The sequence below is a fragment of the Electrophorus electricus genome, chromosome 13, assembly GCF_041902795.1.
Source record: "Electrophorus electricus isolate QZ-2024a chromosome 13, ASM4190279v1, whole genome shotgun sequence".
Taxonomy (NCBI): Eukaryota; Metazoa; Chordata; class Actinopteri; order Gymnotiformes; family Gymnotidae; genus Electrophorus; species Electrophorus electricus.
The window spans coordinates 12,334,093-12,437,240 of NC_137509.1; the positions used below are offsets into that span (position 1 = coordinate 12,334,093).

Consider the following 103,148-nt stretch of genomic DNA (forward strand, 5'->3'; position numbering starts at 1 on the left):
AAGCCAAGACATAATTCCTCATAAAATGTAGGCTACTGCTAAACTGTATATAGCCTCAAAATATTTAACAGCACACGAGCAGTTAAAAAATACCATTGACCCACCTGCTGTAACACTTTTAATAAATTACCAAAATGCTGCTAATAAAACAGAATCTTGTGCTAAGTTTCAGTCAGACAGTTAATATTTTACATCCCTTAGGTCTATGTGTCAGCCCAGAGTTCACTTTACAGGTGTGACTGATTAGAACAGGCATGGGCTCAAAGCCTGCCATGGTAAAAGGGTTTAAGGAAGGTGCGAGTGTGCTGTTGTGACCGGTATTCCCTCAGCCCTGTTCCCTGTGCTCTTCAAAAATCCTTTCTTATGACAGGTAGTTGCTGGACGTCTCCCAAAGCCCCTCAGGCTTATTGGTACTGCATGTCTGCAAAACTAATGGAGGACGACCAAAGGTAACAAGGCGTTTTGGAACAATGCTGAACACTGAAATCATGGCAGCAAAGCTTGGGGGGGCAAAGGGGCGGGTGAAGGGTGGGGGTGAGAAGGTGGGGGCCGCGGGGGACCGGGGGTGGGGGGGGGGGGGGTAAGACTAAAGTGAACCACTGAAGTGCTACAATTGTGGAGGGCTAAGAGATCTCTGTTATTCCCAAGAAGAATTTCTTTCTTTACATCACCTCATGACAGATGACAGATCAAATGTGGTATTGTTTATAAGAATAACTGTACTTAAACTCTATATGAAGAATGAGTCAACTTTTTTGATTCATACTTTACTACTATTTTATTAGTACTCTGGTCCAAGGTAGAACGTATCATTATGCATGCTTGCATACATTTGCACTTCTTCTGAACACTTGAGGCATCCATGAAATTTGGGTCTCCACCACCAATAATGGAACAATCAGTACAATACAGGACACTATGAATTACAATGTGCCGGTTAAAAGCAAACATCTCGCAATGCTGTGGGCATTGCGAGATGTTTGCTTTTAACCAGCACGTTGTAATGTGCTGTCTTTGTGGCTGAAACATCGGGCAGTGCTGTGGTTGAGCCACAATTAGCCTTAAAAACGATTTCAGCACCACAACGCCTACACATCTTCTTCTCAAACACTACACAAGACTCCTCACAAATGTGTGAAGTTGCCTCTAACAAATTAAAACCTTATCACCTCAGGCTCCCTCTCATACACTCACACATGAACACCCACACACACGGACACGCACACACACAGACACGCACGCACACAGACACGCACGCACACACACACACACACACACACTCTCACAGAGGTCAATCTGAGAGAATATCTATTAGGCACTTCATCAATCTTCCTGGATTCTGGCATTTTTCACCGGCTGAACAAATTGTCAGTTATCAAAACTCAATTTCAGAAATGACATGTTAAAAAATTCGAGCAGCCAGGTTTGCCAGGCACCTCGTCTCCCATCCTGCCTGGATGGAACTGCTGTCAAAGGACAAATGAAGTTCAGTTCTCCCTGTGGCCGGCGCTAAAGCAGCTTAGTGAGTGCAGTTTAAAAAGTCCATCCATCGGGCTTAATCATCCCTTCGCAAGTTGTTCCGTGCTGATAAGAGTATTGGTAAACTGATTTGGGCATGATTCTACGATAGGGGCAGGAGGCAACGCGCAGGACCTGTCAGGACACATCAGGACCTGCGAGAAGAGAGAGTTGGGGTCATGTCAATGCCTAAGGATAAATGAGGATGTAAAATACCGGGGCTATGAAATCCCAAGCTTAAACCGTCACCATGAGATGAATTACTTATTAATGAATGTGTGTGAATAAGTATAGCATACTCAGCCGAGTAATAAAGAAGCAACCTTATTTGAATTATCCTAAAAACTATTAGTTGCTGTAGGCCACTGTGTCTACAATGAAAAATAAAGTATATTAACTAAGAAAATCTTACATTATCAGGGATGACCAGCTAGCAGGTTATTCCAGGTTATACCCTCAGTATATCAGCTAATACCCAGATCATCCATGCATGTGTTTTGGCTGTACTGTCTCTAAGAGAGAGACATATCTGTTGTTCTTGCCATTCACCTAAATGCTCTGCCCTATTCATGCAGATTTCAATGCGACAGCGTCCTTCATGAATAGGGAAACGGTAGTTTATTTGTGGTAATACAGTTATGTTAACAAAGAAAGCCTGTTAATGCAATGAGCAACAGACAGATCACTGTGAGTACAATGAGCGTATCATGGAAGCCTTGTGATGGAGTCATGAGATCTGCAAGCCTAAACCTGGCGCTTTCTCTCTGAAAGGCCGCGCTGCTAAAAGGAGGGCCGAGAAAAATGGCCAAACTTCGTCTGTGCAGGATGAAGAGCCACAATTATCATAAACACCAGGGCTGATGCTCGCCGCCCCAGTAAATCCCTGCGACCAGCTCATCAACTTCCCTAGGCCCGGCCAGATTACTCGAGGGGCGCTCTGTAATTTGCAGTAAAGAATAAAGATGACACCAAAACAAAAACAAATCTGAGATGATACAAATTAGGAGTGTGCTCAGTTAGTCTGTCAACGCTGTAAATTTCCAGCATGTAGTGGAAAAAAATACAAACAACAACAACAACAGAAAAAAAAAAGTGCTGTTCTAGGCACGGGCATGCATAGGAATTAATGAGCTGTCCATCTGCGTCACTTTATTCCCCTGCACCGCCGACACCTCCGAAACGACGCTGAATCAATCTGCTGTTATGGTAATGATGCTCCAGTGCTGGAAATTATTACGCTAAATGGATGGCTTTGGTTCGAAGTGCAGGAAGGCTCATGTTAGTTGTGCTCCCTTCCCTCTCTGTCCCTGCACTTCCTCCGCCTGGTGTTGGGCACGGCTGCGTAGGAAGGGTTTCAAATGGTCTTGTCTCTCCTCCGCTTCACACCACATCTGTCTCCGACCGGATCGCTCTGAAATACTGTCGACTCTCTTAAATGTGCTTTAAAGACTCCATTCATAATGCAGGCCCCATTAAGCCATATTTCCATGTTGAGTTTGTTGGCTCTGCAGAACCTGCAGAAGTAAGTCGCCCGAGTTCCTTTTCGCCTGGAGGTTCCGCGAGGGCCTCGAATCGGATCGGCGGGGGACCGGCAGGGGACCTCAAAGTGAGCCGGCCATCAAAGATGAGCACTCACTGAAATGCCGTCGTCTCAGATGCGTTTTGCATGATTTACGTGATGGAGGGAAAATGACACAGGGAATCCTCACCGGGCGACGTGTCGGGCCTCGGTAGCGCCTGTGCCGTCAACCAGCTCCTGACAGCACCTGCGCAGTGGAACGGAACAGCTCTCGCGAGGCCTCCGTCTCGCTGGTGTCACGTGCAGCCTGGTGTCATCACTGAGCTGCAGGAAGGAAGGCAGTCTTGGACCCATGTGACGCTACATGCTAAGCTCCTGCTGGAATGCTGGGGAAAAAAATGTAAAAATAAACCACACACAGGACGGCAAAGCACCAGGTGTAACCTTGACACAAAGAACATGTTGGAACTCTCTTCAGATGAGCTGCTTATAGAGAAAAGGCAAAACTGCTGTGAGAAACCAACTCTGTATTTATATCTGGTTCTAAACATAAACACATACACGGATCAAAAATTTGATCCGTGTTGACGGTTGATGTCATTTGTGTTTTCCAACTCAGTAAGGGCGAGACGCATGGCTGGAGACAGAAGACCCGAATAATCCATCATGTTGGCGGGCACGAGGCGGAGCAGCAGAAACGCAGGCGGCCCCCACGGCACACCCCGGCATGCTGATGTCAGGGGTGATCTGGCCGACACTTCCCCTTTTCCCACGGGCCCTCACTTGTTGAAAAGGGGTCTTACAAGCAACAGAACACAAAAATAGCCCCCCACACCCCCCAAAATATCCAGGGGCTCCCACTGCCTCTGCGTATCAATTACGGGTGCTTTTTGCAGCTTGTACATCAATATGGGTCAGCTTTAGCAGGGTGCGAGGGGTCGGGTGGGGTGGGGGTGTCAACGCGGATCAATAGCTTATTAATACAGGACAATGGGACAGGAATGCTGGCAAAGGCCGGGGTGAAGGGGACGACGTCCCTGTAGACGCGCGGGTGGTCTCGGGAGACAAGCGGAGGTGGCGGCCTTGGGTGCCTGGTCTCTCGCGACAGAGGTCACCGAGCCACGCCGTTAACCTTCGGCTCAGACACAAGCAGGCTGTTAGTCTTCGGAGCTGGCACGGCACCCGAGACCAAGCGTTGTAGACTGGGGGCGAGTGATTCATTCCTCAGCAGAGTCTCAGTTAAGACTTGATGGATTTAATGGCAGGCACTGCTGCGTGGCTTTGTGAGCAGGGAAGGGTCCTTAAAACCTTATAATCCACTCCCCAATCTATTTATTCATAATAATTGTCGAAATGAATTGCTTAATACCTAGTTGCCTATTTGTCTAATGCAAGTTTTAAAATGTCAGACAGGCACTGAACAAAAATCCTTTTTATATTTAAGCTTTTTACCTTCAACGGTTTGGCATTTATTTATGACCCATCATATTCCTGGTGCCTGTAGAATCTTTGCACAAACCCACATAACAACAGTGATCAATCAGACGGAATGGGCTGTGTCGTAGCCATCCGTTTTTTTTGTGTATGCGCGTGACAGCGTGGCCACTGTTCCGAGGTGTGGTGGTGTCAGCGGTGTGCGTGTTAATTTTGTTAAGAGGTAAGGATAAATCAATTCTTCATCCCGCATTCCACCATACGTGTCGGCCGCCCCTCCTACAAGTGTGCATTGCATGAGGCAGGTCATATCTCATCATCCCGGCATGAGGGAGGGGGTGGCGGACCCACACGGGCACAAGCGCGGGAGGAGGGATACGCGTCGTTCCTGGGAGGAGGTGTTTTCCATTCGGCAGCCCTGCAGGGAGCCTGTTTACGGCTCTTACTGGAGCGGTGCGGATGCCCTCGCCGCCGCACGCGCGCGCGCGCACACACGCGGCGCACTCCTCAATGAATAAATCACTCCCCTGCTGGGCCTGGGGTAGAGGGATCATGCAAGCTGGATGAGGGGAGAGACCCACGCCTCCGGTCTGTCCTCGTCCACTTATTACGGGTGGGTTGGGGGCGTGTAGCCGCTCTGGGGTCTGGTGGCCAGGGGCTTGTTTACTTCTCTAACGCCCTCAGTGGCAAGCGCCATGCTCCTGCACCAAGGAGATCGGCAGCACCCTCCCCTCGCGTGCTCCACAAGCGCGATCAGCTCTACACACATGCGACCGTGGCGACCCACGCTTCATTAGGCGACCCAAGCCTCCGCATAATGCTGCTCTGTTTAGATCTAGACGAGTCCACATTTAGATGTCCACTTCATTTAGGCGGTCATCTAAAGCTTGACGAAACAAACGTGCACCCACTGATCAGGCTGTACCTACACTGCCAGGAGCAGCGAGCTGATGAGTTTTTCCCGCATGCTGGGTGAGCGATTGCCTCGTCCTACAAAGCCATCACTGCTGAATTATCATCATAATCATTATAATTATTTTCCCTATTTCGCCACTCACCAAATACGCAACCCCTCGTCTCGCTGCGAACGCGAGATAGCGTGCACATTTCACTGGCGCTGGCGTGAGTGATTTGGGCAACTCAATTGATTTAGGAGGCTGGGGACCTAGCTGCCAGTTCGTTATCAAAGTTCATGCATCGTATTTACCCCAGTACGATTACCTTAACAAGGGACATATATCACATAATTAATCCGGCCGATTACCATCAAAAATCCATAAAGCTGTAGCATGTTCCTTGGCCTTGCCACCATTAATTATGCTTCCCTGATAAAAAGTGAAGAGAGGGAGAAAGAAAGAGTTATGTACACAATTATGTTACCATTTACTCTATGCATAGTTGAAATCAGGGTCAGGGCAGTGCGCTGTTTCAGTGCTCGCACTGAACGCTTTATATTGAGGACCTGTTACTAAATATGGATGCTATTAATGACAAAGCCCAGAGATCGTACATGAACGCAAAACATATTCTGCGAAACAGTACGTTTTGCTCCTCTGCAACAGCTCAAGGAGTTCATTTTCAATACATTTTGAGAGTGGCTATGAATGATTTTAAGTGATCATACACTAAATGAAACTCAGGAAACTAATACCAAACCAGACCGTTTTTATAGCTGTCATTGATGCGTAGTAACTGACCTCGTGTTGCTATCTCTTTCTCGCTCTGCTGCATGAGGGAGCTGTGGTGCTGTCCAGGTGAGTTAGCTTATCATAGGGCCACCTGCTCCTCACACCACAGGCACAAGCCTCTCTTCCGTTCTCTTTCCGCCTAAATCGCCCCCAGAATCTCCTGAATTTATCCTGCCTCCTCTGTCGTCCAAGTGGCTTCCTTTTGGAACGTGGCCTCAGCCCCCGCTATCCCTGGTATGCGGGAGGGCAGAGCGAGACAGAGACACAGGAGTGACCCTAAATGATCGTCAGCCTTTACTCACTGTTCTCCTGCCAGGGCCCCTTGACAAACATCTATCAGCGGAGACAGGCTGTTTGTACCTGGGCTTCGCGCGGGGGTGACCCGGGCGTCTTATCGGCCCATCTGCTCCACCTCTCCCCTGCTCCCCGGGCCGCCGTCCCCGCGCCGGCCGGCCCCCACACCACTCCGCTCCACATGGACGGAGTCTCCAGACGAGCTCATCTCCCCCACATCAATCACAACTGTTTTTAGACGGTCTAGATGCTTTCGAGGGGTCCAGGTCCAGTGTTTTTTTCTTCTCTCTCTCATTCTGCTGACACACGGCTGTCTTCAGCTCCGTTTTTTTAGGGACGTCCTTTCGTCGTTCTCCTCGCTTTCTTCAGGTGGGCTTGTGGGAAGATATCTATATGGATGCCGCTTCCCAGCAGTTCCAATACATCTGATACAATTTATCACCACCGATCAATATACAGGAAACTATGGTCAGTAATAAAGAATGTACAAAAAATTATATTCCTGATAATATGAATATACATAACGTTTCCAATATCACTTCCATCAATATTCCATATATTTATTTATTTCTTTATGATGGGCTTTTATGTAGCCTGTTCCTTTGTCCTCTTGTTTATCCAATATTATTCCCATTCATAATTCCATTCATTTCCATTTATAACATGTTATCATACATCATCATATGTTCCTCCTAATAATAAATTGGGCATATGGCAACTTACAGGGCCGTGTCACAGTACATACACACGAGCATACGTATATATAAGCCGCCGTCAAACACAGCCTCACTAGACTACACTCTATTGAGAAATGGCATGTCTGGAAGTGGAGAGGAGCAGCAGACACCAAGCACCAGGCGGAATATGAATATCCACTCGCCTCCTCCGCCTTTCAGGGTAGTCCCAGCCCTTCTTTGAATGCTCTTATACATTTATGTATTGAACGGTTTATAGCGGGAATCTGGGCCACTCCGGAAGGAGACGGACCCGCTGTCACGTTCTCCATCTGGGAGCAGCAATGTGGGTTGAAGTCTTTCTTTGGCTTTCTGGGATTTGTTCTCATTACATCGGGTTGTGCGTTTGTTCATAGGAGCGTCAGTTACACGAGGTCTGCAGAATGCAGACAGGTTCAAAACCAGCTTACTGATCTTCATGTTTTACATGGTCTGCTTGACCGTTTTTGGGTTTTTTTTGCTTTTTGTTTTTGTTGTTCTGAGTTTTGTTAGACTTTTTTGGGGCATGTCCGTGTCTGGGAGTTGTACTCTTTAAGGACAAGTGACTAAACCGTTTGATGTTTACAATTAGCCAAATAGCTCACATTTCCTTGCTTGAAAACAAACTCGAAAATAAACCCAAAAACTGCTCCAGCTCTAGTCTTGGCACCAGACACCCAAATATGTTTTAGTCTCCAGTCAAAAATGGCTGACATCCCTAAAGGGAGCTGATTCCATGGTGGTGGGTCCATGCATCTAGGTGCTCATCTCCAAGCTGACTTCTACACAACATGCTGACCAGTTTAGGTTAAGTTAAGGTTACCCTAGTTGACCCCAAGATCATGCCTAGCTACACCGTAGGAAAATACACATCTAATTAGTATTGGTGGGAGCGCTTCGAACATGTCTGTGCAACACGTACCCCACCATGTTTAAGTTTAATGATTATTTCCATGTTACTTGAATAAATAAACCAATATTTAAATCTGAAAGGAAAAAAAAACAGAAACAAAAACAAAAAGAATGGTAGGTTGTGACAGCACAAACACCATAGAGGAAGATATGAGAACGAGTGCTCTCATCACTCAGAAAGGGCGACAAGCCAGCCAGAAAAGCACAGCGTTCCCGCTCTGCACCAGAGCTCAGAGAGAAGGCAGCACGGGTGACATTTTGACAACAGACGTTCTGCTCTGTGGCAGACAGTCATATCAGAATGCTCTGTTTGGAAAAGACATTTGACTCCATTTTCAGTGTGTAAATACATGAGATTGATTCTGAATACATATATAAATATTGATTCGGAAAAAATCGAAGTAGCCTGTCACTTCGCTTTGCATATACAAACTACTATACGTAGGGGCCAGTAACAACGCCCCCCCCCCCACGCAACATGAGACTGTATTGATGTGACATTTTGATACAACACATAAAGGCTAACTATATGTTAGATCTGAAAGGCTGCGCGACTTCCCAGATGAAGCCTGACTGAGAAAACGACCAGTTACGTGAGCATTAACAAACAGTTTAGCGCCGCCAGAGTGATGAACCACAGCACGAAGAGTGCTGTCGTGGTCCGTGTGGTGGAACACGCCGCCTCGACAGCCCCTAACCGGCTCAAAAGCCCCGCGCTGCGCATCTCATGCAAATACCGTCTGTCTAGAAGGGGGGAGGGGGGGGAACCATCCTGCGTGGATCCCGCCATATTAAGGTCAGTCCTGTTACCGTGTGATATAGCACAGGTGAGGGCTATTAGCATGGAAAAGGTCACTTTGAAAAGTGGAAATCAAATATGTGATTCTCGAGGCCATTAAATGGGCTGAGCGATTAGTATTCATGCGGAGGGGATTAACAGAAAATATGAGCACCACAGAGAGGCTGCGGCAGCATTAAACTCAATCAGTTCTGATTTTCCAACCTGGGGACACTGTTTCTCCACCTCCCGGTTCAGGGCTCTCATTAATATTAATGGCTCGTAGACAGGCTTGAAAAGCAAACGCCGTTAAAAACAAACCCGCTGACCGCGCCGCTCTTGCGAGCGCGCAAAGTTTTCTTCGCGCTAATGTCACCTGTGATTCCATCTTGAAGCTTCAAGGGCCGTATGTTTGGAGGTGATGAAAAGAATTTTGAAGAATTTTTTTTTTTTAAAAACAAAGGCTTTAAGTGCAAGTGTAATGACTACTACTGAGTGTGGCCTGTATCTTTTATTAGCACAGTACACGTCTCTTTCATGCTGACCCAAAATCAGTCGACGTCTGTCTCATAGTTATCAAAGTGGGGCCTTGGGCAGCGTGAGCTGGTCCCGGATCAGCACAGGCGGCCTGTGCGTGCCCGGAGTGCATGTGTGGTAAATGAGAACGAGTGGCGAGCGAGGTCCCCCGGGGACACTCTGGAGCAGGAGCTGATCTGCAACACGTCTCTGGGCCAGAGCTGCACAGACTGGCACCACACCCACCCACCCAACAGCTTTAACCCAGCATTCCACCTTCCGCACCATCTGCCTGCCCACAAACCAGCAGGAGCTCCATGCACAGCGCACGCACACCTGTGCCTGCCACTTCAGATAGAGCTGTCAGACATGCACACACACACCCGCACCCCCACACCCACACCCACACAGATGCGTGCAACGATGAAACGCAGCTTTGCACATCTATATGTACTTTTATTAATTGTTTCGCTAGAAACACAACATGGCACGTGCTCGGCGTCAGGTTATTGTGGCTGGGGAAGAACAACTTTTGGTGAAAGGCTAGCTATGCTAATTTTGTTTGCTCTCGTCAGCCACTGAAGTAAAGAGGTCACCCCTGGGTTGGAAAATGTATAACCATAGGCCACATATTATGCATTGTACACAGTCTGTTACAGTTGGCATTTAGTGGAGCAAGCGCAAGCTCACAGCTTGCCTTCTTTTAGCAGACAGCCCCTCACACACACACACACACACACACACACTTGCCCACACATGTGTGTGTGCTTGCTTGTACAGTTCTATGATGTAAAGAGGACAGGAGCAGGGCCTGTGGGCATCTTCTTGCTGTTATATTTCCTCGAGCGGGGGGAGGGGAGGATGAATTTCAGTCCACAGAGAGAGAAGTGCAATTAAGGGAGGGCCAGGGGAGCAGATCGTCCAGGCGTCTCTCGTTTTTCAAGCCTCTGTTGTACCCAGTTTATCTCCTTTGCTCTTTCTCTCTACCTCTCACTCTCTCTGTCTGTCCTGCCTCCACCTGTCTCACTTACGTACAAGCATTCTCTCTCTCTCTAGGCTGAAGGTTGACCATTTGATGACGACACATCATTCTCAACACCTAGGACCATCTGCTTGCCCCGAAATACAGTAATATTGTGACCCAGTTTCCTGAAACTCCTGAAGGCTCTAGTCATAGAAACTTTCGAAAAGGATCTTAGTTCACAAATTTAATTTTGGCATGTCGTAGAGTTAAGCTGATCTCTGCATTACAAAGAGGATCAGGAGGATCACGCTGAAAATGACAAAACTATGTCAGATAAATGGAACCGCTTAGGTTTTTGTTACAAAGCAAATAATGTTTTGTCATGTTTACAGTATATATCTGCTGTTCATAACGTATGCCATAATCTACTAACATATTCCAAATTGCGGATTTCATCACCATATATTTTCAGTAATAGCGGGCAACTGTTCAGTTATAGTAAACAGTTTAATAACAGACAAACAAATATGATTCTTGTCTCTTAAGAGGCTCCAAATTTATAGCAAGCGCCCAAGGCCAAAGAAAGAAAGAAAAACGCAGCTAAAACCATTAAAAAGTAATAACAAGAGAATCCTTCAACCTCACAAGCTGCCCAAGTCAGCTTTAGTGTCAGCTGGGATTTTCTATATTCTGCCTTTCTCTAACCTTGGTCAGGGAAAAAAAAGACCCACAATTAGTCAGCATTAGTCATAAATGAATAATTGATACCCATTTAAAATTTAGATGAAGCTGCAGTAGGTTCTCAAACTGTGTCCCCCCGAGTATGAGCGTGAGAGCAAGCATGTTTCAGTACCAACAACAGGTCTCTTGCTAGAGAGAAGAGCCAGATTTCACCCGTGTGTAGCCTTGCCAGTTCATTGCGTTGGGGTCCAAACACAGACGTTGCATGGCTCGATTCTGGGGCTGCCGAACTTCCTAAACGTCAGTTCTGTGGAGAAACTCTTCAGTGTGGTACGGTGTTACGTTCATATTACAAATGACAAGTCATACACAGAAAAATCTAAATTGTCAAATGTCATCGTGTATCCCTTAGTAACGGAGACCAGCACAACACAACAATCTTAACATAACACTACTGGAAGAGTATTTTATAGTCGCCATATACATCTGTGCCCGGCCTGCAGTAGCCCATTCCCTCTTGTGTAATATTTCTTTAATTACTTACTGGATGTCCGCACCCTAAAAAGGAAAGACAGCTCTGACAGCTCTAACACCACGCTTAAAGAAACAGAACGCAAAGTGCTCAAGTGGAGATGAGTCTGCCCCTCAAATACACTGGCTCAAGGAGCACTGATAGAGAAGACGAGCAATTATACTGACGTCTACTTGTCAAATCTGCAAAGGAGCTACCAAGCAAAAGCATTTCACCATCCTGACAGGAGGCTTTAAGAAGTGTGGCAAGAACCTTCGGGGACGGACCGCTGAATTGTTTCGGAAACTTTTGCAACTGTAAAATATACGCAGGGAAGAAAGGGGACCATTTGAGGCCCGACGTTCCTGTCCTTTCGGCACGGCGCAACGTACACGCGTGAGCCCGCGCAAACATTTCCACTTTTCGACTTTTCACCATTTGTTAATGGCTTCCATGATAAAGCCAAAAGGAACTGCTGGACCACTTGTCAGATAAAGGGCGCGATTGTCATCCGACTTCTTGCCCTGATGCAGACGAACCATCTTCGCCACCCTGCCCCTCCCTCAGACTCCGCCTTTCGCTCCATCGGAGCCGTCGCTGCCAGACGGCGGCGTGCTCCTCCGCTCGTCCCTGCGCTGCGTAGCTGCGGCCTGCGGACAAGCCGCGCTTTAGGGAAATGACTAATATTCATTTGGTCAAACTCGAGCCTGAAGCTTGACCTTTTTCTTGCGATAACGAGGCCTGAATGTGTCGGCTCCCGCTCCCGCGCACCAGCTGTGGGGTAGCGTCACATGATCCCTTTGCTTCTGCGGTGTCGGGTCAGGGTCTGGTTTTCTTGCGGGCACGGTTTCAAAGCCCACGCCTTTAAACGCAAACCGTCTCCCGCCGCTTTTAGGCATGCGTGCTACGGGTTCCCTTGCAAAAGCATATGAAAGGAATGCTTATGAAAAACGGAGGAGACAAAAGTAAAAAAGAAAAAAAAAGAAAGAAAAGAACAAAGGCTCTTTTTTTTCTTCCCTGTATCGTTTCGTCTGGGTCGTCGTTTCTTCTGCCAAGAATCCCTGATTATAGGGCGTCACCTGAGATAAAACCGCACGTTGGCATCCTTCTCTGCTCTTGGCTGCACAATGAGTCTGGAGGCCTCGGCGCAGGCCAGCCCTACAGTATCCGACGTCAATCAATACTCTCATTCACCCCGAGGCTTGATATCATTAATAACCTCTGACATGTCGGGGGTGATAATGAGTCAGTGAATCTGGGCTCTTATAGTGCAGCCAGGACGTTCGGGCCATGTTGGACACCTCTTGATCAATACCCTGCGCTAAATAGACTCTGGCTTCTATGCTTGCTCTGCTGTTAGCCTTTCTCTGCACAGCGTGGAAAGCTCTTTTAAATGCACATTGCGACATTCACGCCGGCAGACTGCAGCAGACGAGCAACGGGACAACTCGGGGCTTCACCCGCGTGTTGCAAATAATTAGCGACGTAGTCGCGGGGACGTAGACCGTTTGTCCGCGAGAGGCGTTCCCGGACCAGGACGTGCGGGTGGAGCATCTCGCCCCTCTCAAGTTCAAATTGGAGTGGTCAGCCGTCATTACGCTGGTGTTCCACCGCTCTTTTTCCGCTCTGCCTATCAAAGGCCCGCGTAGTGTGCTGCGAATAAATGTGAGGCGCCCGTAAGGCCTTTGGCCCTCTCTGCTGATCGAACGGTTGAATTTAGATGATTGATTTGGGCAGGTGATGTGCTGCTTCTCGGCCATGAGGATGGATCTCGGCCTGGGATGAGAGATTTCTCCACTACCCTTCCTGACAAGCCTGAAATATGGCCTGTACTGGTTAACCAAAAGGAACACAGACATTTTCTACATTAGAAGAGTGCCCATTATTTCTGCTTCAGCCATGAAAATCAATTCTGAAATGACTGTGCTCAAGGCCAGAGGAAGGGGAAGAGGAAAACAGCTGATGCGTTTTGGGCTGGTCAAAATGGATAAAAAGAAAACTTGTTTTTTGTTTTCTTTTAAATTTTGTTCCCCCCCTTTCATTTCATTTCCCCAGTACCACTGAGAGCAACCTTTGGGAATAGGGATTGTTTTCGTGCATTTCGCAGCCCTGCAGTCGGGGCTTTGGTTTGTCATCGATGTCTCTGTTCTGTTTTTCTCCAGTGATGGCCGGTTCCTCGCTGCTCCATGGCTTATGGGGAAGGTCTGCAGAAGGTTTGCAGACTGACACCTTCTTCTTTGCATTCGAAGGTTGTGAGGATGACCATGGGCTTCGAATATTAATTGCTGGATTATGTTAAAGCTCTGTAGTCACCTCTTGAGAGTGGCAACAGCCAATAATACATGCCACATATATCTATTCTGCTGAAAAAGACGTTTTCATGAGAGAGAGAGAGAGAGAGAGAGAGAGAGAGAAAGAGAGAGTGTGTGTGTGTGTGTATTTCTGTGAAAGAGAGAGATTTCACCCTACAGTGACCAATCCCTGAGCCACCATTTTCAAAGCAGTATTTATACAATATCCTAGCGCTCAGATGTCAAATGCAGAGAAGAGCCTGACCCTGGATAGAAATGAACTCCACCATTACTTCAAGCAAGTTCATTGTAGGTGCGAAATAAAATATGCTCATTGAACACAGGTCAGTCACACACACACACACACACACACACACACACACACACAAAACAGGAGAACCAAACAGAAAGGAGTGGCCTGCTCTCTATATGCCTCAGTGGGAAACCTTCAGGTTTGATTTTCAATACTTTATGTGCTTAAAACATGTATTGATTGTACACATCTCCACTTATTTACTACACAGATTGGTTTGATTAAAAACACAAAGTTATCAAAGTTAAGCTATGAACAAAAACCTAAACTGTCTCATATAATGTCTTGTATAATGTCTTAATATACGGGAGATCTTCACAATAAGAATAGATAAGTATTGACTATAGTTTTAAAATGATACCTTGTAATACACTGGTTTGTACTTTTTTTCTTGTTACATACTAAGAAATTCAACTACCATGAAGGAAACCGGCTTTTAATAACAAATGCGGGCATACTAGTACTGACAAGATACTAAACAAACAGGTCTGTCCTCGTATGACGTAAGCTCTGGAGTAATGCTTGTGACCAAAACGTTTGTGTTGGTGGGGTGGATGTGCCACTGTGTCCTCATGTGATGTATATGAAATGTGCATGTGTGCGAGTGTGTGCTGGTGTGCGAGTGTGCGAGAGGAAATTAAAATGCCAACTCCACATCTGTTTGAGTGCTTCAGCACCATAGCTCACTCCAGATATGTTCATCTGTTAAAGTGGCACAGAGTGACATCTTCAAGGAGCCACTGCATCCTGTGGAGAAGCATGAATATAAACGAGGTGCTGTCTGGGGTAAGGGAAAAGAGAGAGAAAGAGAGAGAGAGAGAGAGAGAGAGAGAGAGAGAGAGAGAGAGAAAGAAAGAGAGAGAGGCAGAGAGAGCGAGAGAGAGACCCATGTTCTCTGGGACTCCACCTCCCAAAAATGCCTCCGCTCAGATCGATTGGCGCACTTCCTTAAATTACCCACAATCACAAGAGAGGGGCAATTTGCATATTTAAGGAGGTAAAATTTGCATAGCTCACAAAAGGGAGGGACGGCCATCTTTCTGGCTTTTTTGATCCGCCGATGCAGGAGAGGTAAAGAAGCCTGGACATCTTCACTACCAGTGCTCTGTGATCTCTGTGTGTGTGTGTGTGTGTGTGTGTGTGTGTGTGTGTGTGTGTGTGCGTGCATGTACATGAGAGTGAAAGACTAGGAAGGAGGGAGGGTGGGAAGGAGAAAGAAAAGAGCAAGGAGGAGCTCTGGCCTATCAAGATTTACCTGCTTCTTGACCATGGCTACTCTGAAAGGATTAAAAATGAATGAGCCTGACTCAATATTGCTCATCACTCTCCGAACATAAAGAGTGCTTGGCATATAGGCGCTATACAGGCCATATCTGCCTCCGGAGTCTTGCACTTTTACCCAGGCCCTTCCGGGATTTTTAGTATTTTCAAGCCTATAATCTTTTCTTGTGCCTTTGTAGTGAATTCACAGTGCAGGAAAGGTCTTGCAGCTCTTAATCTGTTTCTGCCTTGTTAGTATTCAGCACCCCTAACAAAGTAAAACTGATCATAATGCTTAATAAAATATGAAAGTGCTCGCACGCTGAGAAGTACAGCGGCATTCCGCAGCCTGTGCGGCTGTTTAAAGAGCTTTCTCCCTCCTCCTGAAAACATAAATCTCATCCAAGCACTTTGACAGTTTTAAGTCACAAAGTTTTGCAATGTAGGGAGGGTGGCAGGAGAGGGAACCAAGGGGTCAGGTCAGGAGAGAGCCGAGGCTGGCTTTACCTGCTTTTCGAGGGTCGGGTCAGGAGAGGGTCAAGGCGGGATTCACCCGCTTATCGATGTGGTGAGAGTCGCATTTCCGTGGCACTCGGTCCTAGCTTGACACGCTCGCCTGCACAGCTGGTGTTCAAGCTCGGCTCCTTCGTGCACAAAAAACTAAAAAACAGAAACAAAAATAAGAAGCTTGCCGTGTTGGCAGGTGACCTATAAGAAAACTCCAGTACAATGGCAGATGAAAGGCAGATGGGAACGTGTCAAGCTACTCCAAGATGCTAAAGAAGGCACACACAATACAATAGGCATCAGAAGTCTGAGTCCACCAAGTTCTTATTTCATTTTTCCCCTCAAAAATCTAACATAACATTTGTATTATTTTGTTAATACCTATTATTCAAGAATCGTTTATTAATCTATCAATTTTTGTTTTAGTTGTTCCTCAATAATCCTCATGCAAAACTAAAACGTATTCTAAAATCCTGTTTGCATATTTCCTTTGCACTTTATTTATTTATTTGTTTTAATTTATGAGATGCCATTTATTTCAATCAAATGGTAACACACATATCCTCCTAACACTGGGTTAATTGTTATAGTTTTATCTAACATTTACTCACTTAATATGGTCCCCTGATATTGTTGCTACTGCTAGTGTTTTAACTTTGAAGAAGGTCTTCTCTGGAATAATATTTTCCAGGTGTTTATAACAATGTCAAAGGAACATAGAGAAGCAGTTTGAGGCTAAATTGCTCTCTTGAGAGCTGAAAATTGTCCCAGTGCCAAATTCCCCAGTCCTTGGTAGTGACCTCAAAACTTCCTGCATGGTCGTCTTTAAATCAAAAAAAAACAAAACTAACAACAACATGGAAGTACACAGCAAACCTAAAACAAAGCTTCCAGGACCTTCTGACCCAAGTGTCATGTTGAAACCACAAGCACAATGTGTCACCATGTGAGCTACTCACCTGTAAAGTGATGCGAGTTTACAAACACACGTGGTCCTACACGCGCGATGCTTAGACTGCTGTGCCCCTTCCCGAGCATGGAGAGACAACTTAATCATGTCTGAGCAGTCTTCGCCATCACGGCCAAGCACTTTAATCAAATTATGACCTTGTAAAGCAGGCACTTGTCATTTGGGACCTGAGGGTCCTCACTAATGACTAATTAGCCCCATCACCTGTTCCTCTAAGCTTCCATTACACTCATAACTGTGCTTAACATAATGAAATAAACAACCAAACTCAGCAGCACTGAAACTTCGGAGAACACATCAATCAATGAGTCCATCGTCTGTAATAGGGGGACCAGGTGATGCCTTTCTGTTCCCAGGCAAACTGGCTGCCGTCGAGCTGGAGGACGTTAAGGATACACATTAATTACTAATGAGCCTGTGATTACTTCATCATGGAGGGCAAAGGGCAGAAGCTCCACTCACCGTCACAGTCCTTACATCCCGGTTTAGCTTTCCAGCAATTAGCAATTAAGAACAGGCCAAACATTGTAGGTCAAACATTTCAGCGCAGCGGAAGATCCTTCCTGATTATGCAGCGGCGGTGTATCACCAACACAGAACCCAGATCAGTCACATCATAGTAAAACGCATTTAAATTCAGATTAACGCTCACCTTTGGAGAGTCTCTATTCGGTGCTCTTCAGCATTAGGATGGAGAAGTTCTAAAAAGTATTAGTTCTCGGTCCCTGAAGACTTTTAGACAGGTGAATGCTCAGTGATTCTCTTTGGGATGAAGGCGGGGCTTGTGCCACTGCGAAGCATACAGATGTGGTGGCTGGCGCTGAGCGCCTGAACAGTTGGGGTGATTCATTAAAGCCTTTATTTTACAGACACTCGCCCCTTCTCAGGGGTCCCTGAGCATCTGCCCATAACATCAGATAGAGAGGATGAGAGCAAGATAGGAAGAGCTAATGGGAGAGGATGAAAGAGAGAACAAACAAACAACAGACAGGAAGAGATAGTTAAGGAGATACTGTCTATACAGAGGGTGAGGAAGGAGGGGGGGAAAGGCGAAAAGGGGAGGGAGGGAGGGAGGGAGAGGGAGAGAGAGAGAGACTGAGAAAGAGAAAGAGAGAGAGGGAGAAAGAGAGAGGGACACTAAGAGAGAAGGAGAGAGAGAGAGGCTTCAGAAGCCTGCAAAGATAAAGAGATAGCTGAGAGTGGGGACACAAGTCCCTCAGCTGACATCACAGCCACATCTGGACCAGGAACAAAATGGCACCTTTTGGAAGGACACATGTGGTCAGACCAAATGCTTCCTCCACTTCTACTGGGCTTTGGGTCTCAGCGCAGCAGCGCTCAAGTGAGTTCCGTTTAATTGAAGCGCAGCGCAAATGAAACCAATCTGCGGTCCACCGTTGCTTCCATTCACACTCCGATGGTAGCCGAACTGCTCTCAGCTATGAAACGCCAGTTGTGATTTAACCAACCAGAACCTCCTTGATCACATCGGCTGGTTAAGGCCTCTTTGACGCCATAAAGTTTTCGCTGGCACACCATCGTGTGGTATGGGCTCCATATGTTCCGTGCATATTCAGAACCAAACTGGGGGAAGGATATTAGCGGTGCAGCTCTGATTTAGAAGAACGCCCTGATGTAAATGTCACTTTGTAGGTCATACATCAGCATATTGTGACACAAATGGAAGGATTTATTGGTGTCGTAATGGGAGGAAAAAAGGCATTAGGATCCGGGTCCTGAAAAAACTAGATATGCATGCCATGCACACGAGATGCTCTACACATCTGCCCTTACCCGCCTTTCCTACTCAAAGCTGGGGATGACTGTCTGGACGGCCTTCCCAGTAAGAATCCTGGTTACTCTGGCTAATGGAATCAAGGTGCGGGCAAGACGCTGCGCCCGACGCTTGCCTCCGCGGCTCCCTGTTGCTGCGGCGCTTCCCCGCTTCTTTATCTAGCGTGATGAATGAGGACCGCGGCGTCCCAAATGAAGATATCCAGCCCCCACTGGCACAGTAATGAAGCACTTCAAAATAATGTGGCCGGCCCCAATGGACACTGCACTAAATTTGATCTCATTCAATTTTGTTAAGCTATCTGCCAAGCATGCAAGGACAATGTCTTGAATAAATCACAGTCTTAAAGGGCACCTGAGGGTTGTCCCTGGAGGAAAAGAAATAAATAAGTCCAGATAAATAAATAAAAAAAAGGGTTGGAGAGTCAGCGTGACACATTGGAATATTCTATGTGTGGTTTGAAGCAGCTCTGCCCTGAACAATCCAAGATATTTGATAATTCCATGATTAACAACACTTTCAGAGAATATCATCCAAAGTCAGCGGGCTACATTTAATACAATATCAAATTGCTAAACGTGGACAATGCATGGAAGAACGCTGAGGAATGAAATGCCGTTACTCGACATCCTGTTCCCGAGGATCTCGACATCCCGTTCACACAGGTCTCCATTGTGATAATCCAACTTATGCTAATTTCATGAAGGATGTGGTCAAGTGTTTAATGGAGATTAACGGCGCCGGGCGCCAACAGCAGGCAACGCATGCAGAAGAAGTATGCATATCATAATAGAGCCAGAACGGCTTGTGGGCTTTATTACTTTGGAAAGCCGGAGAGATTAACTTATACAATTAACCTTTATTTATCACGGACATGGCACCTGCAGCCAGGTCAAAGAGCCCATTTACGATCATTACCTCCGCGCACACTTCAGGAGACCCAAGAGAAGCGCCGGATGTGTTAGCACGATGAGAACAAATGAACTTGCTGGCGACAACCGAGAAATGGAGCGGAGGATGTGGCACCTCACGAATAAAAAACAACAACAAACAAACAAAACCAACAACAAACAAAGCAAAAAAAAAACAAAAACAAAACACCAGGAGGTTAAGAAAAAACATGTGGCAAAGATGACAACAAAATGATTACACATTTTGGAGCAAATCGTGGATCCTGCAGTCCTAATCATTCTGTCGATAGCCCATCCAGTGGGCAGGTGCGCCGCTACAGATGCTTTTATGAAGATCCATTAAAAATAATTTAGCTCATCGCTGGGCCCAGGAAGGCTGCTGGGCTAAGACTGGCGCTTTCCAGCACTGTGCCCACGCCGCCAGCCCCACCACCCTGCAGCGCCAAGTGCCGTCACCGTGGGAACACGGGAGCCAGCCTGGTGCTCCAGCACAGCCAGACGAGGTAAAGGACTTCTCGCGTCGGCATGGAAACCGCAAGGCCAACTGAAACTGTCGCAGCAGTTGGTTCACACCAAGGTATTCAAAAATGTGCTAGTCACATGACCGGACACATGTTTTCAAAGGCTCCTTATCTGGCCCATCGCATACTGATTTCTTAAAAATGACTACTATTACTAGAGCATTCAGAGAGAGAAATATTGAAATATTTAAACAAATACACCATCATTTTATTTAAAACCATTATACCTCGGTTGTTGATACAATGTGCCTTTGCTTGTGAAATAAGTAACCGTCAGCTCATTCTAATAAGATTGTCCTTTGTGCATTCCCGTAGATGAGCGTGCCCAGCCCCACACTGTTGGGGCAGTTTTTGGAGTGCTGATCTATCCCAGCATCCTCGGCGAGGACAGTTCCATGGAATAATAAGCAGCACTGTCAGATGGCGGCTTGCAGAAACGACTGCTTGTCAATATGCCACCAACACAGTGGGTCACACACTGAGGAGCAGTTATTGGCTAAAATCACAGCTTAAGGGAAGGGCAGGCTTCTCCCCCGCACGTGACTGAGAGAGAAAATCGCGTGTGAACAGATGCTACCACGACAAAGTAGACAAGGGTGCATGAGGAAAATGCTGGAAGCGCCACAGACATTTATATGATAAGAGGCGATCAGGCAGAGTTTAACAACGAAGGGCGCAGGGCTACGGGACTGGAGATGCCGTGGGAAGTGCTGCCTCCCGCGTGCCCTCCGATGGGCATTGGATCTCGGAAACAGGCAAATATTTTCAGAGTAAACACTCGTGTGGGGCTCTCCCAGTGCTCCATCTTATTTAGCCTCGAGAAAGTCCAGAGCCCTAGAGCCTGAGACTGCTAAGGAATTGGCCCCTGCAGTCTCTCAGCCAGGATAGTTATGCGATAGACGTCTTGGAGGCGCCCGTTTCCTGCCGTGGCTCGTGTGCTGCCTCACTTTGAGCCAGTGAGCTATTTCAATCCGATTTTGATCACCATGTTTGATGTTGTGAAGGGGAGAACATTAGTATCAGTTACGGAGGCAGATAGTCTGCTGGGTGGCAGCTGTGGATTGTGTACGAATTAGCTGTAATTCTATCACAAACGTGACCTTACTCATCTTTGCTTGCTTTACCTCTGCGCTATAATCTAGTCTTTAATCCACGTGGGTGTTTCCTTTATATTTAGCGTAGTGTCAATGAGCTAATCCTCGCATTGCCAACCAGGAGCTCAGACCAATTATGATCCTGATGTCACACCGTTATGTCATATTTTATTCCATCCTGTGACCTAACCTTTTCTGTGCATTCCTATCCCTGGTGTTTATCTACCCAGGGGTAACACCGTGTCACGGGTCATATATTCCAACACGACAGCACTTCTGCTAACATCTTTGGTAAGCCTTTCAAAGGATAGCTGACACCTGTGAGTACACGCTCCCACCAAATCCAGATTTATCCAGATTACCCTACAGCAACAGATGCCGCCGCGTGCGTGCGCACTAAACCAGCCACGCTGTATTCCCATAATTAATCTCCTATTACTCTCCATTGGCCTCCATCATGCCGGTTATCACGTTAAAATCTCATCCTTCGAGGAGGGGGTGGAGGCGGGTACGTGTATAAGCCCCTAGACTGAAATACAAGAATCGACTGCTGCTAATAGCATGGGATGACTTTAAGGCTATTTTGGTGGGTTCCTTTGTGAGAAATAGGTGATGCGGGTATTTGTGTAACCCCCTTTTTGTGAGTAGTGAAGCGGGCCAGGCTGAGGGGCACATCTTGATAGACATGACGGTTTTGTGGCCTTTATGTTCTTGATAATCATGCTGAAACCCCTGGATGCTGACAGGATGGGGAAAAGAATCTTTATAACTGCAACACTGAAAGGAAAAAAAAAACTATCCTCATCAATTGCAAACGAACAGTGTTGCTAGTTTTTAAGCTTTTGCTCGTCATCGAGGTAGCGCTTCTTGAACAAACACAGATCCTTCTCCTTTAAAGTCAATCTTTTGACCATTTGTGACAAGAGAGAAAACTCTGATGAACTGTTATGTATTCACATGCGTAAAAAATTGACTGCATTCTCCACAGAGGTATGAATGCGTTTTTCAGAACATAGTCCACTACTATTTATGATTTACCTGACTCCAGTTAATGAAAAATGGCACAGTCGAAGCGATTACATTGTTAATTTGCTGTACCTTTTTATTTTCCTTTGTTAATGTTTAAGATATTCCTGGTTAGGTGTAACAGTTTTACCTGTAACTCTTTTTTCTTTATCCATCTATCTTTTAATATCCATAATATCTATAATCTCATAGTTGGATATTATGATGCATTATAATGAGCTGTTTCTTGTACATCAGATAAAGAATCCCATTATTTTGGAATTTCATCTAACAAAGACTTTACCACATGCATATCCATTGCACACACATACATGTGCTAACACCCCCCCCCCCACCACCACACACACACACACACACACACACACACACACACACACACACACACACAAACAGTGAAAGTTTGCATTTCTAAATACAACATTGCAAGCCATCAGCAAACAACTGCCACTCAGTCCTTCATCACCCTGAGAAAAGCCGAGAGCCCTTGAATTAAGTCAATCATTTAGTCGTAACAAATTAATTAAAAGAATAATTAAATCATTAACACATTAAATATAGCAATTAGAAATCATGTCTTACATGAGTGAGTCTGAGTGGATTTGATGAGGGAGAGCCGTGAAGGTGGTGCGGTGTACCAACCCAACACAGAGGTTAGGGGTTTTTCCTAAAGATACAAAACAAGGACTGGTGCAGTGTCTCACTCTCACTCGACAGCTTCCTCCCTTAAAGCCAGGCACTGACACCGAGGTCAAAATTTCTATGAAAAAAATTAACAGTTATTTTTGGATACATGATGGTTCCAGGGATGTCTGGATTACAGGCAAAATCACTGTGGACTCATTGGAGACTGTGACCAATACAGGAGGCACTGACCACGTCAAAAAGACTCACATCATTGTGGCTTTTCAGTCATCCTATTCGCTGTAGGCATCTTATTCGCTTATTCGGCCGACTTGTATGTTAAATACATGACACTTGCTCAGGACGGGAACACTCTCCGTACCGCTATATGGCTGCACGATTCTGGCCCAGAGGAAAACGAAAGCTCTGTTCTCTGTCTCTGCTTCCTCTCTAATGCATTTTGTTGTGTTTGCTGGAGTTTGTTGTTTACGTGACAACCCCCCCCCTCCCCCCACGCAATAGCACTGCAGTTTCAGTATTAGAAAATGGTGCAACCAAATGATATTCTTGATGTGAGAGGAATGAACTGTGGTTTAGGACAGATTACGAATACACCGCCCGAGGGAGCAGTCTGAATCATAGGAAACGGACTTGGATGTGATTGGATTAGCAATGGAATAAAACAGAAAGTGGTCTCTCTTGGTGCAGTGAATTGGTCTACCCTAGCTTAAACAAGAGTGAGATTTAAATGCCAGATGTCCATAAAAATTCTCTTTCGCGTGGGATCAATAAAAGTACACTGTACGAGCTGCATCTTAATAAGCATTCCATAGATGGGGCATCAAAGGGTTTTCTGGTATGCCTGACTATTCGAAGCCATTCTCTGAGTACCCTTTACAAATGTCTCTAAACAACAACAGCGACTAGTGTGTACTAAAGCACTGCTAAAAAGGGGCTCCGAAGCAGTCGACGATATTAAAGAGGCGGCCTAATCCGAGAGCCGTCCCACGAACAAGGCCGAACATCTCATCAGCCTCAGAGGCGCAACTTTCTCTAACGACACCTGACACACCTCGGGTCACCTTCTGACCCTCGCTGTCCTTGCGCAGAGCCTGGATGATGAATCTGGGTTTGATTCATGACGGACAATGCACACTGCCCTCTGGACTATGTTAATTAAATCAATCCTAAATCGTCTTTGATAACATTTTCAGCAGGAGTCTGGAGAGAAGATTTGTTTTGGGGGACATATCCTCTGGCATATTATGTAACCATGAAGGCATAAAAAAAAGATTCAAAGAAATTCTACTGCACATCTTCGTCTGGGGGGGAAGACACAGGCAGCGAATGCAAAAGAGGTCACAGAATAAAAATGGTAGACGTTAAAAAGGTGCAAAATAATCGCTTTGGCACCCAAAGTCCACCCCGCACCAACCACACCCACACCACACAAACGAGCCGTGTGTGCGCATTTCAGTGGGTGAGGTGGGCAGGTCCAGTGGCTCGTCACCTCTCCATGCAAGTGGACTGCCAATGAGCTGGCTCGTTTGAGGGTCTCCTAAATAATGGAGGGTGCCAAGAGGCACTCGCGCAGTGACTATGAAATGGGCCTCGTGAGAGAGGCCCACATGTGCTTGAGAGAGAGAGAGAAAGAGAGAGAGAGAGAGAGAGAGAGAGAGAGAGAGAGAGAGAGCGTGTGTGTGTGAGCTGAATGACCGTCCTCGAGGCAGGAGCGCATGGCTCACTGCTTCTGACCACACGCACACGGGTAGGACTGACCGGTTAATTGTCCGTTCATCATTTTGGGGGATGGGCAGAGGGCAAAAGGCCTTCTGCTGGCCTTTGTCTGCACTGCTCCATTTCTCCTCTCTGCCTGCCTTCAGCCTCAGTTCTGCACTCTGGGGCTTCTTCTCAAGGCGTACGGTCCCTCTCCTTGACGAAAGCGTCTTATGTGCATGGTCCGTGCACGCAGGATTATAGTCGTGTTTAGCCACACTGAAACGCAACAAGACAAAGGATCACTCTAGTAAAAATGTACATTTATTGGTGTGTGTGCGTGTGTATGTGTGCGTGTGTATGTGTGTTTGTGCTACAGCTACACATGACCTTTGGCTGCAGCACACCCAAGCTGATCCATGCAGCGGGCGCTCAGCAAATCCCCACTCCCCTTAATGGTCAACTCTCCATCTGCTAATCCCCAGAGCGTTCCTGCTGCACTCCCCTCTCCGTTCCAGATTGGTACCCTTTGAAGCTGAACTGCTGCGTTAAGCACTTGTGGAAACCTGAGGCAGTGGAAGGAGGTCCAAGCGGCAAGTATCTCACGGTGACCCCTTCAAAACTGGCTCTGCGTCGGGATTTCTGCAGACCTTCAAAAAGATCTCAGCTCTGTCGAATAGTGGCAGGGGTCCGACAAAATGAGGCAGAGTTCCTCTCACTTCTAGTGTGCGGCTTAAACTGTGACAAGGTGCTTAGTAATCTGGCAGCAGCTTGCTATCTGCTGTACTCCTGTTTTGCCTGTATCACAGAGCAGCGTTAACGAGATATAGATCAAGCACCATAAACAAAATTGCGCCTTGGACGGGGATCTCGACATCTGCTACATTTTGAAAGTTTGTTATCGAATGCTGACAGATCAGCATTCCTGAATTTAAATCGGTTTAAATACACGAGAGTTGTGTATGGAGATGTTCCTAGGGTGCCAAAATACAGAGCTCGCGCTGCAGCAGGCACGCAACAACTTCAGGACAACCACGCCGCCTTCGACACTTCATGTCCTGGTGTCTCATCGAAAAAGAATCTGCATTAATGAGCAGAAATGAAACATCACGACAAGGAGACTTGGGGGGGGGGGGGGGGAATCCAGTAATGAGCCTGGAGGTAAAATCTACTGACACAAACAGGAACACATATTCCAGTCTGAAAAGAGGGCGCACATTGCTATTAACTTAAAATAAACAATAAATGAATAAAGATTAAACCACAGTTATGCAGCTGTTACACATGTCTTTTAGAGTCCAAACCCACAGCACATCTGTGCAGACACAACCAAAGGCTATTTTTTGAATGCACTGCACAAAGGTATGAGTTAGTGATCTCTCTCATTGATCTAAAGTGTCTACATATTTTTATAGAATTGATTTTATGGTGGATTGTATTCTGGGAAGAACTCAAACAAGTGTGTGTCTATGTGTGTGCGTGTAGGTGTGTGCATGTATGTGCTTGCTTGCACGAGTGCAAAAAAAAAGTGCTCGGATGTTCTAGAATTCATGAGTGCAGGAAATGAATTACCTCTTCCTTTACAATCACATGTGGAGTTACAGGATTTTGGGCTACATTTTATATTATATAATGGTCTCCAATACCTGTGTAATTACACGCCACTATAACGTAACTGCTGAAAATATATATACATTGTTATTGGTAAGTACCAGTGATAGCTTGTGGACATAAGGAGAGTTTTTAGGTGTACTATACTTTTGTTGTGGCATACTGTAGGTTGTATCCAAAATGGCTTCCTATGTACTGCAGTGTTGACTAGCAAGTGTACTTGTAACGGTGAACGGTGAGGAGGCGGACGTGTGGAGAAGAGCGAGATTTATTCAGGGCAAATCCAGAATCAGAGTTGGTATAACAGTCCAGAGTCAAATACCAATACAGAGAGTATGGGGATACATGATTAGCAATCAAAACAGACGAAGGCAAACGGGAAGCAGGCTACAACAAAAGACGCTAGGAAAACTTGGGGCTAAGAAACACGAAGGCACAGAATACAAACTTAACAAACACAATGATTCAAATACACACGCACGCACGGAGTCAATAAACCACCACTGAACGCAGTGGCTGAAAGTCAGGCCACTGAACGCAAGTCTTTCTCCAAACCACCGGTGCAGGTACAGCTGATAGCCCTTTTGTTGATATGCATCTGCTCAGACATTAATGCTCTTGGCAGGCAATGTGCTGAAAATTAATTTTTTTCTGAAGTCTGTCTTTGTGCGGTGGCCATAATGACAGAGTGACTTTGAAGATCAATTTGTTTGCTATATTAGCAGTGATACAACAAGATAAGCTTTTAATCAAAACTAAATCCTCTCTTCACAGGCTGATAGGATCTTATTTTTCCATATAAAACCAATGACAATTGCAGCAAAATTATACAAGAGAGTTTAAATCACTCTTGCAGTAATTTTGAATGTTCAGTTGCTTGACAGACAAGCTAAACATTACAAAATAATGCTGTCCCACGTGTGATTAAATGTTCCACAGAAATCCAAATACAATGTGGTGCATTTAAGTAGAAGGCTAATTCAAAGGATAAAAGACATGATTTTTATATGATTTGTATATGGTACTTGTGGCACTACGTATGGAAATATATGGAGATCTGTGTTTCATTTGTAGGCGCATCTACTAAAACACACAAACAACTGAGAGCAAAGTCATACCGTTAAGAAGAAAAAGGTGATAAAACGCACTTTGAGAACCTTGTCCTGAAGGAAAATTATGAAGCATGAGCCCAGTCGGTTGCAAGGCTCTCTGAAAACACATCTCCGATCATCTTAAAAGGGCAACTTTACCAGCATGGAAGAGCATCAGATCAATGGTCACGCTCGACTGACTAAATGCGAGATGTGGTCTGCCTGCTTCGACCATTCAAAGCTGATTGGTTCGCACTGAAAAGCGTGTGAGTAGAAACCTCAAAAGAGACGAGAAGCTCTTTTAGGGTCACCTGATCTAAAAGACCCATCACTCTGAAGCGCCGGGCCAAGTCGGACGTCTGCAACCTCTGAACTGCCAGAGCCAGTCATATAGCTGCGACTCAGAGGCAAAACCCGTCGATGTTTGCTGTCGATGTGTTCAGATGGAAGCCAGAGACACGTTCCAGCATCAAACGCTATCGAAAAACTTCATCTGTTTATTCATTTAAGAAGAAATCAGGCATAAAAACAGGCCTTGGAAAATAAAGTTCTCCTTTTGACAGATGTCGCTACTCCAAATTGTGAATGAGCTTTTGTATAATACTCAATGCTAATATTTACGGAAAGATGGTGAGATAACAGTGTACAAAAATGACCTCGACACGGAGCTGTTGTCCAGGAGAACCCATAACTAATGAACTTGGTTCTTTCATCGGGACCTAGGCATTAAATGGCACTAAATGTGCCACTGTAAATGGCTCCTGCACACATACCTGATGCATTTAGAGCAGATCGCCCTTGCCCGCTATGACATGATTAAGATATCAGCTTAGCCGAGATAGACCTGGGGATAGCACTGGCACCGTCCAGAGCCCCTCATTAGAATGCCAGTCATACCCCATTCCCTCTGCTAAAGGAATGCTCCCCCTATTTATCAGGCGAATGATCACAAAGAGGAATGAGGAAGAACAACTTAGCCTCGGATACGCTGGCAAACGGTAATACCACACAGATATTCCCAGGTTCTAAAACCCCTCCGGAACCCCTGCGTTCAGCCAATCGGCAGTTGTAAAACGGCGGGCTGTAATGCTCAAGCACCTTGGGGGCTTATTAGGAAACATAAAAGCCACATAACACCTTCATTCCCCTTCTCCACGAACGGGTGCGGATTTCTCTTTCTCCTTTCTTCATCCCTGCCGATGACATACAGGGAAGTGAGGTTGATGTGCTATTCAGATACTATGCTTCATTTGCAAAAGAGGCATTATCTGGGTACAAATTCCAGTCAGATACTGCCATAACGTATTACTAAGCCATATCGACATGTGACTGATGAGATCCATTTACAGTATGGCACTGTTTTGTTTGTTTGATGTGATGGGTAAATGTAATAAGGCATTTTTTTAAACCATAATCAAGAATCATATCCACACATAAGGGCTACCGCTCTCTGAACTCACAGAAAGTAATTTTACTGACTATGCTAAGGCAGCATAAAAACCTCACATTCTTGACATTTCCTAGCCTCTGAATAAGGAAGTATCTCTGCATTCATTTGAGTTGGAGAATTATTCATTTTCTACTGTGTGCAAAGTTCAATACCTGAATTTCAGTGAAGCCCTGGCTGCAGTGAAGACAATTACAGGGCTCTGTGCTCCTTTACTGAATCTGCTTGCAGAGTCTATTATCTGAAGCCCAAAACAAATCTGGCAACGACATCATACCTCGTCTTATCTGCCCTGTAAGAGTATAGCACTGCAGTTAAATCACATCTGCAGGTGCAACCCCCCCCCCCCCCAGCATAAATGAAAATCCCCAGCTTTGCATCTTTAAGAAACCCAGTTCTGTGTGTGTATCTGTGTGTGTGCTTGTGTGTGCATGTGCGTGTATGCGTTCGGTTGTGCAAGAAACGTACAGAAAAGGCACATGGGGAGAAATGCGAGAGCACGGGAGCGACATTTGGGAGCGTCCTGTGGAAATGAATGAAACCCATTACGGCAAATGGTTGGACAGAAATCTTGAATTAAAATGCACAGGCCACGGTAAAAGCTCAAGACTTGTCATTTTGAAATTAGTGTGCTGAACATGCTATACCAAATCCCTCCCAAAGCAACCGAGAGGTGATGAGACTGAGCTGAAAAAGATGCCCCCAAGGCGAAGGCATGACAGCTGAGCTATCCATCATAAAGCAGACGCTTCTTTTACACGTGCCATCAGCCTGACAGGCACTGCCACTACCATAAAACTCTGCTAATACACCTGACAACGAGCAGAAATGCAACAGACACGGGCTCATTTAAGGCGCTGGGTTATTTCTAATGAATGCTATCATCTATCTTACTGTATCAAATTGACCTAAAGAAGGGTGATACGTATTCAGAGCAATGGCTTATCAGTAATGCTGTAATTTGGCCAAAGCTTTTTAAATTAATCAACTGACTGAAAGTCATCTGTACTGTGCTCATTACACTGATGACTCATTTGTCATGCGTGGCAGAGTAGTGGAAGGATTGCTGTTAGCAATCCAGACTATGAAGGATTTGTGATCGTTTAAAAAAAAAAAAAGATAGTACTCCACGTATCCACGCTTCATGGACTCTACCTTCCAACTTCCCAAGTAGGTCACGGCAAATCAGCGATGCCGAAAATACGCACAAAAGGCGTGACCCAGCTCCCCACACGTATGAAGGGCTTCAAACAATGGAGGCGCTCAAAAAGACGCAGTTACTTTTACAAATGTACCCATCAGCAGTGCCGCTTCTGTCTGCCATATTTACAAGGCACATAAACGTGGGAACGTGATTTGCTGGCAATGCTTGACGGTATTTTTGGAAAATGTTAGCTGGAAGCAGACAGAAATCGTGAGGTTTATGTGCTGAGTCCTCTTTCAGCGCTCCCACGGCGCGACGGTGACAGTGGCCGAACGGATTTGCTGGGGGCTTCAGCAGCACTCGGGCTAGCAGCAGTGTGTGTGTGTTTGTGTGTGTGTGTGTGTTTGTGTGTGAATCCCTGTATTGCTGCCCTGGCCTCGCCTCTATCTGAGGAGTGTACATTGCTGTATGACGTCCAGAGACTTGGCTTCATGCACAGTTAATGTCTCTGCTGTCTGGATGATTAACGTGCACCGTTTCATGCTCCCGAACGGCCACCATGACACACACACACACAAAAAAGTCCCCCCCTTTCGCCTTTTATGCCACACTTTTGGGCCGCAGTAAAAATAGCTCCCCGATAACCTAAGTACTTGCTTTTGTGCTGCTGCGGTGACAGCATAGTGATGCATTTATTTTATTCTTCAGTTATGTCACATTATGATAGATATTTACTGAAAAAAAGAAGTGTATTGATTTAAGTGCCAGGCCAAACATCAAGATCCTTTTTTTTTGACTTTACAATATGTATCTTGTTAACACTTTAAGACAGAAGTCCTCATTATGTGCGATGGCTTGCAACTGCACCACTGACTAAACTGCCTCAAAAACAGTTTAAGGGCAACACTCATCTTAGTTCTAGCAGTTCCCCAGGCTATTGATTACACACTGAATAGGAATGATTAATTCAGTAATAAAACATTTCAAATCATCTGCTGAACAATAATAAGCACAAAACAGCTGTATCAAAAATAAATAAATAAATAAATAAAACATTCCTAACCACTATTTTCTCTGTTCCATGGTGTTATTTTCCCTTCTGCAGCTGACCCAGCATGGCAGCAGCTGGTTCCTTAGCCATAGCAGTGACAACACTTTCCCCTAAAGCTAGGCCAGGGACTGCCTGTGTGATAAACCTGTTTTGAGGGCTATTAATTTCGATGATAAAGTGTGGAAACCACAAGGCCTAGCAGTGGGCCTGTGACGGGGGGGGAGTGTTGCGGTTGAACGGGAGACGGCTCTGCTCTGTCCTTCACACCATCTGATCTGCTTGGGAATGGCATGCACGTCCAATGCTAATTTGAAAGACACCAGTGAAACTCTTGGCTTGCTTTCAGGGGTCTAGTTTTGGGCTGGCCCAGCGACCTTCTCTGCAAGAGCATGGAAAAAGTTCTTCGATCCGATATGTCAGAAGCCCGTGACAGAGGAGGGCAAGAACACTGGAATGCTTGCAGAGGAAGACTATGACAATGTACATTGAAGCAGGTGACACTGAATTTATTTCTGTGTTTACACATGCTTTGGTGTATACCAAAAAATTCACACGCCTGACAAAACCTGAAGCAAAGGTTTGTGTGTGGGGAGATAAACAGCTCATGATTTTTATTTAGCAACCAAATTAGTTCTAAGAAATAATAATTAACAAGTAATTATGACTTGGCTGTATGTTTATTTTAATAGGAATTTGGACACATTAGTACATTTTTGTACTAATTCTTATGCTAAGCATAAAAAAAAATGACATGCATATAAAAAGACACCTTTAAAAGGACAGGGCTGGGTTGCATTATAAGATATCAGTGTTTACATTGCTGATACATAAAAATAAAAAAAAACTATGAAAATGAAACAAAAAATCCTTGATTTAGTTTCACATAAGAAGTAAACACTATCAGGCCCAGAGACACGAAGCACACAAACCAGTCTGCAGCAAGCTGATATTTCACTGTGCAGAAAAGACTTCAAAAAGTCTTCAAAAACTAACCAGTTTGTAGAGGTTCTAAACTAGTCACAAAAGCATATAATGGCGTAAGAGACAAATCCTTTAATTCACCTTGTTATCGTGTAAAAGAAGAGACTACAGGATGCAAATATTAAAATGAGATAATTTCATACTGAAAAGGTCAGCGCAAGCTATTTAAAAAGTTCACTGCAAAACAAAATCAATTTTTTCACTTTGTAAGGACACAACCATACGATCAAGGCAAGGATGTACACAGTTAATCTTACAACACTGTAAATGAGCGTGCTATTTTTAACGTTTTGTTTATTGCATTAAAGAGAAAACATTAGCTCATTAGGGTAAAAACATTCAGTGAACGGCTGTCTAAATGTGCAAATTAAGCCATTTGACTTGTCAGTGTATGTCATTACAGGCCAAGTGAATGTCCAATATCATTTACTAATGAGTATTGATGGCAGTTGATAATTACCAACTTACTGATGATATGGCAAATACTTTCACATCATTACATTTGCATGTTTTATTCAATGTGAGTGCAACAAGCTACATAATTATTTCATTAAAATGCAACATTTCCCAAGCTCATAAACCAATGAGCAGTAATGTCAGTTCAAGTTAATATTTACCCACATCCCCATAGCACCCAGCCTCCCTCCCTCCATTCCTCTCTGGAGTCAACCCCTCATCCACTACACTTCTTTCTCTCTTATATTAAACTCTCCACCCCATTCTCTTTCTCAGGTAATGCATTGAAAAAAAAAAAAGTACATCCACTCCTTTCCATCTTAACCGACTCTGTCAGCTGGCTGTCCCCGCGGTCACCCCAGTCGTCACGGACGCGTGCCTTTCTGCTGATGGGCCCCCGTGGTGCACGCGCAGCATTCTGAAAAGGGCCCCGTGCTGGCCCTGGGGGCGCGCTCCTCCGCGCTCCTCTCCCCTACAGCCTCACGACTGCAGCGCCTGCCGTCTGCGCTCGCGCTAAGCTGACGGTTCATTTCCTCCTCGCTGTCTTTTTTTTTTTATTATGCTCTCCAAATGTCTTTTTTTTTTAAAGCCATTCTAATTAATAAACGCATCTTTGGTGCGCTTGAAGTAATTAGCGTTGTGGTTTGGCGGCGGACCAGATGGTGAATTAGAACGGCAGCGAGTTGCTCGATCAGCTGTTGTTTGCCTGGTGTTATTAGTTATCAAGCGAAGTATACGTTGTGGTCCCAAAAGTTGCTACTTTGGGGAAAGGATAATATTTTGCCTTCTGTTGCTCATTAGACTCCTTAAAGCTTAAAATGGCAGAACACAAGGGGGGGTGGGGGGTGGAATGCTTTTGTTTCAGCTTGATCATGAAGTTGTTCTGGAAATGGCAAATACTTTTGGACAGTTAAGAGCCAACCGGTTTGCTTTTATACCCAGCTAATTAGGGATGTTATTTTAAGTGAATCTGCAATCGGCTGATGGGGAGAAGGGGGTTAACGCCAACACAACGAAGTCCTCATCTTGTACACAGATGCATAAATAAATAAAAGATTACTTACCATCATTCAGAGGACCTGCAAACAGACCACTGCTTCCATACAGTAGATCTGTCCTGTGCATTGACTCCATCCCACACCAAGCTGCTTCCTAGGCCGATACAAATATTAAGAGGTGGGATGTTGTAGCGACTTTAAATCAGCGACAAACACCAACGTATTGCATTGCATATGAAATCTATGTATACCGCAGGCCTAATGCTTTTTGTCGCCATGCAATAATCTTAATTATCATATGCGTTAAGCAGCAAGCCAACCTGCTCAAGAATCAGGCTTTGCACCTGGTGAGACGTTGACCCCGGTTGTCATCCAGTAGATGAACCAAAACGGAGTAGGTCGCTGATACGAGGAATACCGGAACATTGGTGTCAGTTACATGTGGGGCTAGCTGGCATGCTGTGCTCCATTTTTAAGATGAACAAATTTTTAAATGTAGTTGGGATATGTTGGTTATTTGACAATGCATAAGGTGATTACAGGGATGTTATCCAAAACAACAGGAGGAAACAAGAGAGACAACAGCTGCAACTGGAGGCCTCCCATCAATGGGACACAAAAATGCTGAATCTTATTTCTCCCCATTTACTTCACCCGGATGCAGTGTATTCAGGCGAAATGGAGAATAAAATACCTAGATATGTTAAAAAAATCTAATAAAATATTTAATATTAGGTCCTATTTCTTGTTTGGCATTTAATCAATTAAGATAGCAAAATGTATTAAATGATGGAAATCTAGGAAATCTGAAGAAAAATGCAGTAAAAGAAACAAGCTCAAATTAATGAGATAATATATAAAACCTAATAAAAAATGTATTTAAGAAATGGCCAAGCTTTCCTTTGCAGTGATCACTTGCTCTGGCAACAAAAGGCTTCTGGCTGCTTGGGCAGTAGAAATGTCCTAACCGGGCTGACATAACATTATAATGGCTGGAACTAGGTAAGAAAGCTCTTAGTTAAATATACTTTAAAAACACAAAGGCGAAGTTGCAAAATCTATTTTTAAAAACTCTGAAAATCCAACTGGAAACTGCTGTGCCTGTCAGAGAGTGAGTAATGAGTAACAGTGCATATGTGTTTTTACAGTGCATTGGAACTGTACAGTGTGCCAAAGATCCAGTGCACTGGAACGATTTTACAATGTAACAAAAAAATGGGTAATTTACTAGCTGTTGAACCAGGGGCAGGGTTGGGACATACCCCAGTATTGGACTGGACAAATACGACTAGCTCAAAAACCATAACTATGCCATGTCCTGCTGAGAAGGACCAGCCATTCAAATTTTCATTAAGCAGTAATTCTGTGGTCAAAAACGAATGATGAAAAGGTAAGAAGGAGTTTGATGAATTGCACGCATCAAGCAGTGAGCTACAGTCCATAACTGTATATTTATTAAATGGACCTATAAGATTGGTGTACCTTGTGTAGTGGCCTAGAAGTTGCAAGCTAGGTAATTCTAACAAACTGGTACAATATGTTTCCAACGAACCGATTGTGCAGTGGAGCTCTCTAAAATAAGAAAAGGGAGTAGGAGCCTGAGTTGGAACTCTGTGACTATGACGCCTCAGACCAACACACTGGTAGGCTGGAAGACTGCCAGCTCAGCTCACGAGGGTCGCTCATCATTATTTGCAGTACCAGGATGTTTTGTGTCATTGATATAGGCTAATTCTCGTGCCCAGATCCGCATCTGTTTCCTCTGATCGCCGCAGCTTGTGTGCGCGAAACATGTGATGTGATGTGATAAGCTCCATGTATCCATCACATTTTTTGTACCCAGTATATCCCCCCACCACATCCCTACTGTTAGCTCATTTAGGAAGTCGAAGGGCCAGTACCTGATTAGTGAAGATGAGCACTGCTTGGGGACTAAAAGAGGATCAGATGCTGGGACTCTTTATCATGATGTAGGATTGCAGGGAAGTGGAGTTCCAGTTCCATTGTGTGAGAAAGGGCAATACAAGGAGACCTCCTGCCAGTGTATGGCTGCCCGGCCAAAATGAAAGAAACAGCTCTTTTCTCTGGGGCTAAACTGCTGCATTAATGAAAAAAAAAAAAAATACAATCGGATCCCTCAGCTTTAAAATTTAATGCCTTACTCCTGCCATATTTCTCGAAGCAGAGAAAAGGTTATTCACCCTCACTATGAGATTCGCTTACAGGTTGAATAATAATGGCGTGGTATTACATTTCAGCTGGACAGATATGGTATCAGATGTAGCACGTTACAGCTGAAGACATATCGGCTGCTTTAAAGCTCTGGGATTTTGCTTTTGTTTTAATTCATATGCAAAACCTGTCCGAACCGGTTCTGTGTGTTAGCAAAGAGCCGCTGTAGGATCATCGCCGTTCATTTCCCTGGTTTGTGCGGAGCTGGCAAAAACACAAACATCAGCCCAAAAATAACTAAGACTGCAAGTGAGCCATCCATAACAATGGATATTTTTTCCACCGCCTAATGAAAAATATAGAACGTTCAATGAAATCCGTCTAGGTTCAATATGAAATAAACCTACACTTACATGTGTTTCATCCATTGAGGTTCTTTAAGGAAGAAAATCCCACTGTGGAGCTACTACTAGCCAATTATTGACAAAGGAGTCCAAGTCAAGTACTCAAATACAGTTCCTGAGTGTGGATTAATAGCACATCCCCCCCCCCCCCCATCAAATATAAATGTAGTTCAACCAGGAGAAATAAAGGAGAGGACCAAATTAGGGGTATCCAGTGCGTTTCTTTGAAACACATTTCCCTTTATTGGCATTGTGAGGCTGATGAGAATTGCACATAAAAAATAAAGTTCACAAGGAAGAGAGTACAACAGGTAGAACCACAAAGGCATTGGTAGGACTCAGCAGAAGGCAACATGGATAGGACCAAAAGAAAAAAAAAGATTAAAAAAATACAACCAACACCCCTACCCCCCCCCACCCCCCCAAACCCCAATATAATGAGTATAGCCACTCATATCCACTCTCATTCATACTCAGCAACAACACGCATGTCTTGAACTTCCAAAGGAAACATGATCAGTCACAAACAAACATCTACAGCAGTGTCAAATCCCTCAGGAGATCACATTGGTAAAAACTGTCACACACTCAAAACCCCCTGCTGGGGATTGCAATATATTGCTACTCTAGCAATTTACAAAGCATTTTTAATAGATATATATCACAATGATTAAAAGCCACATATCAAATGGGACGTGACACTATTACCCAAGCTCTGTGCAGAAAAAAGAACACTACAGACAAAACAAGGAAGGGTTTTTCCTCACCCTTCATATATTGCCTCTTTTTGCCTCTTTTTGGAGAGGTCTCATCTACACAGTCTTACTTCATGAAAGTTGTTCTGCAATTAATACAAAAGATCTTGCACTCTTTTGAAAAGAGACTTTTTTTCTTATTATCCTCACTATAAATCAGTCATTAATTATACTACAAACCACAAGGTTGCCTTCAATGGCAGGACAATGTCTGGTCGACGTTTCAGCTTTGCAAGTTTTTCTGACGTTATAGAGGGTTCCTAAACAGGCTGGCATCAAAACACAGCCTTTTTATTCAGCATAACATTTAAAGAGAAATTGTGATCTGCCCCTACAAGTGGACAGGTATTCTGGCGAACAGAATCCACCCAAAATTCTGCAATTTCTGCAAAATCTCTTTTATTTCTTGATGACCTTTTTCTTTCTGCAATGTTTTTAATTTGTATTTTAAAGCACTCTGAGCTGCATTATTTATGTATGAAAGGTACTAACCTATATAAAGTTTCTTCTTTTTATTATTGTTAATCATTGTTATAATATTACCCGTAGGTCAGTGGTAATGTGGTATTTTTCTCACTTTTGCTCTTCTTTCCTCCAAAAGATACGCATGTCTAAATAGACAGTACAAACACGATAAAAGGACTTCCTCAGCTACAGTGTGCTGACATATACTAAATCACTGGAATGAAGCGCCCATGTTTAGACAGAGGCTGGGTACCAGGTCAGGTCAAACCATACAACAACATGAGCTAAAATACAACTTTGAAAAATAATTTATTGCTTTTTATTTTTACCTTTTTTTTTATACATATTTTTGTCTTTCATTATTACTCTTTATTTTTGATAGTTATTGTGAATAATGTGAAGATTAGTATTTTATATATATATATATTTATATATATATATATATATATGTTTTGTTTTTTTTTACATCAAATACAAGATTTTTAAAAAATTCAGGAAAGGAAACTGTAAACTTTAGTTTGGCATTCACATAACCAAGCGTGTGAGGAGCAACGAGACAGATTCATTGTGGTACAATAAAATACCTGCAAAACGAGTTTATTGCTTTATGTGTTTTAGAAAAGAAACACGGGGGCTGAAGATCTGATATGACTGCAGACCATAGGCAAAAAATCCATTTTGGAAAGAAACCACTCCAGAGAAACATAGTTCATTGTCTACTAGTGCTTGTAGTGGTCACATGAACATTTTTGTTTATATGAACGTTTTTGTTTCTTAAAGGCATAGAAAATGATATTTCCATTAAGCATTTACTTGTACATCTTTCTCAGTGAATGTTAAATAATAAATCAAATAACAATATAAATTTGTAAGGCTCATCATATTTGATGACAACCTTAAATATTTTGATCAGAATACTGAAATAAATATCTATTTTCCTCATGAGAAATGAGCAGGAGTTTCTCTGTGTTTGAGGGAGCACAATCATCTCTCAGTGAAAGTGAATTACCAAAATGATCATTACACAAAGAAATGAATTCAAGCTTGATTCCGTCAAAAGAAAAAAAAATGATAGGGCTTTCATTTTATACAGTTATGGACATAAAAGTATTAAAATGTATCATACGTAGGCTGGGTAAGAAGAAAGCTCAAAGACGCATGACTAATGACATTTAAAAACAAAAGTCTTTGAAAAAAAAAAATCTGTTCGCATGCTCCCCCCCAAGAGCCATCAACCTCCATACACATTTTTACAATCATATCACATTACCTAACCACATTGCCATGTTGGTTACACATCATTGTAATGACTACAGATCAACATTCTCAATTAAGAAAGTTTCATCTTAAAAAGGCTGCATTTTACAGTGCATAGCTGTAACAAATAAAGAACTTTGCCTTGATATGTACACAAAATAAAAATATTCAATTTAATATCTGTAAATATCTGACTACATTATTTTCCCCAAATGTAGACAATATTATCTTGATATTTATCCCACACTCTTAACAATATTGTAACACCACATCCAAATACCAAGTTAAATAAAAAAGGCTAAAAAGAAACAAATCAAATAAAAACTGACTGAACAGGCTGCACCGTATCATCCCTCAAAGTGCTGAGACTGGAACAGCGCGAGGAGAAAATTCTTGTGGAGATCACAGTCTCCCAGAAGCACAGAACACGCACATCTGTGCATTCCTCTAAAGTTTCATTGGCTATCCCCACAAGTAATGTCTCACCTCAGCTTTGCAGCAGCTAGGTTCATGTAAACTTTTGCTTTTAGATATACATATATATATCTTTATATATATATATCTTTATATATATATATATATATATATATATATATATATATATATATATATATATATATATATATCTGTGTGTGTTTGTGTGTGTGTGTGTGTGTGTGTGTGTGTGTGTGTGTGTGTGCGTGTGCGTGCGTGTGTGTGCGCATGTGAGTGTGTGTGTATATTCATATATTTCTCTGCGTCTTTATACAGACTTTGCTCTTACATGTAAAACTTCATGTTCAGAGGACTGAAACAGCAGTGAGGTATCACGGATCCTCTCCTGGTCGCCAGCAGATGTGGTAGAGCTCGTTACCTTCTCAGGCTGCATTGGGCCTCACGCAACAAGCTGTCGAAATCCATAGAGTCATACTTGCTCTTAGTGGAAGCTGGATCAAAGTCGTCACAATGAGAGTCTGAAAGAAGTAGGAGATATCGACAGAACTTGTCAGCACTGGACAGGAAAGTTGGCCTCACAGCCACTTCCATGCACTTTAAACTCGGGTGATGCTTTGCCTCTGTTATTTCACCACTGTGGAATAACCTGCTATGACTTCTTTCCTTTGTTTATATAGCAGTAGTAGCTAGTAAATGTCTTGAACACTACAAGGAACTCGCTAACGTTGTGAAATCTCAGAATCGTGGCAGGAACTGAGGCATCGCACAACTTCTGTATTTTGCCCGAGAGACCCAAGTGCGCTTCTACCCATGGTGTAATCTTACAAGCATCATACAAGCAGGTTATCTAAAATGCCCTTTTAAGTAATTAAACGATGCCTGAACACTAATAAAAAACAACAACAACAACCCAGCCCTATCAAAGCCAGTGTCAAAAACGAGAATGCGGTCAGCGGAAGGCATGCATTATGATTGGTAGCTGAGATAATAAATACGGCCGTCTTATCTCTGGTGGCAGGCCGCTTCACAAATGGGGCCCCCACACACGGACCGCGGCGCGGTTGAGCTGTGTGAGAAATGGGAACGACCGTGGCGAGCAGGAGATGCCAGTCGTGATCTAATACTGTGGCTAAGGGGAGGATTGTGTCACGTCGTGCACCTTGAAGGATGAAAGATGCCCCTGCGCTCTACTTAGAACTAATGGACAGTGTCTCAGAAACAACAAGGAGAGAGCAAAAAGACACGCCCGGGCTCGAGAGCAGGGCACCGCTTGGGTGCAGCATCATTCAAGCTGCCTCCACCCCCAGTCTCGGTCTGAAAGCGTCTCTGCTGTTCAGCCCAAACTCGGCACGAAAGCCTCTGCTTTTTTTTAAAAAAGAGCAGCAAAATGAAGGTCTCCCTATCCATTTCCTGCAAGGTGGAGGTGGTCTCTTAAACACAATGCCTCCGTATGGCCCTTAAGGTAACAACTGCCAGGCTGCTCAGCTTTGGAGGACATATTATATCTGCCATCTGAATACCTTTGGCCTTACCCTCAACCTTTGAAATGCACTGTAATGTGCTCATTATTTGAAGGAAAGTGCTCTTGTTCCCTTCCATTGACCTGCACAGGCATCAGGGACGCAGACACAAATCCTCCAAGCATCCCCTACAAGTATGCATCTCTGAGCTCACATTTTGTAGGAAATAAACATATAGTAGAAAATTGACTAACTATTAAAGTCACCACCAGAGTCCTCCATTCTCTGGACTATAACGGGAACAAATTATCTTCCGTTTACCTTTAATGAACAGCATCTCCCAGAGCTCGTATATGTTTACTCTTTCCTTAGGGTTCTCCCACTTTGCTTTTTCTTTTTTTCCTCCCAAATAAGACACTTTCTCCTTTCATCAAGGAGATCATTGCTGGCTGTTTCTTTATACTCTTCCATTATAGACATTGTGATCAGAAGAGGGCCTACAACTGGTCCCTGAGGATCTATTAATCCATGAGAAAAGGTAGCCTACACAAGTCTTATTCACTGCATTCTCTGATTGCTTTCTGAGTGTGGTATGTGCAATGTAAAGCCCACGATGATATGGAGACCATGTATGAGATGGCCCAAAAGCCAGAAATAGTAGACCCTGTGCAAGAAAAACTTTTAAAACTTGGGCCTTGATAAAAATGCTCCATCAGGCTATAAAAGCATTAGATGACAGCGATCTAGGGAGAGGGGCTTTGGGCTGGGCTGGGCTGGGCACGACAGGTAAGGGGGAAATACATTCTGAATGAAAACAGAGGAAAGGGGAAAGCTATAAAACAGAGGACTGAAAATCAAAAGAAAAACAGAGAGAGAGTGTCAGAAGGTGACGGAGAATAGGAGAGATATGGAGAGATGGGGATAGAGCTGATTAAATCAGACCCTCCAAGTGGAAGCTCTCCAAGCTCACCCACACTTCCCTCTTCTCTCATTTTCTCTCTTTCCCATTCTCTCTCTCGCTCCATCTATATGCCTCTTTCACTGCCTTCCTCCTCACCTCCTGCCCCCGTTTCTCTACGTGCAGCGGCCGTGTCACGGCGATCCAGCCTCTGTGGAACTCCACCACCCCCCACTCCCCAGCAGCTGGTAGCAGACAGAGCCCCGCACAGGAAGCGCTGGCTGATGAGACATGCCCTTGTGTTCCTCTCCTCTCCCTCCATTTTTACATCTCTCCTTTCACCACCCAGGGAGGCAAGAGCATGAAAAATGCATGCACGCGTGTACAGTATCAAACCGGCCCCCCGGGGCATTTCAAAGTCTTTTCCTTGCCGAATCACCGCTATGCTGATTAACTGTCAAAAGCGGCATAGTGTTGGTAATGAGGCACCTTGCACATTCCTCAAGATGCCACTATAGCTAAAAGACGTATAGGGGTATGGCTCTATTCTTGGGTCAAAATCGGAGTGGCTGCCTGAACTCCACGTGCCCTCTTCAATGCCTAAGCGAAAGATACCTGCCTGGAGGGGATATGGCAGAAGCGTCCCCCGAGTTTGAGGCATCACTCAAACCTTTTGCTTCGCAGCTATTTATTTCCGCTTTGAAAGGCAGCCTTTTGTCAGCGATGGCTCCGGGCTGGCGTGCGTGGCGGGGCCGGGCGGGCGCGCTTACCCAAGTCTGTGTAATCCGATTTGCAGAACTGCTTTTGTTTTCCGAAGCAAAGCTCGAACTGAGGCTCGTTCGACCTGCGCAGGGTGTGGCCGTTCTCAAGGGCAGCGAAGGCGTCACAGGTGTAGCGGTAGGTGATGAAGCCAAAATTTTCCCTGCAGCAGGAACAGAAAATGAAGCGTCAGCCCGTCGGCTGGGGACTCCGATGTGGCTTTTGCATATAAATGCAAAACTGGAATCAATAAAAGTGTGACATCTTGCTGTTCCTTTTTGGGGTCATAACAGCATATTCCTGTTTATTTTCAAGTGAGGCCTATGCTTTGTCTGGCCTTACTATAAACTAGCTTTCTAGCTAGCTTTTGTATGATTAGCTATGACAGTTCAGAGGAATCCATGTATGCCCTATTATTTGCCTGAAAATGGCAACAAATGATACGTTTTTCAGACTAAGATGGGAATTGAGCCTCTTTGCCACTGTACACAAGGTGCATGCACCCGCACATGTGCTAAAGACCTTACCCGTCAGGTCTCAAGTTGACAGCGCACTCCTCGATCTCGCCAAAGACTTCAAAGCGGCTCTTGAGCTCGGAGCGCGTGCTGTCGGCCCGAAGACGTCCCACGTACAACACCCGCCGCTCCTCCTGGTCATTAATGGCAAGGCGGGGGGGGATTAGAAAAGCATGACTCCTCTGCCTCTATCTCCTCTCGCTGTGCTCTCAGACTCTCACTCCATCACTGTAATTAACACACCACTGTGGGAAAGCCAAGAACGGTACACAGGGAGAGATTGGAGGGCTCATCTTTTCTTTGTGTGTGTGTGTGTGTGTGTTGTGTGTGTGTGTGTGTACACACCACAGCTAAACCCCTCCTCTTATCTGATGTAAGATTCAATCTGGGCAGCCCTGAACAGCCCTAGAACTCATCTAGAATGTTCCAGTTTATGACAACTAAAGATTTGACCACAGAAGTATGAACATCAGATAAAAGGGAACGAGAAAAAAAAAAGAGAGTGGGTTTTTTCCCCCCTCTCCAGCGTTAACACGGATCTTTTATGGATCTTTTATGGAATAACGACCGCTGCTCATTCGAACACAGAGCCGCAGAGATGCTGCACCTCACTCGTCTGAGCACGGAATATGCAGATGGCCTGGGCCCTAGTGCCGTCTACGCCGCACAAAAAAGAAATTAAAAAGCCAAACTGCCTTGATGCTGAAGCTGGGAGGATAGCTGGACAGTCTTGCACTGGCCACATCCCTCCAACTGACCTGGCCAACTGTGGTCAAATCCTAGCAAGTCTGCCACAGATGGAGGAGAAACCGATTCTCCCACTGTGCTATGGAGGAATGAGAATGAGAGGGTCACAGTGTGGAGTGGCAGAGCTTAAAGACCTCGCCAGGCTAAACATATACATTTAGAGACATTTATTTCTGTTTGTTAATCACAAGACACAGTACAAGCCTCAGGCTATTTTTGTATTACTGACATTATTTATTTATGCGCTCAAACACTTGCCTGTCATTGTGCTCACTGAAAAATCTACAAATACTTATAATTTAGAGTCATATCCAGAGGCCTGCCGTAACTTACACATGTAAATCAATTGCCTGGCACCAAACTAATGGTACACCCTGACGCATGACGCAGCATTGCCAGTCACGACGCTGCTCCTTCCTCCGACAAGGCAAGACATTACAAATTAAGCGGAGCATGCAACTTCATTTTCTTTTTATTCCCCGTTTGCTCGTCATCTCCTCCTCCTCCCTGCCGTCACGTTCATGCGAGAGACAAAACAGTTTGCTGAATTGGTGGTTTAGTTTGCTGACGGCGAGGTTTCAAACATGTCACCTGGAGGCTGGCGCCCCGTGTGACGCTCTCACGTCCTCCAGCCCCCCAAACTGCTTCTGACGGCTCGGCCCATGTTACCCATAATCCTCTGCCTTCAGAAAAAACGGAAGTAGGGGTGGGTCGGTAGCGCCATGGGGGGGCGGGGGAGATAATGGCAAGGCCAAATCACATTTACTTTTATCGGTAAAGGGCTGAGCCAAGCTGTCTCGTTTCACAATTTGGTCGAGCACAAATGGAAGGAAAACCTGATATTTTCTCAAATGGAACTATTTAAAAGAGATACCCGCTCTAAATCCATGTCATGTTTCCGCAGCTTTGATATGAGTTGTCTTATTTTAACATAATTATCCCCACTCCCCCTGCCGCGCCACGCCACCCCGCTGTCTGGTCGAGAATATTTACCCCATGATGTGATTAATAGGATCCAGCACCACTCCAAGATGCCAAGGAGGTGTAAAAAACACATAAGCGGGCGATAAAGAGGGAACACTGAAAGGTAGCCTGAACGGCAATAGCGTGAGGGGAAAGGCTCTGCAGGCGCAGGAGGACGGATCCGCATCAGGTCTGCAGGGCGGCAAAAAGGAGCGACGTAGGAAATGAACAAATTAAGTTTGGAAACCGAACGATGGGGGACACATGCCTACTCACTATCGCTTGTTGCCGTTGTCGCTCCCTCTGTTCGGACTTTTCGCCCTCCTGTTTGTCATGGTTCCACTGGTACTCCTCCCTCTTCAGCTGTTCGTGCTGGTACTCTTCATAGCTGTCGTACCTATGCGCGGGGGAGGGGTCATGTCACAAAGCTATCGTGCACCTTCATGCATTGGTTTCATATAGGTGAAATGGCGAGATCATAGTCCCCTCCCCGTTAATTTATTTTTTCCCTGAGTGAAGAAGACAAATAAACACATTATTAAGATGTCTCCTGGCTCCCCTAAGTGGGACTCTAGAGGGGGCATGTCAGGAACTGGGCAGCTGCATCTGTTAGCACACCTTCTTGTGCTTTAACTGTCTGCTGAGGCTGAGCTTCCTACCCAGAAATGGAGCTTTTCTCCTGATCTGCAATTGGCTGAAACTCGTTTGCAAAACAGGCTTTAAAGGCGCAAGAAAGGCTGCTAACACTGTAGTGATGCAAAGGAGCTTTGTTAGATGTTTACCTGGGCCTCCGACCAAGAACAGAGCGTGACTGGGTTTGAGGGCTTCTGTGACTCCTGGATTTGAGAGTGCTGTTGTCAACAGTGTGACGAGACCTGTGTAGCGAATATCAAGTAAACATGTAAAAACTACATATTACAGATATCCTAGTTTCCACAGAATATCCTATCTATTTTACACTCCTTTAGGACTATAGACAAATGGGTTATACTGGGTCTTAACATAAACTGACACATATTCACACTGTGTAGTGCATGGGTTTAAAAATTCTATACTGCAGGTTTGCTCTCAAAATTTTACCATTAAAACACTCGAGCGCATCGAACACATCAAAGTTTAAAAAGATAATCTTTAAATATAAATGACAATGTTTTCTACTGCAGAGGGGAACATTTTTGGTCTAAAATTCCTGTTTGGAATTTCAATACACATGCTTTGAACTTATCCATCTCTACATGGAGCGAGCCATGAAATGACATCTTTTTTTGTGAAAACCAAACATAAACCAGCAATTATCCAATCTGAGTATGCTTGCGAACTTGCGAGGCAAATCTCATTCATCAGGCAGCAGGCAGAGATGGCGCAGCACTACAGGAATGCCTCGGAAATGCCGTTTTTTGGAGAATCCCCTTTTCGGCGCGCACCCTCCTATCCTGTGCCGCAAAATCAAAGGCAGCGCTGCGAGTATTCTCTCCCCGGCTTCCCTGTGATGATGTAATGGCTTTTAAAAGGCTCCGCTGCATTTATCTCCCAGGGGCCTCCTAGCAGCTAATGCTGATGAGCAAAAATAACAGCTGCCACTAAAAACAACAAAGCTCCATCAAACAGTGTTGGGACACCATCTATGGTCCGACAGAACACAGAAAAGATGGGGAGGCGGTGTTCAGAGGTAGGAGATCTTCACACACTCTAATACGTTTGTGTGATCAAGACAACACAAAAAAGTCCCTATTGAGAAGAATGAATGAATCGCACAGAAATGAGGGGACACAGTAAGACTGTTAAATCTACGCGCTATAAAGCTACGTGCTTTTCAAGTTGGCTTATTTAACATTAAAAATTTCTAATGCCAAATGTAATGGTGGTGGGTGCAACTCATGTAGCATAACAGCTGGATCGCATAAGCCATGTCAAGACTTCGTGATCAAGAATGCTCAAAGTGCATTTCCCCTCCTGACGCCAAGGCCCTCTGTGCAGCGTGTAACAAGTCATTCTCCTCTCAGGATGTGCACGGTCAGCTGTCTGGCCTTAAGTGGTCATGCTGAGAGACTCTTGTTCTGGGTGTATCCCATGATAGCCCACAGAGGAGATTTTCTTCCCTATGTGGCCTGTACTGAATTGTGCGCGTTCGTGTCCGGGCTACAGAGACCGCGTAGGTGTAAGCAAGACCCCCTCCGCTGGTACTTACCAAGAGGGGGAGCGGCTGTCAGGGGACTGCGAGCGTGAGTATGGGGACCTGGACAGGGACCTGCATCTGTGGCGGGAGGAAGACCTGGAGCGCGAGCCCGACTGTGGCCAGCGGAAGTGCCGTGGAGACAGCAGAGTGGAGGGCGGCGAGATGGAGCTCCGGGACGGCGAGCTGCTGGAGGGGGAGCAGGAGGCCGAGCTCTCGAGGAGCAGCTCCAGAGGAGTCCCTTCCCATGAGCAGAGAAAGCGCTCACCGCCTGCCTCCAGCCCGTCGAAGTCGGCCAGGCCCGGGTGCATGTAGCCCCCGAAAGGGGAGTAGTGCTCATCGCCCGAGTCGCATTCGTCCACTGGCTGGAAGCCTCTCGGCTCGGCCTCGCTGAAGAATGCCTGCTGCGGATTACCGAAGTGCCTGTTGAGCTCGTCCCGTATCTCCTGGTCACACAGAGGCTTCCTGCCGGCAGAGCCGCTGAGCTCCGCGGATGCTTCAGCGCCTGACACGGGGCTGCAGTCCTGCCCCCTAGCCCCCTTGTCCGGACGAGCCTCCTGGACCATGGGCAGAGCGCTGCTGTGCGGCTGCCCGGCCAGAGAGGAAGATGAGGGGCGATCGGAAGACGAAGAGGATGCGGGAGCAGAGGAGGGCAGCGCGGCTGAGTCCTTACGTTCCGCGTGCCGGCCCCCCGCCGGCCCGGCGACGGCGGGGACGGTGGAGCCGCCGTCTCGTTTTGTGCTCGAGGACTGGCAATAGTCATGATCGCCAAAGACGCGGGGCGTGGGCCGCTTGCTCCGCCGCTCCTCCGAGCCCTCCAGAGGCAGGGCGATGGACACCTTGCTCAGCTGGGCATAGAGCTCAGTCTGCTTGGGCCCTTTCCTGTCAGGGCCACTGTCTGGCTGAGTGCAAGGGCCTCCAGTGCTCAGCTTGGCCCTCTTGCATGTCAAGGCTGAAGAGGAGCATGAAGACAGCTTGGTTTTGAGTGATACTTTGAAAGGGTTCTCTTGACTGGCTTTGTGAGGAGGCGTGGTTGGTGGTGTCAGACCTGTGTAGAAGAGTACAGATGCCAGGTATAAATTCACAGTACAGGTTTATGTTACAATACAGCGCAGCCCAGAGCCTATCCGCTTGGCTGGCATGTTGAAAATAGCTTTGATTAAAATATTCCTAATCCTGATCTGCATTTTATTGGAATATTGACAGATTAATGAAACCTCAGATGGAACACTGAAAGGGCTTGAGTCACTCCTCCTAATTTCCTACTGACCTTGGATAACCCCATTCTTTATAAATAAAAAAAAGTGGCCTGTTAGGCAACCATATTACATTAGCAACCCCCCCCCACCCCCGCCCCACACACACACACACACACAGGACACACATAGAGCTCTAGGGTTTCTTTGTAATAGAGACTGATCATTTTGGTCCAATCAACCTCACCAAGGCCTGAGAAAGTCCTTACATCTAAATCCTTGGCTAGTATGTTGATAGCTTACTTTGGTACAGACAACAGCTACATGTCTTTGAGGCTGGAACGAGAGCTCAGTGGCTGTTGGAGAATGTATTATTATTCTCCTCGGCTCTGCCACTGCGTTCCCCTCATGAACCACAGCACTCCTGACAGATTTATGTGGCACCAGATGGCAGTTATATGAGAAATCCTGAGATGTGTCGTTTTACGACATTGTTAATGCACTTGCACAAACAACTGAATGTAGTTCTCCCTCTGTCTCTGCTTCTCTCTTCTCTGTGTGTTTCCTCTCTAGGAATCATCTGAATTTTTGACTTCCTATGTCTGAGTTCCTAAAGCATATAGTTCTGAATTCCTTCTGAAGGGTGTCTGTTGTGCCTCTTGCGTTGTTGTGGCACTTCTTTCTCAGTTTGTTATAGATATGATTATTAAGTAGTTGAGCGAGACTTGAGGCAAAATTTTTATCTCAAATTTTAACAAAAGGAAATGTCTCAGTCTTTCTCCTTAAAACCACCCTCTAGCATTGTTTATGTCCGTCTGTCCATTAGAAGGATGCGGCGCCATTACCAGCATGGCTGGTGCTGTATTTTGAAAACACGGGGCTCATATTATAAGTACCATTATGGCAACACAAGAGCCGTGAAAAGTAGAGAGGAAAGCTGCTGTCAGGGCAGATTCTACCAGCGAAACAGCATCTGGGCAAAACAATGCACACAGGGTTGTAAACTAAGAGCCATTAGTGCCTCCGGAATAAATCAGAATTAGATAAATGCATGCCACTCAGTCAGTGATGGATGTGACGTAGACACAAACACTAATCAAACAGCTGGGGGGGGGGGGGGGGGGGGTTCATCTGTTTCCATCCAGGTGGGAATTGCACAGGGACCTCTGAGCGAATTACTACCAAAAGCTTACGGAGCTGATCCCCGAGGTAATCTCTAAAAGCCATGAGAGTGACACGTAGACTGACCTGGCTGTTATAGATACCATAATTAAAGACACCAGTAGCCCACAGTAAATCTATTAGAGAGGAGGGGATTAGCGAGCAGTGTTAAAGCTCCTGTCCACTGTCTATTCTGCAGGTGTCTTGCTTCTGTCGTTTTCTCCACGCCAGCCTTGACTAACTTAAATATTCTCTCTAGCACATCATAACCATTGCACTCTTTCTACCTCTCCAGTTTTCTCAGCGTCAGAGGAAACTGTCATGGCCACAGAAGCCTTGGAAAGGAAATGTTACAATTTGTATTGCTGAGATGAAAATTTACTCCTGAATAAACTATCTCTGCCGCCCTTACAGCTGCACTGACTCGTTACCAATTAATCAGCCGTGACAGGAAATATACTCCGCAGATCAACATTATCTAAGCCTGGAGAGCTTAAGGTAGGCCAAAGGACGCAGAACCAGTGTAGGACAACTAATCCTTGGAAAAGACTTCATCAAAGTGTTTGCCTTAATGGCTGCTTTACGCTAATATCTAATCCCAAATCTGTGTTGTGTAACGGGGAGAGTTTGTGGAGAATAAAAGCATCTTTGCATAAACGGAGCTGGATTTTGCCTCAGGCTAGGAGATATAGTCATGTGCAATAAACAGAGAGGAAAATTAATGGCCCTTGATGACTTATGAGCGCAACTTTAGTGGCTTGAGGGGAGACCCAGTGTAACCTTTAACTCTTACATAAACACAAGGTTAAGTGGCATGTCCAACGAGGTCAAAATGTAAAGGGTCGCGAGAACCACAGATTCCACAAAAATCCTCCATGTGCTTTCGTTAAGCCACTACAAGACAGCACCAAACAAAGTGTTACCTTGAATCTCATGGCTAGGTCAAATCTGTGCATTGAGAGCCATTATGTGGTGGTAAATGAATATCAAATGGCCTATTCATTCTGACACGTTGGGGGAGGAAAAGAGCAGCCATTTTGTTTTTATTGACCTGGAATGATTAATCTCTGCATGGGGGCTACTGAAATAATTACCTGCATGATTTACGCTGAGAGAGAGAAAGAGGAGGGGGGGTGTGGGGGGCAGAACTGCTGAAGCTTTGTGTTTTACCCTTAACCGACATTCACTTCATTTGACTTTAATTACCTTTTGCCTACAGCTTTTACCAACGTGCTTTATTAATAAATGTATGACACATGTAACGGACAGTACTGACACCAATAAGAATAATAAAATCCTTTCACATTGACCCTATTTGGCAAATGCTGTGCTACCTATAAATATTGGACGGGACAATGGAAACATGCCAATGACTCTAATCAAATTGCCAAACAGCAACGTTACAGATAACATCAGCAAACCAAATTGCATGGCAAAACTAATTAAAAACAGGACTAATGCTGCAAACAACGCATCAATTTGCTTCCGATGTATGGAGACTCCCAATCCGAAAACATTAGACTATAACCAAGTGAAAGTGAAAGAAAGACCTGCCAGAGAGTAGAAAAGGTGCACTGTAGATTTTCAGTTTGTACGAGTTAAGAATTGAAATTGTGCCTGTCTGTTGTGTGTGTTTTCAGCAAGCTTCACTGATTTGCTTACCTGGGGTTCCAGAGATCTCCACACTCAATGTGCGTTCAATGGTCTTGTTCTCAAATGGAGATCCCTTGTGGTCACTGCAACACATAAAAAGTAAATGTTGTAATAACAGCGAAGGGGCACTTTTAAAACGGTTGTGTGGTTCCAGAGCTTACAAATGGAAATGAAATCTAAGAAAAATGCCTCATTGCTGGTTTAGATCACTTTTTTTTTGGTTTGGTGTTCTAGTTCAGATTGTGTCTGATCTACAAGAATGGTGGAAAAACTCTCTCACTTACTTTGGAGACTCTGGGGTCAAAGGAAGTGGCAAGGTGGTTGGTTTGGCTGCAGAACACAAAGGAGCATGGGTAATTAATTAACTAAATTACAATGTGCCCAAAAGATATCAGGTCCACATCTACAAATCAATTTCAGATTTCGATTAAGAACAATGATGTGGCACTCTCAACCCAATACAACGTGACTAGAGTATTATCAGCCATTTAAAAAGCAACTTGACCCCATTGCTTCTTCACGTTTTAAAATCTTTTTGTTTTGTGTGTCTGACTGTTCACTTTCTGAGGCAAGATGGTATGATGGCATGTGTTCAGATATCCAACCCACATGAACGTTTCCCCACAACACAGAAGACAGAAAATGAGAAGAGAATGAGTTGAGAAAGAAAATAAACAGCACACGCATTACAAATGGCAATGGTGGGAACCCAACAGAAGAGCAAAATATTTGGCATGCATTTTAAAACCAAAGCAGGAGAAGAAAGAAGAGTCGAGGAAGCATGTGCAGTTGCCTGAGGCAGCGACTGTCTCCGACTGCAGCTAGGGAATGTCTTTCCATTAAAATATGGCAAGGTGGCCATGTTTTCCTGAGCTCACATGTAAAACGCTAGAAACTGGTCGACTCCAATTGCATCTGAGCGCCAATGAGTAGCTAGCTCACCTGCTGCTCATTAGTGTCAAGCCAAGGATCTCTGCCCATTCAGAACGTTGCCCTTTGGAAGACATGGTGCAGCTGGCTGCATTTTGGTTTTCTAGTGTCTAGCTTAAGTTAGCATCTGGGTTAGTCTGTAGTCAAACTGGGAAGCAGTTAGAGAAGGAGAGGCAGGAGAGAGAGGGCAGGGATGCAGCAATGATTACCTAACGGTGGTGGAACCTGGTCATCGGGGTGCTTGCAGACTGCCTGTCTGTGTGGGTTCTGCCCTTGTGTGGCGGAGGGGATGTGCTCTGGAACTAAAGAGTCTGGGAAGAGTGGACTTGGTGGACCCCATGGGAATGACATGGGGTTGCCCACGACATCATCACAAACATCTGCCCTAGTTTGGCCCACTGGATCTGTTGACCCTCTTATCTCCTGCTCTAATTTCATTAGCCAGCTTTCTAAGTCCAAGTCACCCAGCATAGAGAGCTCAAGATCTGATGGGTCAGCCTGACTAGGCTCCTTGCCTTCTGGAATGGCTTTTCCATTCTTGTATCTCTGACTAGCTTTCACTGTGTGCCTCCCTACATCTGTAGGAGGTATTTTGGGCCGGTCCCGCTTGTCTGCCTGGGGGACACTGGACTTGTGCAGACGGGCCCGGTAACGGCCCTGCCTGTTGCTGGAGGTCAGCAGCTGGCTGAGCATTGGGTGCTCTTGCTCTCGCCTCTTCTTCCTATTGGTAACTGTGATGTGCCTGTCGGCAGAGCTGGGCCCAGCCCAGCCGCCCGCCTCAAGACAACGGCCACAGCTGCCTGAGCGACCCGTTTCTCTAGGCAGGAGAGAGTAAGAGTGCATGTACCTAATGAAGCGGGCGGCAGCCAGGCCGCCCGCGTCGGCGCCCGGCTGTAGGCCCGGTGGCCTCCCCTCTTCGCCGGAGCAGGCGGGGCCACAGCCGCTTCCGCAGGACGGAACAGCGGGGGCGGATCGCTCCCCGTGTGGACACGGCTGCCACTGCCCTGCCCCCTCACCAGCCACACTACACGCCCCAGCCGCCTGGCTCTCACCTCTCTGGGCCTGCGCTGCCAGCTGCTGTTGCTGCGACGACAGGGGGGCTGAAGAGGACTTCTTCTTCGAGGCGGAAGAGGACGAGCAGGAGGAGAGGGAGGAGAAGGAGGAGGTGGACGAGGAGGACGGTGAGGAAGAGGACGAGCAGGAGGAGGCACCGGGCCCGCCCCTGTCTTTGCCATAGCCTGGCCACGTGCTTTTGGATTCGCCGGCTCTGGTTGGGAAGGCATCGTCGCTTGCGGTGAGGTACTTGAGCAGCTCGGTGCAGGGGCGCCTCACCAGGCGGCCCGGCTGGGGACAAACCCCTCTTTGTCTGCTGCTCCAGGGATTTTCCGTCTGGATAATCGTAGCCAGGAGGGAGACACAAAAGGCATGGTGAAGGGACGAAGAGGGAGAAAAAGGGGAGAAGAGGAGGAGAGGGGGAAAAAGTTAGCTCAGTGTTGTCTCTGCACAGCGTAATGAAAGCGGGATTCGCCCGGCATCTTAATTACGAGGTCTCGGGATAGCTCCGGTGAGATCTACATGCCAGGGGCAGGGGGAAGGCGGTGTAGTGTCCTCTGGGAGCCTGCCATGTGCAGCGCTCCAGAAACAGAGGAGTCAAAGTCATTAAAGAAAATGAACTACTCAAAGAAAGCCACATGAATGTGCGCAGTAAAGTTGCACATGATGTGTGTAGGTGACTGAGGGTAGATGACACCCAATAACTGATAACTTAACTTTTATAGATAATGTAGCAGATAAGTACAGGTAAATAGGAAGCTTTTTTTCTCCTATCACAGAGGATAATATAATTTGAGGTGCTAAATTTAGAGGACAAAACAGGAAAACATTGGAAAATAGGAAAATTGTCATCTCTCTGTAAAATTTTCAATATACTCAGTTACAGACAAGTCAAAAATTAAACATCTTGCTCTCATTCGTGATATCTTCAAAATATAGTGTCTGTGAGAAACTGCAAAAAGGTTTCGCAGAGGAAATAAATAAAAAGAGGAAAGAACTAGGAGAGAGAGGTATAGGAACACAGGCTTTTGATGAAGCACGTGGCACGTAGCTACCTTGGCAACAGCAGGTGTGGGTCTGATCCTGTGGTTGCCGGCTGCATGGTTCTGTGCCTTACCACCTGGGTATTGATTATAGCTGAGCTGGGAGTTAGGGGGAGCCAAGAGGAGTTTCTTCAGCTGCAAACACAGCAAAGAAATAATTAGAAGATGAGTATTAACAAAACCAGAATAAAATGAACTACTAAAAGGCAGACTTCAAAAGTTAAATTTCAAACGATTACTGGATATACTTGCTTGTGTCACTTGGATCAGTTCTAAGCAATGTGCCATTCTAAATAATTTAGCTTTTCTACTACTACATCTAATACTAATCCTATGGAAAAACTAATGCTTCCTCATAGGATTGTGAAAGTGTTTGCCTTATCAGTGATAACCTTAACACTAACCCTAAACCAATGGAACAAAGATTCCGCAAATACCTTTAATTGTTTGTGCTAAAAGATCAAACCAAATCAAGTAATTGTTGTCATAACACATTCGCCCACACAGATACTTTAAAAGATTTTGTGTTGAGCAAAATATAGAGACTGTGGGGTGTCATGAGTAGCTGCTGGAAACAGGTCTGACATGGTGGACAACAGTAGGGAGTACCCACGGCACACACATTGAACTATGACCAATTAATAATAAACAAACAAGGATATGTGGCACAAAGGGGACTGGACCCACGCTCAGATCTGGTGATCCCTTGACCGGAATGCCAGCTGTGACCCTCCAAGCAGCCTAAAAGTCTGCAGGTCCTAACGTGCGTTAAGCCAGTGACCCATATGCCCAGCTGCTGTGTTCGAGCAGGGGATACTGAAACGTATCATCCTCTTCCTAAGTACATTACGATGCCAGTAACATCCAGAAAACACTGATCCATTTTGCTCTGCCGTTCATGCCACTTGCCAGTGCTACGGGTCTGCCGCGGCTGGGCCCGTTTTTGGTCACGGGTCCGCAGCGTTGCCTTATCTGGTGCCTTTGAGGGCAAGGGAGTGCAAGAGGGGAACGCGGCACCCGCAGATGCTGAGTGAGAGCAGGCCTGGACGTGGTCACGGCAGGGTTGGAGATGGAGGAGGAGGGGTGCCGACACGGAGTGGGTAGAGGGAGGTGGGTAGAAGGAGGTGGGCCTTACCAGGGAGGGCTCCTCCAGCTCTGGGGTGCGCGGCGAGCCGTCAGGGGTGGAGGGACAGCTCTGATCACTGGCGTTGGTCACGTCCCCATCTGCCAGGGCCTCGAACGAAGGCAATCCGTCCTCGTCCACCGGGATACTGTCCAGGGTTTCTGTGAGCACTGCCAGCAAGTTGGCCTCATTTTCCTCATCTATCTTCTTAGGAGGTGGAAAAGGAAAGGGGCAGGAGAAAGAACAGTGGGCAAAAATAGGACAGTTTAGTTTGGAGAAGTCGATTTCTGTCCGTCTTTATGCGAGCACGGTGGGGAGAGGTGCGACTCTGCCGTTGTTAATAGACTACGGAGGGCTTCCCCGCCTTTTTTTTTTTCGCTGCAGTGCTGTACAGGAAAGTGTGCACAGACATTTCTTTCAACTACAAATTGCCTTAGCCACACGAGTTAGTGCTGTCAGTCATACATTAAGCATGCGGCTTACTGGACCAAAATAATATCTCCCCTAAGAAACCCATTAACTGGACTGACACACAGCAACCACCCAGGGAAAGGGAGGGAAAGTTGCTCCAGCGCCTAACTCTGTCTCCGCAGAGGACAAACAAAACATGGCAACCGATCTGCAAAATGTTGCAAGCAATCCATACGCAGGACAAATATCAACTGCTAATGCTATGCGAGTAAACGTGATCAATTTTTAAGAAATGCTAGAAAATGAACAGCGTGGATGGCGGTAAGCGCAGAATCATCAAACTGGTTTAAAAACAAAAGCTGGCGGCAGGCCGTTTACATGTGTAGTATCCATCCTGATATTTCACATGTAAAGCATTGCTGAGGCATTTTCCCTTGTGGTCATGGTAACCGGGGAGGGGCTTTTTCTGAGGAATGGCAACCGGGGAGGGGGAGGAGCTGTGACAGGCACTGGAGGTTCCACTGCCAAAACCCACGGGACTTAGCAACGGAAGATAAACACCCAAACTGCTGTGGGTCATGGCACATGCAGCCTAACAAGAACAAATCCTTTTATGCACACCACAGGATTAGTATCGCTTGCCGATAGCGTTCGGGTGCAATCATTGGGGCTACAGGCAAAGAGTCCTCTTTAGATAGCTGCACAGCACTGCTTAGCTGCTGGTCCCATGTGCAGCGATCACCCTGTTTGATCCTCTTTCTATTCCTAGTTTCCCGTGATTACATGCCAACATAGCCCCATCCTCATGGGAGACGCTTTTGAGAAATCAAAACAGGGGCCGTTCCACCTATCTCTCCCCATTTACCGGACCCCAGTGGTTGATAGCGCTGGCATTCGATGAACCACAGACAAGCAGAGAAGCCTAAGTGAAGCTTCATTGAGAAGATAACGCCATTCTGGGGGATCCTCCATCATTCATTATTGAAAATGATAACAGAAGCATTTCACAGATAACCAAATACCCACTGGGATCTCTGAGCTCTGATGGTGAAACTGCTTGGAGACAACTGTTGCCTGTGAATTAGCATGCAGTGTAATTGCCAGCTAATGATTCCCTGTCCCTTCACTGGACCCTGGTTGCTTTTCAGTACTTTATTTCAGCACTTTAATATACAGTATATCATTCCCATTGAGCCACTGAGAAAGTGAGCTCTGGCAGTTGATGTAGACTAAAGCCTTCTGTTCATTTTACAGTGCACTTCTCACCATGCTGATTATATCTCAGATCACTCAAGATTATTTCAAATGTTGCTTTAATAGTCAACCATCTGGTTGTGTTCTCCATTAGGTTCGGATCAAAACTTTCCATACAGGTTTGGGTAAATCTTTTATCTCATCACGCCATGAAAGAGAATGATGCCTTCCTGGGAAGATGAGGTGCCTGAAGTGGAAGGCTACCATCAGCCCATGTTCATTTAAAGGTCACAGAGCAGGACACCTTCAGGCCTGGGAATGTCACCAGGAATGTCACCGGGAACGTCATCGGGAATGTCACCAGGAGTGTCCACGTCTCTGATTTCACAGAAAGAAAAGAGGTACATCACTTAGTGTTCAGCGAAATCTAGTCTGTGACCTAGTCACCTTACTGGTGAAAATAGCCTTCACATTAGTAGCACACCAAAGCTAAAATCAGTCAAACACAGCGTCCATTCCTGGTAAGGAGGCATCTAAGAGGGTATATGGTGTTCCATACTTTGCCCAACAATCAAAGCCATGGAGATGTGTCAGAAATGGCATCCCTGTCAATCTCCGTTGCCACTACAACTGGTGTGGACTCCATAAGCCTCATTTGGAGTGTCCATTCCGACTGAAACAGCAAAGCAGATTCTAGTGCCAGGGAAAATGTTAGTGGGAGGATCTGCCAGAAATGACCAACAGTCCCACAATAGGCATGTGCACCTCCATCAATCACTCTTGACAGATGTGGCGAGCCTGGGCTAGAAGAAGAAGTAAAAGAAAAATAGCCAACGTCTTCCAATCCTGTTTAATGGGCCCAACAGAATTAAAGTCATCTTAACAATCACGGGCTAATTGTGGGATCACAATATATTAACCCGATTCAATTCTAAAGGGTGCCATTCACGGCTGTTTTACTCCAAATGCTTCAATTAGCCATAAAAGACACTGGCAAGCACCAGACGCCTTCACGCCATCTCCAACCCCTCAGCGCCCCACCCCCCATCCCCACAGGAGGCAAGGCAGTGTTCATTATCAGGTGAGTCCTTTTGTTATCAGACAGGCTGTCTTTGAAATCGTCCTTTCTTTAACTCTTTTATTGAGTTCCACATGAGCCATTATGTTCCCAAGATACAATTCATGCAACAGATAACAGGCAATAGTTTTTTATATATATATATTTTGCTATTTTTGCTTCACTAAATACGTTTGAATGGTTCAAGGCAAATACATAAAATTTAAGCAAACACATACTGCTGTAGAAATCCACTCCAAAATAATATGGTGTAATAGATAAAATGTCATGTGTGTCCACAGCCATACACATGATAGAAGAAAGGCATTCAGTAGGTAATAAAACTGAATGCAATTACTCAGTTTTACAAGCAAAACCTTGCACCAGCGGTAGCATAAGAAACATTGAGTGACTAGGAATGAGTTGAAATTTTCCGATGATATCTACCTTATCTCAGAGGCTTTGTCTCGCTCTCTCACTCAGTCTCTCCCTCACTTCCATACACACACTCACGGGAAAAAAAACCATATATATATATATATATATATATATATATATATATCCCCTCACACATGTAAACAAAAAAGATCCAAGATTAGGTTCAGGAATTTGGCAGATTCGCTAATCAAAACAACCAGATACGTGAACATGTGTGCAGGGAATTGAGTCCCAGTGTTTCGGACACACTGAGAAAGCATATTAGATCTGCTAAGCAAATATTGTCAGTCTGCATGATTAGTTTGCCTCCTGATTTCAGAGCAAATAAGTCAATGTCACTTGAAGCAATACATGAACTGTGCTCACGCGCACCGCCTGGTCATCCCGCATCGCTTATGCAGGGGGCTGCAGCAAATCCTGGGACAGAGCCGCAAGATTAATAGAGGAAAGGCAGGGAAATGTGATCTAGAAAAACGCTTGGGCGAGATAAATACAAAAACACAAGTGTGCTGTTCAATCATTGTACAAAACAGTGTTTATGAGCACAACTGTGCGCCACACAGCACACCCAAAACTGACAATAAAGAGAAAATCCGGGTAATTTCACGTTATCCATCATATTCTAATGCGTCTACCAGATAATGTCACAGCACATATAAAAATGGCCCGGCATTCATCTGTCAACCACAAAATAGGATTCGGCCAGTGGAATCACTAGCACTATTTTAGACCTCATTTCCCCTGCAAATGATCCCACAAGCCACCCACTGATGCATACCAGCACCAGAGGCAATGATCACAGTGTGGCAGGCTACCACGCGGATTAACTTTTCATAACATCCTCAGACATCACAGCGACCCGGCCCGCGCCATGCCCCCACCTGGCCGGATGTGCCGTCCTTTAGCCTGAAAACCCGCCCTGGCAAAGGCACGGCATGGCACGGATCTCTGGCCCTAATTGGACCAAAACGAGGAAGGGCCCAGTTGTGAGTCGTGGAGTCATTTTTGCTAGTCAAACATATTGACGAGTGGTGCGATCGCTTATTGGACTACTCCATTAGTGTCAACAGCACTTTCAGAGAGGCACGCTGAAGCGACGCTCGTGGCTGACGCTAGTGGAATCGCACGCTTTCCGCTCTCACTGTAAATCACAGTGATATAATGATACGCTGAACACTTAAACAGGGTAGAGAAAAATGAATTCCACATGTAGACACTTTAGAAACTGGTGGGGAACCACAGTCAGGAGCCTGTTCCAAAGAGGGTGCATGTATGAGGCAACAGCAAGCCCTCAGGACCCCCAAGGGGGCCAACAGTGCTCTGCTCACCTTCTCTGACGCCAGCTGGAGATCTCCGGCAAGCAGAGCTGGTTCCACTGGGGTTTACCCATGTGGCTATACAGTAGCATCCCATCCCCCAGGGATGAACAGGGGAGAGGGTGGGAGATACAGAGGGAAAGAGGAAGATCGAGAGAGAGAGAGAGAGAGAGAGAGAGAGAGAGAGAGAGAGAGAGAGAGAAAGAGAGAAGGGGAGAAAGAAGGCGAGAGAAAGCGAGCGAGCGACCACGAAAAAAGAGCAGGCAGGATAAAAAAAAACCCCAGAAAGGCACACAAATAGAAAAGAGGAAAGAAGAGAATCAACATGAGGTGGTGAAACAGCTTCTTAGGCTTATGTGTAGAATTAAGGCTCGTCATCTGCTGCACAACAGATGGTCAAGGGGGTTGTATCCAGGGCTGTTCTAACAGAGGGTAATGTTTGGATGCTCAAACATATCGCGGCTCTTTTTTTAGCGTTTGGCATGGCAGTGCTGTCACAGGCTGTCACAGCACTCTCGTGTTACCTCAAGAAAGCCTTTCGCCGAAATCAGACACTTCAATGGCTGTGGTAGAGCAAACAGAAACGCTGACAAAAGAAAATGCAGAAAACGCCATTTTGCGAGGCCGCAAAGAGGCCCGTGCTTCGTGCGCAGGGGCGAATACGCGGCGCAGAGCAGGCGGCGGAGAGGAAAAACTACTGGCCACTGGATAAATGTATTTAGAGGTGAAGGGAATACAAAATTGACCTCATGCTGTTAAATGGGGAATGTCACATTTCATTCCAGAGCACGCTGTGAGAAATGTACAAACATGCAGAGAGAGAGAGAAGGGAGAGACAGACAGGATAGTGCATATGAGAACGATATGGCTCTGTGTGTGTGTGTGTGTGTGTGTGTGTGTGTGTGTGTGTGTGTGTTAAGCGGTAATATCGAAGCATTGGTCTTTAATTGAGATTGCAGGTGGAACTGGCAAGTATGGAGAACTGTGGGTACATGTGCACTCACTCCCTGCTGTTGCATGTGGCTTTATGCATTCAGCTGGTGTGTGCACACCCTCTTGTTTGTGCTCACCCTCCTGTTTGTGCTCACCCTCCTGTTTGTGCTCACCCTCTTGTGTGTGCTCTTGTTTGTGCTCACCCTCTTGTTTGTGTTAACCCTCTTGTGTGTGCTCTTGTTTGCGCTCACCCTCTTGTGTGTGCTCTTGTTTGCGCTCACCCTCTTGTGTGTGCTCTTGTTTATGCTCACTCTCTTGTGTCTGCTCACCCTCTTGTTTGTGTTCACCCTCTTGTGTGTGCTCACCCTCTTGTGTGCTCTTGTGTGTGCTCACCCTCTTGTGTGCTCTTGTTTGTGCTCACCCTCTTGCGTGTGCTCTTGTTTGCGCTCACCCTCTTGTGTGTGCTCTTGTTTGCGCTCACCCTCTTGTGTGTGCTCTTGTTTATGCTCACTCTCTTGTGTGTGCTCACCCTCTTGTTTGTGTTCACCCTCTTGTGTGTGCTCACCCTCTTGTGTGCTCTTGTGTGTGCTCACCCTCTTGTGTGCTCTTGTTTGTGCTCACCCTCTTGTGTGTGCTCTTGTTTGCGCTCACCCTCTTGTGTCTGCTCACCCTCTTGTGTGTGCTCTTGTTTGCACTCACCCTCTTGCGTGTGCTCACCCTCTTGTGTGTGCTCTTGTTTGTGCTCACCCTCTTGTGTGTGCTCACCCTCTTGTTTGTGCTCACCCTCTTGTGTGTGCTCTTGTTTGCGCTCACCCTCTTGTGTGTGCTCTTGTTTGTGCTTGCTCTCTTGTGTGTGCTCTTGTTTGCGCTCACCCTCTTGTGTGTGCTCTTGTTTGTGCTCACCCTCTTGTGTGTGCTCTTGTTTGCGCTCACCCTCTTGTGTCTGCTCACCCTCTTGTGTGTGCTCTTGTTTGCACTCACCCTCTTGCGTGTGCTCACCCTCTTGTGTGTGCTCTTGTTTGTGCTCACCCTCTTGTGTGTGCTCACCCTCTTGTGTGTGCTCACCCTCTTGTTTGTGCTCACCCTCTTGTGTGTGCTCTTGTTTGCGCTCACCCTCTTGTGTGTGCTCTTGTTTGTGCTGGCTCTCTTGTGTGTGCTCTTGTTTGCGCTCACCCTCTTGGGTGTGCTCTTGTTTGCGCTCACCCTCTTGTGTGTGCTTCTTGTGTGTGCTCACCCTCTTGTGTGTGCTCTTGTTTGCGCTCACCCTCTTGTGTGTGCTCTTGTGTGTGCTCACCCTCTTGTGTGTGCTCTTGTTTGCGCTCGCCCTCTTGTGTGTGCTCTTGTTTGCGCTCACCCTCTTATGTGTGCTCGTTTGTGCTTGCTCTCTTGTGTGTGCTCTTGTTTGTGCTCACCCTCTTGTGTGTGCTCTTGTTTGCGCTCACCCTCTTGTGTGTGCTCTTGTGTGTGCTCACCCTCTTGTGTGTGCTCTTGTTTGCGCTCGCCCTCTTGTGTGTGCTCTTGTTTGCGCTCACCCTCTTGTGTGTGCTCTTGTCTGCGCTCACCCTCTTGTGTGTGCTCTTGTTTGCGCTCACCCTCTTGTGTGTGCTCTTGTTTGCGCTCACCCTCTTGTGTGTGCTCTTGTTTGCGCTCACCCTCTTGCGTGTGCTCGTTTGCGCTCACCCTCTTGTGTGTGCTCTTTTTTGCGCTCACCCTCTTGTGTGTGCTCTTGTGTGTGCTCACCCTCTTGTGTGTGCTCACCCTCTTGCGTGTGCTCTTGTGTGTGCTCACCCTCTTGCGTGTGCTCTTGTTTGTGCTCACCCTCTTGCATGTGCTCTTGCTTGCGCTCACCCTCTTGTGTGTGCTCTTGTTTGCGCTCACCCTCTTGCGTGTGCTCTTGTTTGCGCTCACCCTCTTGCATGTGCTCTTGTGTGTGCTCACCCTCTTGTGTGTGCTCTTGTTTGCACTCACCCTTTTGTGTGTGCTCTTGTGTGTGCTCACCCTCTTGTGTGTGCTCTTGTGTGTGCTCACCCTCTTGTGTGTGCTCTTGTTTGCGCTCACCCTCTTGCGTGTGCTCTTGTTTGCGCTCACCCTCTTGTGTGTGCTCTTGTGTGTGCTCACCCTCTTGTGTGTGCTCTTGTTTGCGCTCACCCTCTTGTGTGTGCTCTTGTGTGTGCTCACCCTCTTGTGTGTGCTCTTGTTTGCGCTCACCCTCTTGTGTGTGCTCTTGTGTGTGCTCACCCTCTTGTGTGTGCTCTTGTGTGTGCTCACCCTCTTGTGTGTGCTCTTGTGTGTGCTCACCCTCTTGTGTGTGCTCACCCTCTTGTGTGTGCGCTTGTGTGTGCTCACCCTCTTGTGTGTGCTCTTGTGTGTGCTCACCCTCTTGTGTGTGCTCTTGTGTGTGCTCACCCTCTTGTGTGTGCTCACCCTCTTGTGTGTGCTCGCCCTCTTTTCATTACCCTCCACAGCCACCATCTGACCTCTCGACCGCTCAGTGGTGGCACTGACGCAGGTCAGCCTGTCGTTTATCACCAGCAGCAGTGGCGAGGGCATGCCATCAGCACTGCCACCACACCGGGCCAGCCCCACCCAGCCCCACGCTGCCCCACCCAGCCCCACCCTGCCCCACCCAGCCCCACCCAGCCCCACTCTGCCCCACCCAGCCCCATCCTGCCCCACCCAGCCCCACCCAGCCCCACCCTGCCTTCAATGACAGCGCAGGGCTGTGTGTGCACTTGCACTGGGTTGTGTGTGTGTGTGTGTGTGTGTGTGTGTGTGTGTGTGTGTGTGTGTGTGTGTGTGTTTATGTGTGTGCACATGTCTGAATCTGCGCCGAGGGGGAGAGGTTACATCCCCAATATCAAAAATTTATGGTAATTGAAACCACCAAATCTTTGTGGAAATGCAGTCAATTTGATTCAGCGGGAAAAGGTCATGCTATTCAATTTACACTCGGTGCAAAGTACAGTAGCCAAAAACACCTGAAAGCAAATGATCTTATCAGAGTGTGCCGCTGCACCCACATCCCACTGCATAAAAGCTCTTTGCTGATTACTAAATAAATGCATTATCTTTTTACCTTGACTTCCAAATCTCTCTCTCTCTCTCTCTTTCTCTCTCTCTCAAAGGGCCTGGGGTATCGTTGAGGGAAGCTCTATCAGACCTTGACTTGGTAAGGAGATTATTCCTGTGTGTTTCCTGCATTTTGTGTGTGTGTGTGTGTGTGACCTTCTAAGGGTATGACTTTGGCTACGACGCACGTGGCTGTTAAACATAAGAGACGTCTCAGAAAACCCATCTAACGTGTGGTTAAATAGGGAAAACCTGTACAGGGAGCAGAAATCGATAGCCAGGCCAGAAAACAGGAAGGAAGATTGGATTGGATTTCACTGGAAGAAAGAAAACAAAATCTCCCCTTCGCCATCCTCAGTGACAAGGATGGACTGCTCTATCAAATGCGTACATTTCATTAGCCGATCTATCAACAGTGACTGGCACTGCAAACTTGCAGGCCACTTCAGCCCAGCTCGATCAGGTAAGCAGAACCTCTCTTACCTCCATCGGGACTAGAGGATGGTTTACCAGAAATGGACAATTCATCTTCTATCAAGATAGTTTGGGGGCTTTGCACAGATGGATCCTGCGTGTGGGAAAGAATGCACTCTGCTGCCAGTCGAATGCTAAAGTGTTCATTATACCACCTCAAAACACTCGACTGTCTCAAAGTATTCACTGCGCTGTTATTACCCGTCTCTTAACTGAACAAAAGCCCGAATTTGAATCGTGCTTTGCTGCTATGATGAGCCATGCCATATCCCCCCAGGCATGGAGAAGTACAGCTGAAAACAGCTGCTATCCAGAGAGAAGCAGTGTTTCTGCAATCACACACACACACACACAAAGTTCCTCTTATCAATGGGATGAACAGTTACGTAAGGTCCCTCCCTCCTGGTTTCTCTCGACCGGGTGAGAGACGCCCGTGGCTTATTGGTTTAGCATTTCCGGTCAGGTTAAGAGAGCACCGGGGGTCTTAGAAGAGATGACCCACCCGGGCTAAAAATAGCCTGTGGTAGCTCACCCTTGCTACTAGCACTAATGCACCGCTAGCACTAATGCACCGCTAATGCTCCGCACGCAGCTGTGGGTGAAAAGTGCTGCATGTCGCGTACAGCACATGCATGTACACTGTGTTGCATATGTATAATTGAGCAACGTGGAATTGAACTGAATCATTTGCAGGCACCCAACTATTCCTGTACCCCCGAGGTTGTATTTACAAATTTAGTTGACTGCCCTGTGCTGTTTGATCTATGTATTTTCTGTGCCGATTTCTCTTAGAACGGTTCAGACGAGTGGTGGAGTGAAAGGAGCAACTCTAACAGCTGTGAAAAAGGGTATCTTCTATAACGAGGAACTTAATTTACACGAGTAAAATGTGACTTACGGCACTGATCTCCATGTCACGGAAGGCCCCTGAAGTCATGCATGCCCAGCTTCGGGCCTAACCTTAAATAGTGGGCAGGTCAGCTGAAACGTATGCCACAGAACAGTGTGTCCCTGGACTGCAGCAGGCAAAGCTTTTTTTATAATCAGACAAATGCCAGTGTGGCACACACACACACACACACATGCAAACACACACACATGCACACACACGCATGCACAAACACACAGGAATGCTTGGGTAATACACACCAGCAACATGAAAGCAGTACATGAGGATTAGTATGCACATCTAAAGTGCTGGTAAACACTACTAATCATGAACACACACACACACACACACACAAATGCACTCATGCACACACATGCAGACATGTACACACACCAGGGAGGCAACATGAAAGCAACAGTTAATTAGTATGCACATGCAGTGTTGCTAAACTGTTATCACAGGCACAATGGTGAATGTGTACATACGCAAAGATCAGAAATCAACAACAAAAAAATGCATTAGGGTCTTTATACTGTGACAACTTAATGGTTAGTCATAGTGCACGCTCACCTCACTTTCAAAAAATACAGATCAAAACTCCCATCAGTCTATAACCTATAAACTCATTCTTGTCTTGGTCCTTACACCAGCGCTTCTCATTCTTTTTAAGTCGTTCCAATTGTAGGACGGAGTTTGTGACCCTCTCCCTTTGGATTCTTCCTAAGACATACTGCAGCTATCTCGGTCGGTCTCTCCGCCCAGAGATGCAGACTACATGGAGACCCTTTGGCTGAGCGATCCACCACATAAACGCACTACGCTGCTATTTGTCCCTGCACTTCTAGCATGTTTGTAACTTTATCACTTAAAAGCGACTTGCATTGCTTACCGTAATTAAGCAAAACAACACTCTGTTCTTGGCTTAAAGTTGGCAAAGTTGGCTGCACACAAGCACAGACTTTAGGTTTTTTTTTGCTCAGCGCACGGCTCCTTCCTCACCATCAGTCTGTTTCAGCTTATAACAACAATGTGCTGAATATGATAAAGTGAGTTTATGCTCACGCTCCTTAAGTCTTATTCAAGCCCCGCCTTCAGAGTGCTCACGGCCTAGAGAGCGAGAGCCAGGCCAGGCGAGACACGGCCAGACACACATGGAACATAACGCCAAGGAGGAACACGTGATGGGGGGGGTGCACATGAGAAAAAGATGAAAATAGGGAGAGGAAATGTATAAAGAGAGAGAGGAAGGGAAGACATGGGAAGACAGGGAGAGGGAGAGAAAGAGAGCGATAGAGAGATGTGGTAGAAGCCAACTAACACCTAGGAGATGTTAAGTTGTTAACTTGCTCTTCCAAACATGCCCCTTGGGTACACTTTTCCGACTACAAGTGATACTTTGCTCCTTCTGTACCTCCTCTCCTCTCTTCCCCTCTCCTCCCCATGCTCCCTTGCATTTCCTTTCGCTCACCCTTCTTTACCCCATGGCAAACGTTTGCCTTTGGCTACAGGGAGCGCTACAGCTCCTCCCCAGCTGTTCAGCTGGCCTCCGGAGCACTGGTGCGCAGACGACAACAAGCTGAGGCATGAGGCCGGGTTAAAAACGCCCAAAGCATGGAGGAGAGACTCATTTAGAATGCTTTACGCACACTTGCAGTATTGTATCTGCATTTTCGTATTGTGTCTGATGCAGTATTGTGTCTAGACCTGAAGTCATGTTTCTGTACCCACATCGAGTGTGTGCCTGCAACAAAGTGTCTGTAACTGCAGTGATGTGTCTGTACCTGCACCAATGTGTCAGTACCTGCAGTAGTGTGCCTGTACCCACATTACCTGCAGCAATGTGTCTGTCTCTGTAGTAACACATCAGTACCTACAGTAACACATCAGTACCGGCAGCAACACATTAGTAACACATCAGTACCTGCAGCAACACATCAGTAATACATCAGTATCTGCAGTAACACATCAGTAATACATCAGTATCTGCAGTAACACATCAGTATCTGCAGTAACACATCAGTATCTGCAGTAACACATCAGTAACACATCAGTACCTGCAGTAACGCATCAGTACCTGTAGTAACACATCAGTACCTGTAGTAACACATCAATAACACATGAGTATCTGCAGTAACACATCAGTAACACATCAGTATCTGCAGTAACACATCAGTAACACATCTATAACATATCAGTAACACATCAGTACCTGCAGTGACACATCAGTATCTGCAGTAACACACACATCAGTATCTGCAGTAACACATCACTACCCGTAGTAACACATCAGTACCTGCAGTAACATATCAGTACCTGCAGTAATGTCTGCTCCTGCCATAATGTGCCTGTCCCTGCAGTAATGGGCATATCTTTATCCTAACACAAAACGTGCCTACAGTCTTGCTCACATAAATTAAAGTAGTCTAAAATGTAAAAACCATCGATATTCACCAAAAGTTCTGGCGCTTTGATTAAAATTAAATTATCTCACAAATAGTGTGCTTAAATTACACAAGTTCCGTTGAAGAAAACACCAGGATCAAAGCAGAGCTGCTGGCAACAGCTTCTTTGGAGGTGAGATGACACTGCACTGTAAACAAATCCCCCCCTCAAGAAAAAGAAATGACAGTCACTTCAGACACTGTTAAACATAACCAAACTATATAGCGATTTACCCAAATGCTAGCAGTGTATCTGAGTGGGCTGACTCTGAGCCACTTAGAAATGCAGAAGAGAGCAGGGTGCGTGTGTGTGTGTGTGTGTGTGTGTGTGAGTGCGTGCATGCGAGTGTGTGCGTGTGTGTGCGTGCGTGTGTGTGTTTGTGTGTGTGTGTTCCATAAGTGTTCACTTGAGGACATCATATTATACAGCACAATATGATAATGTGTTCGGCCCAGCTGAACTGCAGCAGCCGAAGTAGTGCTGTGCCTTCAAATGTCAGCATAAATTTGCAAATTAAACATGCAAAGCCATCAGCCATCAGCAGTCACTGGTAACACGTGTGTGTGTGTGTGTGGGGGGGGGTGCTTGTTGATCCTGGAATGCAGCATAGCCATGGAATAATCAATCGATCCCCTGCTCCGTCCATTGTTTGATGTATGACTGGGCAGATGTGTCTATGTGATAGATCAATGAATTAGTAGACAAGCAGGAAGTCTACTGTCCAGGGGAGTGTGCATGTGTGCTATGTGATATGTTGCAGTCTCTTTTACTTCAAAAACTAATTTGCAAGGGTGCTTACACACACAAGCACACACACACACACACAAGCACAAACACATGCGCACCCACACACTCCCTTTCTGCTCCCTTTGGGTGTGCCGCCCCCACGTGCTGGGTGACAGCTTGATGTGTGGTCAAAATCTCCATCAACTGACACCAGCCTTGCTCACTCAAAAGGCAGGACTTTTTACATTGTGTACAAGTCATAATTCCACAAAGTCTCTGGCAGTACATTTGCGTGTGGAAATAGGTCCTCCTGGGATGACCTAATACAGGAGCGCAGTCTGTGGGCATGAGGGGATGACTTTTTTGTTGTTGTTTTTTTGACTAGGTGTCAAGTGGCTGCCGTGACCTCTTGGAACTGGGAGAGTGTTCCATTCCACGCATTGCCCACAGAGGACGTACTTCAGCTTGGAGTCGGTAGGCAAGGGCTATCCAGGTGCCTTCGTGCCAGGTTACAGCCGACAGGCACACGAGGGCGGTGGGCAGGCGGCTCCCCCGTGAAGGCGCGCGATAAGGGGGCGCTTCTCTGCCTTGATCTGATTCTCGGGAGCGCTTCTAGGCCAGACGGCGCGGTTCGGTTGCAGCGTGCCAATCTGGCACGCAGCTGAGCCGGGTGCAAGCACAATTGCTGGCATGTTTTAGCTTGTGAATGAAATTAATGAAATGGTCTATATTTGAGGAGGTATAAATAGACAAGGGCTCTTGTTACGCCCCGGGCTCCCAGCGTCAGGGAGGCCTGCTCTGATGGCCTGCGGGGTCAGGATCTGTGCTGGTGACTGGTCAGAATACTGACGTTCTCCATTCATGTCAAAGACGAGTCGATGCAAACAGCTTCACCCCCCCCCCACCCCCACTCCCAGGTTAATCATCAAACCCGCTCCCTTGCTGAAGTGCAGATTCTTTCATTCCTGTGAAATTTTGCTGCTTGGTTACTGTCCCTTTACACATTAGCCACTGTTTTTTGTTCATTTAGCTGACGGTTTTGAACCGCATGCATGTTGAACCAAAGAAAAGTGTGAGTGCCACTTTTGTAACCAATCCTTATACTAAAGACTTTTGTAGCTCTGTAAGTAAGTGACTATCGCATTACTAGACTTATAACTAATTCCAGGAGAGCAAAAAAGTTTCTGCGAGTACTACGCATTTAGCATTGGGAATGTATTCAACCTCCTCCCCACTCTATCCACAACGTATCTATCAATATTTGGTGAATAACTACAGAGGTATAATTAAAATAGGCTGCTTGAGACGACACAGTAAAACCTGACTGTTGAAGTACTGTCTGAAAATACACAGCACATGAAATCTGTTTGACATGTTGTAACATCAACATTGACACGGTGCCATGATATAACATTTGACATCAATGTAAATGTGCAGAGCATATGCAACATGAGTGGTGCTAACTTGCCTCCAGTCCTATCCCGGTAGAGTCACCAGCAGTGACAGCCCAGCCCTGCCTGAGAGAACCCTCCCTGGAACTGAGCAGGGGGCCAGTGGCGCCCCCCCCCGGGAACATTCTGGCCCCAGACGGCCCTGATAACCGGGGGGCTGAGCTGGCACTGAAGGGCATCAGCTGTCATGTCACACACAATCGCTAGGCTGCACCGGTCTGCTCTGCCATATCCCTGCCTCATCTACCTGCCAGACTGCCCCGCGCCGCCCTGCAATAATGGGACACGGTGTGGTTGTTGTGTGAGGTGGAGGAAGAGAGGAAAGGGGGAGAGGTTTGAGAGAGAGAGACAGAAAGAGAGATAGAGAGAGTCTGTGAGAAAGCACGTGTGAGAAAGTATGAGTGTAGGAGATCAGCAGACTAGGCAGGCCATCTATTAACTACACTGCAGTCATGCGGGTTTAAAAAAACACTGCCAGGAGTTCATATGGAAGCAAGGAGAGGAATGATAAAGTTTCGCCAAGTCACTTTACACAAGAGCGGGCCATTTATTAACCTGTCTATTAACATGTCGCTGTACTGACCCACACAGGCCAGTGCTGGGAGTGCTCTGGAAACACACAGGCACCTATACAGTGAGCGACTGCTTGAGGGGCCTGGTGATAGCCCTGGCCTGGGGAAATGGAAGCCTACCTCACTCACTAATAACAGCTAAGAATATCAGAGCATGTAAGTCGCTTTACCACAGTTTGCAGAAAATATTAATATTTTAAATGAACTCACATTCCTCTGATTTTAAGCACAAGCAAAAGGGAAAATGGTTAAGCACAACCAATGTTGTATTCCTTTTATTGATTTTATTGAGATGAACAAGAAATACTTTTTTCTTATGATTCTCTTCAGCACAGGGACATGCACACACAAGCATATGTACACGCATACACACACACACACACACACACACACACACACACACACACACACACACACACACACACACACAACTGGCAGTGCCTGAAAATGGATTCCTAACCACTTCGTGAACCCTGACACTGATACTTACTTTCAAGAAAGACATAACACATACGCGCAGGCTTTTTATCTTTTCACGACTCCCTTTCTTGTCACAGGAACTGTGGGGCCCCACAGAGTCGCCCAGGTTCCCAGCCCTGCAGTGACTCTCACGACCACTCACGAGCCTGAGCAAAACAGCTAATGCTGCTGCTTGGCCAGGAGCTCCACTGACGAAGAGCAGCATTATCAAAGCCTTTCCACCCCCCTCCCCACCCCCCACCCCCCCCGCCTGACCCCTATCTCCACAGATAAGGCCTAATGAACTAGCCGGTTCGCTCAGGCCTCCACCGTACTTTTTTAGCTGCCACGTTTCCTTTCCTCTGGACTTTGCTTTCTGCGTGAGTGATGGAAACGTTGTAGTCGAGTAACAAGTGTAGAACTCTAAGCCCTTCCTCCTCATGCCCCTCCTCCTCCTCTTTCAGAAACATGTCAGCACAGCCGGTTTAGAGGCCGGCACGTGGGATTTAGCCGCTGCGCCTACCGCTACACCCGTGAGTTTTCAGCGGCAAGTTGCTCCACTAATTCTAAAGGATCCACTGTGGCATGAAAGGAGGGTATCAGCGTGCAAATGATTGTGCGGATCACTTGAGGTGTTAGCCGACAAATGACGCTCAGAGATGGCTACAGTTTCCTCCATTCACAATCAGAAGCAAAACAGCGTCACTCCACCACAAACCCTCGAGTAGTAATGAGGTCATAAGAGGTCTGATCATAAAGTCCTCTGTATGTGAACAGTTTAAGGATTGATAAGGCATCCATAAGGGAATGGCAAAGGTTGACGGCTTATCACAATATCTCACTGATAACTCATAAAACAGTGTGCATGGAGTATTTTACTTTGTTCTTGGCGATGTTTACCGCTTGAAAGCTCATGCACAGCAATTTATCCAATATTAACTACTAGAGCGTTTAAAAATCCAGGATTCAGCGCACTTTCCATTATCTCTAATCACCGTAAACTAGGGTGTGAGAATCCAATGGGCTGGAATCTCCTGCATGCTAATGATATGCTCCACTGAGTTCAGCTTCCTTTCCCACTGTTTCAGTCAAGGCCTTCAGTACAATGCACTAAGGGCCTTATCCAATATGCACCTATCCAGTCAACTTAAAACCCCATCTCAAAACCACTATGTACACAGCAAAAAAAATGGCCCTGCTTACCTCGAACAGGTTGGATGACTCATTGCCATACTGGCTGGAAATGATTTCTGATTGGTCGCTGTACCACTTCAGTCCACCCAGAAAGCTATCCGCGTCCAGGTCACTGACGTCCAGCTCGGAAAGGTCCAGTTCAGGCAGATCGGGACAAAGGGGTTGATCTTCCCCAACCAAGGCAGCACACTGCAAATGGAGAAGGGAGATGCTGGGACTTTTTTCAACACATTGCTTCCCAGGCATATGGATAACGTGTTTTTGTTGTTGCTTGTTTGTTTCTCTTTCTGCTTTAAAAAGACTTCACTGCTGTATGGAGCTGCCTATTAATATTTTGACTGTTCACTGCTCGCCTCAGTATGCAACTGCACGACAGCTGCTTTGTGGCTCCTCGCACACAAATTACAGGCTTCATCGAACTGCTAACACAGGGATCAACACACTTTAAATCTGCCAGGCTTCAGTTCTAGCTGAGGTTCTATAGCACTGTATGTGTACAAATGGGTGGCATTTTCTGTGTAAACAAACTAAAATGCTTTTGCAAAACTATATTATTATTATTATCATTATTATTATTATTATTATTATTATTATTATACAGGAACTGGAGTCGTGTCAATATATAGGCCTACGTTATAGCGTTATGGATGCATAATCATAACATAGAAAAATGCGTCCAAATCAGGTTGTGTTTGCAACTCAAAAAAGTGAACCAAGCAGGCTGGTTATAATCGCAACGCTCGAGCTGCGGTATTGTAGTCACCCTTGCTCGACTGGTCGTTTCTAGATTCCCAGTCTCTCCGTTTTTTTCTTCCTTTCCCAGTGACACGAGCTACTTCTGCAAGCTTGATCTTTTCTGCACATATTTGCGCGCGCGTGCCAGTGTGTGTGTGTGTGTGTGTGTGTGTGTGTGTGTGTGTGTGAGAGAGAGAGAGAGAGAGAGAGAGAGAGAGAGAGAGAGAGAGAGAGAGATGGCTGAGGGGGGCGGGGAGTCAATCTATAAGAGCTTCTTGAAGGTAGACGCTTGCCCACGAGTGCTGAGTTCGTCTCGGGGCGTGCACAAGGCCCCCGGGCACGTTACCAAGGCGCAGAAGAAACGAACACGCTGGTGGACCCCGCACCAGTGTGCCACGCTTGATTATTACTATAACGCCGTGCCTTACATGACATGGCTTTTATTTACCATACAGAAAAATCCGTTTGCAGTTAGCAAATCCACACAGATTCATTACGGGAGCGCTACCGCGGAGCACCGATTCAAACCTCCGCTTAAGCAGATTAAAACGATTATGCAGATCTAAAAGAGATCCTTCAAAAACTAAAAGGTCTTTCGTTCTCCCTCGACTTCTTCGGGTATTGGTTAACAGAATATTTCTCTGAGAGAGAGAGAGAGAGAGAGAGAGAGAGAGAGAGAGAGAGAGAGAGAGAGAGAGAGACAGAGACAGAAACAGAGATAAGATGAAGCGCTACTGCGATGTTGTCCTATGGTGGGTATAAAGAAAAGCACCTGCAAGGACGTCCATACTAAGGTGAGGAGAACTATAGGACTAGCAGTGAGGAACGATTCGTCGAGTGTTCTGTGTTGGGTTTATGCTCCTATGACAAGACGTTTTGAAATATTAAACACACTGCGCTCAAAAAAGCAGCAACGCAAGTAATGTAAGATTCGAAGACTATACATAGGCTAAGAAAATCGATATCGAACCTCAGCCTTGAGCCATCTCCATTATGAATAATTGAAGTCTTACATATTACTTCAATCGTGCATATTTATACTGGTCCAGTAAGCAAATGAATAAATGAACAAGCGAGCCAAAGAAGGTAGATAAATGTACAAATAAAAGAAAGACATACATAGGTTACATACATACATACATACATACATACATACATACATACATACATATTAAGCAACCAAGTAGGTCTGGCGCTGGCCAAATGACACCAGCTCACTATCAGTAATTCCCATTAGAAATAAAGCGGTGCGATCAGAAAGTGTAATCTCACCATTTCACTCAAGCGCTGGAAGAAAGGCGACTGGCAAAATGGTTCAGGAATAAGCCCATCATTTAAGTTCCGATCATTAAAAACACAACAGCAAAATAACGTAAACTCGAGGCTGAGGTGTAGTTTATATTAAATTACATGACTTATATGCGATTAAAATACAACACTTTCCTTTATTTACAACGCTGGCAAGATAATAGATGTCAGAACAAATTGTGCAACGCATTTTATTCCTTTGAAGCCTACTTGTATCCAAGCAAATCTTAACCAGTTCTCCTCATCGACGATGAGCCGCGATATGATGTCTGAAAGTCTCTCTTTGCCATCAGACAATGTAGCCAAATGCTCACTCTACAGTTAAAGTAAGGTATTCACCTCTCTAGTCCATTAAAATCTAAAAAACCGACAAAAAGTTGCAATGTCCAATACCTGACGCGGATACATATCAGTAATCCCACCACATCGCCAGCGTCTCTAAGCTCTGACTCGTGCAGATACCTGTCTCATCGTCTCCGGGACTGGAAAGACTTCCACTGGCATGTAAACACAATTTCCGACGACAAGACGTCCTAAGTAGACCGGCGCCGCTCAACTCCTGCCCTGCTTGCAAAAGCACAGGCTACCATCGGATAAAAAAATACATACCAGACAGGGGGGGGGGGGGACACACACACCAGCATTTCTGCTGAAAAAACATAGCTTTTCTCTCACGACCTGGTATATTCCTGTGCATCTGGAGCTCCCGTATCCTTCGCCCAGGTTACCGGATAGCGGCGGCGACTTCACATAACGGAAAGTGGCATTTTAAGCAATCGGACCGGTGCCGAATGCACTACGCGATCCGCCTTTCCCCCAAAAACGGAGTTCCGATGCGGATAACCGAGTTTCACAATAATTCTCACCTCTAGCTCTCTCCACACCGGATCCTGGTTGCACCTGTCCCACGCCATCCAGCCGCTGAATGACGGCACGAAAAAACCAAAAAAAAGAAAATCAGGGGGAAAAAGGAGCAAATCCAAACCGTCCCAGATCGCTCTCGTGCAGGGAAGTGCCCCCTCACTGAGAATGAACCGAGGGCACCTGTCTTACAACCGCTTTCCATCACATGACAAAGCTATTAAAAGTAAGGCAGGGGAGTGACTCCCCTTAGCCGCTACTCGCCAATGACGTACCGACCGCACAGCGGGCGGGGGCTGGCGCGCGCATAGTAAACCTTCCACCGACTATAAAGGCGCTCGGTCCTAACCGCGTGCTTTAATATCGGACGTCTCCCCCAATTTGCAACGCCAGATTTCACACCGCGGAGTGGAGTTTGATTGGAAGTGGGGGGAAAAAGCAGGCCACTGTATTGTTATGCTCCATCTGAGATCGGTTTGGTTTAAAACAAGCGGGATGATATTTAAAGTGGGCATGTTGTCTCTGTTCCAACATAACGGTCTCGCTTTAGCTACGGAGACTATAGATCGCAGTGCAACTACACCGAGGCCGTATCAGTGTAATTACTACATTGGCGCTGCTTAAGAAAAGCTCTTAATCCTTAATTGCTTTCGTTCAGCGAGGTAAACAGTTGCTGTAGGCTATATTACTAAGACAATCTATCGCAAATTTCTAAACATGCTCGGGAAATAAATAAATAAATAAATAATGCACCGGCTGAGAGAACCGCGTCGGTAGGCGTTCGGTAACATCGTGATCCCGAGTCGTTTTTGCTCGGGTCCCACGGGTGAGGACGGAAAGTGGGCTCGTTCCGACCTCAACGGAGCCAGAAGTCTTCTGTCTTATTTCCGTGTGCAGCTTGACAGGTAGTGAATGAGTAATAGAGACAATCTTCTCATTTACGTTATCTATATACAGCCTTATAGATTTGCCGTCCGAGCGCAGAGCGCTTATTCAAGCCCCTTCTTTGGGTTTGGAGTCAGTTATCAAAGCCGATTTGCCTGCGATGGAAAATCGTCGCCACTGCGAGATTAGTTGTATCCGTTTTCGATGGCTATTTTTTTTGCACACAAACGGCAAGAAGCAGCAGGTGACAAGGTGTACAGTGTCAACATTGCATGTATATGAAACACGAGCACAGAAAACACAAACAAACCGTCTGTAGACAGTCCAAACACAGCATAAGGTAATAGTCTACCGCTGACTACCAACAACTTCGGAAATGCAGCCCACCATTACGGGCTATTCACGAAGAACTCTTCATTTGCCAAGTCAGTTAATACTGCCATCGGTAGGAATATCATGTGGACTTTTAAAGGGACAATAAACCAACTCCTTTCTTAATGCGTCTAAAGGAAAATAACTAATAATATTCGCGGACCGACCAGAGGTATTTCATGATTAGTCTACTATAAAATAACGAAAACGCACGTGGGACACCAAAGAGTAACAAGTGCATGTAATGCACAAAGGCATGGGCACAGATAAGCAGGATCTATTTCATAATAAGTCAATTATGGAGTTATGGTGGCCAAAGCATTTGCAGCGACAATAGCAGTTCCTCAAACAAGTGTCACGGGCGGTCACGATGATTTTCGGATATTGGGTAACTCGTGCATGATCGAGTAAATACAATATCAGGGTAAAAGAAATGAATCTGCAGCCCACCAGTGTTACGAGTGCAGGCTAAAGCAGAAGGGTCGGAAACGGATGGTTGCACACACACACACACACACACACACACACACACACACACACACACACACACAAAAATCACACGCACACACTCGCAAACTTACATACCTTATCTGATTGCACTCGTCATGCTAATTAAGAAAACGTAGGCTAAAAATAGTTTGTCTGTTGCGATTTCCTTTCAAATGGCTCTTGATTGGGTTTGCTTGTCTCCTTGCTGGCAGATGTAACGAAAGTAGATTTGGTCTGTTCTAGACAGAGCAAGACCAGTATGTAGTGTGTACTCAATAAGCACACGTATAAGGATTGTACACTGATTTGGCAAAGCAAGAATGCACTCAAATAGCTTAAAATCAACAGAATCACAAGATATATCATTCTGGCCCATATTCCGGGCCTGATAAATCATGATGCCATAAATCTCAGCAGTGCACAGTAATCCAAAAATACAGCAATTTGAGTGTATGTCTTATTTAAAACGACGATAAGATCTCAGTTAATTCAGATATGACCACATAATTGCATACTGGAAGTAGACCATGCATTTTTTCCCCCTTTACTAGCCAGTAAAGATAGCACACGTATAATTCTTTTAGATAAGGTTACTTGCCCATAGAAATGCACTGATAAGCCATGTGCACTGAAGGCTTTGAGACACCAGCCCAGTAAAACATTTATTAACATGGGCTTGGAGGCAGATCTGGGGCAAAGCCTGTGGAGCTTACCTCGCAGTTTAAAGGCATCTGTGCTCATGTTTGCTAAGCTGACTCTTTCCTTTTGTGGGCCGTATCCCACCATTTGTGTTGGGGGGACCCATGGTTCCAAGACACAGGGAAAGAGTGTCTATGATTCCTTCAATGTGGCATCTATGCATTTTGTAATCTTGTGTGTTTGAGTTACATATTACAGTTTAACTAAGATAGGGTGAGCCGATGGTTTAGACATTCTGGAACAGACTACAACTATCCATCGGATATGATTATCCACACATCGAAGCAGTGCTCGTTCAGCCTGCAAGACACACTGATATTCTCAGGCATTCTGTCATTGCGCTACTCTAGAAAACATATGAGGATCGTGTTGGAATCGTAGGGTGCCGGTCCAAGTAAGTATACAGCTAACATACCAAAAGCCCTTCGGTACAGGCCTGTTGCCACAGTGTGTTTCCACTAAAACCACAGACTATGTTGGAAAAGAGAGAACGACTGGGTGATACGTACATCTGTTATGAAATAGGAAGTCTCACCAGTGTCCATGTGATGCACTTTATAACTCATATGTAAAAGTGACAGGAACGCTATACCAAAGTGCAATACTGTTCTGTTGTGCTCAAGTCCTGCTCAAATCCAACATCTGTAAAGCTTTCTACCACTCTCGGAGAGCTTTACATATCCCTTGCAAAACCAAAATCACAAAAAAAACCTAACAAACAAACAAAAAAACCAAAAGGGAAAAAAAAGATGAAAGCTACTTATAAAATAATGAGAGAGACCAAAATATTCTTCCCACAAAATGCGTTTCCACCTTAGCGCACAGGATACCGTCTTAAGTCCACAAATAAAGCTGACGACAATTACAGCAAATCAAAGCCCACACTTCTGAAAGGAAGTCATCTCCAGAGGAGAATGAAAGCAAGGCATTCAGCCCCTCTCTGGCAGAACAATAGCCTTTCTATTGACGAAGTCAGCCATTACACAGAGAGTTTGGAGTGTGGCTGATTGCCACCTTGCAGAGTCCGGCGCGTATTACTGCAGTGAATGTCGTACCTCGGGTGGGAGACGCTAGCCAGGGCTCGACTATGAAATCGGAAATAACGATGGCGTGAAACAGAGGTATGTCAACAATGGGAAATGACTTTGGGATGGGGATGGGGGGGAGGGGGGGCTCACGGGCTCAGTGGGGAGAGCCTGCGTTGCTTTGTGAAGAGGCCTCGCTCGGTGGAAGCTTCGATTCTCCTCCCCAGTCACGTAAGAGAGAAGGACATCGCCTCACGCTGCAGTGATGTGTGGGAGAAAAAAAGCTACCCCTGTCTGAGGCTGTCATTAAGGTGAGTTAGAATCACTAGTCATAAAAGATGCACTGCCAACAACGTGAATCCGTCAGGAAAAGGATTCAGCGGTCGGGCAACTTTCCTTGAGTCTTGAATGACATACGCGCACGAAAGCCGTGGGGAGGTTAGATTCCGGCGCGAAATCGAAAAAAGCGCGTTAACGGACGGTTTTCGGTCCTCCTGCGGAGGTGACAGCCGAACCGGACGAGGCCACACGACCAAATCATCAAAAGCGTTAGCTTCATTAAACCGAGGAACGTGGAACGTGCATTATTAGCAGCTGCTCTTATGAAACTGTGGCATGATTAGAACTAGAAGTCCCTTTGTGTGAGAAGATGAGTTCGTCTCTCTCGCTCCCTCAGCAGTGTGTGCATGCCAGAGAAGAATTAGGTCACTATTTGAATGGTGTGCTAGCTGCAATTCTATGTTAAAATCATATCATGAGGTGGTGGCGGCGGGTGGCAGCTGACGGAGGGGCGAGGTTGTCGGCTAAGGCACAGTAGGTGGAACATTCACGAAACGTTATCAAAAAGCTGTGCACTGCCCATGACCGGCCTAATTATTTTGAGAAAACGTGAGCGGCTGAGGGAAAAAAGAAATTAAATGCAAGATGCATTTCTGTGGCTGGCCTGCATACACGGTGGAACGGTGAGGCTAAATATCCTTACGGCATCATAAAAAACAGTGTATCATCATCTTTTTTTCCCCTTACAGTGGAACTTTCTCTCTCTCCACCCCCCCACCCCCCACCCCCCACACGCTGACTTCTGTTGGGGCAACTGGGAAGAGACAACACAGTTCATTCCACTGAGGCTCCTTACAGTTACAAGGAGACACGCACGCGCGCGCACGCGCGCGCACACATTCACAGTTAGGGAGACGGGCAGAGAGAGAGAGAGAGAGAGAGAGAGAGAGAGAGAGAGAGAGAGAGAGGGGGAATAATGGAGACTAAGTGAATGAGAGCAGTGAAATCAGATACTGGGCAGATCACAAAGATAGTGATGCTCGACAAGACAGCAATAAACAGAAGGCAAAAAGGAGAAGTCAACGACTTTACAGTGTTAGCAAAGACAGGAACACCTAACAACGGATAATCAGAGAAGCAGATGTCCCATGCAAATACCCACACCAAATACACACCAAACTCCACTGTCCAAACCCGATTCTGCCCCTCCGTGACTCCTCGCCCATTCTTACTATCAATGCCCCGAGTTTCTGCTGACCCCATACCCTGCATTTCCAGCTCTCCTTGCTTATGATGTGCATCTTACCCACCACTGGCTGTGCTGCGCGTTCATTTACAGTAACATGAGTAATATCTGTTCCCTCCTCCTTGCTTTAAAGCATAAGCAAACCCTCAACTAAGGCCGAAGTGAATATCGCCTCGCACGGAGAGCATGTAGCATTTTTCACAGAAATTTTTATGAACTATTCTGCTATGAGAAATCTCAACATGCAACATGAATAACTGCGATCTGATTCACTGCCTAGTGACTGTTCAGAGGAGGGAGAAAAAAAAACCCCTCAAACCAGACCAGAATTTGTTTAAGCAATACAATTGGGGGCCTGTGGCTACTTATCGTTTATGGCCCTCTTGGGTCGACCACAAGAATCATTTGCATGAGGAGGCTCGGTGGTGTCCTCAGCTGAGATCTGATCTCTTGGAGGCAGCTCCTGTGGCCAAGCTAATGAATGCTCTCCTGGCTAGCTCCTAAAGTCCTGAGTCATGAAGTCTATAGCTGATGTCTCTCTCCATTTAAACCGTGTACAATCAAGTGTGGAAGCCTAGATGGCCTCTCAGTTAGCCATGCAGCAAAGTGTCAGCACCACAACACCAGTGTAATTAAGGTGGGGATGGTTGGTTGGTTCTCAGATGCTAGCAGTTAATGCTGCAAGAGGAGAAAAAGCCTCGGTGCGTGGTAATATCAAAGCTTATCCGATGTCTGCGCTGTTAAAAGGGGTTTGGATGGAATAGAGTTGGTGACCTCAAAAGTCCCCCATGAGACGCTACAGCCCACAATACTTCTGCTGGTGCTACGAATCCTATCAGTGTATCTTGACACTAATAAAGAACTTAGCTTTGCTTTTCCATGGAGGCATTACAGCAGATGCTCTCTAACCCATCCTGTGCCACCGCGTGGAACGCATTTGCCTGTATATAAACACATATGCAGCATCGCCCGCATCCACTCCTAATGCGCTCCCAGACAGCCCCCAGCCCTGCCAGCAGTGTCACGCCCCGGGGGCCGCATTCAGAACAGGCCCTCGGCTACCCCTCGCTCGGCTCCTCGCCCCGGGTCTGTCCTCCCGCCGCCTTCCCTTGTGGCCTCGCTGCGGCCGCCCGGGAGGCTCGTCGCCGTGGTAAACTGGATTTATCAGGCCGCCGACAGCCGCTCACATCCACATGACGCATGTAATTGGGCAGTAATTGGCACATCATCTGGACATGAGGGAAAATGATCCAGGTAGGGCAGAGATAACGCAGGCGACACGGAGCCAGAGAAGCAGCGGAAATGGGAGCCGGGACCTGGGCGGGCTGACCGGTCCATCTGCAGCTAAGAAACACATCGAAAGTCTTGCAATTAATAATGGCTGCTTTGCCTTTTATGTATTTATTTTTGTGGATAGGAACGGTGACCCATGAGTCCAAACACCACCCAAGCAATTTTTTTGCAAGGCTAATAAAAGTTAGATGGAGAGCCCTTGCTAGTGTGTGTGTGTGTGTGTGTGTGTGTGTGTGTGTGTGTGTGTGTGTGTGTGTGTGTTTTTAACCATTTAGAAGTTTAATTTGACACCATTTGTTCACTTGCCTTATCCACTCTCTCCTTTTTCTTTCTCCCTCAAAAATCACACTCATTTCCTTTAAGTCATGTATTTATTCATTTATTTACATACTAAGCTATTTATTGACTTGCTCCCAAACTCTCTTATGCATCCATTTACATACAAACTCACTTACATAACATTTTTATTCATTTACCTCTTCATCTATTTCCATTCTAATTCACTTATACTCCTGGTCACTTACTTATGCGCTGATTTACATACTAAATGACACTCTTTCATGCAGTAACTCATTGAGTGTTCTTAATTGCCAACTTACTGATTTACCCACGTTTTTACTGAAGTCTTGGTGCTTGCTAATATATCTCACACAACAACAAAGCATTATCCAAGGCCTCGGACAGGTATGGAATGAGACAGATTCAGCAAATAACAAAAGAAAAACTGAATATTCAAGAAAGGGGTGTAAGATCATGGCGGGCTAACGACTTAATACAAGTGATATTGTAAACCAGGTGGATGACTGGTCACCTTAGACAGATGCCGTGTTTGACATAGTTTACTGTCTGATCCAATTACAATAACAAATCCACGGCACAAGCACCACCGTGCCGGACGTCTGTTTAAACAGCCATGCCGGCTTTTCCTCCGAGTACTGGAATAAGCAGAAGAACGCAAGCATCCACTCGACTGAAGCCTGCAAGAACCCGGCCGACAGCACAGAGGGTGGGTGGTCAGCGCCGTGCAGGGCAGATAACCCCCAAGAGCAGTCTAATTTGCCGCGGGCTCCCGCCGTCGCGGCGGATGTGCGGACACTCTTCGACTCGGGGCCGGAGGGTCATAACGGCATGCCCGATGGCTCACGGAGACAGCCCGGTCATTGCTCATCACGACCATTTCGATGGCCATCCTGTCGCCAGACCCTCCGCCTCTCGATCCGCCCGAGACAGACGGAGGCGGGGGCGGGGATGGAGAGAAGAAAGGGGAGATCGGAAAGGGGTGGGGGTGAGGGGGCGCTGTATAGCGAGTGTATCGTTCTCAACAGGACAGGAGACTGGCAGACGGTGGGGGGGGAGGGTGGAGCGGGGAAGAGAGAGGTTTACTGCTTGAATCAGACCACAATCAGATCAGGGTTTTGAGCTTCTCTTGAACATGTGTGCGCGTGCGCTTAATAGGAGGAGAGCCAGGCAGAGAGAGAAAGAGAAGGAGAGATAGCCAGCCAGGGAGAGAAACTAACAAAGAAAAAAGATATACCTTGTGTACGCATACATGGTACGGAGAGACTAACTAGGTCATAGCTTCTTACAATTTTCTGGAAGCTCTGCAACAGAAAACAACCCATTTCACTTGTCACATATCACTTGTTCATTCCTGGGCATATTTATTATGTATTAGTATGTTAAGCCAGAATGCTACATGTATTTCACCCCATTACTCATTCAAGGTGCCTGCCTTTAAAGGTGAAGTTAAAGGCAGCTCACAGATTCTCTGGGGGACATTAAATTCCTTCCTCCATGCATATGGAAAACGGTGCTGCCATTTCTCACCAGCGTGGAAAAAGAAATACCTTGCATGGGGGCATTTTTCCCTGGATGCTTGCTATTTTTAAATGGCCAGATATTTTGTATCTTTCCCAGTATCTGTCATGCCACGTTCCTCTTCAGTGGACTCAGAATCTCACGTGACACGTGGTGCTTGCCTGCAGGCTTCTTAGCACTTTCCTGTCCCTAAACTCTGCCCTGCTTTCACTCCCCTCTGACAGGGCTGGTCCAGTGCCTCAATCAGATCAGCGCTATGACTAAAATCTGTTACTCGGGTCTAGAGCCACTCTGAAGATCCGAGGAACCCAATCTGAGCTTGTCTACCGCGTGGTTAATGTGTAACATCATGCGTTTTCCTTTATGGTTTTCTTGACCTAGGGACTTCAGCTACGACACGCGCAGGTATTTCTGTAGACAGCCGTGAGGGGCCCTTTCAAAGGCACACTGGCTGCGAGGGGACACAGGAGTATTACCGTAACGCTGCCATTGTCGCGTGTTCCTCCTGGGGAAGCATTGTATCATTTACAGTTCACTCTCCCGTCCACGCCATGGTTGTGCCTCAGGGTCCGATGAACTCACCTTGAGAAAATGCCAATGAAGGGGGCCGCTGAATATGTCAGGTTGAGATTTAATTGGCTACAAGTCAATAAGAAAGAAGACAAAGAGAATGCCATGCGGTTGGAGCTTGCCTGGGTACCTCGAGCTACACTGGGCTTATCGAACCTCGAGTTTTAGGCACTAAAGAGTCCGAATCCTTTGCTCCAATTCTTGAAAAAGTATTGGGTAATACAGATATTATTTGTTATGTATAAGGCTAGCCTGTTGCAATCCCTGTCCTATGTGCACACAGTATAGCCAGTCCCATGAGTCTAGTGTGAAAACGGTCTTCAGTGCACACTGTGCACTTCCACTGGGCTCCACGTCTTCGTTTATGGCATGTCAATGATACAACAGACTCCTTGGGTGTCCATGACAGTGTGGTTGTCCATAGACACAGCATACATCCATCTGATGGAATTGAACTATTTTATACAATTTCATTTGGGGGAGGACACACATATGATATGCATGTGATGTTAATCGCGTAATCGTGTGAGTAACTACACAGCATCTTCCAAATGAACTAGACTGATTTCATTCATACATCCTAGACTTTTTTTTTTAACCAAAATGACATATTTTCATGAAGGAATATAAGATACAGATGACTGTAATAATTCAATAACAGTTTATTAATAATTTTATATGTCTTTTCTCCATAATCTGCCCCCCCCCCCCCAAAAAAACCCCCAAAACAAATCAAAGAAAGTGCAGACATTGGAGAAGGCAAAACTCTTAGTGCCAATGAGAACCAAACTCTTGCTGTGACGAAGGCATACGTAATTAATGACGGCACATTTTTAATTGGCCCTGCGTGGAGCAGGCACCACTTCTTTTGTTTATTATGTCCTGCTGATTGCCATATTAACCCAGTTAGGTTAATGACACAGGTATTTAATGTAATAGCATTTTTATTACTCCCCTTAAGGATGCTGGCAATTAGTTTGCGGTGGGTGAATTAAACAACTTACACGTAATGGTCTACCATGCAGGACAATGACGATTTTGCAAATCATTCATAATGCAAAGGACTGAAGAACAGTGTACTTGAGGAAAACAGATTAGGTTTTTAATGACGTGGGATTATACATTAATCCCCCTCTGGGTGTACTTTGTCCAGATTTTAAGACATACATTATGTAAAGTTTTAGATGACAGCATGCAGTTGGTGGGTATTTTCCTAGGCCATAAACACCATAAATAGACTTTGACCTTTAAAAAGAAACTTTAAAAAAGACAGAAGTGATCCAAACAGAGCAAAAGAAGAAGTCTGAAGATACTAAGCTCTCCTCCAAAGGCAGCATCATGGAAGACTAGACGCTGAACTCTATAAAGTGCTAAACTAAAATCTGAAGTTAATTGTCCATTTAAAATACAAGTTAATTTGAATGTGACAAGGAATTGCTAGGCCAGCAAAGTCACTACGGAAGACACTTCTAAAGCAGAGATGGGAACAAGACAGAAAAAGGTGAGAAAGAGCAATCTTGCGAGTCCGACCATGCCACCGTGGCTTTTATTCACGCAATGGGGGCGGACTCTTATCTTAACGTCAGTGCAGCATCGGCCTATGGTGCTGACATCGATTTAATAGGTTGAGTTCTCAATTTGCATGACTTTTCAATAATAAATCGAAAGAATACGCATTCGTCGAGGTCCATCGATCGTCCTGTTATCACGGGATCTCTGTGATTAGCCTGTCGTGCGGGCGGCCGCGCGAGGTGAACCTAAAGGTATCTACAAGTCCGTAAGAGTGATGAGTGCGTGTTCGGTACACGGTGGAAATGCAAGAGAAAGACCGACGCGATCTACACGTCGGTGTCTGGCCGTGCAAATGCACGTGCAGGCGCGGTGTGTGACCGGCCAAGCTCTGCCAGGTTCTTGGCAATCACGTGACAGCCAGCTGGCCTCTCATTCTGTGCCAGTGTCTCGAAATGGTGGCGAACAGATTCCCATCCTATATAGATGGAGCCTGGCAGCTTTGAGCCGCATTAAAAAAAAAAAAAATGTTATAAAAAAATAGGCGGGAGCGGTGTGACCCTGGCTGAACGTACACTCTATAAACTGATGCAATTAAGGCACAGTGAGCCCTCGGGTTGCAGAAAGTGTAAGGTGTGATTTGGCAAAACGAGCGAATTGCACAATGAAGGGGGAGTGAACGTAGAGCATCTAAATATAGGTTTTACGAGAATGAAGCGCAGTAATCTTGGGGTTTAACCCTAGACGTCTGTTCCGTGCGTTTATATAGTTTGTGTTTCGGGTCGAACGTGCTCACTGGCCTGCCAGAAGTGCTAATTAATGGCAACATTTGTGTACCGATACCTTGCACAGGCTTTCTGCTTGCAGACAGGGCAGTCCAATTCTCCTCAGGGAAAGAGAGCAGTAGTGGTGTATGACTCAGGAACCACTGAACACACTCTTTTTCTCCAAGTCACTCGGCTATGGAGCATGAATCACACTCATTTCTGAAAAGATGGTAGCATCGCACGATGCGATATTAGCATGCTCCTTCTGCAGCTACTTTGACTTCAGCACACACAAAAAAGATCACCTATGAGAGACCTTCACAGGAAAGAGATTAAAAAAAACCCAGGGTGTCCGATAGCCACACATCAGCAGACAAGCACGAATGAATCCCTGTTGCTTTACGGCCGATGACAACTTCCCCCTTTTATTAGAAGTAGTATCTCCCTAAAAGAGGGAACTTGCCTTCTTAAGAACTTCCATGCACATTCCTATATCTATTTATAGGACTGTTGGTGGCGGGCGGTTACAGCAGTTTTATTGGATGATTTTCAGAGCGGGGCTCAGTCACATTGCCTCATTCGCTGAATGGCAACATTCCGTCCCCTGCCCTTTGACTAATCCCGCTTGTCAGCACTGCGACCTAGACCACTGGGACAGCTCCAAACACGTTTCTCCATTGGACTGTGCATCCTGAACTCCCCTGGCATCAGAGACATACATGGTGCACATGCATGGATGCCAGCAGTGATGTTAAAGTAGCACTGCATAGGTAGAGTTGAACGGGGAGACATTTGTTTAGCATGTAGAGGACAGTGTCACGGTGGACCAATAAGCCGTTGTTGTTTCCATTGTCATATCAAAATGCATTGGATAAAGGTGTTGACAAGGTGAATATATAGTAATGACAGAAGACAATTAAGGAGTCAGCCAGGGAGAACGAAAAAGAGACATATGAGATTGTGGCGGGGAAGAAGAGAGGGGGAGACGCTCAAGTAGTCAGCTAAACAGGTGCTTGTGTGTGTGTGTGTGTGAGAGAGAGAGAGAGAGAGAGAGAGAGAGAGAGAGAGAGAGAGAGAGGAGAGAGAGAGAGAGGGAGAGAGAGCACAGCAGATTGGGAAGTGCGAGAACGAGAGAACAATTCTCTACCGCAGAGCATGATGGGTATGTGTGTCCACTTGCACATGGCTGTTTGTCTGTGTTTGTATGTGGTTAGTGGTATGCGGGACCCAGCAAGGACTACGTACGTTAACACTTGCCCTCAGTTTGCCCTCAATTTGGACTGGCAAGTAAACAAGTCAGAGATGTAAGAACCAGCAGGTCAAAACAGAGAGTGTGATAGCACATCAGGAGGTAGTGACACATGCTAGCCTTTATAAATAACTCTGTGTTTATAATAAGCACTATATGAATGTGCCAGCTGGGCTAAAGGCTAGCCACTCGCTCGTCTCCCGTCCTGACATTTTGCCTGCATTACTTAACATCAACCTCAGCCCACACCTCGACACACCTCACCTCGCATGCTAACATCTTCAACTTCAGCTCCTCTCCAGCGGAGAAAGTCAGAGGCAAAAACGTTATTTCAAGTTCTCACAGTGCTTTAATTGTGATGATTATGTGACGGAATAATTATCGTTATTCATTATTACTAAGATTTGGTAAACCAGAGAGAAGATCCTGTGTGCAAGAGGGTTTTCTTGTCTCCCAGAACCGCCCCAAGCAGCCTGAGCGTTGAAGTCCAGCATTCCACCAAACACTGTTTTTTTTGTTTTGTTTTGTTTTTTTGTCTCCATTGTTGTCACTTTGGAAAACAAGGCGGCTACAGTCAATTATATGCCACGGTGTTTGACCGTCATCATTGTAACCGATCCCAGTGGCACGGAGGAGGCCTCCAATGAGCGGGCGCTGAATTAACCGTGAACAAAACCCCAATTCAGCACAAGCTAAAGAAGTAGCAGTTTTAAATAGAAACACGCGCGCCAGAGAGAGAGCGCGAAAAGAAAAGACTCCCCTACGCTCGCAGATAAAGTTGAATCCGGTCTTTTTTTCTCCCCTCTCCGTCTCCTTTTTCTCCTGTACCTTCCCCCGCTCGGCCTATCATGCACTGTGGTCGCTCTATTCGCGCCGTATAGCTGCAGTCGCGGCTACCGTGCTTCCAATACCTTTTTTGTAGCGAGGTTAATTACTGGCGAGGCTCGAGAAAATTACATTCTCAAAATAAAGCTTTATGATTGGCTCTCCACCGGCTATTTTAAGTCGCGCATGGTTTTTCATGCGAGATTGCTCGGAAACCAGATTTGTGGACTTGTCCAATATTGAATAACCTCATTTACAGCTCCTATTAAATGCACTGTTCTGACATGCAAATTACCATACCGTCTCGTCCCAACACCGTTGCTTGCAATAAAGTTATCCCTTACTCTAGCAAATTGAGTACAGTGTTCTAACAAGCTTGTTTTTTTCTCTCTTTGTCTAAAGAACAGTCTGTTTTCTTTCATATTGTCTTTTTTTCCTTCTACGGCTTCAGCCTCTCAGAACATAATGCGAGTTGCTGACATTTCAAGCTCTAGGAGGGCACCACTCCTCAATGATCAGAGCAAAATGAATTCTCCTAAGCTGCAACATTATGAAGTAGTTTCAATGCATGGCTTCTGTGAATTCTTTAGCACTTTGAGGGAATTACACCCAGAGGCCAAGTTGTAGTGAATAGTCAACCAAACCTACATCGCTGACCCCCCCGCCCCCGGCCAAACCACAAACACACACTCCCCTAACCATCCCCCAAACCCCAACTCTCCACCGAGCATCCACCTGGTTTCCCCTTACCGGTGTGTGTGTACACGATGAAAGGCAGATCTGAGGCAGCGCACGCACGTGCTCCCTCGCTCACTTCTTCCACATGAGCAGCCAGCGTCAAGCACGGTTTACGTCTGCTGCTCTTCCAGTCCACTACCTGCCACCCCCATCTCCCCCAAACCACCTGACACACACACACACACACACACACACACACACACCCTGCTCGCTCGCACACGCACCGGTCCAGATAAACTAGACACAGGGAATTGGCCCTGCAGGCACAAAGCTCAGAGCGCAAACACCAGTGTGTAGCATGCAATCAATACATAGCGCTCTGCATGCTTCATATGAACAATATCGCACCTCGGAGCCCAGGTGAGCAACGCAGGCCCCTTTACAGAGGCTACACGCACAATAGATGCCTAGGAATGTGCACAAATTTTTCCCTCTGGCAAGGAGGAAAATGTCACATCCATGTTAGCTAAAAGAGTAATGACACTTCCACTCGTTGGTGATTGTTTAGAGCTGAGCTCCGACGTGCATTTGCAATGACATGAAACTGCACAGCCATGAGCAGGCTAAAGATATGCAGACACAGGACAAGGCAGTGCAGTCACACAATATATAATCTATAGGAAGCAGAGACTCAGTGAAACAGACACATAAGCCTGGTAACATGATCGACTGCATCAGAATATAACAACTACACTGGTAGTGGTTATGGAAAACACTCATAATCCAAAGCTAGCTGATCTATCTGGCATGTTGACGATGGTCTGATGAGGAAGGGTGGATGCTTATAGGATCAGCTCAAGTGTATTATATAAAATACAGGCACACACGGATGAGTTCTCGCTAATAACAACAGGCTTTAGCCCACCGCCATCTTAAGCCTCTTAAAACAGAACCACAACTCCTACGCAGCAGTCCAAAGCTACTCTTCAGTGCCATTTGACAAACGGGACATTTCCCAATCTGCTGCCCCAAGAGGATCTCACACAGGAGACTGAGAGGGGGTGGGGGGTGGAGAGAGAGACAGGAACCCAAAGATGGAGTGAAGGAGAGGAGAGCGAGGTTGAAAGATCCATCTGCCAAAGACCACCCTCACAAAGGCATCAGCTGCTGGACGTCATTTTGAGCCGACACCTTGGGTGTGATATCCTTCTACTGTGGGCTACCCCCCAAAACAAAACACACACACACACACACACATAGAGATTTCAGCAATACCCTCTGATGTGTTAACAGCCACACTTTCAGACAGATCAGAGACTTCAGTGCACTCTGTGTAATTACCAGGGAGACAGAGGATCATCTCCTTGGTCTTACATGCTCAAGCTTTGGTCAAAGTTAACATTGGGGGGTTTGGAGGACCCACATGGATGTGTTGATCATAAGCTGAAAGCAGCTCCTGGTGTAAATGACTTCACACTTAACCCTTAATGACATATCAAAGTCATTTATACATTCATTATGGCTCTATATGAGGTATGTGATTACCAATTAACTATATCCTCCTTTGGAATCTCTCCCAAGTGAAATTTCAGGCAGCCCTAATTTCGCAGAAACGTTGCCCGAATTTCACGTCCATTGCTTGTTGCATTTTTTGACTCCGGGTCTTAATATGCACGAGCTGCCTCTCAGGCAGAGTCAAATATTACCTTCCCAACAATATATTTATTAGTGCAGCTCATTACCCACCTGCACTACCTAGAATTTAAACCAGTTCATTACGGAGCCAGCGCAGCCCATTCTGGGAAGTTCAGCTCGGATATGAAGCGTGCTGGCCGTTAGTCCGGCACATTCCGCAGAACAGCGTGGATCACTGGCTTTTCTTTGTAGCCTGTGGCATGCGAGTGACCTCTGAGAGCCTCCACCCTCCAGTGTGGGCCCTGCCAAGAGGAAGGAGCCCACGAGTGCCGTAGCAACCCGGGCACACGACTCGGTGGCTTGTATCGCTCCATGCGGGGCCGGTTGATTAAGTAAGAGTGCCGCAAGGCACCCCTAAAAGACCATTTGTAAGAGGGAGCGGTGGATAAAAATGCTTGTGTGCATGGAAGAGTGAGTGAGAGAGTGTGTGTGTGTGTGTCTGTGTGTGTGTGTGTGTGTGTGTGTGTGTGTGTGTGTGTGAGTCTGAAGGAGGGTAGGCGTGTATTCGTGTGGGCCGGGTGGAAGGTCAGTGTTCTGCTTAGTAATCCAGAGAGGCTTGCTGTGACTGGCATATGAATGGGCCATGGCCTCATTGATAAAGTAGCAATAAAGAGACATAATGAGCAAGGCACAAAGGGGCAGGCCGACGTCAATACCTACAACAAACGTCGGCAGGAGAGTGTCAGCCAGGCAAGGTGCTGCACAGAGAAAAGGGGGCCAGCAATACAGCCATAGTATAGATTTAAATCTGCTGATCAAAGCTGCCTACAGGAGAGGCAGATGCAGCAGTAATAAGCTATTGTGGCCACACAATTGTTTGTTTGTTTGTTTGAATGTATGGTTTAAGGTTTGATTCCAGACAAATCTAGGTATCAAATAAACCAAATGTGTTTTTTATAGATTTATGAATATTGTTTTTTGTTTGTTTTTAAGTTGTATGCATGATTTATTTACGTTCACATTCACTTACTGGACAAAATTCCTTGCCCATGTTGGTGACGATATATCAAGGCTTTAGAATATTAGTGAAGCTACACAAATTAACATTACATTAATACTGAATTAACATTACATTAACACTACATTAACATTGCATCCAAAGTGCTTAGAAACACATGCAAGCAGAGGTTAAAATGATGGGAGGGCTTTGCTAATGGATGTTCTGCCCCTTCCCTTCTAGCCAAACCTGAGTTTTGTACGCTAATAGGTAATGTTTAGGACCAAATCTGTTGTTTTTTTTTTTCTTTTTTCTTTTTTTTTAAAAAATATCCTCTCTCTTTCTGTTTGGTGGGTCTGTGTGTGCGGGGGTTGCGGGAGAGCCAAGTAGCACCTGGAGGGGTTGTAGGATGTCCGGCAAAATCCACAGCAACATAAGGGTTTCATTCAGACGCGGAGTCCTGGTAGAACTCTGTTTGCCGCGTTGGAATAGCCACGGAATTAAAAAGGCTCATTATCATTCTACGAGAACAATGCTTTGGGCTAATTATTGTTGCATTGTAATGAGCATCACTCGGTTTAGTTCATGCTAATTTATAGAGCATTTATGTAATAGTGTATTCACTTAAAATCAATGCCCACTGTGCTTGTACTGTATGTGAGCAGTGGAGTCAAACATGCCACATTTGCGTTCTGTTTTTCCCCTAGATCTGCCGCTGAATTAGCTGCTCAGTAGCTCAATAGCTTAGCCACAAGATTCGACAAAACACGAGGATAATCTACCGGCCTCTCAGTTTCACTACCATGGCGGCAGTTGCACATCCTGCATCCCGCAGATCTGCATAAGCTCTCTCAAAACAACAGGGCAAAACAAGTTACAAACGCAGGTCAAACATGACAGAGGACGGCTGCCTCGGGCCTTGGGGCTGGGTTGAAATAATGTTTTGAATTCCCTGACCTCATGACAGCGGCATGAAACCTCCCAGAGCTGGGGAAGAAGCCTGGCTTGACACACGCAAAATACATAAAAACATGACGCACGTGTGAGTGTGAGCGAACGCGCACGCGCGCACGCACACACACACACACACACATCCATATATACAAACTGTTTGGGATTATGAATACCAAATGTGTGTGTGTGTGTGTGTGTGTGTGTGTGTGTGTGTGTGTGTGTGTGTGAGTGTGTAATCATTTCTATAGGAGTATGAATATACTCAGTATTGAGTATATTGCCTATGAACTCACCTTTATAATTGTATCAGGATCAAAAGCGTCGTTCCATTGGCTGAAACCATTGATGTAGTATGGCAGTATATGATGGATGACATTATTCTGCTTTGCTATGCTTTAGTGTTGTGGGGGTGGTGGTGGTGTGTCTGTGTTTTGTAGGGATTACTAATCAGAGACAGTATAAAGCATTTCCAGTGCAGATATATGCACACACACACACTCACACACACACTCACACACACACACACACACACACACACACGCAATCACACACACCATCACGTACATGCACATGCTTGCATGCATATACTGGCAGTTTAAAATAAAATGACCAGCCAGGATGTGATGACCTTTGACACATTCCAGGCCCCCATTGTTCAGCTGTCTCATCATAAAAACCCACTTTCTGCATGCATTAGCCCATAACATTTGTTTCCCAAACATAACAACAATGCAGTTTCAGCATGACATTAAACTACATTAGGTCTTAAACAACCCCTGAACCTAAAATCTGAAAATATTCATTGCCATATTTTAAGAACCTATTATCAGTGCTAGCACAGTTGTGTTTGCATCCCAACAGCAGTAGAGCATTCTGTGAAAGCCCTGGAAAGCTTTGGGTCAATTCTAACATTGTTTCTCTTCAGAAGCATGCCATTTCGGGTCCACTGAAACAAACAGTCCTCCACCCCCCACCCCCCCACCCCCCACTGGATATTATTAGCATGTGGGTTGCTAGAGCTCCCATCTCAGTCAAAGGGTGAAATTGAACTGGGCGGGATGAGGCTTTGCTGAAGAGAACAGAAAAGGAGGGTGCAGCATCAGAAACTCGAGCCCAGACAGGCGCCTTTGGCGAGGGAGCGTGAACCAACATACGTGACCCAAGAGCTAGAAGGGGCCGGATGGCGCGTAGCCGGGCAGGTCATGCACGGGCGCTGGCGTGAACGCGACCGGCGCTGCGCTGCGCGGAGCTATGTCCCCGTATCCTCAAGTGAGAGATGTAGCTCTGTTAACTTTAGCCTCGCAAATATGAGACTAAATTTAAAAAGAAATGCTCCGATAGTGTTTCGGAAACGCTAAAACACAAACTGGTTTTCCACATGGGGATTAAACTTAATCTTAGACTAAATAAAAGTTTCTGCGGGGACTCACCGCCTAGAAGAGCTTTTAGTCCAGACAGCCAGTGCTAAATATTTTAATTGCTTTTATATACTCTAGGGACTGTTGTACTTCGTACTGTTTACAATCTGAGCCTCCTAAATCCCAAACACGCAGACGAGCAGTGGAACTATGGCCAAAAACGCAGACGCGAACAAGCACAGGACAGAGGACGAAGCTGCGAACGGAGGGGCGGGTGACGAGGGGAGAGAAAACCTTCTAATCCCTGGATTGCTGAAACTTCCGAAATCCAGGAAATAGATTAGAAGGCGAGCGGCACAGCTTTAATAAGATGTGCGTACCCCTCCAAAAGTCATGAAGCAGCACTTGCATAATGTGTAAAGCCTCCACTTCTTGCAATGATCATTTCCCGCTCGGAGAATGACTCAGTAAACAGTGGTGGTGGGACATATCGTGGGCATTCTGGCGGCAGGGCAGAGGGGAAAGAGAGGGGTCCATGACAAAGGAGTGCACCACCAGAGCAGCATTCGCCGGTGTCTCTCCTCTCTGTCAGACGAGGGTCCCCACGTCATTTAATCCCGTGTAAACAAGGATCGGAAAACGTCAGAACAGAAACGATCCTCAGCTCAGAAAGCTTGGGTCTCCCGTGTTGGGATACTTTCCCACAGTTTGTGTACGTTTGGATGGCACATGCCTAATCCTGTTACCTCTGTCTGAAGCTGAGTTCGGAGTTCTGACTGACTTCGGAGAGAATCCGCGCAAACAGTGTGGGCTCTTTGTTTATGGTGGGCAAACGTGAGCAATAGCTAAAACACCAACTACAAATACAAACAGATTCAAAAGTTATTTGGGAAACCACAAGACTATTTTAGCTTGGTAGCACTTTTGTGTGTGTTTGGCTGGGGGTCGGACACAATGTGCCACTTCTTGTTGATGAGCAGTTCATCCTGGGGGATTTAAATCATCATCTAAATTAAAAAGGATAACAGCTTTGCTGCTTCCTGATAACACCTTCCACAAGGCCGCTAATGCTTATCGCTTTGATCCACGGATTTGTGTCACCTCATAAGCATCCTTTGCAATTTAATTATGCTAATCTATCACCATGGAGATGGTTGGAGTGGACAAGCTTCACCGCTGTACTTGATGGGTCACAATGACATATTTTCTGTGGTCACACCTTGATCAATTAAGAACATGGGAAAATAATGAATGGCTTTTGTGGTGAGGTTGGAGGTCTGAGATCAGGTTCATTTAGCTAGTAAATAATGTGAGAACAAAAGCTGACCATAAGCAAGTAAATTTATGCGACTTTTACGCTGAAAACATTATATTGCTGTTTCCCGTGTGTTCATACACACAGACTTTATTAGTGTAAATGTATTTTCCTTCATGCCGCATTTTGCAGACTTCATACTGCAAACATTTATTGGTGTCACCTGACTCCAGAAAAAGTCCTTCCATCCGTGGCTGTCTTTTCTCTGTCTTCCGACCAGAAGTGAGTCTAACATGCAGCGAAAGGTGCCTTCGTTTTTGCACCCTCCTGAGTCCACAGAGACGGTGGGCCAGGTGTCCTCATCACACCTCCGTTCCCCTCGCTGAGCCCGGGCCAGCTTTCGCTGCGGGTGGCCAACTGGAGCGCAGCCCAAAACCACAGTTGTCCCGGCCAGAAAAACAGTGAGGGGAACTTGAGGGGCATAGTGGAGCCATATCGCCACAGCAACAGGCCAGCCAGTGAGAGGCCCAGCTGGGAGATGAGGGTTACTGCAGGCCTGACTGGGAGGTTTGGCATCCTACGTTAGCCCACACAGGCACGGCAGGGCCAAATCGGGTGGCGAATTGGTGCCTACAGGATCACGTCCTGGTCTTTGCCGAAAGTTCTGTGAAAAAAGTGTTATGTTCTCGATTTCATCCAGAACGGGCCCCACCACACTGGTAAATAGTGTGGACACTGAACGCAGCACACCCTTAAAACACAGCCTGCCTGTTAAATGCCTAGGTTCTGTTTCTCAGGTAACTATACATGCTCAAATGTTTTGGGTTTTTTTCCCATAGATAAAAAAACAAACTGCAGGTCATGTGTTACAGTGTCACTGTGATGCAGTTTTTTGTTGACCAGCACGATTTTCCACTGACTGGAGTCATTTTCCATTGACAGGTTTTCTATATCAATTCCACCTGGTTAGGTAACAGTACCCAGGTGGGTATAGGGAGGTAGAAGGAGAAGAATGGTCCGAACTTCCATGCCAGAGAGCTGGGTCAGCCAAATTCTGCCACTGCTGGGGGAAGATTGACTGAGTGACTGCTTAAGTACACAACGAGAGGCACATTATGTTATCAATTTATACCATGCCCACGGCCCCTCAATACGTAGTCAAGTTTCAGGTTCACTGACTGCTTGGAGAGCCCAACCCTGTAAGAGTGAGTGGACCTCATGAGCACAAATTGAATGATTAGGAGAGAGCAAGGAAGAGTGAAGGACACTGAAAACAGGGTTCACATAAAAATAAGTTTCCTTTGTCTTTATATGACTGTAAGGTCATGACTGCTTTATTTTAAGAAAATGAATATTTCCCTCTCGTTGCCTGGGTTCAACTTTCAAAGCCAAAACACTATCTGCGCTTCACCGAGAGTGATAAACAAACTTTCAAATCTTGAAAGTTTGATTTAGACTGAGGGGTGAGGCTTTGTCGTGACTCAGAAACGCACGCTGCTCATTGGCTGGCCATGCCAGTCACTGCAGCGTAAGCGTAATGTGCTGGCCACTGCAGTGCTTGTATCCACTGCCAATAAATGTGCTCTATATATAGAGCGATGCGTTCTTTCAGACTGCGGTGCACGAATGTACTTCTAAATAAGTTGGTCACACTTGAGTTCGCCACGGCCAGTGACAGCTGTTCGCTGAGGTGTTATCACACAGACCCGGAGCACGCGTTTGCGACCTGTAGGAGTTGAGATGGCCGCGGGGTCGCTGTAAGCCCCCCGGCGAGTGGAAGCGGTGGCGTGGAACGCAGCATGTCCCTGCCCACCACCCCAACCCAACCCCCCCCCCCCCCCCCCAGTTCCCTTAGCTCTGGCCCTCTCTGCTGTATCACATGAGGCCGCTTCGACAGGGGGATAGGGTGTCATTCGGAAACACGCCGGGGAGATGAAAGCCAGTCACAAGACCGGGTGGTGCATAGCCAGGCTGTGAGCTGCCCACTGTGAGCCATGAGAACCCAGAGCTCCGCTTGCATTGCACTGGCGTTAACCCCGTAGCCCTGGGGGTCATGTGGCCTCAATCTGCCCATTACGCCCCAGCTTCTCCGGGGGGGAGGGGGAGGTGAGGGACGAGGTGAAGTTCATTTGTACTGCGCTGATTATGTGGGCTGCTTCAGTTCCAGGCCGCCTGCTGTGGTGGCCAATCACTGTCTAACATTAAGGAACATTCTGGAAACACGGGTAGGGGAATAGTGCCATCAGTTCAATAGGAACTGCCACAGTAGTGCTTGGGTGTTTTGTTTTGTTTTTTTTTTGTGTGTGTGGGTTTCGTAATTGAGTGACAGTGTGTTTTCATTTGCCTTTTATAATGTTATTTCAAGGAAGTGTTTTAATACTGAGAATCTTCAGTGGGCAACGCAGAGGATGTCTTTCAGAAGGCCTGAGTCTCCTTCTCCCTTTCTTTCTCTCTCTCACTCGCTGTTTCTCTCTCTGCACTGAGGAGTTAGGTCGAGAATCCTAACCAGATCTTCTCAGGCCTTTAAGTGGCTTTTTACGATATCAGAATTGATAGCACCAAAGCCTTAATAGCTATTTCTCTGTAATCTTTCCTATGAAAGGCTAAACTATGGACTATTGATTGTTTGGAAAAAAAAAGTGGAAAAAGGGAGAGAGAGTTCTCGATCAGAATTAGACATCTAGGAGTGACAAAGCTCTTTATAGGCTGAGGAGATAAGCCAAGATTGAGCACAAAGATGTGATCAATTTGAGAGTGTTTTGGGAGACCCAAAGTGAAAACCAACTACTGGCACTACAGACCAAACAGCTCAACAAAAACAATGCACAGGCTGTGTCAGTGTGTCAATCTACACATTCACATTGCATGATAAAGAAGGTCCATGTTATATTTGCTTGGGAACCCAAGCAAATAATCACCAATAGCCGAGTGTAAAATATGCAAAAAGGGGCAGCCATTTAGTCCGGGAGATAAGCAGGACACACAAAAGGATATAAAGTTATTATTCTTACACATTGGAAAAGTCTTACCAAAGCACTGTGATGTAACCTCTCCAGCCCCTGCTGTGTATTTAATTGGATAACAAGACACTGAGCCATTGCTATGGCCTGCAATGTCTACAGTGCTACCATTAAGGTCCAAATCAAGTCAATAGTGTGTCTGGGGCTGGAAGGTTCTTGCTAACATTAGCAGGTTTAAAAAGTTATTACGTTGCCTGCACTGTCTCTTTGTATGTCCATTAAGAACCGGTCAGACACTCTGTGGGCTAGGCAAAATCATTAATATCAGTCCTAGTTCTGCCTTTTGGCTCTTTTACAGTTTTGATGTAACAGAAGAGAAATCTGAACCTGAAACAAAACAAACAACCCAGAAAGTCCTCAGACATCGCCTGAGGCTACCACTTGAAGCTAGTTTTTACAGCATGGTTCACTCACTGTGGCAGACGTTGCTCCGTATATGGGTATGCTGAACACAATGATATCAGGGTGATCCTTCAAAACATACACACACACACACACACACACACACACACACACACACACACACACACACGTAGAGTACTATCACTCGGGGCCACACAACAAAAAACAGTTCCCAAAAAGAAATCCCAATTTCTTCAGTTGTGAGATGCCTTCTGTTGGTAGGAGGGTGGTAGTAGTCTGGATTTTAAGACTGAGGATTTGGGTAGGGGATTTACTGGTAATCACTCTTTTTCCTCTTTGTTTTATTTTTATTTATTCATTTCTGTATGTGTGTGTTTGTTTGTGTGTGTGTGTGTGTGTGTGTATGTGTATGTGTGTGTGTGTTTGCCCACGTCACCTCAACAAACAGAATTAATAACCACCAACCAACAGCAAGGGTTTTGCGTTTTGACTGCAATCGCCTACACACAGAGTGGGGCTCCAATACAAAGTCGCAGGCCCAAAGCCCAAGGCCCAATAGAACAAAGAAATTGTGGCCATATACTAAAGGCGCGGCGTGAATTCACATTTAACAGTCGACTCAATAGCAGGCGTGTTGTCCAGAACAGGCCAGTCTGATAACAGCAGACGCTTTCCACCTGGATTGCTGGCTAAATGGTGCGAAGCCCTTACATGCAAATGGACCGGCATGGAAGAGCATGGTTAATGTGAAGATTGTACACACGTGTGTTTGAAAGCATAATGCACGTGTGTGTGTGTGTGTGTGTGTGTGTATATACACACACACACACACACACACACACACACACACACACACACACACACAATGGCAAGACCTGTGGGATGGACAGCCGTATGAAGGCCCACAGAAGGCGCTGTATAAATCAGCATATGGATCATCTCCTGTAACGTTCCAGTGATAAAAAGCTGTATATCAAAAGACAGATGAGAGGGGGAGGAAGGCGAGAGAGGGGGATCAATAATGTTTATTGGAGCAGCTGTTTGGCTGCTCGGGTCCCATCATAGCACTGTGTGGATGTGAGCGCAAGGTGATTCATGAGAAACCATCCCGATCTTCATGCACAGTGAAGAAGCTCGCTCTCTCATCTCTCATTCTCACGCTCCCTCCCTTTCTTTGACTAAATCTCCAATGCCGCTTCTCCCCCCCCCCCACCATCTCTCCTTCCCTCCCTCTCTCCCTCCCTCTTGCCACCCCTCGCTCCACACCTCCTCGTTTCTTTAGCCCCAACGACTGTGTCCAGGACGGATGGGGTCTTTATTCGAACGAGCGAAGCAACTATTTGCGCGACCATGCAGCTGCGCGTGGTGACGCGACCGACACGACTCAGTCGCTGGAGATGGCCCCAGGCGCGCCATTGGCTGACGGGACCTCATGCCCACACCCTCGTTATGTAAAACAAAACGAGCTGGAGATTCCTATTGGATCGCAGGGATAAGCGAAGGGAGATGACGAGTTCACTGGGAGAGCACGCGGTGTGAGTTTGGTCATAGAAGTCTTTGTTCAGAGGAGACAGGCAGACATAGACGTTAGCGTCGGTGTCATTTTCCAAAACATTCCAAACTCCTCAGCATGTTCTTACTAAACCATGACACACTTGTGCACATCTTCAGTCACGGCATGCTATTCCACCTGTCCAATCTAACTCAAGGATAGAACTCCTGTTATTTTATGTTCTGGTAATTTAGGTTCAGGGCCTTTGTGTGCTTTTTTACTTAAACTACTTAAAACCTTTGCCTGGTTGCAAATTTATTGAAAATCCCCCTGGATAAGATTGTCTGACAAACATCCAAATGTTAATGTATGTGAAACCCTGAAAGAAACGAGTTCCATTACTTTCCTTTCTTATTAAACCAACATTCACTTGTGCAAGGTCATGGATAATGGGACTTCCAGCTAGTGCTTTGCCTGTCTCAGCACACAGCCCAGGAGACAGCATCGGAAACTGCGTCACGCATAGTTCAATGCTATTTTAATGCTGTTTAAAACATTATATGTATGCATTAAATGTCACCCATTAATTGAATCACATTTTATGAGTAGAGACAAAGATAAGAGTATAATTCACATTCCAAATATTCATGATGTCCTTTTTTTAACAGCCCAAAGGGGTCCAGAAATCTCTTTATGAGTGAATCAAGCAGTTAACAGGCTAAAATCACGTATAAATGAGTAAAAATGAACAAATATATGTTTTCACTTTGTATATGAAGACTTTGTATATACATGTCCATTATTTCTGGCCATGCATAATGCAAATATGAAATAATTTGCAAATGAGAAACTGGACGGATTTTGTTAGACATGTCAAAACTGTCTGAAAATTAGATCAGTTGTAAATCGGCTCGACACACCAGTGTGAAAATATCTGCTGACTGTATACAACAGCCCTCACCCTGTGTAATGCAGTTTCGTCACCATTTCCACCTTAAAAGGTTATCCGGCCCTCACGCGCAGAGGAGCAGAGGGACTTCGGCTGGCGGGATACCCAGTAAGGGACTGGTGGCACCATATACCGTTGAAGTACGTCAGCACATCGTCAGCGTATCCGAACAAATTAACGTCGGTGAATGGTTTGCTTGTGGTGCTGGGAAGGATGTGGGATGGTACTCGCTTTGTGCCAGAACCCCTGGGCCCAGAGGAAAAGACACCTCACCACGCTCGCAACACACCAATCAGATCGAGGCGTAGCTATCTCGGCTACTTCCCAAACAAGGGATGGCAAAGAGGTTTCCTTGTTTCATCCTAGACGCAACAAGCTCCCACGACCCATTAGCTAACGGCGCTCATTTAAAATTTTAAGCCAGTTTGTGGAGATGTTACAACTATTACATGAAATTTAGTCATGCAAAAGCTTACATGCGGGTCCCCTGACATACAAAGAGTCATTTTTTTCTCTCTAGTCTTCACAAGTCTCGTGATTCACCTTTCCTGTGCCTGCACTGTTACATAAATTTCTGTCCCACATAAATTTTTCCAGAGGCACACAGAGGGAGCATGTCCCACCCTAATGTGTTCTAGGTACAACGAAGGCTGCAGGCGGAGTTCCTGGCCCTGGCACCGGCGCTGGTGAGTCAGAGAACGCGGCCGGAGACGATGCGCTCCCCGCCGAGTGAACATAAGCTCTATTGCGGAGCTCAGGCGAACAAACCACCCACCCCCCCACCCCACCCTCATCCTCTGCTAGCTCGCACGGGCTGGTGGATTAACGACGCAAAAACCTTGCGTGCGAGCGTTCCGCCTGCCATGGCGACGGTGGGAAGCCCCGACGCTTTGCATTTCACAGAGGAAACGACAGGGAAAACAACAGGCAGGCGGCGCCTTCGGAGCAGGAGAACGTGGTGTGTGATTGGACGTGTCGGGTTAGAATGGCCAGCGAGCATTGTTCTGGTTGGCGCGTCAGCAGGTGAGGGAGCCCGAGAAAGGAAGGCCTAGTTGAAAGCCTTTCTCTGGGTATGTTGGGTCTACGTTTGATTTGGAGTCCAGGCTTGCTTTCTCAGAGTGTGTGTGCCGGTGTGTATACCTAGTGCTCTCTCAAGGCAGTGTGCGTGTCTGTGTGCGTGTGTTCATTTGAAGCGCTGCATGTCTCTCCTGCCTGTTCGCTGTGTGATGATGGCTCCACTCTAGCAGGCTGCGTCCTGCAGGGAGATGTTTGACTGGACCGTGCTTTAGTTTTACTCTCACTCCTACTCAGACAACAAAGCCTTTGTTTAACAAATACAAGATAGAGAATAGACTTGCTGTTCCTCAACTCTGTGCTGTTAACAGAATCTTAGGTACAGTGCGATCTGCTAAAGGTGGGGCCCCTGGGTACAGCCATTCAGTTACATGACCCCGGGCCCCTGCCCTTCAGTTGAACTTGTGCTTACTTGAGCAAGTTTGTCTCTATACCACATTTCAGACCCAAGGCCATTCAAGGTGCCTTGCACATAAAACATGTGTCAACAACAACCGCTTTAAACACAAAAGATAATATTTCATTTAAAAAAAAACTTGAACTGGACTAAATTAAATGAAATGTAAAGGTTTAGTGGGGAAAGATCGGGTAAAGGCTAGGGGATAAAGTGAAATACTGTCCTCGAGAGATATAAAAATCAGGCGCTTAAGCCTGACGGAGAGCTTGACAGAACTGATAGGCTTATTTTTATATACATCTGAAGATTCCAAGGGAGGAAATGTGTCGGTGTGCTCAACTAAAAGATGTAGAGGTAGTCAAAATTGCAGTGACGTTCACGAGCCGTCCAGAGAAACAGCACCGTTTGGTTAGCCGCGTGAGTAAAGTGCACGTCTCAGTTTGTATTATATATGTGATGTTGGGGGCCTTCTGACGTCTGGGTCTGAAGCGGTCGTGCAAGGACGCGGGCAGCCTGCAGCATGAGATCCAAGCTCAGGGGGGCAGAAGCGAGGCAACGGCGGCGAGGCAACGGCGGCGAGGCAACGCAACGCCAGCGCACGCAGAGGAAGAGTCTGTGGGCGGGGCCGTAGGGGCGGGGCGTAAGGCAGGATTAATACTAAGGCAGAAATGGCCTGGTCCTCTAAGCGCTAATTCTCCAGAAAGCCTGATGACTGATTAGAAGTTTGGCCTGAGTTTGTTTCGGTATGCAGTCACGTCTCTGTGAATGAGTCAGAGCAATGCAGAGAGAGAGGCTGAGTCAGTGGGCCAATGTAGGCACACTAATCATACTTGATAACTTATGACATACAGTACAGAGGAACATCTGCTGTACAACACTGAGTCTATCCTCCCAGGACTCACAGGACACTTTGCCACTGGTTCTGTATGCATATGGGCAAAAGGAGGTTTTGAGGTAAACTGACATAGAGCATTAACATTAGATCTATGCATTAACTTTTCTTTTTCCGTTTTCAGCACACATGCATCCACATACACTCCCCTTACACACACACACACACACACACACACACACACACACACACACACACACACACACACACACTCACACACACACACACATTCACTCTCAGCAGCCAGAGACAGAGAGAGAAAAAGAGAGGGTATACTATAAATAAGACTCAGAGCATTTAAGAATGTACTTTTCAAAAATCTGACAAACGCACAATAAAACAAATGTATGCAGTCATACGCTCCAGTGCACACACCTACACACAGGCTGACGCACACACTACAGTAGGGCATATACAGTAACACAAACCCACACAGGGCCCCATATTGGTGATGAACTACCGTGAACCTATCCAGCTACAACAATACACGTTTCAAGTAGTTTCTCATGGCCACATACACATCTGCTACGTGTCTAGCCTGCGAGAACCGACTTGGTCCTGTCAGTTCGTCAGAGAGCCCCGTAGTGCCTGGGAGGATCACTCCCCCGGACAGCCCGATCCCGGAACCTCCTTCTGTCGGGGTCAACATGCAGGCCAGCTGAGACCCTGGCTTCGGCTCCATCCATCACGCGGCGAGGTGGCGACCTTCTGCCCTGGCCGGCCTGAAGGCTTCTGCTCGCCAGGAGTTGACCGTGGGCTTTTTTTTTTGGGGTGCCATGGTTAGCTGAGCACGGGGGTGCAGTTGCTCTGTGCCTTCTGACGGAGGGGGCTCACAGAAGTCGACGTTGGCCGTGGGCAGAGAGGCCACAGAGCTCCACAAGAACCTCCAGCTTCCACGGTGTGGCACCTCCAGGTAGGCTAGCTGCTCACTTATATGCACAGAGTCACTTTGATCATCTGACTCAGTCATTTAGAATCTGTGACAGAGGCCTTGACATGTCTAAGTGTCAATACGCATGAGTATAGTTTACTCTG

At 46.1% G+C, this 103,148-nt stretch overlaps 1 protein-coding gene and 1 long non-coding RNA gene across 14 annotated transcripts; both read right to left on the reverse strand.

The window, feature by feature from the left end:
* Positions 1-2,117: 2,117 nt before the first annotated feature.
* Positions 2,118-6,563, reverse strand: LOC113580467 (uncharacterized). Of its 3 annotated transcripts, none has more exons than XR_003410966.3 (3): positions 6,169-6,563; positions 5,736-5,796; positions 2,118-3,423 (listed from the first exon to the last, which is right to left on the reverse strand). It is a non-coding gene; the product is annotated as an uncharacterized LOC113580467 (long non-coding RNA). The 3 variants fall into 3 exon arrangements; XR_014116036.1 differs by having other exon boundaries at positions 5,693-5,796; XR_014116037.1 differs by lacking the exon at positions 5,736-5,796.
* Positions 6,564-36,109: 29,546 nt separating this feature from the next.
* Positions 36,110-74,226, reverse strand: ppargc1a (peroxisome proliferator-activated receptor gamma, coactivator 1 alpha). Of its 11 annotated transcripts, none has more exons than XM_081694413.1 (13): positions 74,029-74,226; positions 71,129-71,308; positions 54,507-54,698; positions 53,384-53,506; positions 51,485-52,664; positions 50,630-50,675; positions 50,355-50,428; positions 46,351-47,383; positions 44,945-45,037; positions 44,439-44,559; positions 42,465-42,586; positions 41,949-42,100; positions 36,110-39,338 (listed from the first exon to the last, which is right to left on the reverse strand). In XM_081694413.1, the coding sequence occupies exons 1-13, from the start codon at positions 74,074-74,076 to the stop codon at positions 39,235-39,237; spliced, it is 3,468 nt and encodes a 1,155-aa protein (XP_081550539.1). In that variant the 5' UTR covers positions 74,077-74,226; the 3' UTR covers positions 36,110-39,234. The 11 variants fall into 11 exon arrangements, with proteins under 11 accessions (XP_081550539.1, XP_035375604.1, XP_081550538.1 ...); XM_035519711.2 differs by having other exon boundaries at positions 52,328-52,664; positions 54,507-54,701; XM_081694412.1 differs by having other exon boundaries at positions 54,507-54,701.
* Positions 74,227-103,148: the final 28,922 nt, after the last annotated feature.

Excerpts from the sequence above, each read along its gene's own strand:
- ppargc1a (XM_081694412.1), bottom strand. The coding sequence starts at position 74,076 with ATGGCGTGGGACAGGTGCAACCAGGATCCGGTGTGGAGAGAGCTAGAG. Across the intron at positions 50,429-50,629 it reads TTGACCCCAGAGTCTCCAAA|TGACCACAAGGGATCTCCAT; the intron begins GTAAGTGAGAGA and ends TATGTGTTGCAG. Across the intron at positions 39,339-41,948 it reads ATCGGATTACACAGACTTGG|ACTCTCATTGTGACGACTTT; the intron begins GTAAGCGCGCCC and ends TACTTCTTTCAG.